This window comes from Phascolarctos cinereus, unplaced genomic scaffold, assembly GCF_003287225.1.
Source record: "Phascolarctos cinereus isolate Bilbo 61053 unplaced genomic scaffold, phaCin_HiC Scaffold_5;HRSCAF=322, whole genome shotgun sequence".
Lineage (NCBI taxonomy): Eukaryota > Metazoa > Chordata > Mammalia > Diprotodontia > Phascolarctidae > Phascolarctos > Phascolarctos cinereus.
This window is the reverse complement of record NW_027555958.1, coordinates 244,644,694-244,786,836: the sequence shown is the minus strand read 5'-3', so window position 1 is coordinate 244,786,836 and position 142,143 is coordinate 244,644,694. Positions and strand designations below refer to the sequence as shown.

Below are 142,143 nucleotides of genomic sequence, written 5' to 3'. Positions count from 1 at the left end.
CCAAAAACTCCTCAAATCAAATTTTGGAGCAGCAGAACCAACAAAAGGTCAGATTGAGACATTTTTTTCCCCAGTCTAAGAGAACCTGGAAAGATGGCAGGAGAGGTCTGTAACACAGGATAGGGGTCTAGTCTGGAACACAACAGTGGCGCAAGCAGTAGGTCTTGGGGGTGGCTGCAGTAGTGGTGGCAGTAACAGCAACTTTGGGAACTATCAGCCAGAGACAAGTTGGGGGTGGGGGGTGGAAGAGTGGGTAGGCAACTGGTCAGAAAGATTACAGGCAACTCTTTGCTAGCACTGGGTACAGCTGGTGTTGATTGGCAACTCTATTGCCCATAAGCAATTCTAGGTCACAGTTCAACAACAGAGAGAAGCACTGGTAATAAGTCATAAGGGAGCAGGATCCCTGGTCATAGTTCCAAGGTGGAGAGAAGTATTAGTGCTTGTGACTGTAGGGGAATGGGGGCCCTTCCTTGGTAAAGACCAGAGTGAAGATGAAGAGAGCAGTGACCACACCTCTCCCCAGATCACCTCACCTGGGAAGCACTGAAAACTTGTACTAACAAGTTTTAAAGCAGCTCTGAAACAGCACAAAAAAGGCTGAAGCTTGGGACAGTGCCTCCTCACCCCTAGGTGAGCAGAACCCAACTTTAACATAAAGGTCAAACTCAAGAAATAGGCTGGAAAGATGAGCAAATGGAAAAAAAATAATAATAACTTGACCATGAAAAGCTGCTATGGTGGCAGGGAAGATCAAGATACAGGCTCAGAAGAGGACAACAATGTGAAGGCAAATACAAATTAAGCCTCAAAGGAAATGCTAATTGGATCCAAGCCCAATAAGAATTCCTGGAAGGGTTAAAGAAAAAAGAGTGATAGAGGGAAAAATGGGAAAGTAAATGAGAGTGGTGCAAGAAAATTATGAGAAGATAATTGACAGCTTGGTAAAAGAGGTATAAAAAATACTAAAAAAAATATTTTTAAAAATAGAATTGGCCTAATGATAAAAGAGGCTCAAAGATTCACTGAAGAAAAGAATTCCTAAAAAGAATAGGCCAAATGGAAAAGGAGATTAAAAAAATGCATGGAAGAAAAGAATTCCTTAAAAATTAGAAACAAGTAAAAGCTAATAACTCCATGAGACATCAAGAAACAATAAAACAAAGTCAAAAGAATGAAAAAATAGAAAAAAATTTGAGATATCTAATTGGAAAAACAACTGACCTAGAAGATAAATGAAGGAGATACTTTAAGAATTATTATACTACCTGAAAGCCATGACCAAAGAAAGAACCTAGACATCATCTTTCAAGAAATTGTCAAGGAACCCACATGTACAAAAATATACATAGCAGCTCTTTTTGTGGTGGCAAAGAATTGGAAATTGAGAAGATGCCCATCCATTGGGGAATGGCTGAGCAAGTTGTGGTATATGAATGTAATGGAATACTATTGTGCTATAAGAAATGATGAACAGGCTGACTTCAGAAAAACCTGGGAAGACTTATATGGTCTGATGCTGAGTGAAGTGAGTAGAATCAAGAGGACTTTGTACACAATAGCAGCCACGTTATGCAATGACTAAGAATGTTAAACTGAACCCTTCTCAGCATTACGAGGATCTAAGACATCTCCAGAGGCCTCGGGATGGAAAATGCTGTCTACATCCAAAGAAAGAACTGTGGAAGTTGAATCGCTCTCACTTATTTTTACCTTCTGTTGAGTTTTGTTTCATCTTTCTGATGGTTCCTCCTATTGGTTTTAAGTTTTACTTACAACTTCACTAATGTGAAAATGTTTAATGGATATGTAAATGTAAAGCGTATGTCAGATTGTGCACTGTCTTGGGGGGGGAGAAAAAGGGAGAAAAATTTTCAACTCAAAAGCATATGGAAAAAAATTTTTTAATAAAAATTAAAAAAAAAAAAAGAAATTATCAAGGAAAACTGCCCCGATATCTTAGGTCCAGAGGGTGGAATAGAAATTAACAGAATCTACTGATCACATCCTGAAAGAGATCCCAATATAAAAATTCCCAAGAATATTATAGCCAAATTCCAGAGCTCCCAGGTCAAGCAGCCAGAAAGAAATAATCCAAATATCATGGAGCCATAGTCAGGATCAAAAAAGATTTAGCAGCTTCTAAGGAGCTGAGGGTCTTGGAATATTTGGAGGGGGTAGAGCAGCTGGGATTATAACCAAGAATAACCTATGCAGTGAAACTGAGTATAATCCTTCAGGTGGAAAAATGGATATTCAGTGAAATGGAGGATTTTCAAGTATTCCTGATTGGGGAGAAAAAAAAACCGCTGAAAGCAGAGCTAAGATGACAGAAAAAAGGCAGGGATTAGCCTGAGTTATCCCCCAAATTCTTTAATGCGCCCAAATAAATTTTGGAATGTCAGAACTCAAAAAAGAATGGAGTGAAACAATTTTCCAGCCCCAGACAGCTTAAAATGTCAGCAGGAAAGGTCTGTTGCACCAGGGTGAAAGTGGAGCATAGTCTAGCACAGGCTGTAGCCCAGGAAACCAGGAGCAGGCCTTGAGAACAACTGAATCGGTGGCTACAATGGCAGTTTCTGGACCTCTCAGCCTACAGCTGGTAAGGGGGTTGGACAGCTGTTGAGAAGATTACAGGGGTCCCTTTGCTGGCACTGTGAGCAGGATTCTTACATTGCCCATACTTAGATCTGTACTGTAGTCCTTGCTCTCAATCCCAGGACAAGGAGGAGCACTAGCACACTAGAGTTTGCAGCCACGTTGTGCAATGACTAACACTGATAGACTTAACCCTTCTCAGCAATACAATGATCTAAGACATCTCTAAAGGCCTCATGATGGAAAATGCTGTCCACATCCAAAGAAAGAACTATGGAGTTGGAATGCAGATTGATACATACTATTTGCTGGGTTTTTTTTTCTTCTTGTGTTTTGTTCCTCTTTCTTGTGGTTCCTTCTATTGGGTCTAATTCTTACTTACAACATCACTAATGTGAAAATCTGTTTAATAGGAATGTATATGTATAGCCTATATCAGATTGCATGCCATCTTGGGGAGAGAAGTGGAGGGGGGAGAAAAATTTTAAACTCAAAAGCTTATGGAAGTAATGGTTGATAATTCAAAATAAATTAAGAAAATAAGAAAAAAACAGAATAGGTGAAATGATTAAAGAGGCATAAAAATCTAATGAAGAGAAGAATGCCTTGAAAAGCAGAGTTGGCCAAATGGAAAAAGGTATACAAAAATTCTCTGAAGAGAAGAACTCTTTAAAAAATAAAATTGACCAAATGGAAAAGGAAGGACAAAAGCTCACTGAAGAAAATAATTCCTTAAAAAGTAGAATTGGATAGGTGAAAGCTAATGACTTTATGAAAAATCAAGAAACAAAACAAAATCAAAAGAATGAAAAGAAAAATAGAAGAAAATGTGAAATATTTCATTGGAAAAACAACTGACCTAGAAGATAAATCAAGGAGAGACAATTTAAAAATTATTGGACTATCTGAAAGCCATGATCAATAAAAGAGCCTAGACATCATCTTTCAAGAAATTATCAAGGAAAACCTGCCCTGATATTCTAGAACCAGAGGGTAAAATAGACGTTTTAAGAAAGCACAAATCACCTCCTGAAAGAGATCCCAAAATGAAAATTCTCAGGAATATTATAAGCCAAATTCCAGAGTTCCCAAGTCAAGGAAAAAATACTGCAAGCAGGCCAAAAAAAAAATCCACAATTCAAATATGGACCCACAGTCAGGATAACAGATTTAGTAGTTTTTACATTAAAGGAACAGAAGGGCTCAAAATATGATACTTTGGGGGTCAAAGCAGCAAGGATTACAGTCAAGAATGACCTACACAGCAAAACTGAGTGTAATCCTTTGGGGGAGAAAGTGGACGTTCAGTGAAATTGAGGACTCTTAAGCATTCCTGATGAAAAGACCAGAGCTGAATAGAAAATTTGACTTTCAAATACAAGACTCAAGAGAAGCATAAAAATGTGAACAGGAAAGAGAAATCATAAGGGACTTAACAAAGTTAAACTGTTCACATTCTTACATTGAAAGATGATACTTATAACTCATAAGAACTTATTGTTATGGCAGTTAGTTATACATAGATAGAGGGCACAGATGTGAGTTAAATATGATGGGATGATTATCTAAAAAAATTAAATTAAGGCATGAGAAAGAAGAATGTACTGGGAGAAGGGGAAAGGGAAAGGTAAAATAGGGTAAATTATCTGACATAAAAGAGAATTTACAGTTGTGGGGAAGATGGGGGAAGTGGGGAAGAAGTGGGTGAAACTTACCCTCACCAGATATGGTTCAAAAAGGCTATAACATACACACTCATGTACACAGTCATTTGGGTGAAGAAATCTATCTTACCATACAAGAAAATAGGAGGGGAAGGAGACAGAATGGAGGAGGGGCTAATAGAAGGGAGAGCTGATTGGGGGAGGTTAAAGTTGGAAGCAAAACACTTTTGAGGATAGACAGGATGAAAGCAGAGAGTAGGATAGATGGGGAAAATTGGATAGAGTGAAATACATAGTAATCATTACTGTGAAAAAAGATTTTACAGCAAGTTTCTCTGATAAAGACATCATTTCTCAAATATGTAGAAAATAGAGTCAAATTTATAGAAATAAGAGCCATTCCTTCAATTGACAAATGGTCAAAGGTTATGAACAGGCAGTTTTCAGACAAAGTAATCAAAGCTATCTATAGGTATATGAAAAAAATTCTCTAAATTACTATTGGGTTGAAAAGTGCAAATTAAAACAACTCTGAGCTACCATCACATACATAACAGATTGGCTAATATGACTGAAAAGAAAAATGATAAATGTTGGAGGGGATGTGGGAAAATTAAAACACTAATACATTATTGGTGAAGTTGTATTCTGATTCAAGCATTCTGGAGAGCAATTTGGTACTATGGCCAAAGGGCTATAAAACCATGCATACCCAGCAATACCACCACGAAGTCTGTATCCCAAAGAAATAAAAAACAAAAATATATACAAAAATATAGCAGCTTTTTTAATGGTGGCAAAGAATTGGAAATTGAAGGGCTGTCCATCAGTTGGAGAATGGCTGAACAAGTTGTTGTATATGATTGTGATGGAATAGTAATTGAGCTATAAGAAATGATGAGCAGGATGCTGTCAAAAAAAGCCTGGAAAGATTTACATGAACTGATGCAAAGTGAAGTGAGCAGAACCAGGAGAACATTGTACACAGTAACAGCAGCAATATTATATGATGATCTACTGTGAATAATTTGGCTGTTCTCAGCAATATAATGATTCATGACAATTCTGAAGGACTTATGATGAAAGGTGCTGTGCATCTCCAGAAAAAGAACTGGTGAAGCCTGAATACAGATCAAAGATACTTTTTTAAAAATTTTGATGGGTTTTTGTCTGTGTTTTCTTTCACGGCATGACATATGAAAATATGTTTTGCATGATTATACATGTATAACCTATGTCAAATTGCCTGCCTTCCCAATGAGGAGGAGAGGGGAGGGAGGGAGAGAATTTGGAACTCAAAATTTTTTTAAAAAGTTTAAATTGTTTTTACATGTAATTGGGGAAAAATAAAATATTAAAAATTTTAAAACAGCTGAATAGAAAATCTGATATTCAAACACAAGACTCAAGAGAAGCTGAAAAAGGTAAACATGAAAGAGTAATCATAAGAGACACAATAAATTTAAATAGTTTACATTCTTATATGGGAAGATACTACACGTAACTCCTAAAAACTTTATCATTATTAGGACAGTTAGAAAGAATCCATGTAGAAAGCATAGGTGAGTCAATTATGATGGGATGATCTAAAAAAACAATTTTTAAGGAGTTGAGAAAGGGGTGCACTAGGACAAGAGGAAAGGGAGAAGTAGAATGGTGAAATTTTTCTTGCGTAAAAGAGACAAGGGAGAGCTTTTATAGCAAAAGGGACAATGGGGGGGGTGAGTGGCTTGCAATGCTTGATTTGAACTCAGGTCTTCCTTACTCCAGGTCTGGCATTGTATACATTGCATCACCTTTGTGCCCCCTGCTTTCATTCCTTTGCAGCATATTGTATCAATCAAAACCTCTATTCAAGGGTCTTATGACTCTGGTAAACAGCTGAACAATGAATTAAGGTGTGATAAAATGCAAGTCACACACACACACACACACACACACACACACACACGCATCACGGAAGCTCCAAGTATTATATCTTCCCTGCCACCCCTTATGTTGGATTTTCACTGGGGTTATTTCACATTTCAGGTGAAAGAGAAAAGTATTGCGTCTAAAGCAAACCTCCTGACACCCACAATGTAGGGGTGGGTATTGTCACTAATTCACGATAGTCTACACCAGCTAAGAGCTGAATTTGTTCTCCTGCTCCAGTTTACTGCAAAAAGCCTCGAACAGTACTCTTGCAGGTTCTCTGAACAATTGCTCATCAGATTACCTGCATACAAATTTGTCTGCCCCACTGTGACCACCATTATTCACGCTTCTATCTTCCCCAAGCTCATTGACATTCTCCTTAAAAGTCCAAGGACCGAGTGGATATCTTTTCATCCCCCTGCATGGTTTTTTGGGAAGTCAATCTCAGTACTTATTTACTTTGTCCCAAGTTCATCTGGGATAAATAATCCTTCGAGAAAAGCACGCAAGTTCCTAGTCACAGGTCTACAATTTTGTGGGAGTGGGAGATTATGTTTCATCAAAGTTGTAATAAAATGTAAAGTTACATAGGTAGGTATATTCAGTTCGTGTAAGTCTTTCCAGGTTTTAGAAAATAAGTAAATTCATTAAAATAGGTAGGTATCAATGGTTACTAATAAATACCACCCTTCTAGTCCTTATGACTGTGTGTGTGTTTTAATACAGTTGTAAGTACACTTAAAGTCCTGCTGTTTTTTCACTTCACAATATTTCATATAGACCTTTCCATATTTTTTATATTACTTGCATTTATCATTCTAGAGGAAATCAGGTGGTGGAGTGGATAAAGTGTAAGTCACTAAGTCACTTAACCTCTGTTTAGCTCAGTTTCCTTATCTATAAATGAAGTTAATAATAGCACCTTCCTCCTAGGGTTGTTGTAAGGATAAAAAGGCATAATATTTGAAAAACATGTTGAAAACCTTAACGCACTTTATAAATGTTATCTCTTGTTATTACTATTTTTTTACCATGGAGTACTCCATTATATTGATATATCACAATCCCCTTAACCAATTCTTGTTGCTATATTGGACACTTAAGCTATTCCCAGTTTTTTACTGTCTAGATAGTACCAGCAAAAACACTTTGTATCAATTGATATTTTCATCTTTTACATTATTTCCTAAGTACGTTATTTTCCCCAATAGGGAGATTATGAGGTCAAAGGATATGCCCAGTTTTATGGCCTCCATTGGGTGTTGCCAGATAGTTTTTCAGAAAAATTGCACTAAATTTCAGTAGCCACTAGTAGTATTTGACTCTGTCTTCTAAAAGCTGCAGCAGTATCACATTTTACCATTTTTATTTGTTTTTCTCAAATTGATGTATGGGCAGTGTGGCCTCGTGGTCACTTTAATGTGTACTTTAATTATAGTGAGGCTGAACCATTTTTTGATTGTTTATTAACTGCTTTGTCTTTTATGCACTTTCTCTTCATATGTTTTTATTTGTCTAGAGGGACTAGGTTTTAATTGCCCTTGTAGATTTGTATCAGCTTTCTATAAATTCTGGAAGTCATGATTTCATCTGATGAAATAATGGAAACTTCTCTACCATTTTGCTCATTTTCTTCTTATCATCATTTTAACACTTTTCTTATTAAACAGCTTGAGAGAGACACTGGCATGTACCATTTTCTGTGTCCTCTTCCAATGCAACACACTATCTAAGCAAAAAAAAACAAAAGAAAGATCCAAAACATTTCCACATTGGGTTTAGGGTTAGATCTATTTAGAATCAAAGTTTCATTGTATAAATAAAGCAGTTTGCTAGGAGAGTAGTTTCCAAAATGGACATAGTAACACCATGCAATCAGAGAAAGCTTTGAGTAATAGACATGAATTGGTAGTTTTTATATATTCTCCAGAGTAATCTAGGCAGTTGTTTCTAGTTTATCACTTATATAAAATGTTACAGATTAGGATAGAACTATTTATCTCAAGATAGCATTTTCAAAGACCTTATTGTAGTGTAAACAAGATGAGAAATATATAATGTTAATGGTCCTCAAGATGTGAAACCTTAATGGTTACAAAATTTTCTATGGAAATATTTAATTCATGTTTATTACTTTCTTTTCCTCTACACTAGCGTATAAGCAGTGAAGCTTAATCTCTAGTTTTTAGACCTTTGTTTCTCATTTAACTACAATTTGAGGTCTTAGTTTCTTTGCTTCTACAATAAAATTTTACCCACCCTGAGCAACCAACCATTTCAGGGAATATATGTGCTTAACAAATTTTTGGGACTCCCTAATTGATTCCTTTGTTATAAGGAATATTTGGTTGAAATCTTTTTAGTATGTTTGAGCTTAAAACAGATGACACTCTCTCAAATTAATACACTTATCACCTTTAAAAAAAAGTTATTGGTACCTTTTGTTTTTACATCATAGTCACTTGCCAGTACATCTTCCCCTAGACAAATTGAATCCTCCCTTGTAACAAAGAAAAGCTATTAAGTAAAATCGACCAACACAGCAACCATGTCTGAACATAGCACATGCAACATCCCACATCCATCCTCTCTCTAGGGAAAAGGAAGGTGAGATTCATCGCTTGTTCTCCAAGAACGGAACTGCTTCAACCTTTATCTTGTGAAGAGGATAAAGGGAATTCTTGAGAAGAGACTTTGCTTACTACCTTGAGTGAATTGAATAGTTGCACCATTATTCTAGAAATAGAATACAGTTACACTGATGGTTGGAGGTATGTGTGCCTGTGATTTTTCTCCTAGCTCAAATATCTTAGTTATGTATGATGCTTATTAAGACACCCTTTGTAGGAGATGCCATTTGAAACAAGAGTTAAAGTTGGGGTGTTTTTTATTTGTTTTTACTGACAGTGTTGCTAAATTGTATAGTCATTAACTTTGTTATTGAGTTAATCCTAGGAGATTATGTGTCTATATATATATATATATATATATATATACACACATATGTAGTACATACACATATATGCATAAGAACAACTAGGTAGAACAATGGATAGAGCCCTGGGCTTGGAATCAGAAAGACTCATCTTTATAAGTTCAAATCTGGCCTCAGACACTTACTAACTTTGTGACAAGTCATTTAACCCTGTTTGCCTCAGTTTCCTCACCTGTAAAATGAGCTGGAGAAAGAAATGGCAAACATATCCAGTATCTTTGCCAAGAAAATCTCAAATGGAGTCACTAACAGTCAGCACAACTGAAATGATTGAACAACAAATATATATATATATATATATATATATATATATATATATATACATACACACATATGTGTGTATGTATGTATACATACATATATTGAGAGAGAGAGATGGTAGGGAGTAATGATTTATGGGGAACAAGATTTCTCCAGTTTATTTAATAATATCTAATGCATTGAGGTAGAGGTTCTGAGCTAAGTGATTAACTAGTGAGAAAAAGTTTGTGATTTTGTTAATTAATTAGAAAATATCCAAACATACCCTTGGATTACCCTAGAATTCAGGATAATGGAAATGAATCAAGTAGCAAGCTGAGAGGCTACAACAAAGTTTGTGAGGTTTATCAACCCCATGTAATCCATATAAACACATGTATTATAGGGATATACATGCACACGCAAATAGTATTATTAAGGAGTATGGACCTTCACTAGATCATATAAGAATCTGTTAACTTCTTTTACTAATAGTTTTTTTAAAAATAAATATGTATATCAAGTTTAATAAGATAATGTAAGGATAGGGCTTAATCGAGTAATCAAATCACTTGACTTCTCCTAGAGTGATAATGACCTGTTGACTTAACCAGATAGAAATAAGCTATCATATAGACTTTAGACTAAGTATGGGAAGGTACTTGGACCTGAAGTGTTCAGATCTAGGAGTCGTCTACAAAATATCAAACTAGTTGAGATATTCTTCCAGAAATGAAAGGAAGTGTGGCATGGCTATAAAACCCCTGTGGAGAAACTGGGATGTAAGGAGGGACCTTGGCTTTGCCCTCTACCTAGGTCTTTTCTTCTTCCTTCTTTGGCCAGAAGAGGATCTTGAGAGCTTCAGAGTGTGGAGGATTTTGGACTTCCCATATGTTTCCTAGAGACATCCTTGGCTCAGCTGATATCAGTGTCTACATTGGGAGCCAAGGACAAAGTGGACATAGATTTACAGCTCTGCAAGGAGCCTAGCAAGGAAGCTGAAATAGGGAGAAAAGGACTTCGAGCAACCAGGGGCTGTATTTCTCCTTTGTCACATGTGGTCTGTAAGCTCAAACCCATTTTCCCTTGGACTCTGTATGCATTGATGGAAGTATGTTACAGACTTCTGATTGGAATTCTTTGTATCAGTTGTTCTTATTGTACCATCTTTGTAAATACTCCTGCCTAAATGCTACTTAAGGCTGGCTGACTAAAACGATTCCTAGCCGACAATCTTGAGGAGAAGCATACTGATGGGGACTCGAGGTTTAGAAGATATATCCCAGGGGGAGCTAGGTGGTGCAGTAGTTAGAGCACCAACCTTGGAGTCAGGAGGACCCAAGTTCAAATCCCGCCTCAAACACATAACACTCACTAGCTGTGTGACTCTAGGCAAGTCACTTAGCCTCAATTGCCTCACCAAAGAAGAGGAAGATGTATCCCACAGCCACTTAACCCCTCAAGCTACCCCTAGGACCCTGAAGGGACGTAGTAACCAAGTTCTGGAGAGCTGACTCATCAGGATGAGTTGGATTTGGAATAAGTGCCTCAGAGCATGCACTGCTATAGTAGCAGAATTCCTTGATTTGGGTCCCCTTCTGCCTTTTTTCTTTTCATTTGTGCATTTAAAGTATGTTTTATGGATGCTCTTTTTGTCATCGTAGTAGTGAGATTGGGAGGGACTTGGCTCTTCCAACCAGGATATGACATGGAGGTATGGGCCTTGGCAAGACAAGGCAAAATCTCAAGAGCTGGAGAACCCAGAAGCAAGTTCTCCAAGGTTCCAATGAGAAGAACTGAGGATGATGGCCTTAATGGCAGGTATAACACAGTGCCAGAAAAAAAGTTGGCATTTGGCAAATGTTGTATAAACTTAGCATTAACTGAACACAGATTGAATGGTTTCAATTTTGGAGACTTATTAATAACCCTTCATGAGTGGTGTTTTGTCTCCTCCCAGATAAATCTGGAAACACCAGAAATTAGCTCCCCCCAAAAAAATAATAATAAAGTTAGCTCCCTACTAAGATATTCAGTTCCATTTTCCTGATAGCAACCAAGGATTAAAGTTAGCATTTTAAACAAAAACATTTTTGTCACCCCCCAAAAAAAGTAAAGAAATACATGGGAGCTGATGCAAAGTCAAATGTACTGTGTACAAAGTAACAGCAACATTGTAAGATGATCAGCTGTGAATGACTTAACTATTCTCAGTAATACAATGATCCAAGACAACCCTGAAGGATTTATGATGAAAAATGCTATCCATCCCCAGAGAAAGAACTGATGGTGTCTGAATACAGACTGAAGCATACTTTTTTTTTAAACTTTATTTTTCTTGAGGGTTTTTTTTGTCTTCTTTCATAACGTGACTATTATGGAAATGTTTTGCATGACTACACACTTATAACCTATATCGAATTGCTTGCCTTATCAATGAGGGTGGGGTGAGGAGTGAGGAAGAGAGAGAATTTGGAACTCAAAGTTTTAAAAACAAATGTTAAAAATGATTTTTACGTGTAACTGGGAGAAAATAAAATACTAAATAAATACCAAAGAAAGAAAGAAATACATGGGACTCAGATCCCAGTCTAGTAGCAAGGAACAACTTCCCCAGCAATAACAAAGTTCTGCAGTGTGATTGGGATTTGGAGGTGTACTAGAGACAGCTGGTAAGTGACAGCTAATTGTTAAATTTTCTGTGTGAGCATTTACACCTTAGAAATTAGCAACCTAAAAATCAGTGGTTAAATTATTGTCCCTGGCAGGTTTGGAGTTTTTAGGTGAAGCCTACAGCAGTGCCCCTTCTTGGCCCTGGTGTTCCCTGTTTCCTCTGGTTTCCCTTTGCAGTCCCATTTGGCTCAGTCTAAGATCTTAGAGAGACCAAGTAATTCCTCTTCTTGTTCACAGGCTTATGTCCCCTTTCAGATAAATCTGGGAACACCAGAAATTAGATCCCTCAAAAAAAAGGTATTAAAGTTCTTGTATAAATAAAACCAATGTAGCCAAGAATAGAAGAAATGCAGAAAATTAGGGGGGGGGCGGAGAATGTTCATAGACAATCTCTCAGATAAGATGTAATTGTGTAGGAATATTGCTGTGGTGTAGGAAATGATGAGCTGGTTGATTTAGAAAAACATGGAAAGACTTGGACCGACAAAGGAAGATGCTGTCCACCTTCAGAGAAGGAGAAGACACGTGGAAACATGCATTTTATGGTCCTGCATATATGTGATGAGTGTATGTGTGTACATATGTATGTTCATAAATATTTACATGTATGCAGGTGGATATATATCTACATTTAATTATAGCTTTTGTGAGGGAGGGGGAAAATAAAATAAAAAGTGCACAGCAGAGAACAAAAGAAAACTTACAAGGAAGCAAAGAAAAGGTGGGTAGTTTTGAAAACAACGTGGTATTTACTATATAGATTTTCTTGAAATGGAAATTTATTGTGTTATATTGAATCTTCTCATGTTCTGCTTTGTACATGGCAATGTTTTTTCTTTTCTCGTTTTGTACTTAGGTTTAAAATGAATGAAAAATTAAAAAAAAGTAATAAAGTTAGCTCCTTTCTAAGCTATTCTATTCAGTTTGCCTGATAGCAACCAAGGCTTAGGGTTGAGGGGATGATCCTGGTTTAGGAGATTCTGCATCTGCCCCAGGATTTTGTCTCCCTCCTGTTTCTAGTCTACAGGGTTCTGGGAAATCTGATCTTTGCACTCCTTCTTTGCATCTCCTAATGCATACACACCTTCTTATCCAGAGGGACTAGAGTAAGAGAGACTGGATGAATGGTACTACAAGTGAGAAAAATAGTGACATCAGAAGAAGGGCCAGGTCATGATACCCAGAGGGAAGAGGAGAAAGAAAGTGCCTGTACTAAACTGAATAATGCCCATGTTCCAAGATGGAGGGGAAGGGGGAGTCAGAAGAGTTAGAGATTCCTCTTTCATTTTCACTTTATTTTTAAAAAATGAAATTTTATTGAAATCTTTTGTTTTTACACTACCTAAATTTCCTCCTATATCTCTCCCCCTCAGACCTCCCAGAGAGTCATCCCATATAACAGAGAATTTTTTTCCACGAAAAAAAAGTGGAAGAAAATAAAAAAATCAATGAAGCCAATAAATGCATTGAAAAAAATCTGATCCATCCATTTTGGAGAGCAGTTTGGAACTATGCCCAAAAGGCTATAAAATTGTGCATACCCTTTGACTCTTCTAGGGCTGTATCCCAAAGAGATCATAAAAATGGGAAGAGGACCCATGTGTACAAAAATATTTATAGCAGCTCTTTCTGTGGTGGCAAAGAATTGGAAATTGAGGGGATGCCCATCAATTGGGAAATGGCTGAACAAGTCATGGTATATGAATGTAATGGAATACTATTGTACTATAAGAAATGATAAGCAGGCAGACTTTCCAAACAACCTTACATGAACTAATGCTGAGTGAAATGAGCAAAACCAGGAGAACATTGTACATAGTAATAGCCACATTGTGGGATAACTGACTTTGGCATACTTGGCTCTTCACAGCAATGCAAGGATCTAAGACAACTCCAAAAAACTCAAGATGGAAAGTGCTATCCACACCCAGAGAAAGAAATGTGGAGTCTGAATACAAATGGAAGCATACTATTTGCTCTCCTTTTCCTTTATTGTTTTGTTTTATTGCTTCATTCTTGTGGTTCCTTCCATTAGTTATACATTTCTTTGCATCATGACTAATGGGAAAGTATGCTTAACAAAATGTATATGTAGAGCCTATTTCAGATTGTATGCTATCTTGGGGTGGGTGGAAGAACAGGCAGAAAATTTAAAACTCAAAATCTTATGGAAATGAATGTTGAAAACTAAAAATAAATTATAAAAAAGAAAAAAATTAAAATCTAAAAACTATATACAATGTCTGTACTCATGAACCTCTCACTTCATTTTCATTTTTCAGCCAAACTGTGGTACGTAAATGTAAAGAACTTGTTGTGCCATAAGAAATGATGAATAAAAAAATAAAATAAAATAAAATAAAATAAAGACATAGGAACTGACACTGAGTGAAGTAAGCACAACAAAGAAAAAATACACCCAAACTGAATGTTGTGTAATTATAATGGGTCACAGTTTGGCCCTAGAGAAGAAAATTCTGAAGTGGAGTAAAATATATGTGGAATATTACATTTGTCAAACTTTGTCAATGCATTTGGTTTTGCTGAACTGCTTCCCCCCAAACACACTTTTTTTTGTTCTTTGTTAAAAGGCAAGGAAGAGGGGGGATCGGATATAATCAGAAATAAAAGAGGTGTAAAGACAAAATAAACCAAAAACATTTTTTAAAGGATCAGGTCATTCCAAATTAATCTCATCGCTTCATTTCTTATTTTGACAAACTGGAGAGAATCTAGAGGACTAGCAAACATGAAGAAGGAACTGGATAATATTTTATACAAAAATTCGTTGAAAGAAATGGAGACATTTAACCTGTAGAAGACAGATTATGGTAGGCAGAAGCTGGGCATAACATAGCTCTTCTAGGGCTCCCATGTGCCAAAGGACAGTTAGATCAACGAATGGAAGAGATAGAAATATTTCAGCTTGATATAAAGAAAAACTTCCTCATAATTAGGGCCATCCAAAAGGCTGGGCTATCAGCATGGTATAGTGGAAGGAGTGCCTTAGAATCAGGAGAAGCTTAGCATATAACCTAGCCTCTGACATTTGCCAGAAGTATTTACCCTGGTCAAGTCATTTTATCTTTCAGAGACTCAGGTAACATCTTAAAGCTAAAGAAAGCAGTATATAAATGTCAACTATCATTATTATTATTAAGCTGTAAAGGTTCCAGTGAGATTCTGTGAAGTTCAGGTCTGGAGCTCCTAAGTGAGGTCAGGTTTCTGGGGTTTGGGATGCAGAAAAGTGAGTCGCATGACTCCCAGAGGTTTGAAGATTTCCCATCTCTGGCACAGAAAAAACTCCTCTCTGGGGACAGAGGCTGAAAGTCCGCTGGAGAACAGGAGTCTCCTTGCCCCTTGACCACACTCTCGGGAGCAGCGGGGTCAGGACAGGGGGTGCTGGTGGACCTCTCCATGAGTAAATGGGAGGGACACAAGCAGCCCTGAGCCAATGAAGAGAAAGCATGCCCAAGAAGATAATAAATACACGTTCCTCAGTGTTTTGACCGCAGTCTGAAGACTACACAACCCTTCTCTCTGAACATCTTCCCCTCCTCCAAGCTTCTCTCGCCTGTCCCAGGTTCATGCCTTCGAATTCCTAAACATTGCAGCCGCACTCTTCTCTTCTCCTTGCCTTTTCTGTTTCTGCTTTCCAATCATCACTCCCTTCTTCCCAACTCCTTCTCACCCTCTCAAATAGCTCGTGTACCCCAGTTGATCGATGATTATGTACTGATAGTTTTCTAAGGAAGAAATCCAGGCTAACAATAGCCATATTTGGGGGCAAAACATTAAATCGCAAATATTTAGAGAAATGCAAAATAAAGCAACTCTGCAGTGCCACCCGGCATCCATCAAATTGATAAAACTGATTTTTAAAAGATGGAAAATGACATATGCTGGAGTGGCTGTGGGAAAAGAGGTACGTTAATGCGTAGTTTGTTGATGGAACTGAGAGTTGGTCCACCCATTCTGATAAGCAATTTATGCCCCTAAACTCTTCTGACCCAGAGATATACTAAGTCTATACCCCAAAGAGATCAGGGAAAAAGAAAAAGACTCATGTACAGAAACATTTGTAGCAGCTCTGTGTGTGTGTGTGTGTGTGTGTGTGTGTGTGTGTGTGTGTGTGTGTGGTGGCAAAGAGCTGGTAAATTGGAGGTGCAGGACATCAATTGGGAAATGGCTGAACAAGTTATTGTGTACTATTGTTCTATAAAAAAGGATGAAGTGGACAATTTCAGAGAAACCTTGGAAGGCTTATATGAACTGATGCAGTATGGTGCAGGAGAATATTTTATATAATAACAAAAATACTTTTAAACAAACAAGTTTGAATGACTCATCAACACTAATCGTCAGTATGATAGTAATCAATGATTGATGATCAATACAATTCCAGAGGCATCATAAAATGTCATGGACATCCTGTCTATCTTCCTAATAGAGAGGCAATCATCTCAGAGTCTTTGAGACATTTTTGGGACGTGGTCAATGTGGGTATTTGTTTTGCTTGACTATACATGTTTGTAACAAGGGTTTTGTTTTTCTTGCTTTCTTGGGGTGGGGGGCAGTAAGTGAGAAGGAGATAAGGCAGATCTTCACGGAAAATAAAATAAATTTTAATTTAAAAAAATCTGTCAGACTGCCTTAGACAGCCTGGTCTAAAACCTAGAGCTTGTAGCTGAGGGAAGCCAAGAAATCAGAGGGGTAGGTATGGAAAAGAATGGGGTGGGGGGAGGGACAATTTTGGGAAAGAGCTTAAAAGGATAATGGCAAGGTGAATAAGTGCCTCACAACAACTCTGTTTGGTAGTACAATTAGTATGATTCCCATTTTACAGCTGACAAAACTGAGGTTTAGAAAGGTGAAGTGATTTATTTAAGGTCACATAGCAAGTAAATTCCAAAGCTAGAATTTGAACCCAGGCTCCCAGCAGATCTCTCTATATTTCTATTTTCCACCATATTTCCAACACTTAACTTGGGCAACCTCTCTGAGCCTCAATTTCATCAGCTCTGAAATAGATGGAAGGAAACAAGCACCTATTACATGTATGTTAAATACTACAATGAACTATTTTTAATTTAACCTCGCCTCACTGTGTCAATTCATATGAGCCTTCTCAGGTTTCTTTGAAACTGTCTGCTTCATCCTTTCTTATAGTACAATAGTACACCATAATTTGTTCAGCTATTTCTTCATTGATGCTCCCACCCCAGCTTTTGGCTCTTTGCCACCACAAAAAAAAAGAGCTGCTTATTGATAATAATTTAATGGTTATTGAATATTAGTAAATGTTTGCTATGTGTTAGGCACTGTGCTAAGCACTTTACAAACACTATCTCATTTGGTCCTCACAATATCCCTTCGAAGTAGGTGCGGTTATTATTATCCCTATTCATAGCTAAGGAAACTGAGCCAGATAGAAGTTAAATGACTTGCTCAGGGTCATACAGCTAATACATTTCTGAGGCAGGATTTGAACTCATATGTTCCTGACTCTAGGCCCAATTTTCTATCCCATGTACCACCGACTCACCTAGTTGACTCATTAGAGATAATATTTGTCTCACCTACCTTGCAATGTGCTGTAAAAATTAAATAAAGTGGGGGGCAGCTAGGTGGCTCAGTGGATAGAGCACCGGCCCTAGATTCAGGAGGACCTGAGTTCAGCCTCAGACACATAATACTTACTAGTTGTGTGACCCTAGGCAAGTCACTTAACCCCACTGCCTAGCCCAACCAAAAAAACAAACAAATAAATGAATGAATGAATGAATAAATAAATAAATAAATAAAAGTTTAAAAAAATTAAATAAAGTCATACTCTGGAAGGGTGGAGACTATTAAATACATTTTCCTGCTCGCCCACAGGGCATACCAGCCAGCATAAACATTCGTGCAAAATTAAAGACATCTAACCAAATGATAGGAAAAAAAGTGACAAGATTCCCCCAAACACAATGGGTCCTCTCTCCTAAATGTTACAATCAAAAGTGGGGAAGGCTTGGAACTAGAGAACCCATGTGGGCCAGGGACAGATCATTGAAGGCCTTCCAGCAGAGGTGTTACAGAGGTGGAGGGTCCCATTTGATCAGTTCTGACCTCTGAGACTCTATTTCTTTTACTGTCACAAGGCCGTTCACATATATTATCTCATTTAATCCTCCTCACAGCTCTCTGAAACATCTAGGCTAGGAATCACAATAAGCAAACCATCAGAGAGAGTGAGTGACTTTATCCAAAGTCCCATAGCCACAGAAAGCATCAGAACCAGGACTTAACCCCAGGTCTTCTGAAGCAGTCCTATGTGCTTTTCCTGATACCACAGCTGCTTTTCATTTTTATCATGCTGTAATCTAATATATAAATGAACAAAGATGGAAAGGAGTTTTTAAAAAAATTAAGTGGGGTAGAAATGTCAAGGTAAAGATAAGCTTCTTGAGGGCAGGAGCCATGCCTTCCTTATATTTGCTTATATCTCTCTCACAGTACTTTGTATGTGTTCAAAATTATTAAACAAATATCAAGATCCTACTGGGTATAAATATGGGGCAGCTAGGTGGCTCAGTGGATAGAATGCTGGGTCTGGAATCAGGAAGACCTGAGTCCAAATCAGGCCTCAAGCACTTACTAGCTGACACTAGGCAAGTCACTTAACCTCTGTTTGCCTTAATCCACTGAAGAAGGAAATGGCTAACTGCTCCAATATCTTTGCCAAGAAAACCCCATGAACAGTATGGTCCACAGGGTCAAGAAGAGTCAGCCAGACCGAACAGCTGAACAATAACAACAACAACATATACAAATATGGTCCTAGACTGGGGATGGGGGTAGAGTTCTGGGGAGAAGAATATAAAGATAAACAAAACCAGGCTCCAGCTCTCAAGAGGAGATAGGAGAACACAGTAGGTGCTTGATAAGTATTTGGATAAATAAAAGAATGCAAGTTTTAGGGGAGGTAAGACATAAATATTTGCTGACAAATACCATTTTTTAAAAAAAGCAATTGGGGTTAAGTGACTTGCCCAGGGTCACACAGCTAGTGTCAAGTGTTTGGTCTGAGGCCAGATTTGAACTCAGGTTTTCCTGACTTCCGGGACACTGCTCTATCTGCTGCGCCACCTAGCTGCCCCCAAATATCTTGTTTTTAATAGGTAGTACATGAGGATGGAGGTGAATATTTTGAAAGGATGGCTAGGTTAAGTGTAGGGGTAGGTATCAGAGACATCTACTGGGGTGAAGCTTCCCTTTCCCTCAACTGGATTCCTAGAGGTTGCTTAGCGATCTGTGTAATGGAGGTAAATCAGCCCCATTTCCCCTCCCCCATTAGACCATACTCCACTGGAGCTTTTCCAGAATTGAACTGAACTGAGCTCCCCTAGCTATTTCCAGTGATGTGCGTGGCTTAGCACTGCAGAATGTGTGCTTTGGCATGATGAAGCAATTCTCTTAATGGTCCCTTGGTTCTTACCTCTCTCTTCCCAACCTATGACAGGGTGCTGAGGATTGGCCATTAAGACCGGAAAAGCTTCCCATTCAGCAGACTTTAAAAGGAAAGACAACTTTGTTTCTTGCAGTCTTCTCCGTAGCTTATCCTCCTTTCTGAGATTTTTTTATGGGGAGGAGAAGCAGGGGATTTCTTCTTTCCCTCTCCTCCCCTGGCAGCAATGGCTGTTGATCAAATATGGCAGCTAGAGTATGTGCTCCTCTAGAGGAACCTGAGTCAGATTCTCAAGGCACTGGCTATCTCTTCTTTCTTTTCCTGAGCATATGTGACCAAACAATGATTCTGAGATGGGAGTTCCTGCCTTGGTTGCAACCGTACGAGTTTGAGATGTTGGAAGCTCCAGAGTCCCGTAGTTGGTGTTGGGAGATATTTCCACGACTGATAGGAAGATGAGCCCAAACCAGGCCAGGCTACTGATTAGTCTCACGGCATCCATAAGGCCCTGTTACTATGCCGGGTAGAGATGCCCATAACAAATCAGGATGCAGAAAAGCAGAAGACATCAAGATCTCCTTTAGTGCCATCAGCTTAAGCACGTCAACTTCAGCCTGGGCTTAGATGTTGGAGGCAGCAAAATATATTGGAAAGGAACACTAGAGGAAAGGGGATTTAGGAGACTGCGGACTCTAGACTTGTTTATTCAACTAAGAGAGATAACTAGAACAATGAGATGGACGTGACCATGACAGTACAGAAGACAGCTTGACTGGGAAAGGGAGTGCACTTGGGCTGAAATTCAAGGGCAGTTAGACCCTTGCCCCCCAAAATTAGGGAGGAAGTCGACCCAGCACAAGGAAGGGACCTTGAGTAAGGGATAGGCCAGCTGGTGAATTAACACAAGGTGATGTTTTCAGACTCAGTTACCCTGGGAAGCCAGGAGTGTGCTGGAGCCAGGTCATAGTGGTGGCTGGGAAGAGCTTATTGTTAAATATTCAGTGTGAGCATTTGAGCCCCAGAAATCAGCAAAGGCTACAAATCAAGGTTTGACTTAAGTCTTGTTGATTGTCTAGACTTAAGTGATGAAGTAAATGTTAATGATGCAGATTAAACTTAAATGTGTGTTATACAGTATTTTTTTCTCATTCAAAAACATTTATTAAACATTTACCAGCACACCCCTGATAGGTTTCACCCTCATACCTACCACATGAGTGCCCTGGGAAAGAGCACCATTGCACCCGGTGGTAGCCCTCAAAGCACTAACTAGCTGTGTGACTGACGGGCAAATTCAATGAATACTTATTAAATGCCTCCTATGCCATCTCTGGGTCTGGGCTTTCTTCCTAAAAGGGAGCCGTTAGGTGGCAGTGGGCCTGGGCCTGGAGTCAGGAAGACCTGATTTCAAAACCAGCCCCAGACACTTACAATCTGTGTGACCCTGGGTAAGTCAGTTAACCTCTATTTGCCTCAGTTTCCTCATAGCGCCTGCCTTCCAGGGTTATTGTGAAGATAAAAATTAGGTAATAATTGTAAAGTCCTCAGTACAGTGGCAGGCACACAAATGTTAGCTATTAATTATTATTATGAAAATGAAAGGTGTTGAAAAATGATATCCACATCCAGATCAAGAACTGATGGACTCTGGAAGCAGATCGAGGCTATTTTCACTTTCTGTGCGTGTGTGTGTGTGTGTGTGGGGGGGGTTTCGTTGTTTTTCCCTTTTGTTCTGTTTCTTCTTTCACAACATGACTAATGTGGAAATATGTTTAAACATGATTGCATATGTATAACCTACATCACCGAAGGGACGGGAGGGAGGGAGAAAATTTTAAAAAAAAGTAATGTTGGGAGGAAAAAAGAAAATGAAAGGGTTGGGGTTAGATGGGGTTAGATGACTATCAAGGACCGCTCTAACAGCACAAGAGCCAGTGACGTCACAACACCCACCCATTACCGAACCTAATTTGTTTGATTTAGAGAGGCTATGTTGGGACCGCGCCTAGCGACCCTATCTCCAGGTTCTGATAGACCAGCGTTCAAGTTCTGCCTCCGTGGCCCTGTGACCTTGGGCAAGTCACTCCCCTCTCGGCACCCGTAGGCAGCTCTCCGGCTACGAGCCGCACCGCAAGTACACGTCAGTACCAGGAGCTTCTAGAGCTAGTGAAAGCTAGATCTGCTCAACAGGGATCTTAAAGCTAAAGCTTCTCATTGTTCGGCTCTGAGAGCCGCGAGGTCACGCCCCCCCCCTCGAGAGGGTGGGGGTGGGGGCACCTTTCTTTCGCCGACCCATTACTTCCGCCATTGGTTCGCCCGCAGGGCCTTCCTAGGTCTGCGCATGCACTTGATAGCCCGCGGTTGCGGGAGGGGGGGGGAAGGTTGTGGAGAAGGCGGAGCATCGAGCGGGATAGAGTGAGGAGGGGTGGTTCCTAACGGTAGGCTCCTGAGAAAGCCCAGGGGGCGAGTTCACCAGGGCGGAAGGAGGCGTGTCCTCCAGTCTGGGGGGGAGGGGAGAAATGGCCGGGGAGACGCTGCGATTGGTGTAGGGGTAGAGACGGGATCTGTGATTGGCCATAAGCTGCCGGTGGGGTTTGGTTGGCTGGAGAGTCGCAGATTTGAATTTAAAAAGGTCAAGTGGCGCCGAAACCTGCGGACAGTGCGGGAGGCTGGGGACTGGGGAGATTTTCTAGGGGGTCATAGAATGTGTATTGTTGAGTGGTAGGAGGGGGAATCCTCTCCGCCTTGCCCCGCCCCTGCCCGGCCTTCCCCCTCTCCCCTCCGGTGCCTTCCCTTCTCCCGCGTTGGGACTTGACGGAGCCGGAGTAGGAGCAGCTGGTGAGTGAATGGGCCCGCGACTCGCGACTCCCTGTCCGGGACGGTGGGGGGAGGGGCGTCCACGCGGGCTCGTGGAAGCCCCCGCCTCGGACCTGCCCTGGGCAGATCAGCCACTGCCTTTTGCAAATCCCTATCCCTTTCATCACCCTTCCCTTCCTCCCCCGCCGGCCCGGACCTTCGGAGAGTCCGTAGGGGATCCCACCTGGCCCGAGTGTGTGTGTGTGGGGGGGGGTTTGGTCTCAGCTGCCCCAGGTGGGTCTCTGCAGAAATTGCAAGCTGTCCAGTTACATCCCCCACGACGTGTGTGTGTGTACATGTACATGTATACTCGCTCTCTCGGTGTCCTTGGTAGAAAGGGGAACATCTATCTTTTTCTTTCCCCTAACAGCCCACTTATCATTTGGGAGAAGAGAGCTGAAACTGGAATCGGAGAAATGATTTTTTTTAAATTAAAAAATAGGGGGTGGGAGGGGTGCTGGGGTGGCTTTCTTTGTATCTCCATTCTTGAACACAGTGCTGGCATGTAGAAGGTGCTTAATAAATGCGTGTTGATTTCACTTTTGAATCCAATGCTTGCTTTTCTGCCGCCAGTGTGTGACTTCAGACAAGGGACGTACTCTCTCTGGGCCTCCTTGTTCTCTTCTGTTGAAGGAAGGAGTTGGACTAGATGGCCACTAGGATCCTTTCCAGTTCTAGATCATAGGTCCTCCTTTGTGGTCTTTAAGATGGCACCTCACCCTGCAAACTACATCCCATATGTAGAATTGGAAGTGGGCTCAGTTTGTTTAGGCCCTCATTTTACAAATGAGAAAATAGTGGTTAAGTGACTCGTCTGAGGTTTTACAGGTGACAAACATCTGGGTCAGGATATGAACCCAGGTGTTCAGGCTCCTAATTCTTCCCTCTGATTTGGAATGGGGAAGAGAGGGCTGTTAACATATGAAGATATATATGATACTATGACATATGCTCTAATACATTCCTTCTTATTAGACGAGAGCCAAGGTGTCCTAAGCACAATACAACTCAGGTTTCAGCCCATGGGATTAATTTGTGTTGTGGAAAAGATGAAGCGGTACATGATCGAAACATAGGTGTCCAACTTTAAATCCACTGGAGAAATCCCTAATATTGGCCATTTTAACTGTGACAGCACATTTCATTATTAGACAGCTTCAATTCCCAATTTAAGCTGAAGTCTGCCTCCCTTATAATTTTTGCAGGGAATTTCTTCCTCTAATCAGCCTTTCATATATTTGAAAACTATCATATCTCTTCGTTACCTTCTTTTCTTCAGGTACAACACATCAAATTACTTCAACTGGAACTCATATAATATGATGTCTACACTTCTAAAAATCTGGTTCCCCTCCTAGTTTTTAATAATAGCCCTAGCAAGCAACAAGTACTATGTAGTAGAGGACCTCTGAAATCTAAAGTAAAGGCTCTGTGTGGGGTTTCTTGAAGATCCTTTCTTAACTTAAGGGGATTTGGGGGGGGAGGCATCACTATATCTTTTATTTATAGTTGGAAGAATACCTCTTTAGCTTCTTTATAACAGTATCATTTCTAATATAGACTTTTTCATCTACAAAGTACTTTATATATACATACAAAATCAACCTGTTACTATTCAGTTTAAATTTGGGCTGTATTGAAACCTTCATTGTGCACACTCCTGACTGAAGCAAGCTGGATGGTTTGGAGAAGCCAACTATGTATGGATTACATATTTGTTCCAGTTAAACTTTGCTCAAAGAACGAGAAGTTGATTATGTTAATATTTTTGAGAAGGTCGTTAGTCTTTCTCTTTTCATTATCATGGGAGAATAGGATGATGCAGTCATGTTGCCCTGTGTTCTTTTTCCCAACCAATGGTCCTTTCTCTATCAGCACTGAATCAAGAAAGGGGCCTTGGAAGACGAGAACCAATCAAATGAGATCTGTGTAAATAATTAGCATAATGTCTCAGTGCATAGTAGGAGCTTAATGAATATGCTTGTTTCCCTATCCTTTTCCATTCCTACTGCTAACAGCCTTAGGTTAAAACTCCAAACTCTTCAGCCTCACATTCAGTACCTTTATAATCTGATTATTTTAGCAGCCTGCCAGTTCAATGGTTTTTTTTTACTGTGTAATATTACAGGAGAAAGAAAACTAATGTGGATTTAGACTGCATCAATAGATGTACAACATTGAGAACAAGTGAATTTAATTGTAAGGAATCTCAGAGGCCATATTGTCCAATCCATACCTGAACAGGAATTTTTACTATCAAACCTGTGCTCCAAGAATCATAATGAAGGGAAATCTACCACCCAAGGTATCCCATTTTAGTTAGAATTGTTAGGAAGTTTTATCTTATATCAAGCATAAATCTACCTCTGCACTTTCAGCCATTGCTACCACATATGTACTCTAGCCCTATATTTGGAGTTTTGTGTCTAGTTAGAGGTGCTACATTTGGGAACATTGACAAATTCAAGTTTGCCCAGAGCAGGGCAACCAGGATGGTGAAAATATTGGAGGCCTTTCCATATAATGATTAGTTGAAAGAAACAGGAATGTTTAGCCTGCAGAGGAAAAGATTTGGGGGTGAACATGAAAGCTAACTTAATTTAATAACTATTTAGTGCATTGTGAAGGACTGTCACACAGGAAAGGGATTAAGCTTTTTTTTTTAACCCCAGAGGACAGAAATAAGAGTGGTAGGTAAACATTACAGAAGCAACTTCATTTTGGCTTAGTGTAAGAAAAAGCTTTCTTAACCCTTAGAATGTAAAAAAAAAAAATAGAACAAGCTGCCCAAGGAGGTAGTTTCTCTTCATCCATTCCATTACTTGAAAAGGTTGAGTAGAGAACCACTTGCTAGGCATGTTGTAGAGGGAATTCCTGTTCATGTATTAAATTGGCCTACGTAACCTTGACTCCCTTCCAACTCTGGAGATTCTGCTTTTATCATATTTCTTCTATCTTATTTAAAGTTACTACCCTGCATCTCTGCTCCAGCCAAACTGGTTTACTAATTTCCCCAGTGTGGTGTTTATTTTTACTTCCTACATTTGCCCCTTACCTGGAATGCCCTACAAGGCCCAACCCAAGTCCTGTTTCCTTCATTAGACCTTCCTTAAGTGCCTTCAAATTTAATGATTCTTTCTTTTGAACTCTTATAGCACTTGTTTTCTATACTATTAAATTAATACAGGATATGAAGGTGTATATTATGATATCTAGAGAGAACAGAGTAGCTGAATTCAAGAGAATACATATATAAAAAGGGAAAAAATACCAGAATATACTTCAATATATCTGTCCTACTTCCCTAAGTAAATCATAAGCTGCTAGAAGACAGAGTCTCATAATTTTTATGTCCAGGCTGCCCAGTACACTGTTCTGCATGTAGTAAGCTTTCACTAGATATTTGCTGCTGATAACAAAAGGGTTGTAGGGAGGCAGTTAAGAGAAATGTGAGGCAGTCAGGAAATAAAAATGTGGGGATGGCAGGGAAACCAGGAGGTCTGAGTGGCTTCTTTTTTCTTACAGAAGTTATCACTGATGGAAAAGGGAAACATGGAATTGAAGATGCCCCCAGACAAGGTTTCATGTTCTCGATTGCCTGTGCTAGGCCTTGGTGCAAAGAGAAAACTAGATAAAGAAAATGCCCCTGAGCCCAAGAAGGTAAGATGGAATATAGATTTGTGGGAGCCAGGGTAGGGAGAAGAGAGAACTGGGGTAATTGGGAAGAGTGGGGAGCCCAAAGAGGTGGTGAGTGGGAAGAGGTTCTCTTCTCTAAAACTATCCTTCCTTTTTTTAAAAAACATTTTGTTTTTTTCCCCAGTTAAAGACAATTTTTAACCTTTTTTTAAAAATTTGAATTCCAAATTTTCTCTTTCCCTCCCCCACCTTCCCTTTTCCTGAGACAGTACAGTAAATAATTTGATATGGGTTATACATTAAAACTATCCTTTCACTTATATGGTCTGATGCTGAGTGAAATTAGGAGAACGTTGTACACAGTAATAGCCACCTTGTATGATGACTAACTTTGATAGACTTGGCCCTTCTCAGCAATACAAGGATCTAAGACATCTCCAAAGGCCCATGATGGAAAATGCTATTCACATTCAAAGAAAGAACTATGGAGTTTGAATGCAGATCAAAGCATACTATTTGCTATTTTTTTTCCTTCTGTTGTGCTCTGTTTCCTCTTTCTGGTGGTTCCTCCTATTGGTTCTAATTCTTACCTATAACATCACTAATGTGAAAATATGTTTAATAGGAATATATATATATAGCCTATATCAGATTGTGTGCTGTCTTGGGGAGGGAGGTGGGGAGGGAGGGAGAGAAATTTAAAACTCAAAAACTTATGGAAGTGATTGTTGATAATTCAAAATAAGTTAACTAAAAATTAAAAAAACAAAAAAGCCTATCCTTTCTCTTTCCTCAGAAACGGATTCGAGGTCCTGGAACAGCAGTAACTACCGCTGGCTCTCGTCCCAGGGTCTCCACTGTGGCCACTATGCCAAGGGCAAAAAAACAGGAAGCAGGTAAATAAACACCTGTATGTTTGACAAATGACAAAGGAATCCAAAGTTTCATCTTCCCTATTTCATATCATTACATGGCTAGAGTAATTCTGTCTTAGGTTGTATGTGCAGTAGGAGATGAACAGGTCTGAGAGGAATGGGTACATTATCTCTTTAGAACATGAGGTCAACCCTAAGCTGGCTCTCATAGTCTTTCCAGTATAGAAACTGTCCTGAGGATGCTCCCTGTCATCTGCTTCCTTATCTCCTCACAGCCCAGAAGGCTCCCCTGAAAACAGGACCCTGGCATACTACAGCTGCCACCACAGGTGAGTAGGCATCACCAGAAAGATCTCAGAGAAAGGACCATAAGTTGGAAAGGGAAGAATGATGGAGGTATTTGGCTGCCTGTGAATCTGGGCTTGATCCCAGCTTTGTAGCTTATGACTTTGGTGAACTTAGGCAAGATACTTAAACCTCTAGACCTTAGTTTTCTCTGTAAAATGAGGGAGTTAGCCACTACCAGCTCCAAATTAATTTGTTGAAATTATTATCTCTTATTTTTGTACAGATGTGAAGAGTAGGAAGCCAATCTCTGCCGTCTCTGCACCAAAACCTGGTAGGTAACTAATCTAATCCTTCAGGTTAGGCAGTGGACCATTTGTAGAGAGAATAGCAGATGTACTGAGTGCTCTACAAAAACTTTTAGCCCGTTTCTGTCTCCCGTATGAGATAAGAAGGCGGGAATGGGAGGCAATGATGTTTATTACTCACTAAAAGGAGAAGAGAATGGAGCTAGAGTTTTCACTCACCTTGCTGTTCTTTCTTATTCCTAGTATCAGGAGTGTCCCCTACAACAGCAAGGAAGGGACCTAGCAAGCGTCCAGCCTGGGATGTGAAAGGACAGCTGTGTGACTTACGTAAGGAGTTCAGTGCCTGCCAAGTACAGACTGAGGCTCTAACCAAGGAGAATCGGGAACTAAAGAGCCAGTTTGGGCAAGCTGAGCAACAAGCCAAAACTCTGGAGGCTGAGAACAAGGTGTTGATTGGGGAGCTGACTGAGATTCGGGCCCAAGCTAAGCAAGACCAGCTGGAGCTGGGGAAGTTGAGTGCCCGGGTCCAGGAGCAGGAGGAACGTCTGCATACTCAGGAAGGCCTCATTCAGTCAATTCAAGAAGAGCGGTTACATTTGCAAGAGGAGAGAAGGAACCTGGCTGCTAGGCTAGAGGTACAGGAGGTGAGTGACAGTTATGTGGACAAAGTATCATCCTATATGCGTTCACATGGAGTTCTTGCTGACTTTTCTCTGGGGGATGTTTGACTTTCTCCATTTTACTTGTGGCTTGGAGTGTGCCTTCCTCTCTTGGGTTTTTCATCTGAGCTAAGGGCCCCTCTCCTCAGTTTTGACCCTGCATCTTTCAAGGAGTTTCTATGTATAATTTCCCTTGCCTTATACAATTTCTTTCATCTGAATTTTTATTTCATTTTCTCTCTTCTTTCTTGCCATCTGTGAGGAGAAAACTCCTCATCCCCTTTCTTCCATTCTATCTATATATCTGCTTTTCTGATGTGCCTTATCCCATCTTCATTCCTCCTTCTGCATCTCTTCCTTATTCTAATCTCTATTTTTATTCCCTCCCCACCAGTTACACTGTTCCTTGTCACAGTGGCCAGTCCTGATACTTTCCTCCACACTTCCTGACCTCTCTTTCCCTCTTCCATCTCTGTCCTATGCCAGGCACAACTCCAAGAATCAATGGCAGCCCTGGCCAAGAGTCAGGCAGAGATCACAACCCAGGCAGCCTTGTTGGCTGAGAGGACAGAGCATCTGCATGGTCTTGAGATGGAGCGTCGGTATCTTCACAACCAGCTGCAAGAGCTCAAGGGTAACATCCGGGTCTTTTGCCGAGTCCGCCCTGCCCTACCTGGAGAGCCCACACCACCTCCTGGCCTCATCCTCTTTCCTCCTGGGCCCAATGGGGCCTCTGAACCTTCCACTCGACTCAGCCTTACTCGGCCACCTGAAGATCGGTGTAGCATCATAGGAGGGCTACCAGGTCCTCCTGTCCGATATGACTTCTCCTTTGACCGAGTGTTCCTACCAGGGAGCAAACAGAACGAGGTGTTTGAAGAAGTCTCCCTGCTTGTCCAGTCAGCCCTGGATGGTTACCCTGTGTGCATCTTTGCCTATGGCCAGACAGGCAGTGGCAAGACATTCACGATGGAAGGAGGGCCAGGGGGAGACCCTCAAGTTGAGGGACTGATCCCACGAGCTGTAAGGCATCTGTTTTCAGTAGCCCGGAAGCTGGAGGCCCAAGGCTGGAGCTATACTTTTGTGGCTAGCTACGTGGAGATCTATAATGAAACCATCAGGGACCTGTTGGCCTGTGTGGGTGGGGCCCAGAAGTGCCAGGGGGTTGAGTATGAGATTCGACTGGCTGGCCCTGGAAGTAAGGAACTTATTGTCACCAATGCCCAATATGTCCCCGTTTCCTGCGAAGAGGAGGTAGGGATTGAGGTAGACAGATGGGGATATGATCAAGGGACAAGAGAGGTGACCGGGAAGTGGGGAGATAGAGTTGGAGATGGGGTGCAGGGATATAGGAAAGATTTGAGGTTGTGGGAAGTTGTCAGATTAGGTGCAAGGTACTGGGAGTGGGGAAATGTTTGTTCTACAGAAACCAAGAGTTTATGTGGGCTCATTGAGAAGATGCTGACAATGACAATCTTACTTTCTGAATTCAGGTGGAGTCCCTGCTCCATCTGGCTCGTCAGAATCGGGCAGTGGCTCGAACAACACAAAATGAACAGTCATCACGAAGCCACAGTGTGTTCCAGCTGCAGATTTCAGGCAAGCACATGGGGCAGAACTTACACTGTGCTGCCCCTCTCAACCTAGTGGACCTGGCTGGGAGTGAAAGACTGGACTCTGGCTTGTCCACTGGTCCTGGAGATCGAGAACGACTGAAGGAGACCCAGGCCATCAACAGCAGCCTCTCTACTCTGGGCCTTGTCATCATGGCCCTGAGCAATAAGGTAGGGATAAGGGAGATCATAGCTGAGCCATTTGTTCTGAAATTTTAAAATGCTGACTTGTCCCATTTTAATGCCACCTTCCCCACAACCCAGGAGTCACATGTGCCATACCGGAACAGCAAGCTCACGTACCTGCTGCAGAATTCTCTAAGGGGCAGTGCCAAAATGTGAGTTGGGTTGGGAGTAGTGGGAATAGCAACTGATACACCAGGGTGTTAAGGATGGAAGGAACTTAAGGACTAGCTATAAGCAACACTAACAAGTCTGGACAAGGGAGGGATCAGTGTCCTAGGAATGTTGCCTTTGTGCTGAACCCCGTCTCCCACCTAGGCTTATGTTTGTGAATATCTCCCCATTGGAAGAAAACTTCTCAGAGTCCCTCAATTCGCTTCGATTTGCCTCCAAGGTAGGTACATCTCCCATTTTGGACCATAGGCTAAGACTCACAAATTGTTTCTTTTTGACTTCTGTCCTATCAGTCCCTGGCTCTTTGAAGGGCCACTGTGCTTTTGCCCAGGTTGCCTATCAGGGCTCACTATAGCACCTCATTCCCAGGGCTAGGGTATCTGGGCACCTGCTTCCAGATTTCCTTTGAAGGAGTTCTAGAAGGATTGTATCTGCCCCAAGGAATTGTTCTGGTGCTGACATAGGCATCTCTTTTCCCTTTCCAGGTAAACCAGTGTGTTATTGGCACTGCACGAGCCAACAAGAAATAGGACCAGTCTTTGTGACCTGTGTGTGTGTGGTTTTTATGTATGTGTAAAAGGTGGTATTTGTAATTAATTAGAGTGGCAACTTGCATTATATAACTAGGTTAATATAACCATAAATTACAAAATAAAGTTATCTTAGCACGTGTTGTCAGAGCAATTTTATGCGTTGGTTACTTTTGTTGAATTGCTGTCACTTTGTTCTTCAAGAAGCCGGTGCCTAAGTAGAGATGTATCTGGAAATGAAGGTAGTGTAGAAAACAAAGCAAAGATCCCTCTAAAAATTGCTTTCTTTCTCCACTTTCTCGGGAAGTTTTTTTCCGGAAAGCTGGGGTGAGGGGCCGAGCGATACGAACCGGGATGTCTTTCCCTGAGGGTCTCTGGTGCCGTGGGGCGAGGCGCGCTGGCCACCGGGGCTTGGAGAGCTGCCCGGGCATCTCACCCCGCCCTTCCCCGCCGTTCGAATTGGTCGTCCGCGTCTCCTCGGCGCGTTCTGGGTTGGGCAGCTCCGGCCTTAGCCTCGGCGGGCAGGGCTGAGCGGGCTCCGGGGATGACTCAACGCCCGCTCCCGAAGACCCGCCAGCGAGCTCCCGCTGGAGCGCCCCATTCAAACCGCCCGGGCCCCGCCCCGTTTCCTTTTCATTGGCTCTGTCTGCGTTAACGCCCCCGGCCCCGGCAATTGTCCGACAACCCCACTTCGGCCCTCGGCCCTCCTCCTTCCTTACTGCCCCGCGCCTTCCGCCCTCCTGGGCCTAGAGAAGCAGAGGGGGGAACGCTGCGCCAGCCCGCAACAGCCCCGCCCCCGCGAGGAAAAGGGGGACCTCCAGCTCCGCAGGTGCCGCGCGAGGGGTCGCAGCGAAAAGGTGGGGAAGGGAGGTGGATCCGCGCATGCGCCCTTACGGGGAGGCTGGGTGGACGCAACCAGAGGGGGAAGGGGCGGGGCTCGGGGCAATTAGAGGAGGGTGGGGCAGGGGCGGTGGGGGGGCAAAGGTGCGGGAATGGGCCGGTGGGGGCGGTGCTCGGGCAGTTTCCGATTGTGGCGCGAGGCCGCTGAGGCCGCGGCGGGGGCGGGGCTGGGGCTGGAGCGGAGCAGGGATTCCCTGCCGCTGGGGGCGGGCCGGGGCCACTCGGAGGGATTCCCCGTCGGCCTCGGCGCCTGGGTCCTGGGAGGAGGGCGAGCATCCAGCCCCACCCCACCCCGCGTGGCCCGCCCGGGAGGCGTAGGGGGTGGGGTGAGGTGGTTCCCGCCCCCCTCCCCCCAGCTCCTCCCTCCCTCCCAGGCCTCCCCCCCCCGCCAGTCCGTCCCTCCCCTCCCTCCCTCCCTGCCTCCCTCCCTCCTCCCTCCTCCCTTCCCTCCTCCTGCTGCTGCCGCCGCCGCCGCCGCCGCCGCTGCTTTGGCTGCTGCGTCATACGCCCCAGAGCAGCCGGGACGGAGGGGCCGGGCCTGGGGACCCCCCCAGCCTCTGTCTGCCCCCTCCTCCGGACGCCTGGACATCTCGGCCCCCGCCCCGGCCCCCCCACGGCTCCCCCTCCCCAGCTCCCCGGCGGCCGCAGCTGTCACCGGTAAGGAGGAGGCGGGGAGGGCGGAGGGGGGTCCAAAGGAGGAAGGGGAGGGGGGAGTCCAGTCCAGGGAGCCCCCCCCCCGGGAGAGGCGTTGGCGCTAGGTGAGGGAACGGAGCCCATCTCCGGCTCCCCCCCACCCCTTGTTTCCTCTCCAGTCACATGCATGCAGAGACCCCCTTTCTCAAGGGGGCTGCCTCATGTCACCTCCAGGTTTGCCCCATCTCGGGGAGTAGAGATTGGGACCAGGACACGCCCCCCTGCCTGGGTACACGGGGAAGTTATCCACCCCACCCCACCCCCCCAACCCTGGGTTAGAGAACCTCAGATTTGAGGGGGACTCAAGATCATCCAGGAATGGGAAGATTCTTCAGAACGGATTGGAGGGAATCTCATTACTGAGGACCCCCCTTCCTCGAAAAGCAGGTTGTCTGAACTCTGACATCTCTGGACAGGGAAATTCCAAGATGAAGCCAGCCAGGATGTAGGGGTGGGACTAGGATCTAAGGGGAGGCCTCTCTTTCTCCAATCCATCATCCTCTTAAAATCCTTGAACCAAGAGAGAAACTCCCTGGGTGAACCAATCCCTGGAGTTATCTTGGGGGTGGGAGACTAGAGAATCAGGTGTCTGTGCTCCCTCTCTCTAGAATCCTAAATCCTGGTGGTTGGGGTAAGGGACTGAAAGAGAAGAGTATGTGATATTGAGCTGTGTGTGGGAGAGCCACGAGAAAGCTGGAATCTTGAATACTTGAGTCCCCTTGGGGGAGCCAGGCAGGGAGAGGTGGATGCTGTTGGGGGTGGGGGGGAGGTAACCCTCCACCCTTTTCCTGCCAGGCTCCCCAGGATGCAATGGCGCAGCCCTCCCGGCTGAGCCGCTCTGCCGCCCCCCAACCCTGGGAGCCCACTCCCCCAGCCCCTTCCCCAGGCACCAGACCCCGGCTTTGGGAGGGGCAAGATGTTCTGGCCAGATGGACCGATGGACTCCTTTACCTGGGAACTATCAAGAAGGTGAGATCTAAACCTTTGACCTCAACCTCAACCCCACTTTTCTCTTGCAACATTAACTTTAGCATTCCCTTTCCATCCTCTTGACTTAGATCAACTCTGTCCCTTTGTCATCAGCATTTACCCTCTTTTCCCTCTCCCAGGTGGATAGTGCTCGGGAGGTCTGTCTAGTCCAGTTTGAAGATGATTCCCAGTTTCTTGTTCTATGGAAGGACATTAGCCCTGGTGAGACTCGAGGAAGCTTGGTCCCTAAAAGGAAGCAGGGACTGGGGCACCAGAGGCTTGGCTGGGGCTAGAGCCTCAGAGCTCTTCCCTGTTGTTTCATAGCTGCCCTCCCTGGAGAAGAGCTCCTGTGCTGTGTCTGTCGATCTGAGTCTGTGGTCCCTGGGAACCGGCTGGTCAGCTGTGAGAAATGTCGACATGGTAAGGAATGACATTTGACCTCTCCTAGCCTGTTGGGGTACCACACCTCCACAGCCTATTTCTATGATTTCCTTTCCATAATTTCCCTTCTTTCCCCTTTTCCTCTCCCTATAATCCTGAATCTTTTCCCCCTAGTCATTCTTCCCAATACTTCACCCTCAACCCTCCATGATCCCTCTTCTCACCCCTCAGCATATCACCAGGATTGCCACATTCCAAGAGCCCCAGCCCCTGGAGAAGGAGATGGCCCATCCCCTTGGGTCTGCAGACAGTGTGTCTTTGCAATTGCCACTAAGGTACAGGGATCACTCCTCTTGGTGGTAGATACTACCGACCTCTCTCTATACATTTACCTCCCACCCAATCCCCAAGCTGTGACTATGTCCATGTGTCTGTCCCTGCAGAGGGGAGGTGCCCTGAAGAAGGGGCCTTACGCACGGGCAATGCTGGGGATGAAGTTGTCTCTGCCATATGGGCTGAAGGGGCTGGACTGGGATGCAGCACACCTGAGCAACCGGCAGCAGAGCTACTGTTACTGCGGGGGCCCTGGGGAGTGAGTCACCAAAAGGAGGGAAGGAATGGGGGGGGCATTCTGGAGGGGGCACGATGCTAGCGAGTCAAGGTGGGTGCTATCGAGAGATTTTAGGGAAGGGAACCCAGTTGTAGTAATGGAAGTGGTGGCAGGTGATAGGGTCATGGGCAGGCCTCACTTGGTACTGTCTCTCAGGTGGAATCTAAAGATGCTACAGTGTCGGAGTTGCCTCCAGTGGTTTCATGAGGCCTGCACTCAGTGTCTGAGCAAACCCCTGTTGTATGGGGACAGGTGAGCCTCAGGACACGGATGGGGGGTGGGGTTAGGCATGGGACACGTGGGCTGCAGGGCAGGGGTGGGGGAAAAGGAGGCTAATTCTTCAATGTGTTTGTCCATGATCCAGGCTTCATCTTCTCTTCCCCATCCCCCTTTCTCCCTCCCGTGTCTTTGTTACTCCTCTACTACTTTATCCACTGCTTATTTCCAGATTCTATGAGTTTGAGTGTTGTGTCTGCCGAGGGGGACCTGAAAGTGTCAAAAGACTTCAGCTTCGATGGTGAGCTAGGCCAGGGGAACTCTTTGAGACTCCTTGTCTATTGTCAACAAATTCTGTTGTTATGGCTCTTCTGGACCAGGCTCTGGCCTTAAGGCTGGGGATGGAAAGTCCCTGCCCTCAAGGAGCTCACAGTCGGATGGGGGGGGTAACTTACAGACAACAATGGATGAACTAGACGGAGGCAGGATACATTGGAGATAATCTCTGGGAAGACAGTGGCATTAAAGGTGCAGAGAGGGTGGCATTTATTCCTCACACCCACATAACTGTGGCCCTGTATTTCTCTAGGGTGGATGTTGCACATCTTGTCCTCTATCACCTCAGTGTTTGCTGTAAGAAGAAATATTTTGACTTTGACCGAGAGATCCTGCCATTCACTTCAGAGAACTGGGACAGCTTACTCCTGGGGGAGGTAGGGGGGAGGGGGTGCTCTTTGAGTGGGACAAGGGGAAAGAAATGCTGAGACAGGATTTCCTTGCAACTGTTAATCTGCTTTCTTCTCCCCCAGCTCTCAGACACCCCTAAAGGAGAGCGTTCCTCTCAACTTCTCTCTGCTCTAAACAGCCACAAGGACCGGTAAGTGATAGCGTGGAGTGGGGTAGTGCACTTCAGGGTCGACAGAAGAATGAAATAGAGGTATGGGGTATTAAGAGACTGAGGAGAACCTTAGCTGCAAATGGAGAAAAGTTGCATTTCTGGGAGAGGCAGTGAGGCAGGCCAGTGTGTCTTTTCTGTCTTACTGCTATTTTTCCTCCACCCCTAGGTTTATCTCTGGGAAAGAGATAAAGAAACGGAAATGTCTGTTTGGGCTCCATGCTCGGACTCCTCCCCCTGTGGAACCCCCCACTGGAGATGGAGCACACACCAGGTCACTGGCCCAGGGGGGTTGGGGAGCACTTTCTGGGATTTATCTGGGGAAAATGTACCTCTGGGGGTGTTCAGGAGGGGTCTGGGGGGGTAAGGAGGCCTCTTACAGCTTCCCTTCAGGGCAGGGCCCGGGGGTGGGGGTCTCACGCCCCCTGGGGAAGCGTCGGCGACTGGAGCCAGAACCTCGGAAGAAGAAATCACCAAAGGGGAAGGAAGAAGAGCTGGGGGAACCCCAGGAGGGGCGGGATCGGCCAGAGCCCAGGGAGCAGAGGGAGCAGGCACGTCTTCGGAGGGCGCTGCAGGTATATGGGATGTGGGACACTAGAAATGAGTTAGGGAAGAGGTAGAATATAATGGTGTGCTAGATTTGGATCAGGATTTGAACTTGGATTCAGGTCATGTTTCTGATAATTTGCCAAATGTGTGACCACGGGATTGTCACTTTCCTTCTCTGACCTTCAGTGTCCTTTTTTCTGTAAAATGAGGGTGACAGCAGTTGCAGTACCTCCACAGTAGGGTTACTATGAGGCTCAAATGAGACCATGAAAATTACTTTGAAAATGTTATGCCAAAATGTAGATGTCAGTTATCATTGTTAATAAAAGTTAATTGGTTGGGGCAGCTAGGTGTTGCAGTGGATAGAGCACCAGCCCTGGAGTCAGGAGGACCTGAGTTCAAATATGGCCTCAGACACATAACACTTACTAGCTGTGTGACCCTAGGCAAGTCACTTAACCCCAATGCCTAGGCAAAAAAAAAAGTTAATTGGTTATGAGGGTCTCAGTACCCTTTTAAGAGTACTTTTCTCCCCACCCCCTTTCCAGGCTTCAGTGTCTCCACCTCCCCCCAGCCCTAACCAGAGCTACCAGGGCAGCAGTGGCTACAATTTCCGGCCCACGGATGCCCGCTGCCTGCCCAGGTGAGTCTTCCCTCTTCCCCAATTTTAACTCTCTGGAACCTTACCCAAGCACACACCACTCCCATCAACCCCATAGATAGTAGTCCAGGGGAGATTATGAGCAGCTCTCTCACTTATCCATATTGGTTGGGAGGAGGGCAGTGTTTGGGCTTGTCTTCCCTTTGAATCTTTATTCTGCTATGGGGAGGTGGGTCCCACCCTACCCAAGTGACCCTACCCCACACAACTCCAGCAGCCCCATCCGGATGTTCGCCTCCTTCCACCCCTCGGCCAGCACTGCAGGAACCCCTGGGGATGGAGAACCCCCAGACAGGTGAGGACCCCCCCACCCTATGTGCTTGTAATTCCCCCTTCCCTCAAATTCTCTGGTGTCTTCCCCTTTCTCTTCCTATATACTTTAATCCCTGAATATCTACCTGTGATTCCAATATTGTTTTCCTCTGTAAAAAAAATTATTTTCTATGTTCCAAGTTGATAAATCTGCTTTTACTCTCTTTTTCCCCATAGGTCACCCCTGGACCTTCAAGTTGCTGGTTTCCCTTCAGATTCCCCAAGGAGCATTCCCCACTCAACATCATCTTCATCCCCAGGCCCCTCTCCTGTTCCCTCCCGAAGATCAGCTCCCCAGGGTCCTTCTCCTCTATGTCGTGGCTTATCTCCTGGAGCTGGTGTGGGAACCCGGGTAGGGGCTGGGTACCTGTCCCGAGGAGACCCTGTCCGTGTGCTGGCTCGGAGGGTTCGACCTGATGGCTCTGTGCAGTACCTTGTGGAGTGGGGTGGGGGAGGCATCTTCTAAAAGGAGGAGCTGATTGCTCTTCCTCTCCTTAGCCCTTATTCACATACATACAACAGGCACTTTCACACCCTGACTTCTGACCTCACCTGCAGCTGGGATGTACCTGGGGGGGGTGGTCTGGGGTGGGGGTCCTTCCCTACCACCCAGGCTGGAGTCAGGTGGGGAGAGGCCCCTTTCTTCCTCAACCACCCCTTCATGATTCCTGACCCTACAGCCTTTTTCCCATTTCCCGTGATATTTTGTTACAGCTTTTTTTATATTTTTAAAAGTTATTTAACCCCTTAGGGGAAGGGGAGGGGGATAGAATAGGGAATCCTGGGCTCTGTATGGTTGGAAATAAAGATAAATATAACCTTCAGAAACCTGAATCATCTTAATAAAGAGGAAAAATGGATGGAATGGGTTGGGGCTTACCAATGTACCCTCAATGAATACTCATAACAAATGATACATGTAATAAGGAAAAAGTCAAGAGGCAGCATTCCAGGGGTAGGGTTTATTAGAGAAAGTGAGAGAGAGTACAGAAGTTAGCTTGAGGTATCAGAGTAGGCTCAGAAGTCATCAAAATAGAGTCGTCATTGATGAGTGGTGCTATCTTTTACCCAGTGAAGGTATGGAAGGTTCCCCTGTTGCACAGGCAATGTAATGACTTCTACCACTTCATATGGGTGAACAGAACTAGAGGAAAGGAAAGGTCAACAAGTGTTGAGCAGTATTTCCTCATCCTCCTGAAAATGCATCCAGGACTCATCTCCCACTCCCACCAAAAAACTAATCCTGATGTCCTCACCGAATAAATTCTGTCAAGGATGGGGCCAAGGCAGTCTGAGTCTTCATCATCTGAAGGAGAGAGGACTAGATCAGGAAACTGGATAGGAAGAGCAGGAGCTAAAATAATATCAGGAAAGAGCTGGAAGGGGGAAGGTCTTACCATCATCACCTCACTGTCTTCCTCAATCTTTCCTTTCCATTCATAGCTGAAAGACACCAAAAGGATGAGTTACCGAGGAGAGGAGATACACACTCTCCCTAGGAAATATCTCCACACACTTTCCCATTACTTACATAGATGTAATGTGAGGTATTAGATTGACACAGGCAGCCAGTCGCTTCTCCACCACAGCCCTGGAAATAAACAGAGCTCAGTTCAGAGCTGATCCTCTTTGCTTCCAACACCCTCTACCCCAAAGACTCGAAAGGAAGCAGTAACTAAAGAGCCCCTCAACTTTCCTCCTCCTTCCCCCTAATGCTCCGACCCCTTCCGTCCTTCCTCCAACTCCCCCCCCCCAACCTGGCAATAGTCTTGGCGATCTTGTCATTGGGGCAGGTGACAAAGACGACTGAGACGGAACCAGCGACGTAGTCCGAGCCAGCGGGGGCGGGGGCCGAGGCTTCGGGAGGCCGTGTGGCCATGGAGAGGGCTCGAGGAAGCAGCCGTAGGTAGGGGTACGTGGAGAGCAGCGACTGCATGCACAGGAAGGCCAGGAACAATGCAGCCTGGGGGGGGGGGTGTCTCGATGAAAGGATGAGCCCCAGCTCCGGAGCCCCAGCCTAGCCTGAGGACCCCGGAACTTATGTCCACTCCAAGCCAAGGGACCTAGATGTGGGCAGCACCCTCTCCCTCCTCACCCCTCAGTTATCACGAATGCAGAACGAAGACCCTAGGCTAGGAAACTGAGGCACAAATTCTTGCCCAGAAGGAGAGGGTAGGGTAGAAGATCGATCTGGAGGTCGGGTAGGCAGGTTCAGTGATCTTCCGAAGGGGGTGGGGGTCGTCACTCACCACTCCGCCAAGCCAGACTTGGGGGCCCCGCCCCACCAACATGCAGCCTAGGTGGGCAAAGGTAGGGGGGCGGGGTCAAAGGTCACGTCACGGAACGGGAGAAAAATGTCCCAGAACCTGGCACAGAAAAACCAGAGAAAGCGTACCTGTATGGCGACCACGTGACAAGAAGGCCCGAGCCCTCACCACACCACGTGACAAAGGAAGCACCTCACTTACCGCCCCCCCAATCCCAGAGGTCCGGCGTTTTCGATTTACCCCCGCCCCCAAGAGAAGCTAGTCGATGGGAGGGAAGGGGAAGAACTAGCCAATTAGGAACCGAATCCATGGACACGTGCCATCCCCACCTCCGCCTCTGAATAACCGTTAAAAATCATTTGCCCAAAAATTAGACTCGTTGCAGTCTTCTCTCATCACGTGATGTAGGAGGCTGGAGGATGACGAGGACAGTCCTAGGGGAGGGGAAGGAAGGGCAGGGCGAGATGTTGTTCACAGCCAAAGTAGGACTTCCGCGCGAGATGGGAGCTGGCCAATCCTAATACAGTTCCTCATACCACATGACATGGGTTTGGGCGGAGCGACAGGGGCAGAAAACTCCTCCCAGTCACTGCGTCAGTGTTGGGTTGGTGAGTGTGGTATCAGCTTGAGTTTAAGTATGGAGTGGAACTTGCTGGTGATACTTCTCTTTTCCACTAACAATCAGCAAAACTGTCCATGGAGTGATAATATTAGGTCTGATGAAGTAAGGAGAAGCCGAATAGTAGTGAGCAGTTAGACCTTTGGTAAAGAGACGGTTGTAGCGTTCCATCTTGGGGGCTGTGTGACTTTGGCCTCATTTTCCTAACCTGTAAACTTGAAAAGGTTGAGCTCCTAAGTACTTTTGATTGTAACCCTAAGTGTGACCCAGGAGAAACTCAATTGGCTAGTGCTAGCGAGAGAATAGTTAAACAGATAGGGTGAAGTGAAGAAGTTCAGAGAGAATATGAGGGGGAAAGAAAGGAATGGGAAGGCTTTGGAAGCATTCCGAGCTCAGTGACATGGCACAAAGTGATGAGAAATGGGGCTCGTGCGGCCTTTCGCAGTACAGCCGGAATTTCAGAATTAGTTGAGGACTAGTATTTTAAAGTGCCTGTTATATGTTTGACGGTAGAAAGAGCAGTGGACTTGGACCCCAACGACTTGAGTTCTCAATCCTGCCTCTGTAATTTATTGTGACCTTGAACAAGTCAACCTCTTCCAGTCTTACTTTCCTTACTTATAAAAAGATAACACTTGTACAACCTACCTGACAGGGTTACTGTGAGAAAAACACTGTAACTCTTAAATATAAGCAGAGGTGCATAGATAGCACCTTGAGTCAGGAAGATGGTTCAAATTCTACCTGCCATTTACTGTATGAACTTGGGCAAATCACTTCTCTCAGTCTGTTTCTTCATCTGTAAGATGAGATATTGATAATGTCTGAGATACTGCAAATCTTAAATCACTATATAAATGCTGGCTATCATGATGGTGTGCATGAAACACAGAAGCAACATGATGTAGTGGATAGTGAAATTTGAACCTGGGTTCAAATATAGCTTCTGACACTAGCTGTGTGACCCTGTGCAAGTCACTTGCCCTCTCTGAGTGTCATAAAACTCATCCCTTAAGAGAATTTCTTCCTAAGGTTTCTTGGTATGGTGCAAACACTGGTAGCATCTATGTGGTTATAGGTACTGCTAGGCACAGAGAAGATAAAGATAATCTTCATGTTTACCGCTTTTAAGGATCTTACCTTCTAATAATGGATAAATATAATTCAGTTTCAAATAAATTAAAGTCAACAAAGACTAAGCACCAATTTTGATGCTGTAGGATGCTATGGATAGAAAGATGAAGAATCATACTCATGTACTCAGGAAGTTTAAATCTAGTAGGGGGGAATAAGATACACACAAAGAAATATGATACAAGGTAATGTGACAGAGACAGAGGAAGAATTATGATGATATAATATAAGAAAATGGAAATCATTGGCCTTGGAGTCAGAATGTCTAGCTTGGAATTAGAGCCCCTTCTTTTCAACATGGGACAGCTAGGTGACCCAGTGGATAGAGCACTGGGCCTGGAGCCAAAAGAACCAGGAAGACCCGAGTTAAAATCCATCCTCAGACACTTTCCAGGTGTGTGACCCTGGGCAAATCACTTAACCCCTATTTGCCTTATGGATCACTGCCTTGTCATGGTGGTGATAGTCAGCCCTAGCCGACAAAAAGTAACCCACTGGAGAAGGAAATGGCAAACAACACCAGAATCTTTGCCAAGAAAACCCCATGGACTGTCATGAGGTCACAAAGAGTTGGATATAACTGAACAACAAATTAGGCACGTGACCTTAAACAAGTCACTGGGCAAGGCCCGCCTCAATGTGCCTCAGTTTCCTTATCTGTAATCTCTGAGATTCTCTTTAACCCTGATATTTTATGAAGTTGGGAAGGCACAGAGGTGGTAGCATTCGAGCTAGACTACAACTTTGTGGACACTGGTAGAAAAGGGAAGAGAAGATATTGGAGAGATCATATATGAAGGAGACTTGAGTGATATGGTGGTTCAGCACATCCTCCAACCCTATCCTTTTTTTTTTGTAAGGCAATTGGGGTTAAGTGACTTGCCCAGGGTCACACAGCTAGTGAGTGTTATGTATCTGATCAGGGCTGGTGTTCAATCCACTGCGCACCATCTAGCTGCCCCCCAATCCTATCCTTCTTGAACTCCATCTACTCAGGCTACCCTCTCCTTACCCCGCCCTGCTCTGGGTCTCTCACCTACCCTACCCCCTGTGGATCCAGGGACTGCCCTACATTCTTTCCCTAGGGCCCAGGCACATCTCATGACCCAAAAATGGAGAGAGGGGGCCAGGTTAGATGAGAGGTGGAGGAGGCAGCAGAGAAAAAAGCTTCCTATCCCCAAATGATGGGGTCTGTAATATATTGCTAAGTCTCAAGTCTTTTTCTCTAAAAACTTTCTTTGGGTCTGGGGTCTCTCTTGGGTTAGGCATCTCATTTGAGTTAATAAGGTCTCTCTTGGTTGGGAGGGATCTGTGTCAGGGGAACCCATCTCACCCTGAATCTAGAATCTGTTGAGCCTAGAATGTCTGTCTCTGAAATTTCTCTTTGCATCTGAGGGGCTTGGTCTCTTAGATCTCTCACAGTCAGATCTCCTCCTAGGTCCTGAGTCTCAGTTTAAGAGATCTCTGAAATCTCTGGGTCTGATGTCTCTTAGATCTCTTCCACTGGGTCTGAGATCTTTCCTTCTTAGTTCTGCCTCTGGGTCTGGGGTCTTTCCATCTTAGATATCTACAGATCTGGATTCTCTTACCTATCTTTCTCCAGGTTTTTCTTAACCTATCTTTCACTGGGTCTGGGGTCTCTTTGTGTGACATGCCCCTCTCTGGGTCTGGGGTCTCTTTATTTGGCATCTCCATTTCTGAGTCAGGGGTCCCTGTCTTTGATTCTGTCTGGGTAGGGGTGGGGGCTGCAATGCATCTCCTCCTCCTCCTGCTCTCTCTTCTCTGTTCCCCCGCCCCCCTCTCTCTCTCTGCTGCTGCCGCTGCTGTTGGCTCCTTTTCTCCTCCTCCTCCTCCTCTCTCCTCCTCTCTGCTCCTCTCTGCTCCTCTCTCCTCCTCTCTCCTCCTCCTCCTTCTCCCCCTCTCTCTCTCTCTCCCCCTCTCTCTCTCTTCTCTTTCTCCCCTGTCCCCCCCCCGCCCCCTCCCCCCCAGGCCTGATGAGCAGGTCTCGAGCCTCCATCCATCGGGGGAGCATCCCTGCGATGTCCTATGCCCCCTTCAGAGGTACGAGGTGGGGGAAGGGGGAAAAGATCAGGAGGGGGAGGGGAAGGGGGAGGGGCAGGGGGCGGAGGAGAGAGGAGGCCCGGGTGAGGGGGAACGAAGGGGAGAGAGGGTGAAAGAAGAGGAGAGGCCGGAGAGCCTGGCGTGGGGGGGAATAGGGAAAGGGGGTGTAAATGGAGGCTGGAGCAATGAGGGGATTAGGGGGATAAAAGAAGCAGGCCTTGGAAGAATATTGAGAAGAAATAAGATGAAGGGATGAAGAAGTAGAGGAGACACATAAGGGAAGGGTATAAGGCAGAACAGATACAGGAATATGGGGGTATTAAGAAAGGGGAGGGACATGGAGATGGAGAGGGAAGAGAAAAGGGGGGGAAATAGAAAGGTAGAGATGAGGAAAAAGGAGAGGACAGTATGATGACGGGGTAGAGGGATGAAGATGGAAAAGAGGGGTGAGAGAACCAGGTAGATGGAGAAAGGGCTGGAGGATGGAGGGAGAGAAGAAGAGGCCAGATGGAGGAGGGGGAGGGGGGAAAGGGAGTGATGGAGGGGCCAGATGGAGGGAGGAAAGAGTGGGGAGGGAAGGTGGGCTGGGGGAGGGGGAAGACCAGGGCAGAGGGAGGGCCAGATGGGGGGGAGGGAGCAAGCAAATCTAGGAGGTGGGGAACTGGGCCTCCCCCTCCTCCCCAAGTCCCTAACCAATGAGACAGAACTGGAGTCCTACCTTATTTCCATTTCACCACCAACATCCCTCCTCCCTTCACTTCTCTATATTCAGTCCCTGTCCCACCCTTAGTGTCCATCACTTATGTCTGTCCTCCCCACCTCATATGGTGTACATCCCTTATATTAGTCCCCTTTTATGTCCATCCCCTATATCTGTCCCCTCTGCTGGTGTCCGTTCCTTATATCCCCTCCTCCACCTGGTGTCTCCCTTATATCTGTCCCATCCTCTTAATCCCCTCCTGTTATCCCCCTCTTTTTTCCCTTGACTGCCTTCCCTTATCATGCTTATCTATTTCTCTGGTCCATATCCAATTATCATCTCATGGTATTTCTTTTCCCAGAGGGTACTTACTATCTCTCTCTTCCTAAGTCTGTCTTACATCCCCTCAGTCCATAACATGTTCCCTTCCTTCCCCCAGTATTCTACTGCAAGGTTTAGCTATGCCTTACCTCCTCTCACCTCTAATGGCCCATTCCTTATCTCATTCCACTTTCCTCTCTTCCTGATTCCTTAGGTTATTTTGTAAATTTAGGGGTGGGGTGGGACAAGGAGATGGGATTAAGGGCACAGGCATCCTATATAAGCACTCAAAGAGATTACCTCACTGTAGACCCTTCCCCTTATCCATGGACCACTCATTTCACCCCCACCACCCCCACCTCCCCACATATACACACATTTGCTTCAACTAGTTTTGTCGTGCCCCTACTTATTTTCAAGCCTAGACACATGGCCAGGGACTATGGGGAAGGGGAGGAGAGAGAGATGATGGGAGAGAAATAGGAATCCCTATTAGGCAGACTAGTTTACATGCTTTTCCCTCACTTCTCCCAAGAGGAAGTATTTCTTGAGGTCTAACTTTACTCCCTTTGCTGCAGTTAGCCCCTCCTTCAGTGGAATGTAAGGTTTTTTTCACCTGGAGTCCTGATGCTTACAGGGGAACTAGGATTTGTACTGTCTGGAGTATTAACATGTTTTTGGTATGAGTGTCTGAATTTTTCATGTCTGGAAAATGTTAGGGTATTAGTAGATGAGAGTGGCTAGTATTAGGGTATTCAACAGTTCAGTGTGTCTGTAGTTGGAGAGTGTTTACCTCTGACTCTGAGTCATCCCTTGTTTCCTACTTGCCCACCCCATAATCCAGAGAAGTCAGCCTAAAAGGCTAGAGGATAGGGGAAACATTTTTGAGTGTGTGAATAAGAGGCCATGAAGGAAATTAGATTTTGGAAAGATCACCAGGCAAAATGCCCTATATCACATGGAGTCTAAAACTTGCTTCTTTTCACTCCAATGTACCTGCAGCTTTATTTCCCCATGGAGGCTCCAAAACTTGTTTTTCTTCCTCTAACACCTTCAGAGCTTCATTTTTCCCCCCACTCAGATGCCCCTAATCTGATTTCTCTCAGTCTGACCACTGTAGCCTCATTTTTTTTTCACTGATACCTGCAGATTGATTTCTCTGATATATCCCCAAAGTCTCATTAACCTGTTTTGGGACAATACCTGCAATACAAACTTCACAGGGTTGTTTCAAGGTTCAAATGAGATAATTTAAAGTGCTTTGTAAATCTTATAGCAATATGTAAATGTTAGTTGATTTTATTATTACTACTACTGCCAAGGGTAACCCCCTTGCCATGTTTTGTTGGGGATGGGTTGCACTTGAGGGGCAGTGAACCTAGGAGAATGGGACAAGGGAGCCATCTCAGGGCATTAGGTGGAGGTACTCAGATTCTTGTATTTTCCCTACAGATGTCCTACCCCCAGATCCACAGATCCCCACCTTCTTTCATGAGATATGTATCCCTGTTACCTTTCCTTCCCTTTTCCATTACTCCACACTGTGTCCTGGGGAGTATTTTGTGCTAGAGGCTTGCTTCTCCAATCATTTGGGAGGGAAGAACTACCGATGTTGACAGGAGCAGTTCCCTGGGTTCATGTTGCTGTCTTTTAAGGGGTGGTGCTAAGAGGCCAATTTGATCTCTCCTCCTTCCCTAAACAAGGACCTGAACTCCTGGGCCAGTTGCTGATAAGAGCTTCCCCCTCCTCCCTTCCACTCCCCAAGGAAACAAAACTGTCCCTAGGGACCTGGGAAGGCTAAGGAGGCCATGGAAGGAATGGCTTCCATCTCTCCTGAGACTTACAGGTATCTCCCTCCTTCCTTTTCCAGAAATTTGGTTTTCACAACCCAGTTGTTTGGGACACCTTCACTCTTCCCAAATGTGCACCCTTCCCCCACCCCATGTCACTGTACTTCCCAGATGTTTCACCATCTCTGCTCTCCCCAGATATATTTGTTAATTCTATATTCATTCCAAATGTGCAATCCCTTCTTTCACTTGTTATCCCCAGCACTTAGCACATTGCTTTGCATATAGCAACCACTTAATATTTTTTCATTCATTCAAATGGGCCTGTGTTTCCCTCGATCCCTCTCTCTGCCCACCCTAGACTACCTTCTCTGTTTTTTTCCCCTCAGATGTATAGTTGCCCTTTTCAAATACTGGCACTCTTTGTATAGCCCTTCTCCCACTAAATTATTATGTCCCATATTCACCTAGATGTGTAGAATCTCTTTCACCCTCCTGTTTTCCCAGATGTTCAGGCTCACCTTGTGTTCCTCCAGATTTTTCAGATGTCCCATCTTCTCTGTCCCTCAAAATGTACTGTAGTCTCCTTATCAATTCTGTCCCTCTCCATATCTGTCTACAATGCTATTATTCTCTAAATGTGTAAACTTCCCCTTATTCCACACTGGTCTCCCAGATGTGGGGGATCCCTTAACACTTCTCTTTATCTGTTTCTCAGATGTACGGGGACCCCCTATGCACCGAACCCAGTACGTTCATTCCCCATATGAACGTCCTGGTTGGAACCCCCGATTCTGCATCATCTCGGGGAATCAACTGCTCATGCTGGATGAAGAGGAGGTGAGAGGAAGGAAGGGAGCTTGCATAGAGGACCTTTCTTTAGATGGGAGGGGAACAGAGAGTTGGGAAAGAGAGTATATTAATTAAGAGGGGAAAGACAATAAGTAAGGTGTAGAACAGAGAAAGGGGAGACAAATGAAGATGGGGGAAAGATAGAAGGGATGAAGCATGAGACAGGAGAGAGGCAAGACAGATATTCAACCTGCACAGTGTTTGTCTCTATGTTTTGCTCACTGTTGGGAGGAGACTCCTCTGTAGAGGTGAACCTTCATTATCTCATCTCTTCACCATCATGGAGCAGATAACATGCTAGGTAGAATAGGGAAGAAGTGCTAGGGTAAAATGGGGAAGGACTGGTGAGCTGGAGTGAGGGATTGAGGTGTCTGACTGGATGGAGGAAGGTTAGAGTAATGAGTAGAATAATGGAGGTGGCTGGAATTCTGGTTGGCTGGGTATTAAGGATGGACATTAGCAGAAAGGGGAAGTTGAGAGAACAATGGTAGAGTAGATCAGGGTGAATGCAAAGAAAGAACTTTATGGATTTAGGGCATTAAGGGGGAACCAGGGGAGGAATAGAAGAACAAAGTAGAATAGTAGGATTGTGAGGGCTAGATAAGTCAGGGATCTGAGGAATTACGGGTGGCTATGGAACAAAGAGTAAGGAAAATGGTGACCTAATGATTAAGGGGACTGGGAATAAGGGGTAGAGACTAGACTGTGAGACCAGAGAGGTAAAGGTGAAGATAAAAATAACAGAAAGAGAGTTGGGAGTGACCAGATATTTAGGGATGATTTGGAAGCCCAAAGAGTGGGGAGAGGTGACTTGGGAACCAGAGGGGTGAATGTACAAATAGTTTGGGGGAGTGAAGTATGACTGTGGGACAAATATGGAGTACAGAATAGTAAGAGGGTGGTGTTCTGATGATTCAGGTGAATGAAGAGGAGCAAAGGAATAGAGAGAGTAGAAGGGTCTGAAGGACCAGGTAAATAGAATGCCACAGTGAATTAGGTAGCCAGAGAAGGCAGAGGTAGTTGGGAGAGTTACTGAAGTAAAGTAGACTCAAAAACTGGGAGAGGTGGATATAAGAGGATGAAGAAGCTGCTAGGGGAACCCAGGGGAGTAGAGGGAAACTTAGAGGCCAGGGACTTGACTCAAGAAGAAATGAGAGGTAAGGAGAAGAATAGGATGATTCGGAAGCTGAAGGGTTGAAGAGTGAGTCATGTGGAGTAACTGATAGCTATCAGGGGTGAAAGCTGAAGAGAAAGAACTGGGGCCATTAGCAGTGGTGGGAAAGGCTGGGTCCCTGATTCAGTGAGGGAGAGAAGGAAGTCCAATGAGAAGTGACCAGATGTAGTTGGAAAGTGGTGATGGTGGAATAGTAGAAAGGATAATGGGAGGATTAATAGAGGAGGAATGCCAGGAGAGATATCAAAGGATGCCCATGAAGCTCAGGGGCTGCCTAGGATGACCCAAAAGAGGGTTGATGAGGATTAGGGGAACTGGGGGTGAGGGTTAGTGGATTGAGGAACTGTGTGCACAGTGACCAGGAAGCCTCTAAAAAATTGGGAGATAGCTGGGAAGTGACACTGGCCTCTAGTGGTGGAGAGGAGAGATGATTAGGAAAGGGGGTTTTGAGGAGGAATATAATGGAGATAAGGGACCAAGGCTTGGGGTAGTCAGAATGAATGAAAGTGTTAGGGAGAAGTGAGAGAGAGATGATGGAGGACATCTAGGGAGAAGTCTGGGAATAATAAGACATGATGGAGTCTGGGGAAAGAGGTTAGAAGGTGTTAGAGGGGAACCAGGTGGGTAGTAAGAGAACTGGGGAGAGGTGACCAGGGCTTTTGGGGAAAGGGAGGGTTGGGTCCCAGTCTGGCCGAGTGCCTGGCTGTAGGAGGGAAACAAGCTGTGATCCTGATTATAAATGCAGCTTCTGCTACCCCCGTGACAGGCAGTAAAAGGGGCTGGGGGTGGGGACTTTAGAGGATGAGACAAATTGAAGGTCAAGGGGAAACTGGACTAGGTGAACATAAAATCCTAGATAAATTGGAAGAAGGACTGAGAAAGGCTTAAGAGAAACCTTTAGGGTGTATTGAAAAAAATGAAGGAGATGGGTAGCAGTGAAGGGGTGGGTGTGAGAAATAAAGGATAGGAAAGGAATATATCCATCCACAGACATACCATAGGGTATGGCAAAGAGGAGGGGATATGAGAGGGAGACTCGGTCTATCATTTTGAACATTTTTTATAAATGTTAATAGTTTTCCTGGTGGGGGAAGGGGAGTGTGGGCCACTGAGATCTGATCATATCCCCCATCCCATAGATACATCCCCTTCTGATCCGGGACCGGAGGAGTGAGTCCAGTCGAAACAAACTACTGAGACGAACAGTCTCTGTGCCTGTGGAGGGCCGGCCCCATGGCGAACATGGTACGGGGCTTTGGAAGAGAAAGCTCTCATGCCCCTGAGAGAGGGAACTGTGTGAGAGAAGGCTAAAGGGTGGATCTGGGTGTGTGGATGAGTGGGAGGGTGGCCTGAGGAAGATGTTCTCAGACCTGGGGAGAGGGCCATGGGAAAGAAGGCTCTTACACTTCAAAGGGCTTCAAAGAAGGTACCTGTATTCTTGATTTGGGGTAGGGTGGACGATAAAAGGCCCATGTCTTGGCTCCACCTTCCCTTTTCCACCCTAACTGTGAGATTTGCCTGGTTTCCGGGTGCTTATAAAAATAGTCTCCCCAGATCTTATGCTTCCTGTCCTGAAAATCCTTTCCTCTCCCCACCTCCCCTTGGTTCTGGTCATCAATGCTCCCCTACTGACAATGACCTAGTTCCTTCATTATTCCTTTTATCCACATTCTCTTTGCTTCCCTCCCAGCCCTCTGGCCCTATCCTCCCTTCCCCCTTCTTCAAACTGGCCACTGGGGTGCACTGGCCACTGGTTTGTGGATTAATCAACCTATTCTCTCTTTTCTCTCACTTCTTTTTACACTTTTCTTCTTTTCTTCCAATATCCTCTTCCTGATTCTTCCTCCCTTCCCCTCTTCCCCCCACATTTGTCTCCCTTATTTCCTCTCTCATCTTGCCCTCCATCAGGTCTCCTCAACTCATCACCCTTCTGTCTCTGTAACCGTGCCTCTGAATGACTGTCGCTCTGTACCTCTGCCTCTATCTCGGTTTCTCCAACTCTCTCCTTCTTTCCATCTGTCTCTTTCCCTCTCTCTCCCCCCTCTCTTCCCCCCTCCACCCCCCTCTTTAGTCATTTAAAAAAAGATTTTTGTCTTCCTGAGAAGTTCGCTTAAAAGGTTTCCATGGGAACGGTGAGGGGAGATGAAGGCAGAGAACATAGATCCTGCCGCCAAGGTGCAGAGAGACGCCCTCAGCCCCCGGAAACCACCCCCCACCTCCATTAACTGCCCCTCCACCCCCACCTCCATCACTACCCCCTCTACCTCTTTCCATTTCTAGGACCCAGGCATTTAATATCCAGCTATGTGGCCATCCTTTTTTTTCCCCTCACAATTCCCACTCCGAGGATCCATGCGTCCTAGACCCTTACATTTAAAAAAACCCACATGTCCACCCTTTAGCCTTTCTGCTTATCCTATCCCCTCCTCTCATGGACTCAGCCCTTGAGACCCTAACCATGCTGTTTGGATCTATCTACATGCCTGCAAAGCTTCTGCCCATGAAGGATCTAGGGTGTGTGGGCAGCAATCTGTGTATGGCATATCCCCTGTATGTATGTCTCTTAAGTATGTGATGTGTTTGCCGTAGATGTGTGTAGCATGTCTATGTAAATTCTGCCCTGTGTGCATAGTGTGTCCAAGATGTCCACACACAAAGCATATGCATGTATGTATGAACCCTACATCCATCATCCACTGTAAAGTATAATGCCCTTATCCCCTACCCTTGTCCATCTGCTCCCCACTTACTCCACCCCTCCTCAATCCTCCTTCACCCAATCCTCTCCTTACCCTGTGTCCTCAGGGCCTGGGAGTCTCTGATCTTGGTCTTTCTGGCAGGTGTCTGTGGAGGTCGGTGTACATCCATAAAAGGTGTATGTGTGTGTATTGTGAGATTTGTGGGGGAAGGGCTGTGCTGGAGGCTGTCCTCATATATGGGTCTGTGGGTGCAGATGTGTCCACCCGTCAGGGGAAGGTCTTTCTGTGGGGGACAGGGCAGGGGAAAGGTTGAGGGCCATCAACTGAGGGGTGTTTGCTTTCTAAAAGGGAAGGTCCATGTGGGGTATCCACTCAAAGGTGTGTGTGTACGGGGGGTCCCGTGGATAAGTGGGTGTCTATCCAAGCAGACATAAGAATATACTTGGGGAAAGGTGTCTGAGTGAGGGGAAGTCCATGGGGGGCTGTGCGTGTGAAGGAGTGTCCACCCACGAGTGTGGTGGAGGGAAGCCATGGTGGGAGAAATTCCTAGGACCTTTGAGGGCGTGGAGGTTAATGTTTGGGGACTCCACCTCCTTGGGGCGGAGCTGTGGCCCCACGTTTTTCTCGGTGGTTGGGGGGGTCCTTACGGTGGGGGGGAAGGTGTGGGGGTCCCTAGTTCGTTTTGGGGGTCCCCCCTCCCCCTAACTCTCTCGCGCCGTCTCCGGGCGACGGGGCTCGTGACAGAGGCGGCCACGGCAGCAGCGGTCGCCTAGCAACGGCGGCGGGGCCCGGGCAACGGCGGCAGCGGCGGGAGCGGCGGCGGTTGGAACCGTTACCCGCGGCTGTCCCCGCGGCGGCCGTTCCCCCCAGCGGCCCTTTCCGGCGCCCCCGCCCCCATCCCGGGCCGTGAGAGCCGAGCGGAGCCGAGTGGAGCCGAGCCTGGCCAGACCGCCCCCTTGCCCTCCGTGCCCCTCACCCCCGCCCCACCTTGGGGCGGGGGGGCCCCTCCCCCCCTCCAGGGACCCCCCCCATTCCTTCTTCCTCTTCTTCCTCTTCCTCCTCCCCTACTGACCCCCCGCGGGGGGGGCGGTGCGAGGTAAGGGCGGGGCTGGGGCGTGCGGGCGGGGCGGGGGCGCGTGGCGTTTGAGAGAAGCGGCGTGCGGGGGGAGGGGCACGCGGGGGCGCGCGTGTGCGTGGGCGCGCGGGGGGAGGGGGAGGCCGGGAGGCCGCTCGGCGGCGGCGGTGGCGGCGGCGGCGGCTGCTCCCTCCGCATGTTCTCGCTGCATCTTCCGAGTGGGGGGAGTTATGGTAACAGGGGTGGGGGGTGAGTGCTGGGCTTTTTCGGTGGGGGGGACTTGGGGTCGGATTACTTGGCACTTGTGGGGGGCAGAGTCAGCTCTAGTGGGGGACTGGTTGGAGGTCCTGACACCCCAGGGTGGAGGGGATAGTGTGCCCGTTGCCTCGCTGTGTGTTTCTGTTTTTTCCACCCGTGTGTTCATGCCTGTGTGTACTCATGTCTCTTTCTTTTATGTATATACCCTTGTGTGTGCAAGCATGTCCACTGTGCAAGAGATGTCACCATCTTCTTCAGAGTCTGCCTGTGTGCAGTGCATATCTATTGGGTCTGGTGACCCTGGCCTGATGATTATGTATGCCTCTCCAGGCCCAGCTGCCTTGTCACCTCTGACCCTGTGTGCACATGTATCCCTGTGTTTGCCTCCAGTGTGTGTCCCACGTCAAGGCTTATCAGTATGCCTGCTGGCATGTATATGCATGAGCCAGTGTTGGCCTGGGTCTCTGTGGCAATACTGCCACAGTTGTCCAGGGTGTGCCTGGATGTAGGCAAGTGTGTTCAGAGGGTGATGAAGGTGGGAGGAGTGGGTTAAGTGTGCAAGCATGTTGCCTAAGACCCTTTTTTATACATGCACCATCTTGGGCCCAAGGCAATATATGTAGTAGGCAAGATCTTGCCCTTTCCCCGGCCTAGGAAATGGAGAAGCAAGTTGAGGAGGGCAGGAGAAAATCTGGACAGGAAGGAGGAAGAGGAAAAGCTTGGGGAGAAAATCAAGGAAAGAAGAAAGAAAGGTGGGAAGAGAGGTGAGAGTGGAGGAAAGAGAACTAGAAAGGAAGAAGACAGAGAAAAGTGGAGGATGGGAAAGAGGAGGAAGACGAGTCAAAGAAAGGAGAAGCATGGTGATGGGGGAGGATGGGTTCGAACTAGAGCTAGAAGAAGAAAAGAGAAAGCCTGAGATATGAGACTAAATTTTGGCGATAAGGGATGAAGGGACTAAAGGAGGAAAGATAAAGAGTGATGAGAAGAAAGGAAAGAGAAAGAAAAAAGAGCCAGGGCATTCTTAGGGGAAAGAGGTCTATGAAGGAGGTGAGGAAGAAAAATGGCAATTTGTCTGCTGTTGGGTTATGGGAAGCAGTGGGGAGTACTGGATTAGTGTAGGCCTTCCAGGAATGGGATCTGTATTAGTGTGGGTCCTGTCATAACAGTGACTGTCAGTATAGGTCTGTCAGCTCCTCCCTTTCCTGTCCCCAGCACAGATCTTGTCCCCAATAACCCTATTCCTCCTGTCTCCGCACCAAAGTCCCACCACTGCTGGTAGACTAGTAGTATGAACTGTATATTGTTCATCCTGTCCTGGCCCCTTTTCCATCTCTTCCACAAGCAAGTTGACCAGAGTAGCTTATTGGCAAAGAGATGCCTGAGAGAAAGGAAGAAGGAAGGTTAAGGACTTTGGAATTGGAGGACTGGAAGGGGGGAAGAACTTTTGAGGTAATGACAAGATTAAAGAGGCTGGTAGGGTGGTAGCCCAGGTGCTTGCTTTATGTATATTAGTTGCAGTTGTGTGTACATGGGGTGTCTACATGTGTGGGTGTCTGCACAATTCCTGTGTTATGAGTCTCTGTGGGTGATGTGTGTGTATGTGTACATTGTGTGTAGGGATGAGATGTGGAGACATGGAATTATGTATGCTTATAAGCGGGTTTGTTCTGCACGTATGCATATGTATGTACTGGGTTTTTTCGCTTGGCATCTGTGTTCTTCACTCTGTGTTTCTGTCCCATCTTCCCCATGCCTACTTGTGTCTTTTTCTGGGTACCTGTTTATAACTACATGTGTCTTTTCTGTGTACCTGTGACCAGTATTTGAGTTCACAGATATGTGTTTCTGGCAATCCAATATTACTTTCTAATGCCTAGTGAAATATTAGCAAATTAATGTATTCTTCTGATTATCCTTAATTTCCAAAAACTATATATTAATTTGTTTAAAGTTAAACTTTATGTTTTGATTAGAAATGTTTCAGATAAAAGTATTGGCTGAGCTGATTTTAGAATACTAATGACCTAGATAGTCTAACATTTGTGGAATATGATCCATTCTTTTAGTAATGATTATTGGACCTTTAATCAACTTAACACCTGTTAAGTTTAAAAACAAAGTTTAATTGAAGCATAAACAGAAGAGTAATAAATTTGCTAATTGTTCTTGACCCTACTAGAACAGTAAATATAAATTAAGAGATAGGAAGAAACAAAAGGGACCAGTGTAGTATCAGCAGTGTAAATGGAGCATGTGTACATTCTGTTTGTGGGGATGTGTTGGAGGTTACAGTATATCTGCATGCCACATATTTGCATGGGGTTAAATATGTCTTCGCATAGTGTGCTTACATTTGTAGCTAAAGAGTTAAATATGTATTCCTCATGTTATAGCATTCACACAGTTAAGCACATATTCCCACATTAGCACTTCGCATGTGGGTGTCTGAGTCTAAGCATGTTGTGTATGGTCACCTGTGTTTTTGGGTCTAAGCATGTCCTCAGGGCTGTCTGTTGGTCTGATAAACATATATATATATATATAAAATATATATATATAAATATAAATATATATAAAAATACAACACACACACACACATATATTCTCACATATTTTCCATGTTCTCCCCACACATGTGCCTGTATAGCTAACTGTGTCCCCATGATATACACATATGTTCCCAAAGGACCAAGTGTATGTTCCCCTGTCATGGTGTTAATATGTCAGTGCAGGACTCTTGCACTGGTATTTTAGAGGTGCGTGGAAGCTATATATCCCAGTATGGGCCAGTTCTCAATCACAAAGGCAGATCTTTGTAAAAAGATAGAGATGGCCTTTTGGGCTCCCCTCTCCCTGTTCTGGAATACACAGAGTTAACAAGCGGCTCTTCCTGTCCCCCCCTTCCAGCCTGTAGCTTCTTGTTACCGTGGTGATGGTGGCCCCGCCCCTGATGCAGCACCTGCCCCCCCATTGGCTGCAGTGGTGACTGTGGGGCTGGGTGGGGGGGAGCCCGGGCCTGGGCAGCCATTCTGGAGCTGGAGCCGGAGCTTTAGCATCCCCCTTTAAACCCCTCAGAATTCCTTCACCCCCACCCCAGCCCCTCCAAATTCCCTGGGATTCATTAGCTTCAACATCCATCCCCCCAAACCATCCTTCAATAACCTCCTAGGGGTCAGAATCTTATCGGCATTCAACCTGCCTCCTCTGCCCTTCCCCCTACTTGGGAGCCCCAATATTCGCCCAACCAACCTCAGTTTCTTCTCCCCTTCCTCTTTGTCCATCTTTTTTCCCTACCCGCGCCCTCCCCCCCTCCCCCACTGTCCTGGCTACTGCAATAGAGGTAGAATCAGTCTCTTCTACCCACTACCCATTCCATTCCCAACCATTTCTTCCTTTTCTTAGGATTCTTCCATCTCTATACTTCCTCCTCTAGCCCACATACCCTCAACTAGATCCCCAACAACCTGGTGACAGATTCCCCCCACCCCTTCCCAGGCCAAGGAGGGGGGAAATGGGGAGCAGTCCTGGCACTCTGAACAAGCAAGGCCCCCAGGCAGGAGGAGCAGGTTGATGATGTCCCCAGCTGGAGGGGGACAAGCTGCCTAGGGGGACTGACATGTGACCTACCTCCTCTCCAGCTATGTCCCCTGAAGGTGTAGGAGGGAGGGTACCGGAGAGACAGCCTCCCTAATCAGCAAATATATTTCACTACCTAGGGTCTCTCTGGCCCCACTAGCTATGTCCCCCTACTGACTGCCAGCCAAAATGATGGGCATAGGGCCTCCCACCCCTTCCTTGTCTGGGGGCTCCGGCTCTAGCTCCTTACCCCCACCTTCTCGCTGCCATCACCGCTGCTCTTCCTGCTGCTTTCCGGGGGGTAGGTGAGGCTGGGGTGGAGGAAGGGGAAAGGGAGGATTTAGGGGCAAGGGTACAGACCTGGGTTGACATCTCTTCCCCTTCCTATCTCCTCCCCCCCCCAACTCCTACCTCCCCTTCAGAATACCACCTGGGCCGCTCCAGGAGGAAGAGTGTCCCTGGAGGGAAGCAATACAGCATGGAGGCCGCCCCCGCAGCCCCTTTCCGGCCCTCGGTGAGTGAGTGACTGCACCCTTGCCAGATGTGGTCCCAGCTAGGCTCTCCCTCCCCCTCAGTCTCAGCTGGTATCTGTGGTTTCTGGGAAAGGGGGCAGGGAGGAGTGTGTGTCTGTCTGTCTGTCTTGTGTCCCCACCTCCTCCACATCCCTTCTTTTCAGCTCTGTCCCGGGCTTCTTTGACCAGCCTTCCTATCTTCTCTTGGCTGGTATGTTTGTATAGGAACTGTGAGCAGGCATGATATTTTTCTCCCTCTAAGGTTTCCCTTGGCTCCCACCCATTCATTCCCAAGGTATCTCTCCCTGGTTGTTGAGGTGGGTGGGCACTGCTGACCTTGCCTTTCTCACCCCCCCCTTCAATCCCAATCTCTGCATCCCCCACCCCACCCCCAGCAAGGCTTCCTGAGCCGGAGGCTGAAAAGCTCCATCAAACGCACAAAGTCGCAGCCCAAACTTGACCGGACTAGCAGCTTCCGACAGATCCTGCCTCGATTCCGCAGCGCTGACCATGACCGGTACAGTAGCTAGGGTTCAGGCTAGAGGGACATGATATTGTGGGAGGGGGGCAGATTGTGGAGGCAGATGGTTGAGGAAAAACAGGCTCAGTTATGGGGGAGGATTACTATGGCTCAGAAGGAATGGAGGAAATATTAAAGGTATACATATAGATATTTATACATAGCAAAAGTGGGGTGCTGAATTACATAGACAGATAGTGATCTGGGTGATGGTGGGGGTAGTATATATTGGCAGATGGAAAGATGGTGGTGAATCCAGGTTGTATATACAGGTTTCAGGAGGACTGAGGTCAAGCTAAACAGATTATACAGGCTGATAGAAGGAGTGTTTGAAACAGGGGACTGGATGAGATGGGCTGGGGTATTGGTAATATACAGGTGGATAAAATGGGAGGGAGAGAGGCAGTGAGTTAGTGGGGAATATACTTGGAGACAGAAAAGAATGAAGCTGGGATAGGAAAGTCACAGGAAGAGCTAGACAGGGTGAAGCCAGTGGATATGATTTTGTAGGCTGGTCTTTTTTTTTTGTCCGGGGTGGGGTTGGGGGGGAGCAATGGTTAGGTTGAAGGGATAAGGCTGAGATGAGGTGAAAAATACAGGTTAACAAGGAAGGGGTTGAAACTAGGAAGAAATACATACATGGACTGGGCTACCTTTAATAAAGTAGGGGGGAGGGGATAATTTACCAGTGTCTGTTTCCCTTTCTTGGAGTCTCTCTTCCCACCTTGCTTCCTTCCCCTACCCCTCCTACCCCTTAGGGAGAACCCAATCCTACCCTTCCCCCATGTCTAGCCACCCCCAGGGTTGGGCAGGTAGAGTTATTGGGATAAGGTGAGTCATACTCCCCCCTCCCCTTTCAGGCTGAAAAAGCTGGATTTAGGGCCAGTGGGGGGGGGGTGGCGATGAGGGCATGGTATTCCTGGCCGCGGGGGCGGGGGGCCGGGGGAGCGTGGTGCTGACGGCAGCCAGAGCCCGAGATGACGGGGCTGCTATAAATAGTCTCAAGGAGGCTCCCACACCCGAGTTCCCCCCTCCTTCTCTAAGACTCTCCACTCCTTCCCCTTCCATCACTAGTCTCCATGCTCTAGTATTCAAGGCTTTTTATTATTTCCCATTAATATGGGGAACATGGGACAGGAATCTGCCCCTTCTTTCCATTTCTCTCTTCTCTTCTCCCATCTCCTATCTCCTCTCCATAATTCGGTCTTCCTTCTATACCTCTACCTCTCTTTTCAAATTCATCTCTCCTGTACTTTTTCTTTCTTCTTTCTTCCTATTCCTCATTTTTGTTACCTACCTCTCTGTTTCTTTTTTCTATTCCCTTCATTTTATCTGCCCATCTTTCCTCTTTTCATCCTTTTTTCCCATCCTTTCTCTCCCCTATTTTTCCTTTTCCATATTAATTTTCACCCAAGAAAGGAACCCCTAGGTTCTTCCTTACTCTTTTTATGTTGACTTGCCAGTCTTCTTTCTCTATTACCTATATGTTCCTAGCACCCCTTTCTTCAGTTTCTCTGCCTCTTAAGTCTTCCTGAATGGAGAACTTGTCTCTGAAGTCACACAGTGTCTCTGGTCCTTCCTCATCCCCTATTCTCTCGTATCATGTTTTATTCTGTTCTCTTTTTCTGCCAGGGTCCAGCTGTGTACTTAAGGTATTGTGTATATAATAGCATGTTTTTGGACACCCCCCCCAAAAAAAATTCCAAAGCCTATCAATATGTAGGGATCTTTATAGCATCTCAAGAGTTCTCACCTTTCCTCCATCCTGAATTTTCCTCCCCACCCCATCTCCTAAGGACTGGATGAAACTGAGACCAATATCTGTCTGTGTTTCTGTCTGTGTGTATCTGTATCTCTAAGTAAGGAATGGGGATAGTGTATATAGGCAGATGGAAAGGCTCTCATGCCTTCAACTCCATGGGGAGAGAGTTAGTTGAAAAAAAAAAAAAGAAGATCCATGTAGATTGTACATGTATAACCTGTAACAGATTGCTTGCCATCTTGGGGAAGGGATAGGGAAGGGGAGGGAGGGAGAAAATTTTGGAACTCAAAATCTAACAAAAATGAGTGTGGAAAACTGTCTTTACATGTAATTGGAAAAAAAATGCTATTAAGTAAAAAAAAAAAAGAGAAAAGAGGTAAGTGATGAAAAAATGGGAAAAAAAAAAGGATCATGAATGTTCCAATTCTGTACCCCTTTCCACTGCCTATCCAGGGCCCGGTTGATGCAAAGCTTTAAGGAGTCCCACTCCCATGAGTCCTTGCTGAGTCCTAGCAGTGCAGCTGAGGCCTTGGAACTCAACTTGGATGAAGACTCTATCATCAAGCCTGTGCACAGCTCTATCCTGGGCCAAGAGTTCTGCTTTGAGGTGGTGGCCAGGAGATGGGCTTTGGAGGGGAACCAGAGGAGAAGGGATAGAAGTTTCATTAGAGAGAATCAGGGAATGAAAACAGTGGGAAGCTGAAGAAAGTTAAGGGAGGAGAAAAGGGGTTAGGGGAGGAGTTCTCCAACCTTTGTGGCTTCTCTTCCTTTTGAGATCTCACCTGTCTATACTATATGCTCTTCCAGGTGACAACATCATCAGGGACTAAGTGTTTTGCCTGTCGCTCTGCAGCTGAGAGGGACAAATGGATCGAGAATCTGCAGAGGGCAGTGAAACCCAACAAGGTATTATGAAAAAAATTAGAGGACTAGGGAGAGAAATAGATAAAGGAGAAGAGGAGAAATCAGGAAGGATGGGAGACAATCTGTCATTTTTGTCTGGATCCTCCATTTCTCTCATCTTCTTCCCCGCCTCCACTTCACCGTCAAGCAATCTTATAGCCTTTGCTCAACTGTGGACTCAGACCTCAGAGTTCTTGTAGTTTAACTTCCTTCCTAATGCAACAAAAATAGGATCATATAGAATCCATAGATATAGAGCTGAAAGGTATCTTAGGAGCTATTTAGCCCAAACTCCTTGTTTTACAGATTGAGGAAACTGAGGCCCAAAGTAGTTAAGTGATTTATCACATGATCACACAGGTAGTAGATAACAGATAGGATTTGAACCCAAGTCCCCTGACTCCAAAGCTAGTGGTGTCTTCTTTGTACCTCATCAAGTGGCTCATCTATCTTCTGCTAGTAGTGTTCCTTATTTCAGGTGTTAACTAGTTAACATCTTAACTACTTAAAGTTGTTCCTTACTTTAGATATTAACACACTTATTATAAGGCAGCTATAGTTATTTTTAAAAATCCTCATATCCTTTATGTTGAATAAAAATATAAAATCTGTATCCCTGTAACTTTCATACTTTGGTCCTTGTTCTGCCATTTGGAACAATGAACAGAATAATTCTACTCCTTTTTTCGAATGAGTCAAATTTTTGAAGACAGCATGCTACACAGGATAATCAAAAGAGCACCGGCCTGTGATTTGGGAGATAATGGGGCACAAACTTATTGCCACCAAGAACTGTGACCTCGAATGAGACAATTCACTTCTCTGGGTCTCACAAGTTTGTTCATCTGTAAAATGAGTTGGACTCAATGATCTCTAAGGCTCCTTCCAGCTCAAAAATTAGTATTTATGTCTTAAGTCTTTTTCTTCTGCAGGTTAAATAACCTGAGTTCCCCAACTGTTCTGTCATGTGACACTATTTCTCAACTCTTCACTACCCTTCTCTGGAAGCTCTAGTCAGTGATATCACCCAGACTGAACAAGTGTTCTAGGAATGTTCTAATCAGTGCTTCCTTTAATCTGAAAACCTGGCTGGCATCATGTTGTTTTTTAGTACTTGTGTCATAATCATGACTCTTATTGAAATAAGACTAACTAAAACTCCAGGGGTTGAGTTTTTTTGTTTGTTTGTTTGTTTTTGACATGAATTGCTGTTGAATCAGATATTCCCTATCCTTATATATTTGTACTTATATATTTGATTTTTAAAAATCTAAACATAGGACTTTACATTTTCCCCCACTAAATTCTCTCTTTGGTTAGACCCATAGGTTCTGCCTGTCCCAACCTTTTTAAATCCCGATTCTGCTATCTAGCATATTAACTGTTCCTCCTAGCTTTGTGATCTGTCTTGTTATCTTTTTTTTTTCTCCCTGACCCTCTGTCTCTTTGGGTATCTCTATCTCTTATTCCCTTTTCCTTTGTGTCATTTCTCTACCGTCCTACCAGGACAACAGCCGGCGTGTGGACAATGTGTTGAAGCTGTGGATCATAGAGGCCCGGGAACTGCCCCCCAAGAAGCGGTATTATTGCGAACTGTGCCTGGATGACATGCTCTATGCTCGAACCACCTCCAAGCCTCGGGCAGCTGCTGGTGATACAGTCTTCTGGGGTGAACACTTTGAATTCAACAACCTGCCAGCTGTGCGCTCACTTCGTCTGCACCTCTACCGTGACTCGGACAAAAAGCGCAAGAAGGACAAAGCAGGCTATGTGGGCCTGGTGTCCGTTCCTGTGGCCAGCTTGGCTGGCCGACATTTCACTGAGCAATGGTTTCCTGTCAGCCAGCCAGCAGGCAGTGGTGGCTCTGGGGGTGCTGGAGGTGGTTCTGGAGGGGGAGGGGGTTCAGGAGGTGGCTCAGGGGGCAAGGGCAAAGGAGGCTGTCCTGCCGTTCGGCTGAAAGCACGTTATCAGACAATGAGCATCCTACCCATGGAGCTGTACAAGGAATTTGCTGAATATGTCACCAATCATTATCGAATGCTGTGTGCTGTACTAGAGCCTGCACTGGGTGTTAAGGGCAAAGAAGAGGTGGCCTGTGCCCTGGTGCACATTCTGCAGAGTACAGGCAAGGCCAAGGTAAGGCTTGGCCCAATATGGAGAGGGGAGGGGAGGAATTCTAAGGACATTTGGGACTGGGGAGAGTAGAAGAGAAGAGGCTGGTACTAAGGGAAAAGAGGCTTTTGCTTTCACAAATGTCATTTTGCAGACCTAGGGTGAGGGGTCAGAGATTATATCATTTCTTCAGACTGACCTTTGTACTTTTTTGGTACTCAGGATTTCCTTTCTGACATGGCCATGACAGAGGTGGACCGGTTCTTAGAGCGAGAGCACCTCATATTCCGCGAGAACACACTCGCTACTAAAGCCATAGAAGAGTATCTGAGACTGATTGGGCAGAAATACCTCAAGGATGCCATTGGTATGGCACTTAGCTCCAAAACCCCAGCCCTCAACATCCCTACTTAGTCCCAGACCCTGAACTTCATCTCCCACGATCCTAATCTGCCAAGTATAACCTCTCATTGTAATCTTTCCCGGCTCAGATCCTCTAGAACCCCAGCCCCTGACCCACTTGACTTCTTGACCTACCTAGCCTTGACACTTTCCTCTGTCCTCACTTTGGAGATTGTGACCTTTCCTGTGGTGGTGTGTTTCACAGGGGAGTTCATCCGAGCTCTGTATGAGTCTGAGGAGAACTGTGAGGTTGACCCCATTAAGTGTACAGCATCCAGTCTGGCTGAGCATCAGGCCAACCTTCGTATGTGCTGTGAGTTGGCCCTCTGCAAGGTGGTCAACTCCCACTGGTGAGACTTGGGACACTGGTTGGGAGGGCAGGGAGGAAAATTTGTTTGATACATATTTATTGAGCAAGTGAAGGAAACAGAGTTATACAAGAAATGCCACCTACCTGCCAAGAATTTAGTTTAGTAAAGGAATATCCAAATTCACAGAAAACTTTATGAAACAAAGCAGCAGAAGTACATGTGTGCATGGCACAATGAAAGTACTCTAGGAGTTCAGCACCCACTTCTTGGATAGGATGGTCAAGAAAAGTTTCATGAAGGAAAGTAGAATTTGACCTGGGTTTTGAAGAATGGGTAGAATTTCCATAGATGGAGATTGGAGGATGGGGTGGTCACTCTAGCCAGAGAGAATGGCAGTAGCAAAGGCAAAGAGATATATTTGGAAAGCAGCAAATAAACTTCTTGGGCTGGAGTGTTAGGGAGCATGTAGGAGTTCTGGAAGATGGGATAGGAAAGCTATAGCTGGAGCCAGAATGTGGAATGCCTTGACTATCTGTAGAGGAGTTTGAACTTCTCAGTATACTCAGTAGGTAAAGGGGAGATGCTGACGAATTTTGAGCAGGGTAAGGACGTGACCAAAGCACTGAATTAGTAAGATTAATCTGTCTTTGGTGCATAGGTTCAGGTGGAAAGACTGAGATGGTAAGAGCCAACTAAGAGGCTATTGTAAAATCTATCCATAAGACAATAAGGGCCTGAATTAAGGAGGTGTCAGTGTGAATGGAAAAGAAGGAACAGATGTGAGAGAGGTTATGAAAGAATTGAGATTTCATGTCTGCTTGTAGCCAATAAGTGGGAATCAAAGATTTATGGTTTTAAAGGTTGGGTGAATGGGAGAATGGTTGTGCCATTAACAGAAATTGGGACATCAAGAGAAGAAGCAGCTGAGTTGGATTAAAAAAGAGATGATGAGTATGGTTTTAGAAATGTTGAGTTTGAGATACTGATGGAATGGGATGGGGGTGGGGGAAGGAATGAGCCCTGGCTTGTTTCGGTGTTACATAGATTAAGCTTTGAGACTGCTTGTCCCTATTTCCTTGCAATCCAAAAGACTTGGGTGTCTAAGCACCTTATATCTTATTAAGTGACTCCCCATCTCTATTCCATCCTTGTCTCCCCCTGGTGTCTGTGTTTCTGTCCTCCCCATTTTCTCCCCTGGCTTTATCTCACATATTCTTCTGTCTCTCTCTTCCCTATTCCACTTCTCTATATCTCTTTTTCTTTTCACTTCCATTTCTTTCTTCTTCCATCTTTCTCCCACCCTATCTCTTTCTCTTCTGTACCCTGTCCCTCTTTCTCCCTTCCATCCCTGTCTCTCCTCCTGTCTTTCCCCTTAACTCTGTCTTCCCCCCTCAGCATGTTTCTTGGGACCTGAGGGGTCTCTGGGACTCAGTCCCGGTCTCTCTCTCTCTTTCTCTCTCTGTCTCCCCTCCCCTCCCCCAGTGTGTTCCCGAGGGAGCTGAAAGAAGTCTTTGCATCATGGCGACTTCGATGTGCAGAGCGAGGCCGAGAGGATATTGCTGACAGGCTGATCAGCGCCTCACTTTTCCTACGCTTCCTGTGCCCAGCTGTCATGTCCCCCAGCCTTTTTGGCCTTATGCAGGAGTATCCTGATGAGCAGACATCACGAACCCTTACCCTCATCGCCAAGGTCATACAAAACCTGGCCAACTTTACCAAGTGAGGGACACTCCATGGGGAGGGCTTGAAGGGTTAAAGAAACCATGATCCATCAGGGAGCCATTGGAGAAACCCAGATCCTGTCAGATTCCTTACCCACAAAATCCTTGAGACAGAGCACAGGAGTATGTCAGTATGTGTGTGTGTAAACCCTCAAATCTTGATTTTTGGCCAGGTTTGGCTCAAAGGAGGAATATCTGGCATTTATGAATGAATTCCTGGAGCTAGAGTGGGGATCCATGCAACAATTCCTATATGAGATTTCCAACCTGGACACACTCACCAATAGCAGCAGCTTTGAGGGATACATTGACCTGGGTCGTGAGCTTTCCACACTGCATGCCTTGCTCTGGGAAGTGTTGCCACAGCTGAGCAAGGTGAGAGACCTTCCCCTCAAGGTTCCTTCCAGAGACATTTCCTACCTCCAGTACCCCTTTAACTCCAGAGACTGCCTGACCCTTAGGCATAGATTTCTTCTAAATCCCACTCTTACCCCCCCACCCTCAATAGCCACGTCTTGATCTCTGAAGTACTGGCAAAGCTTATGAAGGTCATAAATACTCCTTCTCAACACCGGAAACACTCTTAAAGCTTGTTAACTTCTCCACATTATCCCTTTAGGAGGCACTTCTGAAGCTGGGCCCACTGCCACGCCTTTTGAATGATATAAGCTTAGCACTGAGGAATCCTCACATCCAAAGGCAGCCTAGTCGTCAAGGGGAGCGATTACAGGCCAAGCCTATGGTACTTCGTGGGCCATCTGCTGAGCTACAGGGCTACATGATGCGGGACCTCAATAGGTGAGAACCTTGATCCTCTTGTTCACTTCCTGCCCTCTAGGGATCCCTCCATCAGGGAACTCTTCCCTTCTACCCTAGCTCCTTACTGAAGTACTGACTATATGCACAGCCAGGAGAGAGGGAACCCCTTCCCTGGATCCCAGATTCTTCTGCTTGTCAGAGCCACTTTGTGTGGTAGAGAAAAAGAAAGAATTGATACAGAGAACTTCATAGGTAGAAATCCTTAGTGACAAAGACATAGAATGTGAGACACTGTGAGTTCTGGGGCAGGGGTGGGAATCAACCCCAACTGGAGGGAGGAGTAAGCAGTCTATTTCTGATTATCTTTCCCTCTGTCCGTCCGTGCTTGTCCTTCTACCATCATTTTCCTTCTGTCCTTACATGCCCATCCCTTCATCCCTTTTTCTCCCTCTGTGCATCTGTGCTCATTCCTCTCTGCCTCTCTGCATCTATGTCTATTCCTCTATCCATCTTTCTCCAGCTCCATCGACCTTCAGTCCTTCATGGTTCGAGGCCTCAACAGGTGAGGGGCTCTCCCCTCCCCCTGTCCCTCTTCTCCTTTCCTCTTTCCTTCCTTCTGAAACCTCCTCATCTCCTCCATATCTACCCCTCAGCTCCTTTTCCTCGCCCTCAGTTCTGCCTTTTTCCTCCTTCTCTTCCCACTCTCCCCTCCCTCAGATCCCTATTTTCCCTATCCCCTCCCCACTTTTCTCCTTCTAGTGTCCTTTCCTTTAGTTCCTCATTCCCCTCTCCCCCGTGTCCCTTCCCCTAACCCCACTTCTTTTCCCTAGGTTTCCCCTTTTCTCCCCATGAGTATCCTTGCTTGGGTCATGTTGGGCTGTGTCCTTCTGGTACCCCTGGACTCACCATCTGCCTTGATCTTTCCCCTGCTCCTCTCCCTGTCTTCTTACAGCTCCATGGACATGGCCCGCCTCCCCTCCCCAACCAAGGAGAAACCCCCACCACCCCCCCAGGAGGGGGTAAGGACCTGTTTTTCGTGAGCCGTCCACCCTTGGCCCGCTCATCCCCAGCCTACTGCACAAGTAGCTCAGACATCACTGAGCCAGAACAGAAGATGCTAAGTGTCAACAAAAGCGTATCAATGCTGGACCTACAGGGTGATGGACCAGGTGGTCGCCTCAATAGCAGCAGTGTTTCCAACTTGGCTGCTGTTGGAGATCTTCTGCATTCTAGCCAGGCTTCCCTCACTGCTGCCCTTGGGCTCCGGCCTGCACCTGCTGGGCGCCTCTCACAGGGCAGTGGCTCCTCCATTACAGCTGCTGGCCTTCGACTGAGCCAGATGGGTGTCACCACTGATGGTGTCCCTGCTCAGCAGTTGCGCATCCCACTGTCCTTCCAGAACCCACTCTTCCACATGGCAGCTGATGGTCCTGGCCCTCCAGGGGGCCATGGAGGAGGGGGTGGCCATGTTCCACCCTCTTCTCATCACCACCACCATCATCATCACCAGCACCACCACCGAGGTGGAGAGCCCCCTGGGGACACCTTTGCTCCTTTCCATGGCTATAGCAAGAGTGAGGATCTATCTTCTGGGGCTCCTAAGCCACCTGCTGCCTCCATCCTGCATAGCCACAGCTACAGTGATGAGTTTGGTCCTTCAGGCACTGATTTCACTCGACGGCAGCTCTCACTCCAGGACAACCTCCAGCACATGCTGTCCCCGCCCCAGATCACCATAGGCCCTCAGAGGCCAGCCCCTCCAGGTCCTGGAGGAGGGGGCTCTGGAGGAGGAGGAGGAGGAGGAGGACAGCAACCTCCACTGCAGAGGGGCAAATCCCAGCAGTTGACAGTCAGCGCTGTGCAGAAGCCCCGACCATCTAGTGGAAACTTATTGCAGTCACCAGAGCCCAGTTATGGTCCTGCCCGTCCCCGGCAACAGAGCCTCAGCAAGGAGGGAGGAGGAGGAGGAGGGGGCAGTGGGGGCAGCAGCGGTGGAGGAGGGGGTGGGGGGCTTAAGCCCTCCATCACTAAACAGGTGAGGGGACAAAAGGATAATTGGGTCAGTCAAATGGGGAATGGAAGGAGAGAAAGTGGGAAGGAAGGAACTGAGACCAGGGAGTTGGAGCTGAGAGTTTAGGTTTGAAAAGGGGTAGGTTATTTGGAGAGTCTGGGGTTGTGCTTGAAATTACACATCTAATTATCTCATCTCCAACTAGCTGTGCTTCTTTTACTATGTATATTCTTGTTTCTCCCATATTCTTTCCCCTGTGTTCTTCCCACCACACTCCAGCACTCTCAGACACCATCCACACTGAACCCCACAATGCCAGCCTCAGAACGGACAGTTGCTTGGGTCTCCAACATGCCTCACCTGTCTGCTGACATTGAGAGTGCACACATTGAGCGTGAAGAGTACAAGCTGAAGGAGTACTCCAAGTCTATGGATGAAAGCCGGCTGGATAGGGTACGCCTCCTCCCCCATCTCAAATCTTCTCTCTATCTCTGTGGACCCTTCCTTGAGCTTCCCACTAGGATTTCTTGTTATATACTCTCGTAGCTGCAGCTGTCCTCCTGGACCCCATTATACACATCAGAGGCCTGTCATCACTTTTCGGCAGGACAAGGGCACATGTAACCTCTGGAGATAAGAGTCCTGAGCTGAGTGTTTCAGGAATTAAGCAAAGAAAAGATAAAATCTCTTGCTTTCAGGACCTTCCCAGTCTAAAAAGATACAGTTCTCACTTTTGGGAAGTTTCCTGTCTGAGGGTAAAACATGGTCCCCACACATAGGGAGTTCCCAATCTAATAAGGGACCCAACTCCTACCTTTGGGGGGTGCCCAAGGATGGAAGGAGGAGACATGTAGAAAGACATGTAGGCAGAATAGTGTGGTGGAGAAAGCACTGGACTTGAAGTCAGGTAGACCTGAGTTCATTTAGATCCCACTTCTGACCTTTATTAGCTGTGTGACAACAGACAAGTCATTTTATTTAAGCCTCGGTTTCCTCATCTGTAAAATTAGAAAGTTAGATTCCTTGTCTTTCCGAGTATCTCTCAGCTTTAAACCTGTGGTCTATGTAAACAACTGAAAATATGTAGTCAGCTCTCAGGGTTTTTTTAATCTTGAAGATCATATATTTTGTGGATTATCCACAGTAAAATTTGAAATCCTGGGTTTAATGCCACATGCTCAAAATTTCAGTAAATTTGTGCTCAGAGAAGGAAAATTTCCCCCTCCCTCAATTTTTTTAAGCACTAAAAATATACAGTGTCTATGAATTATCTTGTTCTGTACTGTGTTACTGCTCCATATGGACAGTGGAGTTGATGTACAATAAATGACAGAAATACTTTTTAAAGAAGGGCTGAGGGGTGTTGAAGATTATGTTGAAGATTGGATAGGACTAATCAGGAAGGCTTCTTCAGGAAAAAAGCCACTTCAAGCCCAGGACAGTGAGTTTGGGAGTGGGGATGGGGTGGGGTGGGAGAGCTTCATAGGAAAGCAAATTAACCAGAAGGAAGATTGTGGGCTATGCAGAATGGAGGACAAGAGCTGAAGAACAGGAGTTAATCGGGGAAGGTTTTCTTGAGACTTTATCTTGGCAGTCTCCAAGGGGACAATTTGTAATTCTAACTCCTTTCAGTAAAGAAAGGTCAGAGCCAGATGTTAAGGAGAAATGAGATGAGGGGAGTGAACAAGGCCCTCCTTGAGGGATAATATTTAGGAACGATTTTCAGTATTGAGAAAAGTCTGTGTTGGATTAGGTGTGAGCTGCCTGAAAGCAGGCAGATGGACAGGGTTCTCCCCAAACTTGGAATTTTATAGTCACTGCCATAGAGAGGACTCTTCATTTCCTAGTTTGGTTCCCTACATACTGCTTTGAATGGAGGACTAATGGACTCCTAATTCATGACACCTCAAGGGAAGGAGACAGCCCAGACAAGAGAGTCAAACATAGACCTACCCTTTCCTGTCTTCACGTATTCTAAGCCTAGGGCAGAGAGGCATGTTAGTCAAAATTGGGGGTTAGTCTTTGACTTTACTTCCTGGAAAAGGGGCTTAGATTAGATGGAAAGATTCTAAAACTCCAGATTTATGTAAAGGTACGTTTCTGTTTCTCTGAGTATGTGGACATATGTGTACATATATGTCTGTATGTATACATGTTTATGTTCCTGTATGTACATTACTGGGTTTCTATTTCCATTCCCTAGATGTGTGACATCAGGGTGGGTTGGGATCTTCCATCTGACAGGAGAGAGGAGGGGCATGTGTGTACTCAGCAGGCAGGTAAAGAAATGAGATCCTTGAGTTTCTTGCCTGAAAACAGTGGGTTTGGACTTTGTTCAAAATGTAGTATAGCATGGGCAGCTAGGTGGTGCAGTGGATAGAGCACCGGTCCTGAAGTCAGGAGGACCCGAGTTCAAATGTGACCTCAGACACTTGACACTTACTAGCTGTGTGACCCTGGGCAAGTCACTTAACCCCAATTGCCCTAATAAAAAAGGTAGTGTAACAGTGTTTCGATGAGTTGTGGGAGGGGAAAGAAATCCATGTTTGGGTCAGGGTCAGAGCTGTCCCTCACAGTGCGGGGTGGTGTGCCCGGCGGGCAGGTGAAGGAGTACGAGGAGGAGATCCATTCGCTGAAGGAGCGGCTGCACATGTCCAACCGGAAGCTGGAGGAGTATGAGCGGAGGTTGCTGTCCCAGGAGGAACAGACTAGCAAGATTCTGCTACAGTATCAGGCAAGGCTGGAGCAGAGTGAGAAGAGGTTGAGGCAGCAGCAGGTGGAGAAGGACTCACAGATCAAGAGCATCATTGGCAGGTGAGGGGCGGCCTGGGAAGGGAGGGGTGACAGAGAGTGTAACTGAAGAAGAGAATCAAGCTTAGCCCCTTGAGAGGACAAGCTGTCATGTTCAGCCCAGAAGACACAGATGTCCCAAGCACAGATGCCTCTCACACCCAGAAATGAGTTACCTCTCTTTTCCAGTGGAGAATTACCAAACATAAATGAAAAACCCTTCCTAGGGATAAACATTCCCCCAGGAAAAAGATGTTTCCTAACTCCTAACCCCTATAGTGTTTTGGAACTTACCTCTGAATTGTTAGAAAATTCCCCACTGCTGTCTAATCTCTACTACTTCCACTCCCTGTATCCTAGGAAGGGACCCCAGACCTCAGATGATAACACCCTCAGCCAAACCTGGTCATTACTATCTTCTCTCAGCCTAAACAAGGATTCTCAAACTTCATAAACCCCATCTTTCCCATTTCTGGGGAGTAGTGAACTGTCTATTCTCAGAAAGGAACTTCCAAACCTCCATGACATCTCATCCTCAGCAAGTATTCTCAGGCCTGAGGCAATGAAACTTGCCCAGAAGATGCTCTCAGTAAAGATAACCCTAGGAACCCCAAAACTACCTTTGGGAACCCTCATCAGACTAGAAGAGAAGTAGTAGGAGCTGGGGTGGAAGAGATTGGAGGGTACATCATAGAGTAGGGTGTCATGGTAATGGAGATGCTGGGAAGAGATGCCTCAGGACAGGGAGTTTGGAGCAGGGGGCGGTGAAGTTGTCTTTGGTATAAGGAGTTTCTGGGAGGAGAGTTGTTATTACATTTCTAAGGGGGAATCCTGGGTAGGTATAGAGTAACCATAGGGCTAGAGAAAGGATACTAGAGGGAATTGTGGTAAGTCAGCAGTGTTAAGTGGTTATCAGAAGGGACACGCAAGGGGTCATAGTGTCATAGCATATCAAGAGTTACAAGGGACCTAAGAAGTTATTTACTCTGCCTGATATAAGTATTATGACATCCCAGATGAATGGTCATGCAGTCTTTGATTATTTCCAGTTATAGGGAACTACTAGGAGATGGTTGCGGAATGTTCATGAATAATTGTAGTTGCTGGATGGGGTTGCATAAATGGTTTCTGAGTGTTCTTGAGGGGAATAGATATTTCTGGGGCGAGAGGGGGGTAGTAGCTGTTTTTGGGGAGGGGGGAGGGTTAGTCTTAAATGGGTGGGATCTGAGCACCCTGCCCCCCATTAACCCCACTGAAGCCCGTCCCTTCAGGCTGATGCTGGTGGAGGAGGAGCTGCGCCGGGACCACCCCGCCATGGCTGAACCGCTGCCTGAGCCCAAGAAGAGGCTGCTCGACGCTCAGGTGGAAATTACAATGTCATTTATCTTCTCCGTGTCCCATCCCCATCCATCCCACTGTCCTTTGTGCTCCCAGTGCCACCAGTGAACCCATCCCAATCTCTAGCCATCCCACTTTCATCTGTGCCCAGTGCTCTTAGTGAATCCTCCAGTAACCCCATTCTCATCCCACTGTCTGTGCCCTGGTCACTCCCAGTAACATCTCTCCACTGTCAGTACTCCGACCCTTCCTGTTTTTCCTACCCCTTCCTATATCCCAGACCCTTCTTGCAGGCCCCTAATATTACTGTCCCTACCAGAGGTGGAAAATTCTGCCTTCCAGGAGCTATTCTGTGATAAAGGGTTATAGAAGCTATAATTCCCTATGATAAGAGGGAATGTGGCAGAGGATGCTAGAATCTGTTAGTTCTTGGTGGGATTAATAATCCCTCTCATAACTTCTGTTGTCTTGGCTACAGAGTCATAATTTCCCTGACTACCTGATCTCTCACAATGTCTACATCCTCTTTCAGCTACCCTTAAGGTGGTCCTTAAATATAATCATACCCCTTTCCCAGAGTCTCTGAGAGTATACTGATATACCCTGGGGTCCTTCATCACTTGGTCCTCATTGATTGCTGACTGACTCAACTATCTTCACTCTTTGACCTCCCCACCCTCTCCCCTGGCCTTATTTTTAAGCCTTTTCTCTTCTCATCAACTAGCATTCAGGACCAAACCTCCTTGACCTGTTTCCCCATTAGCCCTCTGACCCTACCTTCATCTTGGCCTTTTAAACTCATCCCATCTCCACCTTATTCTCCCTGACTTTACATCTTTTTACCCACTTGACTTCAAACTGACCCCTGATCCTACTGCCCCCCAGGTTCAACACTTTAGGTTCCTAATCCCTGACCCCATGACCCCACTCTCTCCCCCTGCAGCTCCTCATCAGGTAATTCTCCTGGTTCCGCTTTGGCTACTGGCGGAGGACACAGGGGGAGGTGACTCCGGACCACAGCAGGTTGGTCATGAAGCCCACTTCCCTCCACTCCCAAGAGACCTTTCTCACTCAGATAGCATACACAATTACCTGCCCTCCACACAGAGAGAATGCCTTCTCTCCAGATTTGTTCACATCCACAGAAATTTTTCCCCGTGATACTCATTCCTCCTGAATCTGAAGGATGCCCTTCAGATTCCTCATTGATATATCCAGACATCTAATCAATGTTCCAAAACACTTCCCCAGAGATAATTCTCTAATAGCATTTACAAAAATACCACATCCCACAGAGACTTGCTTGACATATTCAGTAATCTTCCCCTCCCCCATACGCAAATCAGCCTACCCTAGAGAGAATCCCCTTTCCCTACACAAAGGTAGCCCTTCCCTCACTATCTTATCCCTGAACCTAATCCCCTTTCCTCTCCTACCTCCCCCATTGACATCTGTCACCCCCCATTTCACCAGTGCAAATACTGAGCTTGGGGAGTTAGGGGAGGGGAGAATGTTATAGAAGCTAGGGCTGATGGGTTAGCAGGCCCTTCATCATAGGGACCATGTCGATTGCAGCAGGTAGGTGTGTAAGGGGGAAGGGCATTTTCTCTCTTTACCTTTTCTGTATGTCTTTTCCCAAACCCTTTTCTTCCTCTTTCCCTCACTTCTTCCTTCCCTCCCTTTCCTCTGTTTTTCCTCCTCCCTTCCTTTCTTCAGTGTGAGGGTTGGAAGGCATCTGAGATTTATGACTCGATTTCTCAGTGGAAGTGGAGTTTTAGAAGTAGGAGTTAAATCAGGGAGAGTTCAAGTGATACTAGAACATTACCCTGACTGGAGAAGAAGGAATGTATGGGATTGAGAGGGAAGGGAACGGGAACATTGCTAAAAGTTGCTTTGAAAGGGTGGTATATTCAGATAAATGTCTAGACATGAAATCACTCACAGATACTGGAGTGCTGGTATAGGCTTCTCTTTGTAGACCGGAAAAAATGTCCTTATGAGATCCAGGGGTCTTATTCCTAGGTAGAGATGCCTGGTAGATAAAACCATGAAAACCGTGTAAAAACCCCTTCTTCCTTTTGCCTAGCATATCCTGCTTTTTCTGGTTGGTAGCCCTACCACCGCACCCCACTCCCCCAAGACTGTGGACTTTGTGTAAGAGACAAATGGGTCTTATACTTAAAAAGCCAGTGAGGAGTGATGGATCTGGAGTCAGAGGACCTGGGTTCAAATGCCACCTTTGCTGCTTTATTTCCTGTGTGACTTTGGGCAAGTCATTTCTCTCTGGGTTTCATGTTCCTCATCTATAAAATGAGACAGTTGAACTAAATGAACTTCTAAGTTCTTTTAGTTCTAAGATGTCTTTCCAGCTTCAAATGTATGATTCTATGAAAATAAATGGAAGCCTGTCCTGTTAACTTCTGGCCTCATGATAAGTATTAAGATATTTTATTTTAATTTCTTATTGATCTGCAATAGAGAGTGAGGTTCTTCTATTGTTATTTTAACATTATCTGCCTACTCAGTTTTTCTCTCAAGTATGGTTACTGATAAATGCAGGATAGGACCTCACTACTTAAAGGAAACTTGTGGTGATTTATAAAGTGAATAATTAAATCATAACTTAATTCGTCTACTTTCCAAATTTAAGTGTATGGGGATGTATAGGGGCATGCCTCTAGGCTGTTTCCAGCTGAATCTCCAAAGGAAAGATGGGGTTTGAAATTCTCTTCCTCCCTGCCCCTCCCCAAATTCCCTAAAATACTTTATTATCTCTTCTCTTCTGACAATTCTCCAAGAAAATGTATGGCAATTCAGTTTAGGATGAGGGATTCATGCCCTTGTGAGAGCTGAGCTATTTGTTCCTAGGGTAGAGGAAGGGGAACAGATCTCTGGGTAGAAGGAGTGATCAATTATACCTTCACTTCAATTTTATGATTCCTCAGGTAGTGGTCAGATAAACTTCACATTTCAAATCTTACTCTCCAAAGCCAACCATAAGTAATTTGAGATTTAGTCTGGACCACAGTGTTTGGATTATTTGGGGTTCTGTTTCCCTGCTATTAAAAGTGAATCATTTTGTGCTTGCATTAGAAAAAAAGTCAAGAGAAGAACCTGAGAGGAAGAATTTTAGACAGCTCTTTCATTCCTTCCCAACAAAAGAAATAGAAGCAGGAGAATAAGAGCAAGACTGGGAGTTAGGTGCCCCTCTTTGACTATGAGAGTGTCATTAGAGAGCACACCTCAAAGCTAAGGAGACTGGGTTCAGGTCCTGCCTCTGACACCCAGCTGACTGTCTTTGATCCTGGGCAAGTCACTTGACTTAGTGAGCTAAGGAGAGCTTCTTCACCCAGTAGTTCCCTATACCAGTGAAATCACTTGTCTAGCCTCTGTGCCTCTTTGATTTTAAGGCTAAGCAGAATAACTGAAGGAAAGATGGGCTTGAAAAAAAGGTGAGGCCTATTCAGGTTTCTGGAAGTACAGAGACTGGAGGGCAAGGAGTTACTGCCCTGGCCCCTAGTCATTTCTGATGTAAGAATGAGGGGGAGACAGCCACTCTTTCCTGTTATTTTAATAACATTTTCTCTCAATAGGACTGTCCTCCTCAAACCCTCTCTTCACATGGGTGCCCCTCCCTAATTTGGAATATATTATAATGGGGGGAGGCTGGTCTTAAATAAAATACATCTGAGCGATAGAGTATTTAAAAGAAATGGAGTTATTATTTTAAAATACATACAGTAACTAGAACTCAGCTAACAGTGTTTCCTAATTGAGGCCCTTAGGAAACCTGATTTAATGAATACACAGGAAAGAAAAGTTTGTTCTTTTGTGTAGGTTAAATATCTCCCCTGCAGTCACATTTCTGCCATTAATTTGCCAAGCACACCCTTTCTTCATAGAAAAAAGTAAACTTCAGTCTGTTCTTTGCTCATGTTATCACAAAATCTAAATTGGTAGGGGTCCAGATTAATGAGATTTTTTGTATAGCCCCCCCCAATACTGCCCCTGTTCCCTAGTCACAAAATTCCTAGAGTGTATTCAGGTAAAGATAGAGGACGTTAGGTTAGTTGTGGAGGAGGTAGGATTAGAAAATAGCTAGCATTTATATAGTACTTTAAGGCTGGCTAAGGGCTTTCTAAATATCATCTTATTTAATTCTCAAAACTACCTTGGGAGGTAGGTGCTGTTATTGTTCCTGTCTTACAAATGAGGAAACTGAGGCAGGCCTAGATAGTAAATGACTTGCCCAGGGTCACACAGCTAGTAAGTGTCTGAGGTGGGATTTGAAGTCAGTTTTGTCTGGTCTCTAGCTCTCCTGTTCTAGAGGCCACTCTCTGCCTTCTAGCTGTCTAGATTAGATGGGGTCCTTTATTCTTCTGAGCTAGTTTCTTGGTTTGACTCTCTGGTTTAAGTGCCCTCAACTTGTACAAGGGAATGTGGGTCTGGAGGAAAGGATAATACCTTCCTCTGTCCTCTCCACCCCTCCCAGAGGATGCAACTTCTTTGATGAAGGTGAGAAATGAGATTTGTGGGGAGGGCTGAGGGAGGAACAGAGGGTGAGTCCTGGGGTTGGGGTGGAAACCATGGTTGTTGGGGGAAGGTTGGTTGGTGGGGACAGAAATGAGAACCCCTTGAAGCGTCTCAATAAGTCCGCGCTCTCCTTCTTTGGTGTCTTGCAGGAGAGGCAGCTTCCCACCCTGGGTCCAGCAAACCCGCGTGTGACGCTGGCTCCCCCCTGGAATGGCCTGGCTCCCCCACCCCCACCGCCCCCACCCCGGCTGCAGATCACAGAGAACGGCGAGTTCCGAAACACCACGGACCACTAGTCCACCCAGCCTCATTGACATCTGTCAACCCTACCACTACCATCTCCAACCCTGGACCACCGCCTGCCAGAGACCAGATGTCGCCGAGGGACCAAGGGACTGACTTCTCTGTGGGAATGACTCCCACCCCTACCCATCATTCTTCAGGGGAGGGGGCTGGGGACCCTCAAACTCTCCTTCCCTTTCTGCTGGGGCAATGCCTCCTGTATGTCTCCCCAGGGCTCTCCTTTGAGGGCCCTCGCCTCTCATACATCTCCCTTCCACTCTGGGGTGCTATCCCCATCTTCTGCCTCATTCCCACTCCCCTGAGCACCGGGGGACAGTTCTCACTCCCATCTTGGGGGGTGTGACACCTCCAAACTCTCAACTTCAGGGTGATTTTTTAGCTGTAACCAGAGCCGACAATCTAACTCCCCCATCCCCCCCATTTTGGCCTCCCCTGCCCCCCTTGTTATGGGGAGGGGTCCCCAGATGGGGGCCCTACACCCCTTTGATTTCTCAGGAGCGCCTGGGGGGGCTCAGCACGCACAAACTCCCTCTCCTTCTGCCATTCTTCTTAAACTCACTCCCTCCCACCTTGACCCTAGATGGGGAGGAGGGGGCCACTAGGGGCAGGGAAGGAGGGGTTGGGCAGGGGGGATGGGAGTCTTCTCCCCTTCCTCCCACACCTGATCTGCTCTTGGCTGGTCCCAGAGCGGGGTGAGGGGTCTTATGCCCCAGCCTCCCCTGGTGTGTTGGGTGGGTGGGTGGGAGAAATGAGGCAACAGGGAGAGGTTGGGGTTTACGAGGGTGGTGTGTGTTTATGGGGACACCAATTTATCTGCCTCCCCTAATTCTCTCCTGCTCCCTCCCTCCTGCTCTCTCCCTCCCCTTGGTCTCTACTCCCAGGGGGAGGGGGGAACTTAATCTAGGAAAAGCCATGTCTCTCTCCCCCGAGGGTGGGGTGGCGTAGGGGGCCCCCTTCCGTGTCTCTGTCCCCTTGGGAGGTGGGACAGGGCTGGGCTTCCCTCTTCCCCTCCCCACTTCCCCCTCTCCCATTCTCTTACCGCCAGCTCCACAATTTTTCGGTGTTTCTCTCTGTACATAGCTCTTTGGTGGGATGGGAAAGGTAGGATGAATGAGGTTTGGGGGAGGTGGGCCATGGGGGAGGAGGGAACCCCCTCTTTGGTATCCCCTTCCCCTAACTGCCATCCTCTCTCCCTGCCTTGCTCTTTTCTTCTTTTGTTTGGTATTGGGGCCCTCGCCCTACTGCCCTACCCCATCTACCCATATTATTCTTTTGTATGGACAGTTCTCCCACAATTCTACTCTCCTCATGTACCCAGCCGGGGCCGAATTTATAGTATATAGAAGTTGTAAATATGTGAAATTTTATCCCCTGTGCCCTTCTCTCCTTTGCTCTTCCCAAATTTAGGCCCCACTTCAGTGCCCCTGTTTCCTTCTCCCATCTTTGGCTGTTGTAATTATCTGGGGTTTGTACTGTACATATCCAGGGTGTGTGTGTGTGTGTGTGGGCTGGGGGGTGATTCCTCTGTACAAAGCTTCCTGGCCCTCTCCTCTTCTGTGCTCCCTATCCACCCTTCTAAGGGTGGGAGACTTGCCCTACCTCTGGTTATTTTTTTTTCTCGTTCTATGCCCCAAATCCATCCATAGCCTTCTCCGTTCCCCTCTCCCCATCCTATTTTTCTCCACTCCCAGCCCCATTTCCTTTTTTTCTGGAGTGTGTGGTGAAACAGAAAATCATGTTTAATAAAAGGAGATTGTTCTTTTATTGCTGTGCTCCTTTCTCCCTGCCCAGCCCACACAGGAACACCCCCCCTCCCTCCATAGTAGTAGTGGGATCTCCTCAGTGAAGGCAAGACTGGGAGCCATTGACTACATTATTCCCCTCTATGATGTCACAACCTCTGCTCTGACATGACTACTCTGATTTATTTTAAAGTTATTAAGGGCTGGCACTCTGGGGGAAGGATCCTCCCTTTTCAACCAGAAGGGCCTCTTTTTAGGCTATCTCCCTGCCCTAAATTTGGAACTTGCCTTACCTCTCGTGGAGCTCGTTGTTTTTGCCCTACATACACCAGGGCATATGCCAAGGGTGGCCAGACTGACCAAGAGGTAGGGGCTAGGATTGACTGATACTTGGATAAAGGGCTGCAATAAATTTATTTTTCAAAAACTTATTACCCCCACGTTTTTTTCTCTATTGTTGGTTGGCTAAGGGCAGCTAGGTGACACAGTGGATAAGAGTGCCAGACCTGGAGTCAGGAAGACTCATCTTTCTGAGTTCAAATCTGGTCCCAGACACTACCTGCATGACTCTGGTCAAGTCACTTTACCCCATTTGCTTCAGTCTCCTCATCTGTCAAATGAGCTGGAGGAAATGGCAAACCACTCCAATATCTTTGCCAAGAAAACCCCAAATGGGGTCATGAAGAGTCGGACAAGACTGAACAGCATCAAATGGTTGGTTAAAGTAGTTTCATGTGTCTCATAATATTTCTAGCATTTTGTGTCCTTGTTAAGGCAATCCTCAAGGTTCCTAAAAGACAGGTTCCCTATACTTTTAATGATAGAGTAAATACAATCCATAGTAGTTATCATGGTTGTTTCAAGGTTGACAAATGAAAGACTTGGCTTTAGGGCTAGAATTTGGTCATCTTTGGTATGAGCCGAGTTTATCTGCTACTTCTGGCTTCAAAATACCTTCTCCATAGAAGACAACCCTCTCACCCTTACCCCATCTACCACCCCGGTAGAATGGTTAAGTCTTATTGCCCCTTCTTTTAAATGGTTACTAAAAGCCAATGTTCTTTTCCCCCTGATGCTTGTCAAGCCCTGGTCAAAGTGGCCAACCTTTTTTTTTTTAAATTTTTATTTCATTTTCTCCACTTACTAGTATTTTATTTTTCCAGTTATATATATGGTTTTCAACATTCATTTTTATAAGAAAAATTTTGACTTCCAAAATTTTCTCCCTCCCTCCCCTCCCTCTTCCCTAAGACAGCAAGCAATCTCATATAGATTATACATGTACAATCATGTTAAACATAAACATTAGTTATGTGAAAGAAGACTGAACAAAAGAGAAAAACCACAAGAAAGAAAAAAACAAAAAGTGGAAGTAGTATGCTCCGATCTGCATTCAGACTCCATAATTCTTTTCCTGGATGTGGATAGCATTTTCCATCAGGAGTCTTTTGGAACTGTCTTGGATCATTGGGAAAGGGCTAAGTCTATCAAAGTCGGTCGTCATGTTACTGTGTACAACGTTCTCTTGGTTCTTCTTACTTCACTCAGCATCAGTTCATGTAAGTCTTTCAAGGTTTTTTTGAAGTCTGCCTGCCCATCATTTCTTATAGCACAATAGTATTTCATTACATTCGTGTACCACAACTTATTCAGCCATTCCCCAAATGATGAGCATCTCCACAATTTCCAGTTCTTTGCCAGAAGGTGGCCAATCCTGACGAGGCTTGTATGCGCTGCAAACGCTGACTTCTGATTGGTCGCCGTAGCAGGCCCCGCCCAATCGCGTTGAAGCTGGTGTTGGGGCGCGGAGGCGGCGGCGCGTTTCCTGCTAGCGGACAGCTCGAGTTCCCGCCTGGAGGTATAGCTGGGGCAGGAGGAGGGGCTCCGAGGCTCCGGGGAACGGGAGGCTGGGGAAGGGCCGGCGGAGAGCCCCGCGGGCGCCCGGGAGCGGGCTCAGGATGGCGCGGGCGGGGCGCCCGCTTCCGGAGTCGGAGGGCTTTTAGAGGTGGGGCACCTGCGGCCTTGAGTCCACGTGTGGCCTTCTAAATCCTCAAGTGCGGCTTTTTGACCGAACCCCGGTTTTGTTCTGTAAAATTTGGATTCCGTTCAAAGGCTGCAGTTAAGGATTTAGAAGGCCGCAGGTTCCCCACCCCCAGCAAGACTTGGGGACAGCCAAGGTGTTACTGGCCGTGGCCGGGGTTCGAGGCGAGGGCGCACGGCGGCCTGAGTGGAGCCGGCGCCGCGGACGGGAGGAGAGGGGTGTCCAGGCACTGAAAGTTGGGCAAGTCGTGTAGAGCCGAGGGGACGCGCAGCCTCCCCACCCCCCGGCCGGGGCGACTCTGAGGCCGGGTCTTTCCTCCACAGCCGCTGCCGTGGGAGGGCCTGCCTCGTCGGCCCCGCCCCTCCTCCGGACACCATGGATACCCACGGTTCCTTGGCCCCGGTGCCCCCGGCCCCCTCATGCCCGGTCTCGGCCCCCAGGACCATCCAGATCGAGTTTCCCCAGCATAGCTCCTCTCTCCTGGAGGCCCTCAACCGCCACCGTTTGGAGGGCAAGTTCTGCGACGTCTCCCTCCAGGTGCAGGGCCGGGAGCTCCGGGCGCACAAGGCAGTGCTGGCCGCCGCCTCCCCGTACTTCCACGACAAGCTGCTCCTGGGGGATGCGCCGAGGCTCACGTTGCCCAACGTCATCGAAGCCGATGCCTTCGAGGGGCTGCTCCAGCTCATCTACTCTGGGCGCCTGCGCCTGCCGCTGGACGCGCTCCCCGCTCACCTCCTCGTCGCCAGCGGCCTTCAGATGTGGCAGGTTGTGGATCAGTGCTCAGAGATCCTGCGAGAGCTCTGCGAGGGCACCTCCAACCACACCCTCCTCCTCTCTTCCTCCTCTTCTCCCGGGGTCTGGTGTTCCCGCCCAGCCCCATCCCAGGCTCCCGTACAACCCCCCACTCCAGCTGAGAGCACTGTTGTAGGAATGGGGGGTGAGCTGGGGGAGGTGCTGCAGATTCAGGTAGAAGAAGAAGAGGAAGAAGAGGAGGAGGAGGAGGAAGAACAAAGAACCTTACCAGTTGTCCCACAAACCCAAAGAGTGGCAGGGGGGACCCCTCGGCCTCGTGCCCCCAATTCGCTGCCTATATCTACCACCACCCGCAGGTTACCAGATGGTGAAGGAGTCTCAGCTGAACCTTCCACCCCTCCTACACCACTGCCCCCCAAAATCTTCTATATTAAGCAAGAGAAGCTTGATCCTGAGGAAGAAGTGGCTGGGGGTGGGGCCCAGCCTGAGGGAGGAATGGAGGAGTCCAGAGAAGGATTTCCTAGTGGGGGCACTGGAGCAGGTGGAGGGGATCTTGGATTCCTGCTGCCCCCCAGTGCAGGGGGAGCTTCCAGTGGAAGTGGCCCATCATGGAAACCAGTAGATCTGCATGGGAATGAAATCTTATCAGGGGGTGGTGGGCCAGGAGGGACAGGACAAGCCGTGCATGGGCCAGTAAAGTTAGGGGGAGCACCTCCCCCTGATGGTAAGCGCTTCGGCTGCCTGTGTGGAAAGCGTTTTGCAGTGAAGCCAAAACGGGACCGCCACATCATGCTGACCTTTAGTCTCAGGCCTTTTGGCTGTGGTGTCTGCAACAAACGATTCAAACTCAAACACCATCTGACTGAGCACATGAAAACACATGCTGGAGCCCTGCATGCCTGTCCCCACTGTGGTAGAAGATTCCGTGTCCATGACTGTTTCCTTCGACATCGAGAGCTCTGCAAGGGCCAAGGCTGGGCCACTGCTCATTGGACGTACAAGTGATGGCTTACGTCAGACATTGACTCCCCCAAAAATAAGTGGACAGCTTTATGATGAACTTCCTTGTGGAGGTTCAGAGTGACCATTAGTCCTAGCTGCAAGTGTTAGGAGGGTGGATTGCCTCTACAGTTGGTTACTCATATGCTATATTCCAGGATGTGGCCCTCAACCTTGCAGTTCTGGAAATCTACTTTAATTAGATCACCTAGCAGATGATCTAAGTCAGGTCCTAGGGAAATTGATTCTTGCACACCAGAATGCCTGTTTATTATATTTTACTGAAGGATTTCCCTCACCTGAGAACCAACACCAATTGGGCACCTTCTTTCTTAGAAGGATGGCCACCTAGGAAGCCAAAGTTGGAAGGATTCATATAGCAAAGGAGTGGTCTTAAAGAGATGTTTAACTTGGTCTGTATTGTAAGTTAAAGGATTCCTACTCTATAGATAAATTTGTCTGAGGAACTAAATTCAGGCATTCAGAAGCTGATCTGTTATCCACTTGTTTATTGACTGTTGGAGAGAATACCCAAGGCCTTCCTCCAAGTCTTGCTTTATTTTATAGCAGATTCTCTACTGTTCACTTTACATGATCCTTTGTCACTGTGACCCACTTTTGGAGCTAGACTGTTTTATATCTGACATGGACTGGTTCCCACTCATCTCATCCATGATCCTGTTATTCTTAGTCTGAGGATATCTCCTCTCTGACCCATTTGCCCAAGGCTTATTTTCTGTAACACTGATGCTTATTCCAATAGTCCTAGAGAATGTAGTTATAGTGACAAGTGATCATGCTGACTGGAATGTGACAACCACTCACCCAGGACATGAACACTTACCTCATTTTCTTTCAGTCCTGAAATACTTCATACAGAACATAAAGAGATGACTATGTTTAGAAAGACCCCAGGGCTGGGATCGTATGACTGGCCCTGAAGCCTTAACAGAAGTGCCCAAGCTCAATGTACAACACTACCCCCACCTCCATACAACTGAAGCATCAGGGTACTTTATTACTTCAAATAAATACAGTTCTGAACCTTTACTAGTAGATATGACTTGATTATATGTCTGGATATGAGAGCAGACTTGGGGTGATTAGCAGGTGTGTGAGAGATTAAGGATGTTATGTAGTTTAGAGGTGGGGATAGGATATGGGTGTATCTGCTTGCTTTCCTTGCCTCATGTAGGGAATGTGTGCACCAACACTATGCAGTTTTTTTTTCTTGTTTTGTTTTTTTTTGGTGAGGCAGTTGGGCTTAAGTGACTTGCCCAGAGTCACACAGCTAGTGAGTGTTAGGTGTCTGAGGCTGGATTTGAACGTGGGTCCACCTGACTCCAGGGTGGGTGCTCTATCCACCGCACCACCTAGCTGCCCCCAACTAAGCATTTTTCAACTGAATGCTTGGTAAAATGTCTCTTCTTTATATAAATCAGGACCTATTTATTTCTCAATAAAATGAAGGGACAGGACTAGATCAGTTTCACAAAAACAGGTCCATATTTAAAAATTTTTTTTTTTACCAGTACGTGAACTTTTGCTAACAAGAGTTCTTAAAATTTGTAATTTTAAAAAACCGAGTTCTCCCTTCCTGACCCTGAACCCCGGAAAACCATTATGTTGAAGCTGTTGTGAATGAATGACATTTCTGTCATTCCACAACAGAGTTTGGGTTGGGATGCACTGGATTACCTGAATTCTAAGGTCCTTTGGTCTGACTTTGAGTCCCAGAATCCTTGCCTGAAAGGGTAAAGAGAATAAGGTGAGAATTCGATCTAGTCCTTCTACCACTCACTTCAGCTAACTAAAGATAAGTTTGAAAAGTGAAACCATTGACTATATTAGCATCGCCACCAGAAGGTGAGCAAAGGCCGGAAGAGCATACAAGATGCAGTCAATTTTGTCATTGTATCATCTGGTGGAGGGAAACAGAATAAAATAAAATAGTTTAGATGATCATCAACAGATTCTGTTTTATCTCTGCTCTCCCATCTATTGCAGTGCAAAGTCCATTATATGGGTATGCCTTGATAAAAGATATTTTTGGAACATGTAAAGATCCATGCTTTCCTCAAGGTTGAGTATTCCACTGATACATATTGCAGCCCTTCCGTAACTTGTTCAGTGTTAGTCCTGACCGTCATTAACCAAAAATGCACCACAGATGATCTATGTAGGACTACTGGAAGAAAAAAAATTGAAATTTACAAAACATTGGAAAATTGATATTCACTTTACAAAATGGGGTTTCAAAATGGAGACCCTTGCCCAACAGTGCCTTGATGTCCTGATTCAAGTTACAGTCTGGGTGACCAATATGCAAGACACACTGGGAGTAAGAAATGATAGTGTTTCCAGCCCAGGCAGTAACCAAAAGTGTACTAACAATACCCAGAAGTGATTAGGGCAAACACAACCTGGAAGCCAAACACCTGACTGAGTAAGGATGTGTGTGTGTGAAACCTAGACAAAATCAGTGTATAGCCTGCTTTTTCATCTAAAACTTGGTTACAGCTCTAGAGCAATTCCTTCATCTGACACTAAGATCTTCATAGCTAAAAGTAATATAGGTCTGCAACTACAGGGAGTATAACATTTTATCAAGAGAAAAAAGAGATTGAGAGATTTTAAGTTCATTTCCATTTTCCTAATTCTGTAGTTGGAGCTGTCCAAAAATGCCCTGAGCTGTATCAGGAAGTAAGCACCTCATATGTGAAGCAAGGTCTTAAAAAAAGAGCCTGGAACACCATTTATTAGGGATGCTACAAAGGGAATTCCTGTACAAGACAGGTTGGACCAGCCAGATGGCCTCAAATATCTCTTCCAATTCAGAGTTTATGATTCTCAACACCTAACAAAGCAGTTAATAAGGAGTTCTATTATAACAGGCCCATGAGAGCCTCCCAAAACAAATGGATGTGCATATAAGGTAAGCAATACAATAACACCATCTAAAGCAAAAGCAGCCTCCCAGGTTGCAGACCTACAAAAATATGGTCCTAGCATGAGCAATGAGCACTTGAGGGGAGGCAACAGATGGAGAGGATTATACAGTGGCCTGAAAATCAGGGCTTCTGCTTTTTTTCCAACAAATTTAACTAAAACTAGAATAGGTTTAATTAGTAGAGGGTGTTTTGTTTTCCTAATGAAGTTTTTGAAGAAGTAGGTTATTTTACCCAGGTCATAATGGAGAAATGAAACTATTAGGTTAATGTAGCTAATTCAGTCCCCATCTTCCTCTTCACTGCTTGGGGCATAGGACCAGGGAGCAGCAGTGAGCCTTCCCTATCCCAGGCCCTGGTATGAGTCAAGGGAGAGTGAGTAAGGGGGATACCAACTGACTAAATTCTTGCTTTTGCTTCTTACCGCCTATGTGACCTTGGGCAAACTATTTTCTGGGCCTCAGTTTTCTCATCTGTAAAATGAGGCAGTTGAAATGGTTTCTAATAATAGCATTTATATAGCACTTTAAGGTTTGCAAAGCACTTTATAAAAATCTCCTTTGATCCTCACAACAACCCTAGGAGGTAGGTGCTATTATTATCTCCATTTTGCAAATAAGGAAACTGAAGTACAGGTGAAGTAACTTGCCTGGGTCACACAACTAGTGTCTGAGACTGGATTTGAACTTGGGTTTTCCTGACTCCAGGTCCAGCACTGTATGCATTGTGCCACCTAAACTTATCTCTAAGGTCCTTTCAACCTCTCAATTTACTAAATCTAATGGAAATGTACCATGTTTCCCCAAAAACCACTTTCTTATTATTCTGAGAGTCTACTAGGGTGCAGAAGGTTCAATAAACACTTTGGCTCATATTCTACCAATTGGAAATCAGTCATTAAAAATCACTTTGATCTCATTGTAATAAGAGCAATTTAATTGGTTTATGGAGGAAGAATGCTAAGATCAGGAAGCATCAGATCACCATTCAAGGTTACTTTCCAAGTCAAGGTTCTCCTGTCACACCTCCCCAGATCCAGGATACTCCAGAGCTGCTTTTGATCAAGTGGAAATCATTAAGTTGAGGGAAGTAGGCCTTATTACAGATTAACTGGTTACCAAAACTGCATCTTAAAGTTGGGTCTCTAGAGCCTCTCAGCACTGAAGTACTAGTTGGACTTATAACCACTTTATTCTTGGAGAGGTAAGTGGGATCTGAGGGGCTGCAGATCAACCTGACTCAGCCAATCAGATTTGAAGTTCCACCCAGCTGATACGTAGCAGATACAGGAGAGATAACTGGATGATTAGAGGTCTGGGAAGGTCATGTCTATCTTCCATCCCTTCTTTCCTCTCTCCTTTTGTCTTTTGTCACTACCTCCACTCTCAGCTCAGTTGAACAATTAGAGTCACACACACCTCCCCCACCCCAACCAGGTGCAAAGTTACCCAGGAAGAAGAGGCAAACAAAGCTGTATTGGAACACAAGGGTCTTGGCAAGGTATCAGAAGATGTTCCTCTTCACACAAGGGACCAGAAAAGAAACATGTTTTCCTGCCTTTTCAGATCCCAAATGATTTCTTAATTTAGAATGAATCAAGTCAAAGAAAGAAAAACATTATTTCTAGACCTACATTAAAAGACAATGCAGTTTTCTTTAATAGCAACGAACCTGCAACAAAAGATGTCTATTGAAAAATTGTGGTACGGGAAAGTGATGTGAATGAAAAAATATTTATTAAGTGGTTACTATGTGTCAAACACTGTCCTACGTCCTGGAGCTACAAAAACAAAGACAGTCCCTGCCCTTGAAGAGCTTACATTCTAATAGGGAAAGACAACACATACAGGAGAATAGTATTCAGGGAAGCATATTTTGGTTTGAAAATTTATAGATGGTTAAGTGTAGCTAGAGAGGACACAGGTGGATTGAGGAGGTTTTCAGAATTGAAGGGCAAAGGGAAACAGAAGATCTGCACTTAATAGCATGCTGGATGTAGATGAAATGGCTTGAGAGTTAAATGAAGTGTGTCTGGAGGACAGGCCTAAATGTATTGGGTAACTAAGGCAATATCAATCATTATAATAGGACCATAGGGCAGGGGATTTGGGCATAAAAGGGTAAATTCCTCCAGAAATTGGTTTCTGGATCAAGTATACTGGTGGCTAGGGAGGACATGGTCAGAAAGTGAAGTAGAGTATTAATGTATCTTAAGAAACATTAAATGTACCGTAGGCAAGTCACTTAACCCCAATTGCCTTTTAAAAAAAAAAAAGAAAGAAACAATAACTGTAGAATTCTGAAAAGTGTGGGAAGACTTAAATGACCTGTTGCAAAGTCAAGTAAGCAGAACCATAAAAATACATATAAAATGACGGCAACAATTTAAATGGAAAAAACAAAAAACCCAAAGTAATTATATAAATTGTATAAACCCCTTGTAATTATAATGACCAAGGTTGGCACAGAAGAAAAAATGAGAAAATGTACTTCCTTCCCTTCTTTGTAGAGATGGGAGACTATGTGTGTGAAACATTTCATATACTATCAGACTTGGATGATGTAGTTCTGCAGAAATGCCTTTTTTTTCACCTTTATTCTTTATTATAAGAGATGGGTTGGTAGGTACAGCAGGATCTGAGGTTAAGTCTGAAATAAAGGTGATATAAAAACAAAACATGTCAAGAAAAATCTAAAATTGGGGAAAAAAAGCTACTACTAAAAGCTGAATTCAATTTAGATGTCAATTTAATTTATTAGAAGCCTACTATGTACAAGGCATAATGAGATATAAAGTTTAGATAAAAAATTATTCCAGCTTTCAGGGAACTAGCAGAAATGCTATGAAGCACATAAACATAAGTATAATACACAACATCAAAGAGCATCAGAAAAGAGCTATTTGAGGTGTGAGATGGAAGGTCATTACCATAAGGGGATCAGGAAAGGCTTCATTTCGGAGGTGACATTTAAGTTGGGCTTGAAAGGATAAATAGGAATTTGTAAAGGGAAAAAGAAGAGGGTGGGCATTCCAGGTTTAAAAGCACAGCATGAACAAAGACCAAGAGGTATAAAGGTGTGGTTGTCTTTAGGGGAAAGAAAGGATTATAGAATTTTTAAATTGGAAGGGACTTTAGTGACCAAGTTGTCCAACCCACACCCAAAAAGGAATCCTTACTATAAAATGTGTGACAAGTGGTCACCTAGCCTCTTCTGGAAGACAACCAATAAAAATCTATCTTCTAAAGCAACCCATTCTATTTTTGGACAGCTCTAATTGTTAGGAAGTTTTCTTGTCATCAAGCCTTAATTTCCCCTTTGCAGCTTCCATTATTCCTGATTCTGTCTTCTATACCCTACAGAATAAATTTAATCTCTCTTCCACATGATAGCCTTCAAATACCTGAAGAGAGAGCTATTATATTGTCTCTGAGTCCTCCTTCAGGTTTAACATTGCCAGTTCCTTCAACTGATTCTGGTAAGACTTGGACTCAAGGTTCCTCACCACCCTAGTTTCCCTTCTCTGGACATTCTATAGCTAGCATTTATGTAGCACGTTAAGATTTGCAAAGCCTCCCCCTCTTTTTTTAAAAAACAGAATTGGAATTGGTTCTTTTGTGGAAAAAAATGAAAATTAAATCAGTTCTTTTTGGGGGGGGCACTAGGCAATGGAGTTAAGTGACTTGCCCAAGGTCACGCAGCTAGTAAGTGTTATGTGTCTGAGACCAAATTTGAACTCAAGTCCTCCTGACTGCAGGGCCAGTGCTCTATCCACTGCACCACCTAGCTGCCCCTAGATCAGTTTTTAAAAGCCACCTCCTAGAGCTTCCCACTCATGGCCCTGACCCTGGCCCTCTAACAGGGAGAAGCTTCTGACCAGGGAAGAGGGTAGGGAGGTTCCCCCCACTCCCATCCTCATCTCTAGGGGAAGAACTGAACCCCAAGGAAGAGGAGGAACAGTTCTAGGTCCATATGTGTACCACCAGCCCCTTCCTGGCCAGTTTCTGGCCTGTAGTTTAGGGCACAGCTCTCTTCTCCTTCCTGGCCTAAAAAATTAAAGGTATGGAAGGTATCCTAGATCTTGAAGGAGTCCCAGGAACCCATGGTCACAGCCATCCCATCATCATCCCAAGACAGTAAATACCATGGTCATGGCCAGAAGGACACCTGCTCGGTCACCTTTCATGGCATTCCAGATATTGCAGTTGAAGTCATCATAGCCAACCAGTAGCAACTGGTCACTTTGGGAGAAGGCAAAAGATAATACCATAGATGAAATTGTCACACATGTATAACCTATGTCAAATTGCTTGCCTTCTCAATGAAGGGGGGTGGGGAGGGAAGAAGGGAGAGAATTTGGAACTTAAAGTTTTTTAAAATAATTTATTTATTTTTTGTTTTCGACATTCACTTTCAGAAGATTTTGAGTTTTAAATTTTCTCCCCCTCTCTTCTTCCACCTATCCAAAACAGCATGTAATCTGATATAGGCATTACTTATACATTCACATTAAGCATATTTTCACATTCGTCATGATGTAAATAAAGAAGAATTAGAACTAGTGGGAGGAACCACAATCAGAAACAAAACAAAACAACAAAAGAAAAGGAGAGCAAATAGTATGCTTCCATCTGTATTCAGACTGTATTGTTCTTTCTCTGGATGTGAACAGCATTTTCTATCAAGAGTCTTTTGGAGATATCTTAGATCCTTATATTTCTGAGAAGAGCTAAGTCTATCAAAGTCAGTCATCATCGCACAGTGTGGCTGTTACTGTGTACAATGTTCTCCTAGTTCACTTCACTCAGCATCAATTCTTGTAAGTCTTCCCAGATTTTTCTGAAGTCTGCTTGCTCATCATTTCTTATAGCACAATAGTACTCCATTACATTCATATACCACAACTTGTTCAGCCATTCCCCAATTGATGGGCATCCTCTCAATTTCCAATTCTTTGCCACCACAAAAAGAGCTGCTGTAAATATTTTTGTACATGTGGGTCCTTTTCCCTTTTGTATGATCACTTTGGGATATAGCCCTAGAAGTGCTATTGCTGGGTCAAAGGGTATGCACAATTTTATAGCCCTTTGGGTATACTGGAGCTCAAAGTTTTAAAAACAAATGTTAAAAAATTGCTTTTACATGTAAATGGGGGGAAATTACTAAATAAATACATAGATGAAATTGTCATGAGAGTACATGAATAGTTCCTGGTCTGACCAAAGGTCAAAGAGGTGGCATAGAGTATCAACAGAGTGCTTGGTGAAGGCATAACCATTTGGAAAGAAGGCCACAGCACTGATGTTAGACTCGTAACCTGGAAATTTTTGCTGGCATATGGAGTCCTAAACATCTATAATTTGGAGAAAACATCAGAGGCACCAGAGATGAAGCTCTGGACATCCAGAGCCAGCTACAGGAGCATTAAATCCCTACTGTGCCCAGCAAAGCCCACTGTCTATTGTCCTGTTTTTATATCACGTAAGGCACAGCCTGTGTCTCCACAGCGGTCATCTAGGAATCAGCATCAAGACACCTAGTGTGACCTGGAAGCTCTCTGCTGACCTTGACTTTGCCCTACTGGGTTATGAGATTATGCATGGAACAAATGTCTGACCAAGAGCCTTGCATCTGTCCCCTAGTGCATAGCATGATTTTTGTCAGGTGACCCCAGCTGTCCATTGTGTTCTCATCTGAATTCTTCCAACCGGATCTAGGTATGTCATCTCAGTAAGGGTGAAATTCTTGCTTGCTTTCTGGGATCTGGTTCTAGAGCTGCTTTGCCTTCTGTCTCAGCTGCTCCAATTCATTAATAGTGGCAGCAGGGCAGCAGGCTCCTGAGGCTGCCTCTCTTTGGCATTCAGGGAGATCTGGAGAGGGACCTAAATCAGAGATTGGAGCCCCCAGGACATTCAGAGCCTTGTGGTGGTAGATCTCTGGAGTGGGGAGGTAGGACCTGGGAGGGAGGCCAGGGTTCCTGCATCTGCACTTTACATGTCAACTTATTAACCTTCATAACAGCCCTGTGAGGTAGGTGCCCTTACATCCATTTTACAGATGAGGCACAGAGTTTAAGTGACTTGCCCAGGGTCACACAGCTAGTGAGTATCATGTGTCTCAGGTCCTCCTGACTCTAAGGCCGGTGCTCTGTCTGCTGTTCCACCTAGCTGCCCCAAAACTATGTCTTTTTCAGGACAAAACACACACACACACACACACACACACACACACACACACACACAACTTCTAGTTAACAATGACTTCCCTATCCTGTATTTCTATCCCTCTCAACGTTGTATCATCTGCAAATTTTATAAGTGTCAACCATTAAAAATAGTTCATTCTAAGAAAGACAAACAAAATTAGGCAGCATGTGCATGTTTATTTCTCTTAAAGCTGGCAGATCATGCATATAGAGATATGTATGGGAATTCATTGTGAAAATGAGGCCGAGGAAGGATAAACAAAGGGAACCTTATATCTTCAGAGTAATATTCCCTCTCACCCCTCCCTCCCTTCCTGGCTCAGGATGTCTTTGTCAGCCAAAATTATAGTCTCCATATGTTAACCATAATACAAGAAAGGAATTTCTTTTTGTCTTAAAAGTTGAGGCAATCAGGGTTAAGTAATTTGTCCAGGGTCACACAGCTAGTAAGTGTCAAATGTCTGAGACCAAATTTGAACTCAAGTCCTCCTGACTCCAAGGCCAGAGCTCTATCCACTGCACCAGCTAGCTGCCCCAAGAAAGGAATTTCTTAATTGGATAGATTGTAAATACAATAAGATAAAAGAAGTGTTAAAGTATCAATTGCAATTATAATTCCAGGATATGTGTCTCTTCTGTCATTAACATGATGTAAGATAACATAGGATAACAAGATAATATAACATAAGAAAAGTCCCATTATTCAAGACAGCATCCGGTTCAAGGCACCTTGTCCTTGGCAGTCATAAACAAAGGAATACTCCTGATCAGCTTCATCTGGCCTTGTAGTTGCTGACACAGGAAGGGGCATTTTGGGTTCACTCAGAGAGTAGGGCAAAGCATGTCTGTTATGCCAGAACATGCAAAGTATTATGGTATGTTAAGCTCACAGTGGGCCAAAATGTCTTTCTCCTGATCGGCCACTCCAGGTTTTAAGCCTTTCTCAGGTCTTGTGGGCCTCAAAATGATCTCACAGGATCCTCACAAGTGTGTCCTCCCTCAATGCCTTTATCCATATCATTGGTAAAAATGTTAAGCAGTTTAGGAATGAGTAGAAATTCCTGCCAACATGATGCTGAATCATTAACAACTATTCTTTTAGCTCAAACATCCAATAAGTTCCAAATCCACCAAACTGTATTATTATGTAGAATCTCTATTTTGAACTGGAAGTGACGTTAGAGTCCATCTAGCCTAACCTCATTTCACAAGAGAGAAACTGAGGCTTGGAGAGTGCCCAGGGTTATCTCTCCACCTTTTTCTACAAAATTAGTCTGTGATAAGATCAAACACTTTGATAAAATCTAGACAAGCTATGTCTACAGCATTCCCTGGTTCCCTGTCAAGAAAAGAAATAAGGTTAGTCAGGCATAAGCCATCTTCCATAAAGCCGTCCTAGCTCTTTATCATCTTTCCTTTTCTAGGTATTTAGTATTACTTTAATGATACAATCTCAACTTTACCCAGGAAACAAAGTCTAGCTCACTATAGTGTATAGACTCTGTTTTCTTCCCTTTGGGGCAACAAAATTATCCTTCAGTCTTGCAGTTGCTCTTCTATTTTCTGTGATCTTTCAGTAGTGGCTCCACAATCATATCTGCCAATTCTTTTAGTACCAAGTATGGAGTTTATTTGGGTTAAGTGACTTGAATTCATCAAAAGCAAGTAGGTATACTCTTATCATCTCCTTGCTTATCTTGGTATCATATCCCCATTAGACATCTTAGTTCTGTCCTGTCAAATGCTAAGGTCATTCTTCTTGGCAAAGAAAACATAAGTATAATCCTGATTCCAAAGATGGCGTCCCTGAAATACATAAGAACCAAAGGCAGTACATTGTAGCAGAAAGCTGCTGGTCTTTCTGGTTTCCTGGGGTCTTGAAAGGGTTGTTGTTATTGTTCAGTTGTTTCAGTTCATGTCCAATTCTTTGTGACCCCATCTGGGGTTTTCTTGGCAAAGATACTGGAGTGGTTTGCCATTTCTTTCTTCAGCTCATTTTATAGATTGAGGAAACTGAGGCAAACAGGGTGAAGTGACTTGTCCAGCATCACACAGCTTGTAAGTGTCTGCTGATTCTTCCTGACTCCAGGGCTCTATCCACTGTACCACTTTGGAAGAGACTTCCAGGGCAGGTAGGTGGTACAGTGGATAGAGCTCTGGCCTTGGAGTTAGGAGGGCCTGAGTTCAAATCCAACCTCAGACATTATAACACTCACTAGCTGTGTGACACTGAGCAAGTCACTTAACCCCATTGCTTCATCAAAAAAAAAAAGCAAGTTTCTAAAAATTTATTGATATTCAGATCTTATCCTAGCTTGCCTTTTTGAATTCTGAAAGAGATTTAGCAAGGCAATGAGCCAGTAAACTGAGCAGTGAAACATTTGGACCTGTGTGCACATTGGCATGACCAACACCTTTCCTTGTCTGGTGTTAGAAGATTCCTGTTACCACGTACCTACAAGGTCTCCAAATCATGAGGACCTCCAACTTAACAGAAGCAACATAAAAATTAAACAACTCTTCCTTCTATCTGTTGCCAGACAATGTCTCCTCTACTCCAAGCATTAGTCCTTGTTCTTTTTTGGATTATCTTCTTTTTCCCAATATAGCTTTAAAAAAAACCAAGCTGACTTTTTCTTTTTTTCATAATTATATTTTATTTACTTTAACATTCATTAAATTTTTTTTGAATTCCAAATACTCTCCCTCCTTCGAGCCCCTCTCCCACCCATTGAGAAGGCAAGCAATGTGATAACAATCATACATGTGAAATTATGTGAAATATAGTTCCATTTTAGCCATGTTGGGGGGAAAAAAAAGAAGAGAAAGTCTTTCACAGTTGATAATGCAACAAGAATTAGATAAACAGGAGCTATCTGAAGCGACCAATTTGGATATGAAACTCCACAACTGATGTAGATTTTTAAGAGCTGTATACAGGATATGGGTTCAAGGGGAAGTAAAGGATGAATATGAGAGCATGATGTCGTCTTTGAAAATTAGTGTCAGATAAGAAATGAAGGGGACGATCTCAGAAAAACCTGAGAAGACTTATATGTACTGATGCAAAGTGAAGTGAGCAAAACTAGAACATTCTACACAGTAACAGCAATATTGTAATGATAATTAACTGTAAAAGACTTCCAAAGGACTTACAATGAAAAATGCTATCTAAGTGAGAGAGAAAACTGATGAACTCTCTGCATATTGAAGAATACTCTTTTCATTAATTTATTTTTCTTGCTTTTTTTTTTTTACATGATAGTCTTTTTTGTAAACCAAAATTGTGTTAAGTCTATTCTGGCACCCCTCTCTCAGAGGAGAAGGGAGCTGACAGCCTCATTGCCCCTTCTCCTACTCCCCCCAAGGCAAGAATAATCTTCCTTGAGGAATAGGCAAGATTCCTGAAATGTTTTTCTATGTCTTCCACAAACTGAATTTAGAGGCTGTCAGTTTTTTTTTGTTTGAAAGAAAAAAATCTGCTTTCCTAGCCATTGTTCCTTAAAGGAGGGGCGGGGAGGATTTCTCCAATCTTACACCTATCAGCTTGGCCCCTTCCTGCCAAATGCTGTTTATACAAAAGACCATCATAAAGAGTGAATAATGAATAAACCCGTGTTTAGAGCTGGTTTCAGCATGCTGAGGAGGATCTCATTCTAAGAAGGAATGAAGAATGTTTCTCGTTTCCAAATCTTTCACACCAAATCTGTCCCTCATGCAGGCACTTGATGTCCCACCAGCATTCTCTCTCTGCCAATTTGGATAGTCATATGCAAAATGTCCTAAACTTGGCTGGAAACCTATGTTACAGATAAATGACTATGTAAGCTAATTGCAGAATAGAATATGCATATACATTGGAGAATATCAGAAAAAAATCAGCTGTTGATTCAAGATAGAATCCAGGAAAAAGAACAAATATGTTATCTACCATTCCAAAGATTCATTGATCATTTTTAACTATACATGGGTACCAATAAGTCTGTCTATGGCCCAAGTAGATAAATTTTATTCTTCTCACTTGAGATTATCTACCACAGGTTCAAAGTACTCTGTAGCATACATCCACCCAACACCATAGCTCACAAGCCACCACTGATGTATTTATTGTTATTAGTTAGCTAGAGGAAACAATTAATTTAAGGCAATGAAACAGCATAGTAAGAGAAGTAGCAATAAAATATTTCCCTCATGAATACAGATTCACAAATACAAGTACAATCAGTAACAAGAGTGTATATGCCTAGGGAATAAACACAGAAGGGCAAACATGTAGGAATCGTGGCCAAGGAACACATTAGAAGGGTAAATTGCAGGGAACCCTTTTGTCCAGGCCGCATATTTAGAGGGGAATGTACATAGAGATGTGGCCAGGATGGAGAGACAACATATGACACCAATGTTTCCTGGTGATGTGATGAGGCTACTCCTGCTGCTCCTATACTCTTTCAGTATCATATGACATGATCTCTTGCAGGTGTGGAGTTTCTTCCAGGCAGTCTGGTCCCATGCTGGTCCTCTGGTCCCAGTTAGGTACCAGTCTCTTAATCACTGCTAGGCATTGCTCAACTAGGTCTGTAGTTGTCAAACTTTTCTCTGTTTCCAATTTCTGGCTTCAGGTTGAATCCCCAAATGAGATGCTACCCCTTCTCCATGAGAGCAGAAGTGGACCCTGCCATCTCTCTGTTACCAAGGAGTTCAGAGGCTTAAGCTTCTTCTCTTTGGTGAGGTACTCTCTTCACACACTCAGCATGAGATTAGGGAAAAACCTGCAGCTGTTTTTCTCCCCCTAAAGAAAGTCTACCAGAGCTGTAACTGTGATTGGATTCTTCCCTCCAGAGAATCCATCCCTTCATGGGCCAAGCTATTTGGAGCACAGAATAGTCAGATAGCCAAGTAGCATGAGCAGGCATTTAATCTATCTTTGCATCTTCTACTCAGCAGGGGTAAGATCCTTGTTCCAAGTCTCTATCAGACATAGGGTTAGAAAGTCTTTGGAAGTGCTGCTTAAATTCTTTAAGGATTCCTGCAACTCTGAGCTCTTAATGCGGAGCTCTGCCAAAGAAACCACGCAAGAGTTATTTGGGTCTCAGTTTCCCCCAAGCTCCAGATTCTTTGGATCTTTCATGAAAATGAAAGGGAAGAGCTATATACAGACGTCAGATATGGGACCAGCGGTCATATTGTTGCTTGCAAAATCCAAATGGGCCCCACCGGATTAAAATGTAATTGGAAAATATTTAACAAAATAAATTAAAATATAATTGAACATAGATAATGTTACTACGTGGTTTCCTAAGTTCATAGTGTCTTCTTTTGTATTTGAATTTGATACCACTGGATTAGAAATATTACCTTCCACCTCAATCCTCTCTTCCAAATTTCTCCTTTTATCGTGTGTGTATAGTATTATATAATATAAAAATATATTCTTTTGTAATATGTACAATATACATTATCTATTATATACTTTATGTAATATATTGTGTGATGTATACAATATATATTATTATATATGCACACATAAATCAACAAGATTCCCAGGGCTTTATCCTACATAGAGTACACATATCGTGTATATATATATATATATATATATATATATATATATATATAATATATATATATATATATATATATATATATATATACATATATATACATATACATCATAGATATAGGGCACATCTATCAGAGTCAGTAATGTATTGGTTTTGTATGTATTATTGCTTCCCCCCCCACCCCCCGCCAAAATCACTCAGACAATTTGGTGCTTGGGCATGCTGTTTTGGGTCATCATCTTTTCAAGGTCATAGCCAGAGCCCTTAATGATACACCTGTATGTCAGAGTATAAAAAGACACATGAATTCAAAAGCAAAGGTGAAATCACGTCAGAATAGGTAGGTAACAAGGATTTTTATCAGCCCATACACGAGGGAAAGGGTTGAGGAGGAAGGAACGAGTGTTCATTAAGCACCTACGATGTGCCAGGTCTGGTGCTAAGCAATTTACAAATATTATTATCTCATGTGACTCTCACAACAACTGGGAGATAGGTACTATTATTATCATCCCCATTTTACAGATGAAGAAACTGAGGCAAATAGAGGTTAAATGACTTGCCCAGGGTAACACAGCTAGTAAGTGTCTGAGGCTGGATTTGAACAGAGTCTTCTTCATTCTAGTTCCAGCCTCTGTCCAGTGCACCATCTGGCTAGAACTCCTATCCTCATAAGATTGTAAACTCAAATTCCCTTTTCACCTCTCTGCTTCCTTTAACACAGCAGGAAAAAGCCAGACAGTTCAAAACCACAGCAAGGGTGATTGGAGCTTAGGGTCTGTTGTTCTCTCCCTCCTGAGATTCCTTTTCCTTTAGTCTAATTGGTGAGGACTGCAGAGCGCTGACACCTCATCTTCTCTTCTCTGCAATCATCCATTGCTTTCATGTGGCTCAGCCATGGTTCTTTCTGCCTTTTCTCCATGTGCTATCTTGTGATCCTAACCTTTCCACTACCACATCCGTGAGGGAAGCACCATGGAAGTCTTGTATCCTGGAGCTTTCCCTTATGAGCTCTGCCTGTGTGAAAACCGAGAAAAATGAAGCTTCACTAGGAAACCTTAAGGGCAGAGGGAATCTCTGCCTACATGAGATACTAGGCCAGCTGCAAACGCTGAACTTGGGGGGTGGAGTGCTGGAGATGAGGCCATTAGTACCAAATGTGAACTAAATATAGAAACTTCTTGTTTAGAAGGAAGACAATAAGACTGGGGATGTGTGTAGGAAGACCCTTCATAGTGGCAAGGGTGCTGGACTTGTGGTTGAAACTTTGGGATTTCAATCCAGATTGTGTCAATTTGCATGTAACCTTGACAAGTCATATAACTTTTCCAAGCCCCAGTCGCGTCATCTGTGAAATGTAGATATTTATGCAGGCACTATGTGGCTCACAGGGTCGTTGTGAAGAGCAAAGGAGATAATATGTGCAAGGATGATTTGTGACAATAAGATGCTAGAGAAAAGTACATTATTATTTGCATAGCTTAGAGGAATCTTGAGATGTCTAAGATTGACTTCAATAAGAGCCACTCACTCCCACAAACCACCCGCCCACATTTGCACACATGGAACACAAGATTCAATGGACTATCGGCTACTCCCAGAAAGCTTTTACCCATCTTAAGATTGATGGTATGGTATTATAGGGGCGTTGTGACCAGTATTTGCTTCTAATGAGCAGTTAGGACTAGAGCATGTGTTGTACATATCACTCATCACCAACTCTCAGTAAGCTGGCTGCCTTTCTGAGTGGCATCACTTTTCTCCCATTAGTCTATTGGTATGTATTATCTAGTCAAATCACTAGCATCGCCATACTTCTAGCCATCCAGGTTCCCAACCTCAGAGTCAACCTTGATTCCTCACTTACCCTACACTTCTCTCTCTCTCATTCCCCCCCCCCCCCCCCCCCCCGCTCTGTTTTGGAGGCAATTGAGGTTAAGTGATTTGCTCTGGATCACACAGCTAATAAGTGTCTGAGGCTAGATTTGAACTTAGGTCTCCTGACTCCAGGTGCTCTATCCATTGTGCCACCTAGCTGCCCCTTGTTCTACACTTCTAATCATTTGCCTGGTCTGGTCAGTTCCACAGCTCTTTCCTTTCTCTCTTACTCACAGGGCCATCACCTTAGTTCAGGCCCTTGTCATCTCTCACCTGGACTACTGCAATAGGCTTCTAATTTATATCTCTGCCTCTGTTCCACCCCCCCCCCAAGCACAATCTACCAATCTATTTTCCACATAGATGCCAAAATGATATATTTTTTTATTTAAAAAATTTATTTTCAGTTTTAAATTCTCTCCCTCCTTCTACTTTCTCCTCTACCCATTGAGAAGGCAAGAAATATTTCCACATTAATGTTGGAAAAAAAGCAAGAAAAATAAAGAGAATTTTTAAAATGTTTCAATCTGCAGTCAGAGTGCATCAGTTTTCTCTCTAGAAATGGATAGCACTTTTCATCATGAGTCTTTTACAATCGTCATAGATCACTGTATTGATAAGAGTAGGGAAGTCTTTCATAGTTAACTATCATTACAATATTTCTGTTACTGTGTACAATTTTCTCCTGGTTCTGCTCACTTTAACAAAGCATATTCTTTTTTTTTTTTAGAGGCAATTGGGGTTAAGTGACTTGCCTAGGGTCACACAAGTGTCAAGTATCTGGTCTGAGACTTGAACTCAGGTCCCCTGACTCCAGGGCTGGTGCTCTATCCACTGTGCCACCTAGCTGCCCCCAACAAAATATATTCTTCAAGTGAAGCTCTGGCCGTGTTGCTTCCGGCTCAATAAGCTTCAATGACTTCCTAATGCCTCTAGAATAAAATACAAGTTCTTTTTGTTGTTGTTCAATCATTTTTCAGTTGTGTCTGACTCTTCGTGACCCCATTTGGGATATTCTTGGCAGACATATTGAAGTGGTTTGCCATTTCCTTCTCTGGCTCATTTTACAGTTAAGGAAATGAAAGTGACTTGCCCAGGATCACATAGCTAGTAAATGTCTGAGGCCAGATTTGAACTCAGGAAAATGAGTCTTCCTGACCCCAGGCACAGCACTCTATCCACTGTGCCTCCTAGCTATTATATATAGACATATTTGTATATAGTTCTTTAAATCAGTCAGTCAGTAAACATTTATTATTGTTATTAGTGTTTAGTACAATGCCTGGTACATTTTAGGTGTTAAATAAATGTTGATTAATTGATTATGTACCCCAGTATTTAACACAGATACCTGTGACATCATCTCCCTCTGTCCACTGCCCTCCTTTGGATACAAGCCAAGCAGATAAAATTGATGCCAACCTGTCAAAGTTGTTGGTTGGTTCACTACAATAAGATTCTGCCCCTGTTAACTTGCGGTCAACTTGTGACTGCTCTCCAGTCTCTCTCGTGCATCTTGTCTTCCTATGTAGACTGTAAACTCCCAGAGCTCAGCTTTCTTCTATCCCTTCCCTCTAGTGTTTATATAGTATTGTAAAAGAGCCACATGCAGAGGTCCACAAACTAATCTGCTTAATGGCATACCTTTCTCCACACCAGTGTGCCTATGGACATGTACGTGAGGCAATCATATCAGGAATGTTTCTCTGATAGGCTCAGGACTGTCCTCATAGCATGGGGCTACTAAAGTGTGCTCTAAGTATACTAGACACAAAAAATATTTATCGAATGAGTCAAGAAGATGGTGTAGAGCTATAACTAGGGTAGGTCAACTATTTTCTCAAAGTCACCAATATCCAAGGGGATCTTCTTCCTTCAGTGACGTTCCTTTGGCTGCTACATCCATGACATAGCATGATTGTACGGCCACCCTACTTCCCTGTCTAGCCCAGCTCCGTTGTCTCTAGTGTCCTGTCATGATTGCTTGCTCCTCTCCTAAGATCTGCCTTCTGTTGTCTCACACACACACAATGTTTCCTAACCGCCCCTTCTTCCCTAGGGGTTGGAAAGTCAAGAGTTGGAGGTCATGCTATAGGAGTGCAGAATGTACTCTCTAAGGAATGGGCTACCCCCTCTCTGGGCATGATTGCACCCCACCAGCACTCATCTCTATCTCCAGTGCTTGGTTTCTCTGTTGGATTTTCTTTCATTTTTTTTTCTTTTTAGGTTCCACTCGTTAAATAATTAATATAACTAATTTTAAATACAAAATTCAAATCCCACAAATATTTATTAGGTTCCTACTATGCGAAGGCACTGGTGATACAATAAGTAATAATTATAAATATAAAATAATTGTAAATAAATCAATAGAAATAAATCAGTCCCTACTCTCAAGGAATTTACATCCTGCTGAGGGGATGTCTCTGCATACAGATAAGTAAATACAGTAATAGGGAAAACCAGGGCAATCCACTCTCCCCCCATCCCTAGCTCTATCTGGGGCACTTCCCAATGGAGCTGATCTTTCTACCCTGGTTTCTTCCTTTGTGATCAGACCACTTCCAGTGGCATGTGTGTTTCTTGCTGAAGGGTGAGCAAAAATAGATGCCTTTGGGTGATCCTTTGGTCTCCATGGTAGGGGGGGGTGGGGCCATCCCTAAGACAAATGGCTTCCATTTTAGTAGATCTAAAAAGGAGAGACTTTCTGCCATTGCTCTCTCTTCCTGTCTCTTAAGAGTGGTGGGACTCTTTGAACTTTCCCTCAGATTTCTAGTGGGGGTGAGGAGGGAGGAAGGAATCTTGCTTCCCTCCCCCATTCCACAGCAATAGAGACAGCAAGTATGGCTGTCTGGTTTAGAGGAACCCAAGACTGGACCTCAAGTTTCTGGATGCCCTTTTGACTTGGTGTTTCTTCACTTTAGCACATGTAACTGAATGAACAGCAGTCCTGAAATAAGATACTACTAGCTTTGGCACCTCTCTTCATGTTCTTCCAGTGTCTTTTCGAAGACAAGATCATCTAGGTACACCAAGACTTCCAGATAGTTCATTTTTCTGACTACTTTCCCCAGTTGTCCTTGGAACCTGCAAGTGTCCTCAGGATGCCTAGGGACCTATGATCCAACTGGTAAAATCCAGCTGGGAAGATGAAAGCAGTCTTCTTTTCTCTTCCTCAACCTTATTAATCTGCTAGTACCTTCTGCTTAATATAAGACTGAGAGTCAAGGACCCAGAGCAGTAGGTAAGAACCCGCTTGATCCAGCCCACCAGGGAGCTAACCTATCTAGCCAAGATAATACAATCTACCAGGAGGAGGCCCAGCTAAGCCACCCACCAGCCAAGGTGGTATGCACTGTGAGCAGTGGAGTGACTTGTCCAAATTCTGATAACATACCCTGTAGTGGACTCCTATGAGGACGCTTAGAAAAAAGAAGGCACCTCAAGGTCTTGTAGTTCTGGAGTTTGTCTTCTCTACATTTGTGCTTCACTACCACATGATCTTGAGTTCATTTCCACTCTTCCCCCCATAATCTCTGTGTGTATTTATGAAAGAGCAGGCCTTTGGTTTGGGGTGAAATGCTTTGTAACTACTGTTCTGGCTATGTTGTTTACCTAAATGCCTTTGCTAAAAGAACTGGCTGAGTCTATTGGGTGATTGTTAAAGGGACGTGTATTGGTAGGGGCTTACAAGCTAGTGTTAGGAGGTTAGCCACTCACAGGGCTACCAGTAGAATCCTGAAAGCATTAGCAGGCACCCTGTGGGAACTCAGTCTGCCTGTGGTGATGTGAATTTGGTGAGCGAACCCAGAATGGTGTATTACACACAGGATATGATAACAGGGGCGTGCTGGAGCCAGCTAATACTGGCTCATTGTGTGCCGATTGTTATATTTTTTAAAATTAATTTATTTAGTTTTGGTTTTCAACATTCACTTCAACAAGATTTTGAGTTCCAAATTTTCTTCCCATCTCTCCCCTCCCCCAACTCCAATGACATGTATTCTGAATACCCCTTCCCCTAATCTGTTTTCCCTTCTATCATACCTCTGCTTTATCCCCTTCCCCTTCTATTTTCCTAGAGGGCAGGATCAATTTCTATACCCCATTGCCTGAATATCTTATTTCCCAACTGCATGTTAAAACAATTTTTAACATTCATTTTTAAAACCTTGAGTTCCAAATTCTCTCCCCTCCCTCCCCTGCCCCCACTGAGAAAGCAAATGCAATATAAGTTGTATATGTGTAGTCATGCAAAACACTTCCATAATAATCACGTGAAAGACTGACTATATTTCTCTCCATCCTATCCTGCCCTCCGTTTATTCTATTCTCTCCTTTGACCCTGTCCCTCCTCAAGTGTTGCTTCTGATTACCCTCTCTTCCTATCTACCCTTCCTTCTGTCATGCCACTCTCTCTCATCCCCTTCCCCCCCTGCTTTCCTGTAGGGTAAGATAGATTTCCATACCCGTTGAGTGTGTGTTATTCCTTCCTTAAGCCAAATCCAATGAGAGTATGATTCACTCATTCCCTCTCACCTCTCTCCTTTTACCCTCCACTGTAAAAACCTTTTCTTACCTCTTTTATGTGCAATTGTTATATTTTCAATGTAAACATTTATGCTTTGAGAGGAAAAGGGGATGGTTGGGATGCTGAGATAACAAGTAACAGTAGCCAGTATACCATGCTTTACAGCTATTGTTTCAATTTATCCTTACAAAAACCCTGGGAGGTGGGTGCTATTATTATCTCCATTTTACATATGGAGAAACTGAGGCAGACAGAAGTGAATCAACTTACACAGGATCACACACCTAGTAAGTGTCTGAAGCAGGATTCAAACTCAGGCCTCCCTGACTCCAAGTCCAGCACTGTATACACTGCGCCACCTAGCTGCCTCTAATCTTTTATTGAGAAATAATCAATAACGCTTGGCAACTTGTTGAATGTGGGAGTGAGGGAGAAAGAGGAAACAAGGATGACTCCAAGTTTGCAAATCTGGTTAACTGGAAGAATAATGGTTTGGAAACTATGGGTTCTGAGGAAAACAAGATGAGTTCCATCTCAGATTTGTTGAATTTGAGATACCTTTTAGCAGGAAGTTGGTGATTCAGGATTAGAGTTCAGAAGAGAGACCAGAGCTGGATATATAAATTTGTGAATTATCTGTATAGATAAGATAATGAAGGAAGGAAAACTGGCAAGATCTGTGAGAGAATGTAAAAAGGGAAGAGGAAGGCCCAGAACAGAGCCTCCAGGGACTGAAGTAGAAACTATTGAACCTCGGGGAGAAGCAACCACTCTTCCTTAGAATTTGTGTTAGAGGAGTCAAAAAGAAGAATGAAGTCCATTATGTGTTTGGTCTGAGGGCTACAGATTCCAAAGGTTTCAGGGAAAGGACAAGTGTTATCCCTATGTCCTAAAAATGCTGTAAGGGAAGTCAGTTCTGAAGACATAAGAAGTCCTCAAAAATAAAATTTTGAAGACACAAAGAGAAAGCCTTCCAATGAGAAACAATTACCTAAAGAGGTCAATATGAATGTACAAAGGGGACAGCTAGGTGGCTCAGTGGATAGAGCACTGGCCCTGGATTCAGGAGGACCTGAGTTCAAATCCAGTCTCAGACATATAACACTTACTAGCTGTGTGACCCTGGGAAAGTCACTTAACCCCATTGCCTAACCAAAAAAAAAAAAAAGGGGGGGGAAATGAATGTACAAAAAATTCATGAATCAGTTTGGCGCTTTAAAGGACAAATACAGAAGATGAAAACAAGGGTCCATAATGGAGGATTAACAAAAAAGCACGGCAAAATTATATGAAGATAGTGTCAGGAATGCCAAAGCTCAGGGTGAGCTAGATCTGATGAGAAAAACTAAAAACAACAAGTCTATTAAAAGCTATAGTGGGGAAAAAAGAAAGATGAAAAAAAGGGGCAAGTCTGTGGCTTAGGGTGGATGGGATGATAACTGATAGGAAAAGAAGGCAGAACTATTCAACTCTAATCTGACCTCTATTTTCTCGTCCAAGGAGAATAATATTTGTACGGGAAAGAACAGAACAAAAATATTAAAAATGTTGAAAACCTTTGATAAGAAAAGAAATAATAAGAAAACACTTAAGTACCCTTTAGGGCTCAAGAAACCAGCTCCAGATAAACACCATCCCAGGATGCTAAAAGAAATGGCAAGGAACTTTCCAGAATACTCATAGAGAAGCAGAGGTCAGCACTGCCTGCCCAAGCTTCTGGCATATGAACTTGCTCCATTTCACCCCACCCCTTCTTTTTCCTCCTTTTAAAAAATACAACCACCATTGAATATTACAACCAAAACAACAGCAAGCAGTGCATGTGTTAAAACGATGGTATTCCTTTCTTATTCTTCACCCCCTCTCCAACATCCCAAACAATGGGCTCCTGGGCAGTCTCCTTTCACACCCCCAGAGGTGGGCATTTTTTTCAGAGGTGGGCATTTTGACAACTGTAGAAAATGGTGAAGGTAGGGCAGCTAGGTAGCATAGTGAACAGAGCACCGGCCCTGGATTCAGGAGGACCTAAGTTCAAATTTGGCCTCAGACACATAACATTTACTAGCTGGGTGACCCTGGGCAAGTCCCTTAATCCCATTGCCTAGCCAAAAACAAAAAACAAAAACGAAAATGGTAAAGGAAATGATTTATTATGATGTTTTAGGGGTAAAACCCAATCCCTCCCAGAAAGAAATAAGAAAGGCATATAGGAATCTAGCCTGGAAATATCACCCATACAGGAATCCAAATGAAGGAGAAAAGTTCTTATAGATTTCTCAGGCTTATGAAGTGCTTTCTGATGCAAAAAAAAAAAACCCAAACAACCCAAAACAAAGGGGACTTATACAACAAATGTGGAGAACAAGCCATCAAAGAGGGTGGTTCTAGTGGTTGTTTTGGCTCTCCAACAGATATCTCTGAAATGTTTTTGGAGGAGGCAGAAGAATGCAAAGGGAATGGAGAGATAAAAATGTTGTTCATCAGTTGTTGGTGACCTTAGAAAATTTATATAACGGTGCAATAAGAAAACTGGCTTTTCAAAAGGATATAAATTTTGATCAACACGAAGGACGAGTTGATGAGAAAGGAGCTGTAGAATGTTGTCCCAATTGCAGAGGGACTGGAATGCAAATAAAAATTCATCCTATAGTACCTGAAATGGTTCAGCAAATTCAATCAGTTTGCATGGAATGCCAAGGGCATGAGCAATGAATCATCTCTTAAGCTAGATGTAAAAGGTGCAATGGAAGGAAAATTATTTAGGAGAAAGAACTCTGGAGGTTTGCATTGACAAAAGCATGAAAGATGGTGAGAAGATAATATTCCACAGTGAAGGTGACCAGGAGCCAGGCAATATTATCATTGTTTTGGATCAAAATGACAATGCTACATTCACATAATGAGGTGAGGATTTTTCATGAGTATGGATATCTAGTTAGTTGAAGTATCGTGTGATTTTCAGAAGCTAATGTCAAATTTTGACAATAGCAACCATAGTCATTACATCTCATCCTAGTTAGATTATCAAACATGGAGATAGCAAATGTGCACTGAATGAAGGTATGCCAATTTTTCACCAGTCTTACAGAAAAGAAATTGTAGTAATTTAATTTAATCTTCCAAGAGAATGGCTTTCTTTCATCAGATAAGCTATCGTTGTTGGAAAAGTGACTGCTTGAAAGAAAAGAAGTAGAGGAGACTGAAGAAATGGATGGCATAGAACCGATAGACTTAGATTCATCTCGAGATGGAAGATGTCATTATGATGGAGAAGCTCATAAGGATGATGAACATTCTCCTAGAGGCAGTGTTCTACATCAAACCTCTTAATGGGGGCCAGTGAATACTCTTTATTGTAACACTGGCTTTTTTATACAGTAGTGAATGAGTAAAGGACTTCAATCATCTTTTTAAAAAAAATTTATTTATTTTAGTTTTCAATATTCACTTTTATAAGATTTTGAGTTCCAAATTTTCCTCTCCCTCCCTCTTTTCCTTCCCCCTTCCCCAAAATGCTTTTGTTTTGGTGTAATATTCAACAATTTTTGTTGTTCAGTTGTTTCAGTCCTGTCTGATTCTTCATGACCCTATTTTGGATATTTCTTGACAAAGATTCTGTAGTGGTTTGCCATTTCCTTCTCCAGTTCATTTTACAGATGAGGAACTGAAGCAAACAAGATTAAGTGACTTGCCCAAGGTCACACAGCTATTTCAGTATCTGAAGTCAGATATGAACTCAGAAAGATGATTCTTCCTGATTCCAAGCCCAGTATTCCACCCACTGCACCACCTAGCTACCTGTATTGAACAATAGTTGTATTTTTAAAAGCTAATGAATAAAATCAGTAAAATAACATGCTGGTTTTGCCATTTTTGATGTTTAGCATGCAAAACAGTTTAACACTGTCAATTATTTCCTTATGGTAAGGAAGCCCCTGAGCATTTTTTTTCATGACATATTTTTGTTTTGATGTGTATATGCAGTAGCTTAGACTGAGGTTTGATGCTTAACTAAATGTACACAAGCATTTGGGCAGTTAGGTGGCAAAGTGGATAGAACACAGGCCCTGGAGTCAAGAGGACCTGAGTTCAAATCTGGCCTAACACTTACTAGCTGTGTGACCCTGAACAAGTCACTTAACTCTGATTGCCTAAAAAAAAAATTGAATATGCATTCCACTGACATAACCCAGGGTCACCTCTATTCTATGATGAAGCATGGGTCAAAGAGGTTTACGCATAGGTGGAGGTCGGTGTTACTAACTGATAAAATTAGTACCTCACACTATAATATATAGGACAGCTAGGTGGTATAGTGGATAGAGCCTGGACCTGGAGTCAGGTCTTATAGCCCTAAGTTCCTATCTAGCCATAGAGACTTACTAGCTGTGTGACTCTTAGGCAAATCACTTAACCTCTCTTTGCCTCAGTTTCCTCATCTGTAAAATGGGGATAACAATAGCACCTACCTCTCGGTTGTCTTGAGGCTCAAATGAGATAATGTTTGCAAAGCTCTTAGCACAGTGCCTGACACATGGTAGGTATTATACAAGTACTAGCTATTGTTATAGTCATTGTAATGAGTAAAATGTGTTATTTCAGCCAATTTTTATGTAGTCTCGTTAAGTAAATTGAATGAAGTTAAGTTGAAATTGATCAGTTGTTGTATACTAGGCATAAATCTATAGAAATAATGAAAAAAAGTGAAGGTAGAAGAGGAAGATTTAAATAATAATTTCAAAATAATTTGAAATAAAATTTAAACAATACTCAGAAATCTTTGTAAATATGATTAATTATTATTTTGCCCAAAACATTGTAGAGGGTCATAAAACTTTATTGTGCTTAAAAGCGCAAACATGTTACACAATTGTAACACGTAACAAATTGTTACAAAATTGTAACACATGACAAATGAAGAATGACAGAAGAAATAACATGAAGGAGACACCTCTCTGATTAGAAGGTAGAACTGGGAGCTCCTCCCAAAATTTCCATTTTAGGAGAGTGCTGAGGATGGCCATCTTTTCATTTCCCACCTAGCTGCCCTCCTTTAGAATTCTGAGTATCTTTCCTTCTCCGCCCCCAACACCCTCCCCTCTCACTTTCCGGCTTCCTTCTGTGTGGGTCGTAAGCTCTTTGAGGGCAGGGGCTGTTTTTTGTATCTGTATTCGCCATGCTCAACACAGCACCTAGCACACTGCAGAAACTCAAATGTTTATTGACTGACTCTTGATGCTCCAGAAGTATCCATGTGGAGTTCCTTCCTCCTAGAGCTACCACCCCCAACCTGCATTTGTATACTGGGTCCCCTATAGGGACAACTTCAACCCTAGGGTCAAAGGGTACACTGTGGGCCCCCACTCACAAAACGTTAGCCCAGGTTTTCTCACTGGTGGGCTTATCTTTAATAGATAGCCAGGAGACACAGTTAGCTCATAGCAAAAGCATTAACTAGATTAAGGGCAGTACTATAGAACATTACCCTGATAAACCTGAGGGCCAGTTAGGGGGTGGCAGTGGATAGAGTGTCAGGCAAACTTTTCCTGAGTTCAAATCCAACACTTACTAGCTGTGTGACCTTGGGCAAGACCCTGTTTGCCTGTTTTCTTATCTGTAAAATGAGCTGGAGAAGGAAATGGCAAACTACTCCAGTATCTTTGCCAAGAAAACCTCAAAAGGGCTCACAAGGGGTCAGACATGAATGGAAAGCAACTAAACAACAAATGTTCTCCTCAAAATACACATAACATCAATGGGAAAAGTATATATAAACTTAAGAGTACACTGGTGGTGAGGTACATATATGGTAACACAGATGGCCAGAGCAACTCACGCTTCCAGTATTGCAAAGCTCAATGTTCTGTCTCTTCTTGTGGAGCCCCTATATGTCACTTCCTGCCCCAGAGGCACAGCATTTCTGCTAAGAGTCATTCGGTTGGGCTCCCTGATGCCGCTCCTCTCTGTGGCTCAATTCTTGACTGCTGGGATTAACTCTTTCTTGAATCCATGTTCAGCTCTTTTCTCTGCTGCCAGACTCGATCCTTGTTTATTGCCTTGAATGCTGCCTCTCTGTGTCTATGTCTGTCTGAAGAGTGTGTTTCTGCTTCCTACTGGGAGTGGTGTCTCCCACTGGACAAGCAGCTCTGCTGTGGGATGGCATGGCCCATGGGGATGGAGGGGATGGGGGGAGAAGCAGTGTTAGCATGGGGAAGGAGAGAAAGTTCTTTGGTAAAAGTGCAGAGAGTCACACTCCATAAAACTTTTCTCTGAAACAATTGCTTCAAACTTCTGAACTGGGCTTAGTAGACTTAATGTTATAAATGCCTCCAGGCAAGGGTCTGTTGGAGCCAGCTCTAACCCTGAGCCAAATGTTAAATTTTAAGTGTGAGGGAAATTAACTTGTCTAGACTTAAGAAGGTGATGGAGAAAATGTTAATAGTGCAGATTAAACTTAAAAGTGCATCCTATATACATTTTTGAGGGCAAGCTACTTGTTAAATAGTTACTAGCCCACCACAGTCTCCGGGGGGGGCTGGCCAACCTTTCCTAGCCAAGGCCCATCTGTCCTTCAATGCCAGAACTTCACTTTTTTTTTTTAAGAATGACATATTTTTACATTTTATTAGCATCAGTACCAAGTTGTATGCCCTTCACTTTCAGTGATTACATCATCTAGCTATGGGAAGAGAGGGAAGGAATTCAGGTGCCTCTCCCATTATGCATGCAACTAACAAGAAAACAAGAGAAGGGATTCCAGCATGTGGGATAGATTGCATTTCAGATTGTCAGGGAGGCATAAAAGTCACACAGAAAGGGCAGGCATGAATATATTGCAATCTGTAATGTTGGAGGGACATTACACTCCTCTGAGTTCACAGATGGTACATAATTTCCTATATAGTTAGGTCATGAGATGGATGGAATAGGCTAGAATAGGACAGTGGTGGAATGTGGAATGGCATGGACCACTGAATAGCTTTAACCTTGGGAAAGTCACTCTCCCTCCTCTGGATCTGAGTTTCCTCATTGGTCAGAAGTGAGGGGTTGGATTAGATGATCTTTGACTTTCTAACCTGAAGTTCTAAGAATGGAAAGGTTATGGAATATAATAGGATGGAATGGGATGAGATAGGATGAAGTGGACTTGAACAGTAGGGAGATTTGGGGGATGTCAGCTGAACAACCCTTACTCAACGCCAGGGACAGGAACCAGGACTGGGGAAGGGTTAACTCTGAAAAGCCCCTTTCTCTCATCTTACCCACAAAGCCTCTAAATATGGCTGAAGACAAGGACCAAGGGAAGAAAGGTGAGGAGTGTGAAGGGCATTTAGGAGATATATTATGATGATGATAATTAAGAGAGGACAGAGAGAGGGAGGGGGAAAGAGTCTGATCGAAGTGGCTTGAAGAAAGAGGATTAAAGCATGGTACAGTGGAAAGAACAAAGGAACTGAAGTGAGGCCTCCTGGGTTCTAGTCCCAGCTCTGCCACTTACCTGGCTGGTGATTTTGAGCAAGTCATTTCTCTGGGCCTCAGTTTCCGCATCTGTAAAACAAGGAAGTTGGAACATAGTTTCTTCGAACTTCTATGTTTCTGCATATGTCCATGTCAACACTAGAGGGCAGCAAAGGCCAGGGGACCATAAAACTAGGGCGCTTACCAGAGGAGAGGGGCATCCAGGAAGGAGGGTTTGGACTTACTTTGCTCCAGTCCATATACCTCTTTTGAAATTAGAGTGGAGTGCCTTCTCTGAAGCATGGATTTGGAGCTGGGAATGAGCCTCCATCTCTGCAACCTTGGAGAATGTAGGGAAGGGATAATGCTGTCTGGTGTCAGGAGTGGGGTAAAGAGGGCCTCACTGGATACCCTGCAGAGGTAAGGATGGGGTGCAGTGGGATATAGGGTCTCATAAGGCCCTGTCCCCATTCATCAGAGTGGCATACCTGAATGGGAATAGCAAGAGATGAGTCTCCATCCTTCCTACCTAAGAGTGTGTTGGAAGAAGCACAAAGCAACTCACCGGGAGATGATTGTTAAATTTTCAGTGTGAACATTTACATCTCAGAAATCAACAAACACTACAAATCAGGCTTGATTTTTTTTTTATTATCTAGACTTAAGAAAGTGATGGAGAAAATGTTAATAATGCAGATTAAACTTTTAAAAATGTATTTTTATTTATTTCATTAAATATTTCCCAGTTACATGTAAAGTTTTTCAACATTCATTTTTAAAAATTCTAAATTCCAAATCCTTTCCCTCCCTCCCATCCTTTCCCCCTCCTTGAGAAGGCAAGCAATATAATATTGATTGTACGTGTGAAGTCAGGAAAAACATATTTCCATGTTAGACATGTATGCAGATTAAACTTAAAAGTATGTTATATAAACACATATAAATGTGCATATGGCACATTCCCCTTCTCCCTGGAAATCTTGTTATTAAACATTTACCAGCATACCATTGCTCCCATCTCAAGATTTTCTCCATTTCGGGAAGTGGAAAGTAGTCTGTAGTAAATGTGGGCTGAACTGACTGCTCCCTCCCCCAGCTTCTCCAGCACAGTGAGGACCTGAGAGAGAAAAAAAGGGATCTAAGGGGAGAGACCAAACCAGAGCCCCACCCGAACAGTGTCCTGGAGCAGGTGGAGCCAGGCATCCAGGTATCATGGATCTGTTGGCTGTGGCAAGCTAATGACATGGGTTGGGGCTGCTGATCTGTAAAAAGATCCCAAGATATCTTGCCTCCTCACCTTCTAGGTCTGCATGTTGTGCTTTTCAGATATTCCACTCTAAGTCAAGAAACCCCCTCTCCCATCTCCCTGCCTTTGCACTGGCTCTCCCCCACGCCTGGAATACATTCTCTCCTTAGCTCAGTCTTTTGGAATCTCTGGTTTCCTTCAAGACATATCAAGTTCAAGACCATAGGCCCTTTCTTGGTTCCTCTCCCCAACTAGGGCCTCTCATTTCCTCCAGGATTACTTTCTATCTACACTGTATGTGTTTTATATGTACCTATGTAGGTGCACATTGTCTCTCAGGTGAAAATATAAGCTCTTTGAAGGCAGATTCTGTATTCCAGCACCTAGCAAAATGCCTGGCACATAGTAAATGCTTACGAAGTGCTATTTGACTGACTGATCATTTTCTGCATAAAGCTGCTCTTGTCGTCCATCTAAAGCAGATTTCATCTGCATAAACTGCCCCCTATTTATACATAGTAGGTGCAAATAAATTAATTTATATAAATTAATAAATACATAACTAAATCCACTATCCCAGCTTCTAAATATTGTTACCTCCCCTGGCTTCTGTGACACTGCTCCTTCTAGTTTCTCCTTCTTCCTGTCTGACTAATCCTTTCGGTCTCCTTTGCTTGCCCATCCCCCACCCTAAGTATGGCTGTCTCCCATAGCTGGGTCCTCACTCTTTCCATCTCTTTCTACAATCTCTTCTTTGGCAATCCTATTCCCTGTCAGAGCTCCTGTGATCACCTTTATGCAACAACTTCTAAACGAGTCTCAATCTCTCTTGAGCTCAAGCCCTGTGTTTCCAGCTGCTTTCTAGACATTTCCATCTTGGTATCCCACTGGTGCTGCTCGTAGAATATCTCCAAAAGGAGATTCATCATCTCCCTCCTACCCAACTGTCTTTTTTCTGTTGATGGCACCACCCAAGCTATCTATCTATTCTCCTATAAGAGTATAAGTTCCTTGAGGTCAGAGAATGTTTCAGTTTTCTATTTACATCTCTACTGCTTGGCAAGTAGTACTTGGCAAAAAAAAAATGTAGACACTTTATAAATATTTGCTGATTGATTTATTAATCCATATTAACTTCTTTCCCCTTTTTTTTTGAGGTGATTGGGGTTAAGTGACTTGCCCAGGGTCACACAGGCTAGTATCAAGTGTCTGGTCTGAGATCAGATTTGAACTCAGGTCCTCCTGACTCCAGGGCCGGTGCTCTATCCACTACAGATGTTGTTTGTTATTTTTTTAGATTTCCCCTAACATTCTAGCTAGTCAAGATCTTTCTGAATCTCAATTTTAAATGAATTTGAATTTAATGAATCAAAACAATATCTACCTTCTTTTGAAAAACAGTATCAACTATAGTGTGAGGAGTTATATATTCCATCCACATAAACTGTGTTTGGTACCAAAGATCACTTGAAATAATTCCAGAGCCTTTCAGGGATTTGCATCCCACAGGTTGGGAACTACTAGATTAGATAATCTCTAAATTCCCTTTTCATTCTATCAGTTTATAAGATTATTATGATCTCCTTTTTTGCTACAAAATTCTATGATTTTAAATTGATAATGCAAAACCAGTAGAATGGGGAACTGGGGAGCAGGTAAAAGAAAACGTACCTGTGTTCTTAATAGCTAGGCAAACTCTAACAGAGAGTTCTACTTCTCAGAGAACCAAAAGAACTTGGACTAGTAAGGGACTAGATTCAATGTTAGTGCCTTCCCTCTGTTGATTATTTCTGATTTATCCTGTACATACATAGCTTGCTTGTATGTTGTTTGCATGTTTTCTCCCCTATTAGCCGATGACCTTCCTATGGGCAAGGACTGCCTTTTTGCCCTGCTTTGTATTCCCAGTGCTTAGCACAGTGCCTGGCATATATATATATTAACACAAATTTATTTATTTTTCCTTTTCAACATTCACTTCCACAAGTTTTTGAGTTCCAAATTTTCACCCCATCTCCCCCCTCCCCCCACCCCAAGATGGCATGCATTCTGAATATCCCTTCCCCTAGTCTGTCCTCTCTTCTATCTCTCTCCCCTTCTCTTATCCCCTTCCCCTTCTATTTTCCTGTAGGGCAGGATAGACTTCTGTACCCCATTTCCTGTATTTCTTATTTCCCAGTAGCATGTGGAAACATTTTTTTTTAAACATATGTTTTTAAAACTTTATGTTTCAAATTTTCTCTTCCTCCCTCCCCACCACCCTCATTGAAAAGGCAAGCAACTCAATATAGGTTGTACATGTGCAGTTATGCAAAACACGTCCATAGTAGACATGTTGTGAAAAACTAACTCTATTTCCCTTAATCCTATCCTGCCCTCCCATTTATTCTATTCTTTCTTTTGACCCTGTCCCTCCTCAGAAGTATTTACTTCTGATTACCCCTTTCCCAATCTGCCCTCCTCTCTATCATCCCCCTGCTCTCTTGTCCCCTTCTCCCCCTATTTTCCTGTAGGGTAAGACAGATTTCCATACCCAATTGAATGTGTATGTTATTCCCTCCTTAAGCCAAATCCTATGAGAATAAGATTCACTCATTCCCTCTCACCTTCCCCCATTTCCCCTCCACTGTAAGAGACTTTTCTTTTCTGTTTTTTTTTGTGAGATAGTTTACCCCATTCTACCTCTCCCTTTCTTCTTCTCTGAGTATAATCCTCTCTCATCCCTTAATTTTATTCTCCAGATATGACCCCTTAATCTTCAACTCACCCTGTGCCCTCTATCTATCTATCTACATATACATACATATAATTTTTTCCTCCAACTACCCTAATACTGACAAAGTTCTCATGAGTTACAAATATCATCTTTCCATGCAGGAATGTAAACAGTTCAATCTTAATAAGTCTCTTATGATTTCTCTTTCCTGTTTACCTCTTCATGTTCCACTGGAGTCCTGTATTTGAAAGTCAAATTTTCTATTCAGCTCTGGTCTTTTCATCAAGAATGCTTGAAAGTCCTCTATTTCACTGAATGACCATTTTTTCCCCTGAAGGATTATACTCAGTTTTGCTGGGTAGGTGATTCTTGGTTGTAATCCTATCTCCTTTGCCCTCCGGAATATTATATTCCATGCCCTGTGGTCCTTTAATGTAGAAGCTGCTAAATCTTGTGTTATCCTGATTGTGTTTCCACAGTACTTGAACTGTTTCCTTCTGGCAGCTTGTAATATTTTCTCCTTGACCTGGGAACTCTGGAATTTGGCTATAATATTCCTAGGAGTTTTCCTTTGGGGATCTCTTTCAGGAGGAGATTGTGGATTCTTTCAATTTCTATTTTGCCCTCTGGTTCTACTATATCAGGGCAGTTTTCCTTGATAATTTCTTGAAAGATGATGTCTAGGCTCTTTTTTTGATCATGGCTTTCAGATAGTCCAATAATTTTTAAATTCTCTCTCCTGGATCTATTTTCCAGGTCAGTTGTTTTTCCAATGAGATATTTCACATTGTTTTCTAATTTTTCATTCTTTTGGATTTGTTCTACTGTGTCATGATTTCTCATAAAGTCACTATCTTCCAATTGCTCTATTCTAATTTTTAAGGAAGTATTTTCTTCAGTAATCTTTTGGACTTCCTTTTCCATTTGGCCAATTTTGCTTTTTAGGGCATTTTTCTCCTCATTGGCTTTTTGGACCTCTTTTGCCATTTGGGTTAGGTTATTTTTTAAGGTGTTATTTTCTTCAGTATTTTTTTGGGTCTCCTTTAGCAAGCTGTTGACTTTTTTTGTGATTTTCTTGCATCACTCTCAGTTTTTCCTCTACTTCCCTTACTTGCTTCTCAAGATCCCTTTTGAGCTCTTCCAAGGCCTGGGACTGATTCATATTTTTCTTGGAGGCTTTGGATGTAGGAGCTTTGACTTTGTTGTCTTCTTCTGGTTGTATATTTTGATCTTCTTTTTCACCAAAGTAAGATAATATAGTCTGACTCTTTTTGCGCTGCTTGCTCATGATCCCGGCCAATTACTTGAGTTTTAAACTCTTTGTTAAGGTACAAATCTGCTTCCAATGTGGAGAATGTACTGTCCCAAGCTTCGGGGGGGTTTGTATAGCTGTTTTCAGAGATACTTGTAGGGACCTGTAAATTTTCAGTTCTTCCAAGGTGGTATGATAAGGGGCAATGTGTTTACTCCTTTCCTGGCCTGCGACTACAAGTATTCCTTTCTGTCCTGTAACTGTGAGGAGGGGCTCCTCTCCACAACCACTACAAGCTCCACCAAGCCAGTGTTCCTCCTCACCCCAGCACCGCTGCCCACAACTGTGGCCCAGATCCAAACAGGGGCAAAGCAAGAGATTCCTGACTCAGCACTGGCAAACAGATCCCTGCAGTCCCTCGCAGATCAGCCACTGGAGTCCCCCTCAGTCTGTGGGCCGGAAGCTTGGGAAGCAGCTGCCCCCAACAGGGCCATGCTCTTGGGGAATGGAGCCAAAACCCCGCCTTCCTTTCTCAGCACCCATGGAAACATACTTTTCCCACTGACCTTCTAAGTTATCTTTGGTATTGGTGGATTGAGGAGTCTGGAAACCTCCACAGCTGCCCGAGATTCATCCCTCTGAGGCCTGCTCCAGGTTCGCTGTGGCCTGCGTGCCCACGCAGTGCTGTGCTGCACTCCCAGTCCAGTGCGATACACCTTTCTGATCAATCATCCAGGTTGTCTCGGGCTGGAAATTTGTTTCACTCCGTCTTTTTGTGGGTTCTGCTGCTTCAGAATTTGTTTAGAGCCATTTTTTTTATGAGCATTTGGAGGGGTTTGGAGGAGAGCTCAAGCAAGTCACTGCTTTCACTCCGCCGTCTTGGCTCTGCCCCCGTGCCTGGTGTATAATAGGCTTTTTTTTTTTTTGGTGAGGCTATTGGGCTTAAGTGACTTGCCCAGAGTCACACAGCTAGTGAGTGTTATGTGTCTGAGTTTAGATTTGAACTCAGGTCCTTCTGACTCCAGGGCCGGTGCTCTATCTACTGTGCCACCTAACTCCCCTATAATAGTGTCTTAAATGCTTGTTGAATGATTGGATTCAGATCTAGGCCAGAGGTAGGTCTGTACACTAAAGACAACCGGCCTGATTATTAGAGAGGTAAAATTTAGGGTCAAAGCTAGCATGGGATACTAATTTCATTCTGAATCTTTTGTTGTGTTTTGGTTGTTTCAGTCATGACTTCGTGACCCCATTTGGGGGATTCCTTGGCAAAGATACTGGAGTAGTATGTCATTTCATTCTTCAGCTCATTTTATAGATGAGAAAACTGAGGCAAACAGGGTCAAGTAATTTGCCCAAGGTCACACAACTAGTACATATCTGAGACTGCATTTGCACTCAAGTCCTCCTGACTCCAGGCCCTGTGCCCTATCCACTGTACTACCTAGTTGCCCTATTCTGAATCTTTGGCAGAATTTTTGGAACAGTGACCTGAAGAAGTAAGTGACTCTTTCTCCCTTCATGTAGTCACAATAACAGATTAATCAATTAATTAATTAATTAATTAATGACTGATTCCAGATAGGATAGGGCCAAGATGGAAGAAGGGATTATCAATCATCTTTATTATAAGAAGGAAAGTAACCTGGGTGACCCAACTGGCCCTGTGCACAAGTCGGGAAGGGGAAGGGAACAAGCATTTATTAAGTTCCTTCTGTGTTCCCAGCACTGTACTAAGCACTTTACAAACATTATCTCATGACTCATATCTGCTATGAATAATGGGACTTTTCTTATGTTGTATTATCTTATGTTATCCTATGTTGTCTTATGTTATCTTAACAATCAGATGAGGAGGAAGTGCTCTCCAGGTATGGAGGATGGCCTGTGGGAAGGCATGGAGGGCAATGGAATGGTTAAGTTCAGGGAACCCAGTGTGGGAGGAACACAATGTATGTGAAGCAGAGGAATGTGAAATAAGACTAGAAAGACAGTCTGGAGCCAAACTTGGCCTTAAGTGGCAAGCCAAGGACTCCGTCTGTAAGTAGCACAGTAGATAGAGCACTGGATCCAGAGTCAAGAAGACCTGCATTCCAATCCAGCTTCAGACACTTCCTAGCTGTGTGACCCTGGACAAGTTGTTGTAACCTCTTCTCTGCCTCAGTTTCCTCATCTATTAAAAAAAAATCTGTAAAAAACAACAGCACCTATTTCCCAGGGATGTTGTGAAGATAAAGTGAGATATCTGTAATGCCCTTTGCAAACCTTAAAGAACTATAGAAATGTTAGCTGTTGTTGACGATGATGATGATGATGACAGTGTTATCCTGTAGGCAAGAGAGAACTATTGAAGTTTTACAGCAAGACAATGACAAGAAAGATTATTTTGACAGTTTTTCTTAATAATTACACATTCCAGGGGCAGCTAGGTGGCGCAGTGGATAGAGCACTGGCCCTGAAGTCAGGAGGACCTGAGTTCAAATCCAGCCTCAGACCAAACACTTGACACTTACTAGCTGTGTGATCCTGGGCAAATCACTTAACCCCAATTGCCTTGAAAAAAAAAATTACACATCCCAAATAATTTCAAAAACTTTCCTTCTCATATGGTTAACATTATCTTAAGTTGTGAATTCAAGAGGTTCACACTTAGCATGTTCATAAGGCTTTTCTCCCACAGTGAATTCTCTGATGCAGATTACCTGTAATATATTTGAATGCTTTCTCACAATCATAACACTTAATTAGGGTCTCAACACTGCTGTTGAAGGCTTTCCCACATGTCTTTCATTCATAGTTTTCTCCCTATGTGGATTCTTTGCTGATCTATCTACATAAGGATCCTATTCCTCTGGTGAAGGCTTTCTCACATTCCTTCCACTCGTGGGGTTTCCCCCATGTGGATTCTGAGATGACTAATATGAACTGTATTTCTAGTAAAGGCTTTACCACTGTTTATATTCATAGCATTTCTTTCTTGGGTGGACTCTGATGGAAAGTAAAAACTGAGTTATAACTTAATGCTTTTCCACATTTCTCATACCCAGGATTTCTTTTAGATATGAAGGCTTGAACCTGCAATACCATGTGACAGTCCCTGGAGGTTACTTGCTGTTGGGTAATATTAGCTCCCTACAAGGTGGAGAAAAATAAGAAGACAGCCTTCATTTGTCCAGTGAGATTCTGTCAATTTGAGCTCTGACCCAAGGGATTTCTGGAGACTCTGATGCCTTTTAATGACTCTTAGAAAAGGCGGTTGGTGACATTAAATTACTTGGAGTGTTGGCTTATACAGATGTTTTCATCATATTTAGGAAGATGTCAGAAGAACAGGAGGAGAAGATGGCATTCCGTTAGCCAGAAGCTGATGGTCTAAAATTGTCAATTGACAAGAACCAATTCTCCCAAACTTCTGTCAATTATATGTGTAAGAGCCCCCACCCCCTCTCCCAATTTTCTCCTCATACTGGGCAGGCCAGGTCACCAGAGGGCAGTTTGTTGACTCCTGCTGCCCTCTAGGGAACCTGAGGGGCTGGAAATTCTAGTACTGATGCTCACCAGCTCTCACCCATTGTTCTCCCCACTGGTTATCCATTAGCCAGCCAGAGTTAATTAGCTTTTAGAAATAGGTATAAGAACAGTATAAAACTTTCTCCTCCAGACCAGGGACACACTCTCACACACCCGTGGTCCCAGGAAGACCAAAGCACATGTAGAAAGGGTAACTCATGAGTCCTAGTTACTGGAAGCTAGTTTCTCCCTTCGGGGCGACTTCAGGAGGTTTCCCCTTGGGTGTGGTTTTCTGCTGGACTCTGAGGAACAGTGCCCTAGTGGAGCCTTAGAGCTTCCTTTCTTCAGTGTGTCTGATTTGTCCTTGGCATATCTCAGCTACTGATGCAGACATTGCCATCAGCCACAGATATTATAGGGACTCTGCTCCTGACAGTGAGGGGAAGTCCAAATCTTCCTATCTTTCAAAATTCACAAAGTTGTCACCTTATCAGTGATGGAGGGTGAGGAGGGAAGAAAGAAACTTTCCTTTCCTCCTCCCCTTTCAGGGCAATTCCTTCTATCAAAACTTGGTTCACTCCAAAGGCCTCATGATGGAAAATGATATCCACATCCAAAGAAAGAACTATGGAGTTTGAATGCAGATTGAAGCATACTATTTGCTATTTTTTTTCTTCTGTTGAGTTTTGTTTCCTCTTTCTGATGGTTCCTCCTATTGGTTCTAATTCTTACTTACAACATCAGTAATGTGAAAATATGTTTAATGGGAATGTATATGTATAGCCTATATCAGATTGCACACCATCTTGGGGAGGGAGGGAAAGAAAAATTTAAAACTCAAAAGCTTGTGGAAGTGACTGTTGATAAATCAAAATAAATTAATTAAAAAAAAAAACTTGGTCCATTTGCTGCTGGGATCTTCTGCTAGAAAGTTCTTGCTGGAATTATCCTGCTGGACTGCTCTACTCTAAACTGGTCTAATGTAATATAAATAGCCCAGTGGTGGGTCCAGTTCCTTCAACCAGTTTCCAATATATTTCCTGTACTGTCATCCAATGATCAATGTACTTTCCAAACTGACAAAGAATTGTTCACACTTAGTTTTCATTTTTGATTGATTGATTCAGTATAAGTGTCCAGGACTTATTCACACCTAGTTTTTTAAGTGATTAATTTTTATTTAATTTTTATAAATTTTTTATTATTAATTTTATTTAATATTTAAGTGATTAATTGAATTTCTCTGGGCCTCCTTTGCTTACATTAATTGGAGCACCCCTTCCCTCTTATATGCATGGTTCACATTAGTATCTTAGCAGAGAATACTGAGCCTGAGGAAAAGAAGTGTTCTTCACCTAACTACATTTGCAGAATTATCAGGAATTGGAGATGTTTCTGGGGTTTGATAGTACCTGAAAATTCTTTCTAATTAAAAAAATTAACCAATCAATCAATCAACCAAGATTTGCCTTTTTACCCTCCCCTACTCCCAGTTAAGAAGATAACAAAAACAAAACCCATTAAAACATTTTCACATTAGCCATGCTTTTAAAAAAAATGTCTCATTCTGCATTCTGAGTCCTTCACTTTTCTGTTAGGAAGTGGATAGCATGTTTCATCATCAGTTCTCTGATAAGAGTTCAGCATAGTAAATATTCCATCATATTTATATGCTGTAACTTGTTAATTTATTCCCCAGTTTGCAGGCACCCCCTCAGATTCCCATTCTTTGCCACCTCAAAAAGAGGAATATTTTTGCACATCCTTAGGACTAATCCCTCCCTTAGTAGTCCCTCTCTCTAATTCTTCCTTCTCTCTTCTCCCCTTCCCCTTCTATTTCCCTATTGAGTGAAATGTATTTCTCTACCCGAGTATGTGTGTGTGTATACATATTCTTCTTTCTTTTGAGAGGTTCAGATGAGAGTGACCTTCAAATATCAGTCATTCTCCCAACTCCCTGCTTTTTATGTAAATGTCTATTTGTGCATCCTGGTTATGTGAGATAATCTTCCCTAAACTTCTCCCTCACTCACTCTTACCCCCACCCCGTTTCCCTTCTCTTTTCATTCTTTTCTTAAGATCACCAAGATGTAACAGAACTACTGCCTTGTCTGATTGGACTTCTTTCATCAATTAATGATGAAAGAGTTCTGAGGGGAACATGTACCATCTCCCCATATTTGAATGTAGTTTATCTTTGGTCCTTTTTTATTGTTCATTCATGTTTACCTTTTTATGTTTCTCTTAACTCTTGTGTTTGTGCTTCAAAGTTTCTACACAGCTCTGTCTTTTCATCAGGAATGCTTGAAAGTTCCCCATGCCTGGAATGCTCTCCCTCCTATGCTGTGACTACTGACCTCTCTGGCTTCCTTTAAGTTACAACTAAAATCCCACCTCCTGCAGGAAGCTTTTCCCAACCCCTCTTCATTCTAATGCCTTCTCTCTGTTAATTATTTCCTATTTATCCCATATATAGCTTGCTTTGTATGTATCTATTTGCATGTTGTCTCCTTTATTAGATTGTAAATGCCTTAAAAATAGACACTGTCTTTTGACTCTTTTTGCATCCCCAGAATTTAGCACAGTACCTGGCACATAGTAGGCACTTAATAAATGTTTATTGATTGATTGAAAGTCTTTTATTTCATTAAAGGTCCATTTCCTTCCCTGTAGCATTATACTCAGTTTTGCTGGGTAAATGATTCTTGGTTGTAAGTCTATAGCCTATAGCCTTCTAGAATTTCATATTACAAGTTCTCCTCTACTTTATCGTGCTGGCTGCTAAATCATGTGTGATGCATGATATGGCTCCTTGGCACTGAAATTCTTTCTTTCTTCCTGCTTGCAGTACTTTTTCCATGACCTAGAAGCTCTGAATTTTTGTGAGTTTCCATTTTGTAATTTCTTTCAGGAGGTGACTGGTAGATTCTTTCTATTTCCACTTTGCCCTTTGGTTCTAAGAAATTTGGGCAGGTTTTTTTTTTTTAAAAAAGATTTCTTGAAATATCACTCATGGCATTCCATGGCATTCCAATAGTCCAATAAATTTTTTCTCCTTGATCTGTTTTCCAGGTCAGTTGTTTCTGCTGTGAGATACCTTACATTTTCTTTGCTTTCTTTTTTTCCCCAGTCTTTGACTTTGTTTTTAATATTTCTTATTGCCTCATGGAGTCATTGGCATCTATTGATTCTAATTTTCAGGGAGTTTGTTGCTTGGGCAAGGTTTTGTATAACTTGTGCCAAGCTGTTAATTCCCTTTGTAAGTCTTTCTTTTCTAACTCATTTCTTTTCCAATTTTTTTCCTCCAGTGCTCTTATTTTATTAATAAGAAGAGGTGTAACTCTTTTAAAAATTCTCACTTCATTTCTTCTAGGAATTCTAGTTGAATTTGTCCCCTTGCTTTGTTTTATTCCGAGGCTGTGCTTGTAGATGTTTTGGAGTCATTTGAGTCTTAAGCATATCTATCATCTTAATACCTCATTATAGTGTGGTTCTTTTTTTGTGTGCCCATTTTTCCAGCCTGCTTCCTGACTTTGGACTTGATGTTAGGGCTGGGTTCTGTCACATTTCTGGTCTTGTTGCTGTTTTCTTGGGATATTAAGTGTTGCTGTTTCAGGAGTATAGAGGTAGGCTATGGACCTACAAGCTTTCAAGGCTCCCGTAAGGGCCTGATCTAGATTAAAGTCTGATTGCTAACCCTGCACCCCCACCTCTGTAGTCTGAGCTCTGAAAATTCCTGCCCTGGGTGTGAGTTTGTGCAAGAGGAGGCTGCTCCTGCATTCCGTCTCTATCAGCCGGCTGGAAAGCTCTGTTGTTTTGGAGTGGCAGAACTGTAGGCTCTCCTTTGGGTCCGAGACTCCTGCCCTGGTTATTCCTGCGCAGGTTGGGTTAGATGCTGGAAGTAAGACCCTGCTCTGTGGTTCGGAATCGAGCCACACTGCTGCTTCTATTGCTGCTGCTGGCTTTTGAACTTCCTCCTTTCTCAATACACCACTCAGGGCCTCCTTACTCAGGAACATCACTTCCCTGCTTAGGTCCCCTTCTCACTCTGGATCTGTGACCTTGGGCAGTGAGTAACAAAGCTGCCAGTTGGCACCTTCACCATTGGAATGCCTTAGTATGGGTCTAGGGGTGCCCCATATGGGTCTGGGAGCTCCTCTCACCCAGGTACACAGACTTCCCTTGCCCTTGGAGTGCTCATCTTGGCATGTTCCTGTCCCAACCCAATCCTCAGTGCCTGCAGATGCTTTGTCTGTCTTCCTATACTGACCTGGACTAGAAAAAAAAATTGACCTTTTCTGGATTTTCTCAATAGGGAATCAGTCAGATACATTTTCTAGGTCTATTTGGGTCTTACTACATTGCTTCCTATTGCTCCATCATTTGGCCCCGCCCTCCCCCCCACCCCCCTACTCCTCCCCGGAGATTTGTGAAGGATTTTGCCATCAGAGTCCTAAAATCTTTTGGTGTTGCAACACCTTTCAATGATCTCATTTTTAGATCTATAACCGAGAAAAGCCATAGGTAGTAGAGTAGAAGATGGAAACTTGGCCTGGACTCATTGGTGTGAAGTTTTGGGAGATCATTGGGATGAGAAGAGTGATTAGAACCCTTAAAAGATTTGATTAGTTGCAACACACATACTCTGGAGCTGGCTTTTGCAGATGCAAGCAATCCTTTTTTTGTCATATACTGACAGCATCCTGGAAGATTTAGGATCAGTTGTTCGTTTGTTTGTTTGTTTTTAATCAAGAAATAGACTACCGGTAGCTTATTATATTTGCTAGTAAGAGCCTAGAAAATACAATATCATAACAGTGAGACATAGTGTCCTATCTGCTAGTTAGGCTTCTTGACCTTGGAGTATACTGTCACTAAATTTCAAGATTATGGGTATGAAGCTTGATTTCAAGCATTGATGGGCAATAAGCACTGAGAAACACACATATGTGTATGTGTGTATGTATATATATGTGTGTGTGTGTGTGTATGTTTATATCTATATGTGATATTCTAAAAGGTTCAAGAGACAGTTTCTGGGTAATTTAATCATTTTATTAATAACCGTATTACTAAAAGGATGGTCATTTGGCCATCTCTCTTAAACTAAAGACCCCTAAAGGCAGTGGGGTCACAGCTTATATGCCCTTTGAAGAGGAGGTGTTCCTGAGGGGTGGAAATCAACTTGAGTTAATTAACATGAAGACAGGTATGGGCTATATTAAAATGAAGGTCTTGAGGTATGTGACTTAGGTGACTCAGATCTTGATCAAAGAGACATAAATTTCCATATCACCTATCTTGATAATAGGGAGAATCAACATTTTCCCAGTCTTGTCAGAACAAACATAATGAGCAGGAATATATCCATAAGCCAAAACTTAGAACTACTTTTACTATCTGATTAGATCTTGGCCTGGGTAAATCTCTAAGAAAGATTTCCCACACTGGTTGGTTTCTGGATGAGGAAGTAGAAAAGGGCAAAAACCTTGGTCCTAATACAATAATTAGTTATTAAATGTAAGAGAGAAATATTCATTTCTCACAGTGTATGTGTTTCAAGAAACCCTAAGCGGTATGCCACCAGCAAAAAGTGGGTAGCTGTTGTGTTCCATCATGAGTTCACCTTGCATTATTGACCCTGGAGAGCTAATGTGAATGCAGATACTCAGTTCCTTAAATTCCAGACATCAGAAGTCATGATGATCCCACTGAAGGGAAGAAGGCAACCTGTGGTACAAAAGGGACAGGGTCACTGACATAAAAAAGCACAGGGTCACTAATGTAAGCACAGCCAAGAGTCTGGGGCTTCCTTGGGAAATCAGGCCATCTGTTGGAAGAGATTTTTGTAGCCCAGAGCCAATCTTTTCTGCCTAAATTGCCTACAGATTACTGGCAGAAAGCCTGGTATTTGGTCGAAGTAATATTGGCCAAGAGAAAGGATTGACCCTCAGGGAGTAAAACTTAGCTCTTTTGAAGATAAGGTACTGGTTGGGGGAGTAGAAAAGTTAGGTTTCTACTGCAGAGTTCTGTATGTGACTATAATTGATCCAGCCTGAGGTATGAGGAGGCAATTAGTGTGGCCAAAGCCTGTTAATCCATGGTTATAAAAACCCATCTTGATGAATTTGTACCTGGGTCAAGGGCATACTCTAGAGCTGATGTGGAAAAGGCCTGGAATGACAGGAGATGTGTATATGAAGTTTGAGACCTATAACTGATTTATTCAAAGGAAAATACTGCTGGGTTTTTTTGTAGTAACAAAGAATTAGAAGGAAAGTAGGTACTCAATGAGTGGGGCTTACCTAAACAAATTATACTATATAAATGTCATGAAAGATTATTGCATAGTACCTGGCGTGTGCCTGGTATCACCTAGAAGGGTGCTTAATAAATGCTTGTTGACTTGATGCTAAAAGAAATGAGGACTATGAGGAATTCAGAGAAACTTGGGAAGACTTGTATGAATTGATGCACAGGGAAGAAAACAGATCCAGGAGAATGACTGACATGAAGAAGATACTAATATAAAGAAAAACGATGGGGCAGGTAGGTGGTGCAGTGGATAGAGCACTGGCCCTGGAGTTGGGAGGACCTGAGTTCAAATCCAGCCTCAGACACTTGATACTTAGCTGTGTGACCCTGGGGCAAGTCATTTAACCCCATTGCCTAGCCAAAAAACAAAAACAAAACAAAAAAAATTGTAAGATTTTCAAAACTCAGGTCAATGCATCAATGCATAGTAACTAATTATGATTTTAGAAGATGGATGGTGAAGTATGCTTGGCAAAGAAGTAGTGGGCTGCAGATGCAGAATTAGACATGCGTGTTCAGATACGGTTAATGTTTTAGTTTGCTTAACAGTAGTTTTTTGTTTTGTTTTGTTTTAAAATTTGTATTTAATTTGTGTTTATTGTTGTTTATCTCTACTTCTGAACATATTCTCCTCCCTTCCCCTCCCCAGGTCCCTTTCTCGATCCACTCTGCATCTTGTGACTTTGAACTGGGTAGTGGGTGACAAAGCTGCTAGTTGGCTCTTAGCCCCATTGCAATGCCCTGGTACGGGTCTAGGGGTCTAAGTTATAACTCAATATTGAGTTATACCAAATGAGAAAGAGGGAGGGAGGGGAGGGGGAGAGAGAGAGAGAGAGAGAGAGAGAGAGAGAGAGAGAGAGAGAGAGAGAGAGAGAGAGAGAGAGAGAGAGAGAGAGAGTCCCTGCCCTCAAGAAGCTTACATTCTACTGGGGGAGATCACATATAGAAGAAAATAAATAGTGGTTTGGAAAGTTACAGGGATGGTGGCTATAGTGATAGGTAAGCAGATTGACACAGCTTTTCCAGGAGCAAGGACAAATTTGATTCTTTCCACATCTAGTAAGCAAGAGTGTAAAGAGAGGGGATACTTGAAGTGCCTTGGTGCCTGGTGAAGATAAGTTCTTGGAAAGAAGTGAAACCTTACTGAGGACTGCCTCCCCCTGCAATGGACAAGTGAGGTAACCAATCAGCAATTAGGGGACCCAGGGTGGGAGCTCTGGGCATGAAAAAGTTACATCTCCCAGGCCTTGGTTTCTGGACTCCAAATCAAATCTGTTGAAGAAGAAAAAGTCCCGGGAGTAAAGGATACTAAGACTCAGGATCAATATGTCATTTACCTGGTACTAGTTTAAGTTGACCTGCTATGTATTAACTATGTCTTAGGTCAGAAGAACACAGAGACGAATGAGAAATAACATCATACTGTCAGAAACTCCAATCAGGAGATCAATCCTGTGACCAAACAAGACAGTGTGAAAGAGGAAGGAAGTATTTATTAAGCACTTACCATGTGCCAGGTCCTATGCTAAGTGCTTTACAAATATTAGGTGCTATCCTGATCCCCATTTTGCAGTTGAGGAAACTGAGATAGACAACAGTCAAGTGACTTGCCCAGGATCACACAGATAGTATGTGTCTGAGGCTGGATTTGAACCCAGCCACCTCATGCCATTTGGTTAGGAGACAGCCATTTTACTAGATAGCCCCACAGAATGCTCAGGGCCCTTCACAGACAATGCATCACAACCATGTTGCTCACTGGGGAGTTAGTGAAAAAGGTCAGAAACATGGGAGAGTCAAGTAATGAGGCCTCAAGATTGACCAGATGCAGTTGGACGGTGGTACCAGAAGATGGCCCTCATGGGAGGGGTCCCTGTCAAAATCCAGATGAAGAGGTTTGAGTTTGAGGGATTCCTGTGAGGGAGGAGGAAGAACTCCAAGAGTGTCAGAGCCTGAGAGAGACCTCTTTCTAGACATCAGGGAGGGACTAATTTCAGTTTACCCTTTTCCTGTCTTCAGCTTTGAAGATCCCAAGGGAACAAAAGTAACCTGTAGAGAGCAGTTCTCAAAATAAGGTCCAGGGATTTCCAGGGAGGAATGGAGGGGGTAGGGTCTCCAAGATCCTTTCAGGGAATCCAAAAAATCAAAATTATTTTCATAATTATGCCAAGATATTTTAATTTTAAATACTGTAAATATCAGCAACTACAACCCATGTAGACAAAAGTTCTTTGGGAGGGGAGTGGGTGGGAAGGTGAGGGGAGGAGGGGGCATTTCCTCAGTAATTATTAATTGTATGACGGTCTTGAGACCATAGATTTTGAAAACTACTCTTATATAGTTTGACCTTTGGAAGCTAGAAAATTCCATTTGGCCTCAACCATTCACAGGCCCAGGATTGGTCCTGCAATTTAATGAGTCTGAGAAAACCCACAGAAGGTAGGCAGACCCAAGTGTTCCAAAGTGACAGGTCACTGTAGAAGTGTCCAAATAATCTAACTAGTGACTAGGTTAACAGGAAATACCTTAGAACAGTGATGGAGAATGTCACTCATGTAGCCAGGCAGTGCCTGCTGCTGCAGGGCCAAATACTGGTGACAGAAATATTAAAGGCATATATGGAATCTACTGTCAGTAAATTGCCCGTGTGATAATATACATAGCAGAGTCAAACTCAAATAGAATCAGATTCGTGTGGGCCACATATTGACTTGGAAAACTACAAATTAACATTATCTATTTTGTACTGTATTTTTATTCCCTCCAAGTTTGATACCTCTGGTAGACAGTATGGACCTGAGATCAGCGCTTAGCACAGTGCTTGGCACATGGCAGGCATGTAAGTGTTTAGTGACTGACTGCTGCATATATCTGTGTTAAGTCACATGCATCATGTGTTTGTGGGATCCAAGAATAAACAGGAAAACTGTATGGGTCTAGTTGTGTTAAGACCAGAACTCACCATTAATGAGGACACTTTGGAGAAGGCTATGAAGAGTCAGACCACAGTGAATGACTGAATAACAACAACACAAGCCAACTCTCCTACTGTACTTGTTTTCCACATACAAAACTCCAACTCTTCTGATTCTTCTTTCACAACATGACTAATGTGGAAATATTTTTAATATGATTGTATATGTATAGCCTATCTCAATTTGCTTGCTGTCTTGGGGAGAGGGGAAGGAAGGGAGGGAGGGAGAAAAATTTGGAACTCAAAATCTTACAAAAATGAATGTTGAAAACTATCTTCACATGTAATTGGAAAAAATAAAATGCTATTAAGTGGGGGGAAAGAAACTTTAAAAAAATTTTAAGAATTAAATATTTTGGGACAGTTAGGTGGAGCAGTGAACAGAGCTCTGGCCTTGGAGTCAGGAGGACCTGAGTTCAAATCCAGCCTCAGACACTTAACACTTACTAGTTGTGCGACCCTGGGCAAGTCACTTAACTCCATTATCTCACCAAAAGGCAAAAATAAATAAATAAATACATAAATATTTTGGGGAAAAAAATTCCAACTCTCATATCCCCATTATCTCAAATGAGATGATGTCTGTAAGGCACTTAGCACGGTTCCGACCCCCTTCCTTTTGTCTACCAGCCATGCCATGCCTAGAATGCTTTCCATCCTCACTGCTACTTCTTGTAATTCCTAGTGACCTTCAAGGCTCAGCTTAAGTGTCACCTTTTATATAAGCCTTCCAGGATAACCCCAGTTGTTAGTTTTCTCCCCACCTGAAATATCACCTTTTGTGTTACTTACCTGCCTTCATATTCTGCTGTCCCCTCCCCTCTTCACTTCTTGAGAGCAGCATTTACCGGTTTTGTTTCTATATCCCCAAATGAGCACAGGGCAGCCACACACAGTAAGGGCTTAATAAATGCTTGTTGACATTTGACCCAGAAAAGGAGAAAATGCATCCCCTTGATCCGCTTTTTTTTGTGGAAAGGTACAAAGATCCACAGGTGTGGAACACCATCTATGCAGTCAGATTTGGTTTTTGTTTGGTTAGTTTTACTGAACTGCTCCTTTTCCTTTTTTTTTTTTATTCTTTATGATAAGTGATGGCTCTCTGGGAGGGGAGAAGAGAATGAATTGATTTAGAAATGAAAGTGATATAGAAACAAAAGACATCAATAAAATTTTTTAAAATGAAAAATGCTTGTCGAATTGAACTGAATCCTGACATTACCTTGATACTGGGGCACTGAACAAAATTTCCACACGGACAAGACACATGAGAACAAAGGCATCGATATTTTTTTTTCAGTCATGGACCCCCGCTCCAGCTACATACCTATACACTAATACAATCGTCGTTGTTCAGGTGTGCCCCACTCTGGGTGACCCCATGGAGTCCGTGGGGTTTTCTCAGCAAAGATACTGGAATGGTTTCCCGTTTTCTTCTCCAGTATGTCCTCATTTTACAGATGAGGAACTGAGGCAAATAGGGGTTAAGTGACTTGCCCAAGGTTACACAGCTATTAAGTGTCTGAGTCTGGATTTGAACTCAGATCTTCCTGACTCGTGGCTTGGTGCTCTATCCACCTAGCTGCCCCTAATACAATAGCAGTCCCCAAATAAATGTAATCAACTTAATTCTTACAAAAGTATACTTATCAGTCATGCTAGTCACTAATCAGTTGTGATCAGGTCAATGATAATGCTGACATTAACAAACTAAACTATTTTGGAGACCTGTAGGATACATTCAGAGAGGCTCATCTCAATTCCCACTGTGGGTTTATATTACAGATGGTGGCTCTCAGCTTTGACTTCAGTAGTTTCATGAACTTTCATATACCCAAATGAAGTCCAAAGTCAGTTTTGGGTAGTTAAGTCTTTACTAGCTTAATAATAACAGCTAGCATTTTACCACACAGGCCAAATCCAAGCCTAACCAGGTTACTCCCCTGACCAGGAAGCTCCAGTGGGATAAAATGTAAACTCTTCTAGCTTTTAAAGTCCTTCACAATCTGACTCCAACATATTTTTGTACACCAGGGGTTCTTGGCCTGGCATTCTTGAACTAAAATAAAAACCCACAAAACTTTTAGTTAACTATATTTCATCTTAAAAGCAATGACAAACCACTCCACTACCTTTAGGGCAGCTAGGTGGCACGGTGGATAGAGCTCTGGGCCTGGAGTCAGGAAGATCTGAATTCAAATCTGGCCTCAGATACTTGCTAGCTATGTGACCTTGGAATTCTGTTTGCTTTAATCCACTGGAGAAGGAAATGGCAAACCAGTCTAGCATCTTTGCCAAGGAAACCCTATGCACCATATTAGTGTCCATGGGGTCACGAAGAGTTGGACTGAATAGCAACAGCAACATTTCAATATAATTGGTTTCCTTTGCAATCTTGCGTATTTTATTTTATGCATGTAAAAACATTATTCTGACTATGGTGCTATAAGAAATGATGAGCAGGTGGACTTCAGAAAAACCTACAAAGCCTTGTATGGACCAATGCTGAGTGAAGTGAGCAGAACCAGGAGAACATTGTATACGGTAACAGCCACGTTGTGCAATGACTAACTTTCATAGACTTGGCTCTTCCCAGCAATGCAAGGATCTACTCTAAAAGACTCATGATGGAAAACATCCACATCCAGAGAAAGAACTATAAAATCTGAATGCAGATGGAAGCATACTATTTGCTCTCCTTTTCTTTTGTTGTTTTGTTTCTTCTTTCTTGTGATTCCTCCCACTAGTTCTAATTCTTCTTTATTTATATCAAGACTAATGTGAAGATATGTTTAATATGAATGTATACGTAGAAACTACATCAGATTGCACATGGTCTTGGGAAGGGGGGAGGGAAGAGAAGGGGAGAAAATGAAAACTCAAAAGCTTATGGAAGTTAATATTGAAAACTAAAAATAAATTAATTAGTTTTTGAAAAAAGATGAGCCAAAAAAACCCAAAACCCATCATTCTGAGAACGGGTCCACAGGCTTCCAAAAAAGGTTCATGCCATGTAAAAGGTTAAGATGCCTGGTTCTAGATTGATTCCCCACCAGTCTTTGTTTCATTCAAACCAGCATACTTTCTGGTCATGGTGCACAACATTCTTTTTGTACAGGCTCTCCCTCATACCTGAAACACTCTCCTTCTTAATTTCCCTATCTCTTAATCCTGTTGTCATTTGTTGTCTTGTCTGACTCTTTGTGACCCTATTTGGGGTTTTCTTGGCAAAGGTACTAAAGTGGTTTGCCATCTCCTCCAGTTCATTTGACAGATGAGGAAACTGAGGCACACAGGTGACACAGTTAGTATGTGTCAGAGGTCAAATTTGAACTCAGGGCTTCCTGACTACAGGTCAGAACTCTCTTCATTGCCACCTAGTTTCCTTCAAAGTTCAAGACAAATTCCAACTTCTATATTTAACTCCTGTCCCAAAGCTGATTGGTATGAGACTCTCTCCTTATTGGTGGAGCCTGGGGGCAGATGGAGTTGGCTAGAGGCCAGAGCTTCAGTCCTCAGCCAGGAACCCTCCCCCACCCCCGGAATCCTTCAAGCAGGAGTACTGTTTCAGTACTCTCCAAGCCAGACTTCCTGCATAGGGTCAAGTCAACTCCCAGCTTCCAGAAAGAAGATGAAGGAGGCCATCCGCATCATGTTCCTATTCCCAGCTTGCTATTCCAGAACTCTGGGGAGTTTTCACTTGGGTGAGATCAAGGACTCTCTGTCTTGATTGAGCTGAGCGATCTGGCTCTCGGTGGGAGAGCTCCTTCACTCTGTTATTGTCTGATATAGGTTCTTCTTTGTGTACTTTCTCTGATTTGGATGAATAGGCTTGCTGTTCGCTGTGTGTTCATTGTGGAACCAGTGTTAGGTCCTAAAGGGGTCAAGCCTTGGCTATGGAGCCTGGGGTCCTCCTCCCTTCCTAAAACGACAAAAAGTGATCAAAAGTTCTATATACACTAAGCTTTCCCTCAACCCTAGCCCCAGAATTTACTTTGTATGTATTCTGTATAAATGTAACCTTCCTTTGTGTCATATTTTTTCCCCTTCTCTGCATTTTCCTTCCATTTCCAGGTGGCAGAGCAAAGTGTGAAGTTTAATAGAACGGGAGATTTAACTGAAAGGCAGTTGCCTAAGGTTTTCATACACTTTATGCACTTTCACAATGTACTTGAAAAGAGAGTTCGAGACCTTTACTTAAAAAGATGCAAGATGTAAGAGCCAAGAACAGAACGTATGATACCAGAGGTGTAAAGGATCACCAGCTAGCCCATTTTACAGAGATGAAACTGAGGCCCAGAAAAGTGACTCGCTGGAGACACAGAGGAAGTTATCCGCTGCCATTCCAGACGCCACATCTCTCCTTTACCTAAGGCAGCGAGGCTTTCTTGGTACCCAAAGGCTGAATGGGATTTCTTTTTCATCTTAAGTAGTTCACCTCCCAATGCTCCTCACAAGAATTCGTCTCTTTTGATACTTTTGAAAACGCTGAAACTTTCACCTCTTCTCTAGACGCCACGAAGACTTGGCGCCATAAGGGAGCGCAGAAGCGCCTCCCCACCCCCCATCCCAATCCTCCCCAATTCCATCCTATTCATCCGACGGGGGGGGGGGGGGTAGGCAGCAGGACCCAGCGGAGCTAAGAAGTATAAGTGCACAAATAACTGTAATGGAAAGTAAACAGATAAAGGCCAAAGAGAGGTCGCAAAACTCTGAAATCTGCGAAGAACAGGTCACTTAAATTGGGAACGGGGAGGAGAGGGGCGAGTACTATAGGGTTCTATGTGAAGGTAGCGTGAATGGCAGGAAGGGAGGACTTTCATGGAGATGGACTGGGAGGAGGGGGGCGGGAGCAGTCACTGACTAGGAATTGGGGCAAAATGATCCAATGAGGTGAAAATGAGAAAAGGCAGGGAGAATGGAGGCCAGAGAGTAGACCAGTCCATCTGGAATGGAAAGGAAATTATATGAGATAAAGCTAGGCAGATATCAATTCACAAGCATTTTATGTACCTACTATGTGCCAGGGCCTAGGGAAACGACAGGTGCATATAGAGGAATATACAAAATAAATTCTTGTTCTTTGAGTTGGGAGTGGGGATGGAGGAGGACAGCGGCAAGGAACATTTTGGAGGGGGTTGGGGGAGGGTGGAGAAATCCGGAAAAGGTTCAGGCAAAAAGCCAGATTACAAAGAGCTTTACTGGGCAGACTTAAAAGTTGGACTTTTTTCAGCGGGGGGGGGGGGGGGGGGGGGGGGGGGGAGGGAACCATCAGAAGGCTTTTCAGTATGAGTGACATGATTTGCAACTTTTCACATCCAAGGCCTCACTCTTTCTTTCTTCCCAGCACCCTGTGGACTTCTTTACAGAGATTTAGGATTTAGGATCAGGCAGTGGGGAGGGAGACAAATACATGAATAACTATTGTATAAGGTAGAGCTTGATAAGGAGGGGGTAGAGTCAAAATGCTATGGATTCCTCGGGAGGCTGAGATCACATCTGGTGCTGGTCTGGCTCATCTTTGTATCCCCTAAGCACCTAGCAAAGTACTATCTTTGCACATCAAAGGCAATGAATAAATACTGCTTGAGCTGAATTCAATCCTTCAGGGTATTATTGTGAATCCTGGCCCAGGCCTAGCCAGCACAGGCCATACACATAGCTGTTGCTCAACAAATATTTATTCAGTGTGTTAAGAGGATGCTACAGGTGAGAAACTAGGGAAATCCCCAGCATTCCCCTCCTCAAGCGCCTGGGAAGCTGTCCAGAGCTGGTAACTGACCCTGGCCTGATTTTGAATAACAAGCTAGCCTCTCCTATCTTAAAGAAAAAGAAAAGGAGGGGCAGCAAGGTGGTGCAGTGGATAGAGCACTGGCCCTGAAGTCAGGAGGACCTGAGTTCAAATCCGGCCTCAGACTAAACACTTGACACTTACTAGCTGTGTGACCCTGGGCAAGTCACTTAACCCCAATTGCCTTAAAAAAACAAACAAGAAAAAGAAAGGGCAGAAGTCTCAGAGAAGGGAGCACAAATCCGGAGCAAGAATCAGAGCGTGACAAACACCAGAGCAGATGTTACCGCAGGAAGGACCCCTGAGCATCAGACCAGAAAGGAATGAGAGGGTAGAAACCATGAAAATGGGAGGTCACCAGCACCAGAATACTAGTCCAGGATGTCGACCTGAAAGCTGGTTAAAGAGACAACAAGCTAGGTGATAAGTAAATTCATATTGTTTTATTCCCTTAAGGTAGCAGCTATGCAACATGTTACATGGAGGCAGAGGTTTAACTCTGACAGAATCAAGCAATTTCTGGAGGACATTTAAACCCTGACTCAGGATGTCTGTGTTACTCAGTTTTATGGTCTCTATATGTTTAACCCAGAGCATGAGAAAGGAAATTTAAACAAGATAGGAAAATGTCAGATCCAGGATATCTGTTTCTTTTACCACCAGGGTGAGAGAAATTCTCCTTATTCAAGGTAGTGTCTGGGTTAAAGGCGCCTTAGGGGTCATAAAGAGAAGAATGCCCTTGATCATCTTTAGCTGTTGACACAGGAAGGGGCATTCTTAGCTCACTTATAAAGAAAAGATTAATTCAGGTTTTTAGCCCTTATTGGGGCTCAATTGGTCTTAAATGATTATCAAGGAGGAATATCTCTGCTTGGTGACTTTACCCAGAGAGCCAGACCCAGCACTGATGATTTCTCATTCCCCACCTCCCTCTTCCCCTACCTCCCCCTTCTCAGAAGAACCTGGATCTCTTCCTAAAATTAGTTCTATTTCCATAATGTTTACATTCCTGCTCACCTTGTCTTTACCTGTGATTTTCTTTTTTTTTTTACCTGTGATTTTCTAAGATAAATGTGGTTAACTATTGCCTTCCTGATCTATGTTTTTCATTACCCAAATGCAGCAGAGAAAAAGTAATGAGAGACAGAGACAGAGAGAGATGGAGAGATAGAGACAAAGATAGAGAGTGAGATTTTTACAGGTTTGATAAGATTCACTATAGCTGTTCCCTGGCCGGGGCTCAGAACTGTGAAAAGGATTTGTGATTCAATTTTATAGTTCCTCAGAATAAAGAGAAAAACTTAGGGCAAGAGCTTTCTAGGGAATGAGTTAGCAACTTTAGTTGAGTAAAGCTAGGTTGAGCTGGGACAGGTAATGATGGAGTATGGGCCCTGGACCTCTTCCCCGTTTGAACTTCTGAACTTTCCCACATCAAGACTTGCTAAGACAGGAAAGCTTGGGAAAAGGGAAAGCCTCCTCTTGCCCTGCTCCTTTGTTGGGAAGGGACCCGATGGTGAAATTGGGGAGCCAGTTTTTTCTAGTTAAGCCTCCCATCTCCCTTTTCCCTCCGTTCACCAGACCTCTCCATGTTCCACTACAAGTGTGAGAGACAGTTGAACCTACTGTTTGGGAACAGGGAATTCCTGGGTGAGCTACTTATGTCACCCCACCGTTGTTTGCCTCCGAGACCCTAATGTGTTTCCCCACACTGCCAATATCCAATTAAGCCCGAGACCTGGAAGGGACTGCAGCCACTGAGTGAAAAATTCCTTAAGTATAAAATCGTTGTGGCCCCCTCGTAACACCTCTATCCTTCCCGTAAAAAAGCCTAATGGAGAATAAGAGTTCAAGATCTCAGGGCTGTTAACTAAGCTGTTATTCCCATACACCCGACAGTCCCTAACCCATATAATATACTCACTCAGATCCCTGGGGGTACCCGATGGTTTGCCACCCTGGATCTCAAAGACCCTTTCTCTGTATACCTCTTTACACAGACCCATAATTTATGTTTACCTTTAAGTGGACACCCCTCGGGAAATCAAGTCTATGGCACCTAATGCCTACAGTCTTGGCCCAAAGTTTTCGGAGTAGCCCCCTTTTATTTGTCCAGCCTTGGGGAAAGATTAAAGGAACCCGGAACTAGCTGATAGTAGCTTAATTCAGTATGTGGATGATATTCTAATTTGTAGCCCCGCTGTAAAGTATCTGAGCCACAACTAACACTCACGCCTCACTCCTTAACCTCAGAGAGGAAAAGGGTGATCCTATCTATCTCTATTCCAGCCACTAAGAAACAACTTGGAACTTTTCTAGGCATGGCCCAATTTTCTAGACTCTGGATCCCTAATTTTGGTTTATTGCTAGCAGTATCTTTATGACTCTACTTAAGTCCCTAATTCACTTCCTCTAGAGTAAAGCCCCAACCAGGCAGAAGCTTTTGAGACTCTGAAAACCAAGTTGACCAGCAATCCGGCATTAGCTCTACCCAATCAAGTCAAACCTTTCACTCTGTATGTTGATGAAAGGAGAACATAGGCTTTGGGAGTCCTAATCCGGCCCTTAGGACCTGACCCCAGGCCAGTTGCCTATTTATCAAAACACTTAGACTCCGTGGCTGTGGGTGGGCTTCATGCCTCTGGGCAGTGGCTGCAATAGCCATTCTAATGGAGGAAGCCTCTAAATTTACAGTTGGCCAACCCTTGGAAGTTCTGACTCTCCACCGAGTTCAGAGCGTCCTGGAAGGAAAGGCTCCATCAGTGGCTGGCTAGCGGCAAGCTCACCAAATATCAAGCCTTGCTCTTATCTTAGATAACCCTGACCTAATTATTCGAGTGTGCTACACACTCCTAATCCCCAAAGCAGTGTGGTATATAGAACAAGGGGTTAGGAGAGCTGGGTATGGAGTAGTCAATCACCCTCCACCACACCATAGAGGCCAAACCCCTGCCCCCAGGACCTCTGCCCAAAAGGCAGAGTTAATAGCATTCGCCAGAGCCCTGCAGCTAGGGAAAAATAAGAGAGTAAATATTTTTACCGACTCTTTTAAAATATACTTTCCATGTTCTACAAGCCCATGGAACAATTTGGAAAGAAAGACGACGCTCTCTCTCCCTCCCTGGATGGTTTCAGACACCCCCGGCCAACTTCTTATCCCAGAGGAAAGCCAGTGAAAGCTTCTTTTTGGTTCACACCAGGCCACACACCTGAAGAACGCCCTCCAGTCTCTGACAAAGCCTATTTTTACCGGCAGTAAGCTAGGAGAAACCACCTGACAAATCTGTTGAGCTTGCCCAACTCAGACCTGAGACTCTGGAATATACCTGTGAACCCTTGGAGAACCTCAAGCTGCTGTTTAGAAAGGGCCTGGCCACCTCCAGTGGACAGGTGGATAAAAAGACGTGAAATCATACTCATCCTTTTCCTTTTATGTTTTGGCTTTGCCATAATCATCTTTAATTCCCTGTAGGGAAATTATCTTTTCTTTTTGGTATACTCATTTTAGGCCTGTTTGGTCCTTATTTGCTTAACCCCTTTGCCAGGTTTGTCTCCTCCAGGGTCCAGGCCATCAATTTCCAGATGGCTGCTCAGGCTATGTACCAACCTCTGACAGAGTCCAAGGTCTCTAGTTGACTGGACCTGGCATCAGCCCTTGAAGTCTGACCCCTTGAACGGGATCCAGTGAGGCAGGGACAGATCTACGCCCCTTCCAGCAGGAAGCATTTTCAGAAGCCAAGACTTTCGCCCCTTAACGCAAAAAGAATTTGGGTCACAAATGTCTATGGCCCTAGAAAAACCCCACCTTGGACTCTCCTTGAACTTCCACTTGATCAAAGAAGTCTCCAGAGACTGTAATCCTATCAACTGGCCTTTCATTGCCCCTACAGCCCAATCTCTTAACCTAGCCCAGCCCAGCCCTGGTCTATTATCTTCTGATGGCCCCCCCCTACTTCCCACCCTTAATCCTATCTACTTCCCAGTCACTCTCATCAAGATCTTCCCCAGACCTGTCCTCCATTCATGCCAAACTACTGGCCACTCCCATCAAGATCCTCTCCAAACCCCTCGGCCACTCCTAGATCCCGCCCACAGTCTTTCTGTATATAAGGTCCATCTGGCCTCCATTAAGGTGCTCAGATTTTTAAGATTCTAGCCAAGGAAAAGGTGGTGCCAATCAGGTTTGTGGAGGTCATTGTGTGGCCCCTTATCCCTCCAAGCATCCCGCAGATTCAGGCCCAGCTTGACTTGGCCATGGCCAGCAATTTTACCTGCGCTACTACGAGGGACCCAAGGGCAAGTTGAGCCACGAGTTACTAGAGTTTGGGTTTCCAGCCACTGGAGGGAAAATGGAGGTATCCCAACAGCAGCAATTACAAAAATGATGTGATGATAAGAAAAGAGGCTTATGTCCACAAGAGTGATGGGGGAACTGAAGAGAGTCATGGATGATAGTGAGGTAACAAAAGAAGGCAATGCTTTGTGGCCTCCTCCAGAAGTGGGCCTGCAGGGGCCTGAAATTGTGATTGGAGACAAACACATTTCTTTTACTGCATCCAAAATTGGCTCCCTTATTGATGTGAACCAGTCCAAGGATCCTGAAGGTTTGGGAGTGTTTTATTACCTGGTCCAAGACCTGCAGCGTTTAGTCTTCAGTCTTGTCAGCTTGCATTTCAAGATTAAGCCCATCTAGGCTGGGTTCTTTTTTTTTTTAACTTTTTCTGTGTGTTTGCGTGGTGTCATTTTCATTCCCAATGTCAGAAGACTTTTGTGTAAGCTAGGAAAAAAAAATTTTTTATATATTGTGTAAGTGATTGTCTTTAATGAATATGCAGGCCAAAAAAAAAGAGTCTAGCCAAGGGCTCAGCTTCTTAAAATCTAGCCAATAGCTCACAAATGTTCAGAGTCCTTAAAAGTCTGGCCAATATGGCGAATCTTTAATAAACCTTGTCTTTGGCTGAAAGAAAACTTGGGCCGGATTTATTCTGACAGGACCCACATGTCACTCTTTTGGGGTCCCCAAACCTTAACATACGTGGTTCCCTGAACCTCGACATTTGGTGCCTGGACATCTCCCACTTTGAACATCCCCTGAACTTTCCCACATGGCCCTGGCATCACCTGAGGCTCATCCCAGAATAATCCTTTCAACTGTCCTTTTATTGTGACCGGACCTTCAATTCTCTGCTACTTCTAACCCAGCCCAGCCCTTCATTGTTACCCGGATCACCCCAGGCTATTTCTTACCCTTAATCCCACCTAGACCCCTTCTTTGTTATCTCCAGGTCAACCTAGCCTGTTGGCTACTCCTAGATGCCATTCAAATCTTCCCGCAAATCTTTTTCCCTTATAAAAAAGGTCAGTCTCATCTACCAAATTTGCAGGTTTTTAAAAACCCTACCTGCTTCTTTTGGTGAAACAATAAACCTCGTCTCTGACTGAAAGAAGGCAGGACCCTAGCCTTTTGCCCTTGAATTTCAGGGTTCCCAGCACCCCTAGATCACAACAGTGTGAGCACTAGGCCTTGTGGATTTCAGAAAAACCTGGAAAGACTTATATGAATTGATGCAGAGTGAATTGAGTGAACTAGGAGAACATTGTACACAGTAACAGCAACACTGTATGTTGATCAACTATGATAAACTTAGCTCTTCTCAGCAATGCAATGATCCAAGACAATTCCAAGGAACTCATGATGGAAAATGCTGTCCACATCCAAAGAAAGAACTAATGATGGAGTCTGAATGCAGATCAAAGCATGCTATTTTCACTTTTGTTTTTGTTTTTTTCTTTCTTGTTTTTTTCCCCCTTTTGTTCTGAATCTTTCACAACACGACTAATGTGGAAATATGTTTAACATGATTGTACATGTATAACCTATATTGGATTGCTTGCTTTCTTGGGGAGGAGGAAGGAAGGGAGGGAGGAGGGAGAAAAATTTGGAGCTCAAAATCTTACAAAGATGAATGTTGAGAACTATCTCTACATGTAATTGGAAAAAAAATAAAGTACTATTAAGAAAAAAAAGAACTAGGCCTTGGTCACTTTCTCTTCCCACCTTCATGAAGCTGGTTTGAAAGGAAAAGCATTCCTTCAGGGCTGAGGAGCTGAGTCATTACCAATGAGAGGAGTTGATGGAGTAACTGTGAAAGATAGGTTGACTCACAAGCAATAGGGACCAATGAAAAGGAATGACAACTCTGCTTATCATCAGACTGTAACATCACATTACCATTCACTGTTAGAAATAAATGAGTCATTTTCTTCCTCTTTTCCTCTCATTGCAACAACAAATAGAACATCCTGTTACTGTCAGGCTCATGTCTACAAAGCACATTTATTTATTATATCCTTGTTCATAGTAATTCTGCACTTGGAAATATAATTATGAAATGGTTCCTATTTTGACCTCCATCCCCCAATCCCCTTACATATCAAAATTCTCTAATAGGGTTAAGAAAGAATTGCCTTTCTTAGACTTATATGAACTGATGCAAAGTAAAATGAGCAGAACCAGGAAAACATTGTACATAGTAACAATAACATTGTGTGATGATCAACTATGACTGACTCAGCTCTTCTCAGCAATACAATAATCCAAGACAACTACGAAGGATTCACAATGGAAAATGCTGACCACATCCAGAGAAAGAACTGATGGAGTCTGAATGCAGATCAAGGCATATTATTTTCACTTTATTTTTTTCATTTTTTTCCCTTTTGGTCTGTTTCTTCTTTCACAACTGTGACTAATACGGAAATCTGTTTTACATGGTAGCACATGTATAACCTATATCAAATTGCTTACCACTTTAGGAAGAGGGGAGGGGAGGAAGGGAGGAAAAATTTGGAACTCAAAATTTTATAAAAATGAATACTAAAAAATTGTCTTTACATATAATTGGGACACAATAAAATACTATTAAAAATCTGTCTTTCTTGTGTGGCTCCTATTGTATCCTCATGCCACAAGTCCTGTTCCTCTTCTTATATGATCCTCTCATGATCTTGGAGAAGGGAACTACAGATGGGACAAACAATGACTGCCACCATGGGATAACTCCGCCTCTGCTTTCACCTCTCCTAAAGAATTCCAAACAAAAACTCCCAAGGTAGCTCTTAAGTGAACAGTCACTGCCTTCCTCTTAGAGGGCTGATCTCACATTAGTTTTCTCTTTTATATTACGGAATAATTTCAAATCTTGGGGGTTTTGTGGCCACCCAACCCTTTACCAGAGGTTCTTGTAAAAATAATTTATTCTAGAGCTAGAAAGCACACAATATATTCTCCTATTGATACTGTAAGTTCCAGTGAGGACTGTCTTCTCTTTGTATCTCCCCAGCACCTAGCACAGGTCTCTGTGTACAGTAGATGCTTAATGAATGCTTGCCGAATTGAACTCAATAGAAAAAGACAGTATGGTATAGTGGAAGAAGTACTGGATTTAGAGTAGGGAGACCCGAGTTTGAATGCTAATTCTGACATTTACTAGCACTGTGAAATTGAGCAAATCACTCCCCAGATTGAGCATCACTTAATCTCTGAGGATCTTGTAACTCTAATTCCTATGTGTTAGGCATCAGAAAGAAGCAAAACAAGGTGCTATGTGAGATCCAAAGGGATGTTATCAATAGAGGATGTGATAAGAGTTCATGGAGGAGGTAGCATTTGAACTGGTCTTTGAAGGGAAGAGGGGGAGGGGAAGGGATACCTTGGCAAAGACCCAGGGGTGCAGAAAACACTGGTTATATTTGGGGAATGGAATTTTTTTCTTTTGTGGCAAGGAAGGCCATCAGTGGCTGCCACTTCTACCACTTCCCTTCACCCTGTCTTCTTGTGATCTCTGTCTCTATCTCTGTCTCTCTGTCTCTCTCTCTCTCCCTCTCTGTTTGTAGTCACTAAAGAGGGATCTCTGGTTTCCTTCAAGTCTTGGGTAAAATCTCATCAGCTATATAAAGCCTTTCCTGAACCCCCTTAAAGCTACTTCCTTGCCTCTATTGATTGTCTGCAATTTATGATACACACACACACACACACACACACACACACACACACCCACCTTGTTTGTACATAGTTCTTTTCATATTATCTCCCTCATTATACTCTAATCTCCAATGAGAATAGGGACTGCCTTTTGCTTTTCTTTGTAAACCCGGTGTTTAGTTCAGTTCTGGGCACATAGTAGGCGCTTAATAAATATTTATTGATCACTCAATGGACCAGAGGGTGCATACAACATAAAAATTAAATGCTTATCTGGCATTTTCTTTCCTTTACTCTGGAATTCACTTGTATATTCTAAGGGCTCATAGTCTCCACATGCAACTCCCTTATCCTAGGGGCAACTATGTAGGGAGATCCCTTATACTCCTCTGAATAGTGCATTGCATCAAGATTAGGAGAAAGTCCTTGATTTAACTTCATTTTTCCCCCTTTCTGCTTCATGTCTTTGTATGGGATGGTCATCCCAGCAACTAGTAAAACAAAACTCCAGAAGCCCACTTTTCCATTCTGATACTGATTCAGGTCTTTCATGATTATGGTCACAGACCTCTTGGTCTGTCTGGTTTTCTAAAATTCTAGGGAACTCTTTTTCTGGAAGACACTCATTTTCAACCTTAAGTAGCCTTTGTCCCCAGCCAACATATGGAAAACAAGCATCATGGTTTCTATGGAATGTTCTGTGTGAGATGGCATCTTGATATGGTCTTCTGACTTGCATAAGTGAAAAGAACAGTAGCTAAGGGAAATACAGAGTTTCTTTGGCTTCTCTTAAGCCTGAGTATTTCTTTATTGTATTCATTTTTCTTTCTGTTTACTTGCATAATAAGGGTCTGACACATACTCATATGTTAGGGGAACAATGGATGGAGGACCAGA

General features: G+C 44.0%; 5 protein-coding genes and 3 pseudogenes across 16 annotated transcripts; 6 read left to right on the top strand and 2 right to left on the bottom strand.

The window, feature by feature from the left end:
• The first annotated feature begins 21,542 nt into the window (after window positions 1-21,542).
• On the top strand, window positions 21,543-30,810 carry KIFC1 (kinesin family member C1). 4 transcript variants are annotated; one of them, XM_020999340.2, is made up of 12 exons: window positions 22,155-22,375; window positions 24,522-24,698; window positions 25,919-26,053; window positions 26,826-26,925; window positions 27,180-27,233; window positions 27,476-27,523; window positions 27,741-28,141; window positions 28,643-29,410; window positions 29,650-29,940; window positions 30,034-30,107; window positions 30,271-30,346; window positions 30,612-30,810. In XM_020999340.2, exons 2-12 carry the CDS (start codon window positions 24,675-24,677, stop codon window positions 30,654-30,656), a joined length of 2,016 nt encoding a protein of 671 aa, XP_020854999.1. In that variant the 5' UTR covers window positions 22,155-22,375; window positions 24,522-24,674; the 3' UTR covers window positions 30,657-30,810. The 4 variants fall into 4 exon arrangements, with proteins under 4 accessions (XP_020855001.1, XP_020854999.1, XP_020855002.1 ...); XM_020999343.2 differs by having other exon boundaries at window positions 22,156-22,375; window positions 28,643-29,026; XM_020999342.2 differs by lacking the exons at window positions 22,155-22,375; window positions 24,522-24,698 and adding an exon at window positions 21,543-21,677.
• A 1,176-nt stretch (window positions 30,811-31,986) lies between these two features.
• PHF1 (PHD finger protein 1) lies at window positions 31,987-37,670 on the top strand. Of its 4 annotated transcripts, none has more exons than XM_020999344.2 (15): window positions 31,987-32,213; window positions 33,045-33,218; window positions 33,359-33,440; window positions 33,543-33,638; window positions 33,831-33,934; window positions 34,043-34,191; window positions 34,366-34,461; window positions 34,658-34,726; window positions 35,015-35,138; window positions 35,235-35,302; window positions 35,490-35,594; window positions 35,703-35,895; window positions 36,418-36,512; window positions 36,745-36,825; window positions 37,020-37,670. In XM_020999344.2, exons 2-15 carry the CDS (start codon window positions 33,060-33,062, stop codon window positions 37,306-37,308), a joined length of 1,710 nt encoding a protein of 569 aa, XP_020855003.1. In that variant the 5' UTR covers window positions 31,987-32,213; window positions 33,045-33,059; the 3' UTR covers window positions 37,309-37,670. The 4 variants fall into 4 exon arrangements, with proteins under 4 accessions (XP_020855003.1, XP_020855006.1, XP_020855007.1 ...); XM_020999347.2 differs by having other exon boundaries at window positions 32,131-32,213; window positions 36,748-36,825; XM_020999345.2 differs by lacking the exon at window positions 31,987-32,213 and adding an exon at window positions 32,474-32,636.
• A 119-nt stretch (window positions 37,671-37,789) lies between these two features.
• Window positions 37,790-51,054, bottom strand: CUTA (cutA divalent cation tolerance homolog). 6 transcript variants are annotated; one of them, XM_020999349.2, is made up of 7 exons: window positions 50,553-51,054; window positions 39,092-39,208; window positions 38,600-38,805; window positions 38,374-38,433; window positions 38,240-38,285; window positions 38,099-38,148; window positions 37,790-37,986 (listed from the first exon to the last, which is right to left on the bottom strand). In XM_020999349.2, the coding sequence occupies exons 2-7, from the start codon at window positions 39,131-39,133 to the stop codon at window positions 37,884-37,886; spliced, it is 507 nt and encodes a 168-aa protein (XP_020855008.1). In that variant the 5' UTR covers window positions 39,134-39,208; window positions 50,553-51,054; the 3' UTR covers window positions 37,790-37,883. The 6 variants fall into 6 exon arrangements, with proteins under 6 accessions (XP_020855008.1, XP_020855009.1, XP_078011550.1 ...); XM_020999350.2 differs by lacking the exon at window positions 50,553-51,054 and adding an exon at window positions 39,311-39,400; XM_078155424.1 differs by lacking the exon at window positions 50,553-51,054 and adding an exon at window positions 39,238-39,309 and having other exon boundaries at window positions 38,600-38,772; window positions 39,092-39,138.
• Window positions 42,716-77,109, top strand: SYNGAP1 (synaptic Ras GTPase activating protein 1). Its single transcript, XM_020999339.2, is given in 20 exon segments — window positions 42,716-42,923; window positions 46,453-46,574; window positions 48,900-49,005; window positions 55,791-55,882; window positions 56,276-56,397; window positions 58,616-58,769; window positions 58,970-59,068; window positions 60,572-61,201; window positions 61,400-61,544; window positions 61,785-61,929; window positions 63,373-63,609; window positions 63,785-63,986; window positions 64,231-64,409; window positions 64,891-64,932; window positions 65,323-65,372; window positions 65,375-66,405; window positions 66,661-66,834; window positions 68,984-69,195; window positions 70,443-70,533; window positions 75,192-77,109. Coding segments are annotated over 20 exon segments (4,047 nt in total). The 5' UTR covers window positions 42,716-42,856; the 3' UTR covers window positions 75,339-77,109.
• Window positions 77,110-78,834: 1,725 nt separating this feature from the next.
• ZBTB9 (zinc finger and BTB domain containing 9) lies at window positions 78,835-82,851 on the top strand. Its single transcript, XM_020999604.2, has 2 exons — window positions 78,835-78,945; window positions 79,452-82,851. Exon 2 carries the CDS (start codon window positions 79,504-79,506, stop codon window positions 80,884-80,886), a length of 1,383 nt encoding a protein of 460 aa, XP_020855263.1. The 5' UTR covers window positions 78,835-78,945; window positions 79,452-79,503; the 3' UTR covers window positions 80,887-82,851.
• Window positions 82,852-87,902: 5,051 nt separating this feature from the next.
• Window positions 87,903-97,210, bottom strand: LOC110217212 (guanine nucleotide-binding protein G(I)/G(S)/G(T) subunit beta-2 pseudogene; annotated as a pseudogene).
• A 6,911-nt stretch (window positions 97,211-104,121) lies between these two features.
• Window positions 104,122-105,333, top strand: LOC110217163 (dnaJ homolog subfamily A member 1 pseudogene; annotated as a pseudogene).
• A 32,318-nt stretch (window positions 105,334-137,651) lies between these two features.
• LOC110217211 (protein mago nashi homolog pseudogene) lies at window positions 137,652-137,955 on the top strand (annotated as a pseudogene).
• The last annotated feature ends 4,188 nt before the right edge of the window (window positions 137,956-142,143 follow it).

Bases quoted from the DNA above. Each gene is read 5' to 3' on its own strand.
- KIFC1 (XM_020999340.2), top strand. From the start codon at position 24,675: ATGAAGGGAAATCTACCACCCAAG. The intron at 28,142-28,642 runs GTGAGTGACAGT...GTCCTATGCCAG, and splicing joins CTAGGCTAGAGGTACAGGAG to GCACAACTCCAAGAATCAAT. The intron at 29,941-30,033 runs GTAGGGATAAGG...CCCACAACCCAG, and splicing joins TCATGGCCCTGAGCAATAAG to GAGTCACATGTGCCATACCG.
- PHF1 (XM_020999344.2), top strand. From the start codon at position 33,060: ATGGCGCAGCCCTCCCGGCTGAGCCGCTCTGCCGCCCCCCAACCCTGG. The intron at 33,935-34,042 runs GTACAGGGATCA...CTGTCCCTGCAG, and splicing joins TCTTTGCAATTGCCACTAAG to AGGGGAGGTGCCCTGAAGAA. The intron at 35,139-35,234 runs GTAGGGGGGAGG...CTTCTCCCCCAG, and splicing joins ACAGCTTACTCCTGGGGGAG to CTCTCAGACACCCCTAAAGG.
- CUTA (XM_020999349.2), bottom strand. From the start codon at position 39,133: ATGTTGGTGGGGCGGGGCCCCCAAGTCTGGCTTGGCGGAGTG. The intron at 38,806-39,091 runs GTGAGTGACGAC...CCCCCCCCCCAG, and splicing joins AAGTCTGGCTTGGCGGAGTG to GCTGCATTGTTCCTGGCCTT. The intron at 37,987-38,098 runs GTGAGGACATCA...CCTTTCCTCTAG, and splicing joins TCCTTGACAGAATTTATTCG to TTCTGTTCACCCATATGAAG.
- ZBTB9 (XM_020999604.2), top strand. From the start codon at position 79,504: ATGGATACCCACGGTTCCTTGGCCCCGGTGCCCCCGGCCCCCTCATGC.